General features: G+C 34.2%; 1 long non-coding RNA gene across 1 annotated transcript; it reads left to right on the forward strand.

The window, feature by feature from the left end:
• The first annotated feature begins 31,618 nt into the window (after nt 1–31,618).
• Nucleotides 31,619–92,858, forward strand: LOC123379214. Its single transcript, XR_006583429.1, has 4 exons — nt 31,619–31,741; nt 47,089–47,152; nt 85,002–85,068; nt 92,152–92,858. It is a non-coding gene; the product is annotated as an uncharacterized LOC123379214 (long non-coding RNA).
• Nucleotides 92,859–135,687: the final 42,829 nt, after the last annotated feature.

Genomic DNA, 135,687 nt, shown 5'->3' on the forward strand with positions numbered 1-135,687 from the left:
ACTCCTTTGTTTTCCAAAAATGGCATTGACATTCTTTCTTCACTTGACTTGAAAGTTTGTCTCCACCAGCCTGCTTCCCTAAGGCATGACCTAGTCTTTACCCTTCAAGGTAACATTATCTATATCCCTGTTCAGAACGGCTACAGCCTTTAGACAGAAGCTACAGACTCCCACGAAGTACTGAGTAATGGTTCTAGTGCCTATTCTAATACTGGACTAGGTGATTAGGTTGTCTGACTGCCAATACATTTGTTAAAATAAAGAAAAAAAAGCAGCACATTAACAAAGCAAAGAGATTTGAAGTAGGAGACCTTGATAAAGGTTTTATTTCTCTCCTTGCTTTTAACAAATTAATTATTTTTCCCAGATCTCAATTTTTTCATATATGTCTTAGAGATAATAATAATAATAATAATAATAATAATAATAATAATAATAATAAAAACAATAATAATACGTTTTTCATGAAGTTATGCTCAGAGTCATCAAATATTATGCCCCCTCCTCTGGGTGTATGGAATCCAAGAATTTTATAAGAAACATACCTCAAATTTCTCCGCAGTCAATAATCAGTAATATTATAGAATTTCTAGAGATAACATGAATTTTACATATCATTAACTAGGCATTCATATGATTAGGAGAGGCCCAATATTATAGTAGTTAAGAACCATGCTTTTGGAGCCAAAGTGGTAAATTTATAACCAGGTTCTCTCTTTGGAAAAAAATATATAAAAAATATATAACTTCTCTGTGCCTTGGTTCCTTCATTTATAAATTTGAGCCAAAAAGTTGTTTTGGTAAGTGAGTTAAAAATGTAAAATATTATGGATAGTATCTGAGGCATACTAAGAGGTCAATACATTTAGTTATCAGCTACTTGCCCAGCTGATAGGAGTGCTATTCGAAAAACATCAGTTGTCAACTCTTTCAGGAACGGGCTCAGTTGCAGAGAACCACCTCAATGTATTCAGTACACATATGAATAGATGATGATATTGTGTGCAACCCAGGAGCATCAGGAGACACTGGCCCACCAAACTGCCAACAGGTAGGAAGTCAGTCTCTGCAAGCGTGTCAATATCAACTTCAGGGGATTTCATTACATCTCTGCCAATCCTAAGATCTTAACATAAACCTAAAATTGCAAGGCAATATCAGCAGAACAGCTTACTGCATATCATTCTTTCAACAAAAATTTATTAAGAATCAGTAAAATATTTCAGCCTTTGGGTTCTTGGATATAGGATGGCATGGATAGAATGGGATGGGATGGGATGGGATAGAATAGGACTATTCTCTGACATTATGTGTATCTGTTAATTCCCCACCATATAAAATGTCATGATCATCTCTCTTAAGAGTCTCTTCCATGAATTATCTCCTCATCTGCAGTTTCAACTGGGCTCTCACCACAAATCACACCAACTTTGCTCTAGAACAAGTGGTCATCAAATTAGAGTAGAATTACTCAGAGTATACAATAAATCATCAAGAAGTATGTGATAAGGTACATAAATGGATTTGAGGGAATCCAATTCCAGGTTCCCAATTTTAATATGAAATTTGGGACAAAACTGAAGCTCTTAATAAGCCATTCACAGTTATTTTTATACTTCTTTACCAAATCATAATGTACCTCTCAGCTGTTCCTAATATTATCATTTTCTCGGAGGTAAAATGTCTGGAGTTCTAAGAGCAATGGATGTTGCTGTAAAGAAAGTAAATGAGTCTAATCAGTGAGTACAAATCCTTTTGCAAATAGGGATTTCTGTTTTCTTACTTTCAACAAAACTAAGGGAGGATCTAAATGAGTTGTGAGCTGATAACAATAATTTGATGATGACTAAGACATTCCTTTTGGTTTTGTAACTCAGACGTAAAATATGAAGTAATGTTAAAATCCAATCTGCTTTTATCTGAATCCAGTTTTAATGTGAGCTAATTTCTGCAGCAATTACATTCAAGGCTGATGAAAAGTGTTGTATAGGTCTAGCAATAGCTAAAATTAACCTATAGATATCAGGGTAATTGAAAAAATAAAGTTTCTCCTGTCTCTTAAAGTGGTATATCCTCAGTAAAATTTTTCACTTTAATTTTATGTTTTAAATTATTTGGGGGCACCTGAGTGGCTTAGTCGGTTAAGTGTCTGACTCTTGATCAGCTCAGGTCGTGATCTCACAGTTCATGAGTTCAAAGCCCGTGTCAGGCCTGTGCTGATAGCATGGAGCCTGCTTGGGATGTTCTTTCGCTTCTTTCTCTGCCTCTCTCTTTCTCTCTCTCTCTTTCAAAAATAAGTAAATAATTTTTTTAAAAGAAAAATTATTTTTAAGAATTTGTATGTCTATGTCATTTGGATCAATTGTGTATTAATTTTAATTTTATTAACTTATTCTAGAATAAGTTTAACAGTGTATGATCTTATTAAATAATAATGAATAAATTTAATTGCAATTTATATGTATATTTTATGGGGAATTATGATAGGGTTCCAAATCTTAGACTTTTAATTATATAATTCTAATATTAGAATAAAATTTCTGCATAGGAATTAGAATGAAAATAATTCAAATATAAAGAGAAATAAAAAATAATATCTAATTCTTAAGAGCTTATGCCTATATTGTTTAAAGGGAGGTGATGAGACAGAGTAGATTTTTCAAAAATTTTTTAGGGGATATACAAGCAGAATTTTGAAGAATTCACACATCAAAATATGTATTTTCCTGTTTTCCTGTGGCTGTTAAGCCCTAATTCCCTTATCTTAAACTAATATTAACTATAATATCAGTGGTAAAAAAAAAATTCCCTTGTCCTATAGGACTTGTAAACAGTGATAAAAAATAATCAAATACCTACATAAAATACAACATTGTCAAATAGAAATAAATTGCATGTGCTACACATGTATACAAATCAGCAAAACTAAAAGTTAGAAAACTGGAGTAAAACCTCCTTGATCTATTACTAGTCGCTTAATTTTCCAACTCCCAAATTTAACCCATTTGTAAACATTATTTTAGCAAAATACTCAGCTTTTTGTTAAAAGAAATCACTGTTGACAATTATTTTAGTAGGTGCTTACTAGATATCACATCCAAAGCAGCTTATTAAACTTTAAAAAAAAATTAAATACTTTTTTTTTGTGTACAGTTGATACACACTGTTGCGTTTGTTTCATGTGTTTAACTTAGTGATCGGACAAGTTTATACATTATGCTATGTTCACCATCAATATAGATACCCTATGTTCTGTTACACTGCTATTACAGTATCATTGACTGTATACCTTATGCTGTGCCTTTTATACCCATGATTTATTCATTCCATACTGGAAGCCTCTAACTCTCACTCCCCTGTGCCCATTTTGGCCACCCCTACCCTCTTCCCCTCTGGCAACCATCAGTTTGTTTTCTGGGTTTATAGCTCTGATTCTGCTTTATATTTGTTTATTCATTTGTTGTTTTTATAGATTAGACTTATGAGTGGAATCATATGGTATTTGTCTTTTTTAATCTTAATTATTTCACTTAGAAAAATACCCTCTATGTATGTCCATCCATTTGTCTCAGATGGCATGATCTCTTTCTTTTTTATAGCTCTGTAATATTATATTATCCATTTGTTTATTGATGGACACTTAGGTTGCTTCCATACCTTGGCTGTTGTAAATAATGCTGAAATAAACATATGGGTGCATACATCCTTTCAAATAAGTGTTTTCATTTTTTTTGGGGGGGGGGTAAATACCCAGTAGTGGAATTATTGGATCATACGTATTTCTATTTTTAATTTTATAAGGAACCTCCATACTGTTTTCTACAATGGCTGTACCAATTTATATTATTGCTTATAGTGTATGAGGGTTCCTTTTTCTCTACATCCTAACAAATACTTATTATTTCTTGTCATTTTGATTTTAGCCATGCTTGCAGGTGTGAGGTGATATCTTATTGTGGTTTGACTTGCATTTCCCTGCAAATGAGTGATGTTTAGCTTCTTTTCATGTGTCTATTGGCTATCTGGATATTTTATTTGGAAAAATATCTATTCAGGTCCTCTGCCCAATTTTTAATTGGATTGTTTGTTTTTTTGGTGTTGAATTGCATGAGTTCTTTATATATTTTGGATATTAACCCCTTACCAGATAAGTCATTTGCAAATACCTTCTCCCATTCAGTATGTTGTCTTTTTGTCTTGTTGTTTATTTTGTCGTGAAATAGCTTTTTATTTTGATATCATCTCAATTGTTTATTTTCCTTTTGTTTCCCTCACCTTTGGAGACATCTAGAAAAATGTTTATATGGCCAATGTCAGAGAAACTACTGCCTGTGTTCTCTTCCAGGACTTTTATGGTTTCAGGTCTCACATTTAGGTCTTTAATTAATTGTGAGTTTATTTTTGTGTATAGTGTTAGAAAGTGGTCCAGTTTTGTTCTTTTACATATAGTGATAAACTACATTTTTCCAAGCATCATTTATTGAAGAGATGTATTTTGCCCAGTGTATATTCTTGCTTCCTTTGTCATATATTAATTCACCATATAATTATTGTGGGTTTATTTCTCTGGTCTTTATTGTGCTTCATTGATCTCTGTGTCTGTTTTTGTGCCTGAAGCAGCTTGCAGCTTTTAATATTTAAATACAGTCTTCTTTTGTCCCTGAAACAGAGGTAATTATCATAGGTATATGTGTAAGAAAGCATGGAGAATATTTGCCAACAATTAAGAGGGCAAAAGTCACATTTGCCTAGAATTAACAGTTAAGAGAGGCATAAAACAAGTTTCCTGAAACTAACATGTTTTTCATCAATTGTTATTAGGAACATATATGATGACATTTTAAAAAGAAAATGTTAGGGGCGCCTGGGTGGCTCAGTCAGTTGAGCGTCCGACTTCAGCTCAGGTCATGATCTCACGGCTTGTGGGTTAGATCCCCGTGTCGGGCTCTGTGCTGACAGCTCAGAGCCTGGAGCCTGTTTCAGATTCTGTGTCTCCCTCTCTCTCTCTGACCCTCCCTATTCATGATCTGTCTCTCTCTGTCTCAAAAGTAAATAAACGTTAAAAAAAATAAAAAAATAAAAAGATAAAGAAAATGTTATTTGGATTACTGCTTTATTTTCTCATTTTTAATAAAATACTTTCAGAAAAATAATGTAAATGTTATCTACTATTGAAACATAATATTTTAAATACATCTATGGTTAGTTACCTTTTTATAGTTACATAATCATAATTATCTTTTAAAAAAATCCATTTTTGTTGGGAACTAGACCACCTAAAAAAAAAACTTTACAGTTTTATCTGTAATTTATTTATTAATTTATTTAGGGCAATGGCCAACACGAGCAAACTGCTTGCTTATCAAACAACTGCTTACCTTGCAAGGTTCACTACAAGAACTGCACTTGCTATGACTACCAATACTTAACTATTATTTTGCAAACTTTACACAATCCCAGTCAGTTTAATGCTTGGGAAGATGGACCTCAAATCACTAAATCCCAGGCCCCAACCCTATGAAATTCTCCCGTTTCTGTCTTCTGAGATAATACTGACCGTCAACATGGCACTATCTCTTACTGCAGTGAGTCTTAACAAATGATAAATTTTATATGTAAGATGTTATTCACAGGGTAATGATATGCAGAAATCTCATCAATGTATAATTTCATATCATATTTTCCTTTGGTTTCTACCAATGATTTTCTGATTATTTAATATTTATGAGCAGACAACTGAGATCAATTAGCAATATAGGAAATTTAATTATTTACATATTACTTACATATAACTTTTTAAATTGAAAAATTTTATCTATTAAAATTAATCTGCCAAACGTCATAATTAATCATTCTTATTATAATGCCATGACAAATTAGCATACTCACTACTTTTCCCAAATGAAAATAAGTATTTTTCCCTTTTATTTTTTTTTAATTTTTTTTTCAACGTTTATTTATTTTTGGGACAGAGAGAGACAGAGCATGAACGGGGGAGGGGCAGAGGAGAGGGAGACACAGAATCGGAAACAGGCTCCAGGCTCTGAGCCATCAGCCCAGAGCCCGACGCGGGGCTCGAACTCACGAACCGCGAGATCGTGACCTGGCTGAAGTCGGACGCTTAACCGACTGCGCCACCCAGGCGCCCCTATTTTTCCCTTTTATTACAGAGTCATTCTTAAGTTCTATTAAGAACTTATATTCTTATATTATCAGTCATTTAGCCTCTAAATCTACATCAACATTAAGACACAGCTGAATATCACAAATACTCTACAGAAGATTTTACCTCCAGAGCTACATCACTATAACTTCTGAAAACTTGGCAACTCTCTGTTGTGTTTCACTGCCTTTTCCCCAACATGGATCCCATGTGATGCATAGATATCCCTTTTTCTTCAGTACCTGATGTAAACACTTTTTTAAAAAAATTTGACCAAGATGTAGGACAACTGAAAAGCATTACTGTAGTTTGCTAGTAGATGACACAGCTAGGACATTCAGCTCTGAGCTTCAAGTCCCTGGGTCTTAGCAACTAATTTGTTAAAATTTCAAGCACATTTTCTGTAACTTTTCAATGTTGTATGTTGATATTTGTGCGTTTGAAGACAAAACGTTATTCCAGACTGTATAGACTATTTAACAGTCAAGGGATACAGATACAGTTTCATAGTAATGGGTACAAATTTGTGGTTTGTCCTAGGAGAGATTAATAGAAGTTAGAGTAGTTAGGAAGGTTATTTACAGTTTGTTTCCAAGAGTCCAATGTTACTGCTATAGAAACCTCAGAGTCCTTTAACTTTATATTTGGAGCTTTCTATTCCCATATAGTAGTAAGACAGACCAAATTATTATGAGAATGAAAGGCTCTATGCTTGCTCCTAAGAAAAAGAAAAAAAAAGCTCCATAAACTAATAATAGGATTTGAAGCAGAGAAAAAACCTATGGAAAGTATAATTTATAATTACATTTCTATTATTTAAAGGTTATGCCAAAATCTCTGTCTTGTCTTTGATCATTGGTGTCTACCAGTTTATATAAAGAGGAAAAAAATGTATACATTAAGGCAAAATTTTGGCATATATTTTTAAATTTCTATGTTAAGCTAACTTGGTTGTATATTTAAAATGTTTTTCTGCATCAGATTGCTGATATAGTATAAATCAAAGAAAGGATAGTCTGAATCAAGAGTTCTGAAGGAAGCTAGCCATGATATTCCACTTCAGGTACTGAGAAATGCAAGTACTCTCTGGATACTTTAATGGCACTGGCATTTATCCTGTGATAGTCAAAGAAAAAAAGACTTTCTCACAGTGTTATTTCTACCAATGCTTCTCCAATATGAGGAACAAGCCAATAGTTTGCACCAATCCCACGTTGAGCAAACCCAAAAGCCTTTCTTCTGTGTGTGTGTTTTTGTGTGTACACGTGTGAGCATGTGACTGATTCAGAATCTTCCAAATAAAGCATCATGACTGGACTTACTTTTGTGTCAGAGTAGACGACATTTACTAACACTGAAACTTTCCCATAATTTTAGATAATAATTTTACAAGTTGGTTGATCAGGATAAGGTAACCTATAAAGTTTGTAGCATGTTATTTCAAATTGTCACTTTTAAACAAATATCTGAATCATTCGAAGATATAAGTTCCAGATATTATGGATTGGAAACATTGAATTATTTTTCTATATTTGAATTGTTCTAAAACCTGTTTCTTGGAATATGTGTGTGTGTGTGTGTGTGTGTGTGTGTGTGTGTGTGTGTGTGTAGATGTCTTACCTAATGCACATGTCACTATAAACATTTTTAATAAAGCTCAAAGCATACTGCAGAAAAATGGCAAGAACTATGGTGAGGTTAAATGTTATCCATGCTGCCTGAGATTTTCTAGTTGGAATCACCTCTGAAATTCCCCAACTTTTAAGACGGTGGCCCTAGCATGGTAGCATCTGTTCACATACACTTGCTTAATATTGTTCTTGCATTTGTTATGTTCCATAGATGAACTGAAAAGATGGAGAAAATATTTTCTGCAATGTGAATTCTTTAAACTGAATAATCTAGAAAGAGAGAGAGAAACGAAATTAACATATGTTTAGAAAATCTAAATTGGCCAGCATGGCATGGTGGTACAGTGGTACTAATCACCCCTATTACTATTCATTCCTAAATTTGGCAACTTTGCTGAATTGACTAGTTTATGACAATTCCAGTAATGATAAAATTTTTTTCATCTCTCTCATGTGATGATGATGATAATTATATATAATAATAACAACAATAATAATGATAGCATAATTTTAAAGCTAACCTCACTAATCTCTTTCTACAGTAATTATTATATATTCTTTTCCCCTTACTGATCCAACTTCGGATGGTGTTAATAGGAGGAAAATATAAACATGATTCTATGTGATTACAAAATGACACTAATGGTTTTGACTAGAACTAGGTCTTAAACATGCTCACATATTCTCTGTATGTCACACTGGACTGTATTCCTTGGAAGAAAAGAATCTATTTCAGGTTTCTGATGAGGCTGTCAACCTCAAGCACATGATTCTTGTTCTTTATCTAAAATTAATAATGTAACTTTGTATAATTATATTTTGAAATGAATCCATCTCCTAGCTGTCCATGTTATATGCTAATATATCCAAGAATTATGTGTATGTGTGTGTGTAAGTGTGTAATTTTAGAGTCACTCGGAAAGTGCGAAAATCTATTATATGACAATATCCTGCATTGCATTTGAAAAATGTAGGCTCAAAATTAATCATCCATTCTGAATTTAGCAAAATTATCAGAAATACAAATAGAAATATTAGATATCTGTTGTATATATGTAGACATAAATCCAGACTTAGATATCAGATTGATTTTTAGCAGATGTTGATTAAAATAAAGATTGTTCAATCCACTGTTTATATATTTGCTTACAGACGTATCTAAAATATTACTTCAAACAACTTTTCTGTGTATTTTTTTTTTGCCAATGAAAGCACAAGAACATAATGGTAAATTGTGTCAATACTTCTAAAAATATGCCTTTATAGTTATCCTTAATAAAATTAAATATTTAATTATTGTTATTTATACTTAAGGATAGAGCAAGACAAACAACTAAGCAATAGAATTACTCAGTAATAACAGTGAATATACAATTTTCTTCCTTAATATTTTAAAGAACGCTTTTTAATGACTGCTGATGTCATAACTCAATGAATTATTCTGGAGGAACTCTGGGTATAGAGGAAAAGAAAGTGTCCACAAAGAAGGTAAAAGTTTGTCATGCTACAAATGAGATACAAACCAATGTATTTAAAAGTTAATGCTAAATAATTGAATAGGTTCTGTATAGTAGCTGTGAGACCAATGATCTAGAAGGGAGGAAAAGTAAAAACAAGCTTATTCCATTTTTGTAGGAAGCAGGATGATATACCAGAATACAGGTTCATTTAAAATATTCTTGTAGGACAATGATCAAACCAAGGCTGCAGGACCATGTGAGTCACTTTGGAGCTATATAGCAACTACCATTTTGCAAAATTTTACTAGATACCTCTCTTAAGTGCCATAGGTCACACAGATTCTTTAAACATGGTTGCTGTCTTAAAGTACTTACAATCTGGTTGAACAGATAAGACCTGAACAAACAAAACTACAAATCAGGGAAGTATAAGATAAGTGTCAAGAGCAGGATAGAAAAATTTTCTGAAAGGGAAAAAGGGCTGGTAGGCCTGCATATGAAACACTGAAGCAGTCTCAAAGAACACAAGCAATGACTGAACATTCTGGTTTGAGTTGAAGGTAATATTGCTTCCTTAGAAAATACCAAATCAATAGTATAGCATCAGGGCTTCTAAAGGCCTGATACAATCCATAAAATAATACAATGATACAATGATACAATCCGTAAAATAATTTTAAAGAAATACATTTAAAGTGATAAAAAGTATATCACTCAAGAGCAATAAAGCACAATAAGTTATAATTTGTAACCCCCAAATACCTTTATAATATATATTAAGAAGCACGCTTTATATTAAACAATGAAAATTCAGATAGAGTAGGAGTTAGTGTTAAAATCTTCCTTTTCATACATTGTCAAGTCTCACTGATATTTTGGAGAGAGAAAGAAAAAAAGAATAAGAGAGTTTCTCTGTGTGTGATAGTCCACATTCATTACTTAAAATCAAATTCCAATTACCATTAATTTCATGTATGGGTTAAAGTAAGTAATGGAAGGAAGCCAAGAGCTTAACTCCAAGTTGAGTTTCAAAGTGCATCACAGCCTGATATGGGTCAGACTGCTCTCTTAAGTGTTTTGCTCCATGAGGGAAGTCACAATGTAGGTTTCTTCCTTACTCTGTCTCTGTCATCTGCTGGTTTTTTACTTTCAGCTCCTTAGAGGAGAGAGAGAGGAGGTGGACATTCATGGTGGATATCTCAGCATCTAGACTTGTAATGTGCAGCATTTCTACCTCCATTTTTGGTGCTACTTTGATGTAAGGTAGCAAAAAGATGCAAGAAAATAGGGTCTCCCTATATGTCCAGGAAAGAAAGAAACCATACAGCATTGCCTATGTTGATTTTTCTTAAGCAAATGTGACAAGAGCAAATAAATACTGTTATTTTGATCACCCAGCATCCATTTCTCCTTATAAAATTGCTTTTTGTGTTTAATGTGAGGTACAACATTTATTTCATTCTCTGTCATCCTTGTAGGATAATTAATCAAAGCGTTGTGTTTTTTCACCATGAAACCCAAAGTCCTGCCAGATATTCTTCCTATTAAATATTTTCTCATATTGTCATGTACGTCAGAGGGCAGATATGGTAACTGCCAACTGATTCCCTCTCCAATGTATTTTTGAATCATGAGAGAAATGGTTTAAGGTTAAAAGAAAAACTGGGATTCATATATTTATCTTGGTGATGATACCTGGAAAATATGGTTAAGTATTTCTTTGTCTCTAAATGTTTGCCTTTGCCTGATTTCTGTCCTGGTTTTCATGTTTTTCCTAGACAAAATATCCTGGTATAATAATCCATAATGTGAGCTAATCTACTGATTAGCTCTATGAATCTATGAATAATTTTCTCATTTTTTCCTTAAATAAACCCTAGTTCTTGTCTATTGCTTATAACCCAAAGAACCCTAATTGATAAATCAATATTTTTATATAAAATATTTTGCCTATGTACTAATTAGTGATACATTTTAATGATCATTATCTGGATTATGAAATAAATGTGAGAGAAGTTGGTTTTCATGATTTAATTTAATAGATAAACACATTAATTTGGTCAAAGGTGAGAACCACTAAATCAGAATGTATCAGCATTTTTGCTGACTTTGGTTCCTATTTAAAAAATGAGTTATTAACTCATATAAAAATACCCACTTACTGAAATGAGTCTTCATTATTTCTCATGTTACTGTCATGGTACAATATTATGATATGCAAACATAGTTAAAATTGTCAACATTATGTATATGAGTTTAAAGAGTAATGAACATATAAAGCAAAGAATTATCCTTTGTACTGCATGTAACATCCTAATTCAGGAGAAGACAAACTTCTTCTGTAACAGGCTGTGTATTTTCAGCTTTGGCAGTTAGGTAGCAGCATTACGCCTACTTAACTTTGTGTTGTAGCACAAACGCCATCTTTGCTAACACATAGGGGAATGAGTGTCACTATGTTCCAATAAAACTTTATTTGCAAAGCAGACTGCCCTCCAGGTTTGGCTTTTAGGCAATACTTTATAGATACTTGTTCTAAATTGTCAAAAATTCCCTTTTTAAATTTATAGAATGAAATATGCTTTTAATAATAATGAAATAATAATCTTATCCAAATACTCATCAGGGCAGATAGTCTAATCAACATTTCTGCCATCACCACCTACATTAATAACAACAAATCATTAGAATACTAAAACAATGACCAAAATAGCCTCATAAGTAGACCTACCATACAGATAATATTGCTGTTCTGTACCTCTAGTAATTAATTGTAGAAATAATCTATTTTAATTCAAAGTATTATTTGTACTAAATCTAATTCTATCTTAAATGTGTGTAAAATATAAATTTTCACATTCAATGTTGTGAGAACAATGTTTCAAAGTGCTTCCGTTCATGTACAAATCTACATATAGCCCAAATCAATTAGATGAAAAATATGCATACATTTCCTTAAGGAATTCTATTTATTCTCCACCCTTATTTTACTTTAAAAGAGGAGAAAGAATGTGCAAAACTAAGGGAACGGAAGAGAGGAGGAAAGAATTTAAAGTAAGAAAAATGTCTATAGACCTCATTTCTTTCCAAAGGTAAACATTCAGCAATCTCACTGATTACAGTTCTTTTAGTGGACATGCTTGAGTGCATGACTGCACATAAGATAAAAAAAAAAATAACGTGCCACAATGTCTTTTAAAAAGAGCCATTACATATGAATTATGCAGAGAATCCCATTTAAAGATGACATAGTAGAAGTATTTTTACTCAATTTCTCCAAAACCTAGTGGAGAAAAAAGTTTAAGAAGGGGAAAAGTGTGTCTTTAGAAATGAAAGGAGATGGTTACAATTTTGCCTAACAAACTGTAGCATATCTAGACCATCCATAACATGGTATTCTTTAAATATATGATAAATATGTTGATATTTTGAACAATTCTATGAAGGCAAAGTAGAATGCTCACCTTATTTTCTTGTAAGTATAATACTTTTGAAATACTGGTGTATTGTTTCAAAGAGGCAAAGAAAATGGGGAAGACAAATTTTAAAAAGGAAAAGAAAGGAAAAGGAAAGGAGGAAGGGAGGGAGGCAGGACGGAGGGAGCGAAAGAAAGGAGAGAGTGAGAAATAATAGGACAAGGAAATGGATGCCATCAACATGACATTTGTTTTATGGGAAGAGAAAATACAGTGGAAAAGAAAAGGCTGAGCCTGTAGAGACATAGATCAATATCACAACAGGAGGGGATTGAGTCAAATACTAAATCTTTCTCCTTTTGAATTTCAAAAGCTTAGAATCCCTATATGAGGACACTGACAGAGTTGAGGCAAAGTGGAATCAGAGAGGTGATGCAGAGAAAGCTTTCATTTCTAGAGCCTGTGATGTAAAGATCAGGTGGAGTCACTGACTCTTTAAGCACCAAAACTGAGTACAGGTCTGTTCAGAAAGATAGAAGAAATAACCAAGTGGTTGAGAATAGGTCTGAGAAAAGAACTCAATTCAAATTGTTTCTTTTACTTTTAGTATCCAACCACCCCATAACCTATTTTTTAATAAATACTTCTCACCATTAAATTATTGACAATAATTAGAAAACAACACAAACTCTCTGCATATATTTGGGGGAAAAGGAACATGTGTTAATGAAAGATAATTATAATCCTTCAGAGAAAAAAAATCAACCAACTGAATGTGGATTTTAGGAAAAAATATTTCTAAGGAAACAATACTATAAAAATAACAAAACTAGAGGTGCCTGGGTGGCTCAGTCGGTTAAGCCTCCAACTTCAGCTCAGGTCATGATCTCCCAGTTTGTGGGTTCACATTTTGTGAGCTGTGTTCACAGCTCAAAGCCTGAGGCCTGCTTGGGATTCTGTGTCTCATTCTCTCTCTGCCCCTCCCCAACTTGTGCTCTGTCTCTGTCTCTCAAAAATAAGCAAATTAAAAAAAAAAAAACTTAAAAAAAATAATAACAAAACCATAGGGGTGCCTATGCCATAAGCATTTGACTCTTGATTTCAGCTCAGATCATGATCCCAGGGGTGTGGAGTTGGGCTCCATGTTCTCAGCACAGAACCTGCTTGGGATTCTCTCTCTCTTGCTGCTCCTCCCCTGCCCATGTTCTCTCTCTCTCTCTTTCTCTCTCAAAAAAAAAAAAAAAAAAAAAAAAACCCTATAGAGAGAAAAATGTATATTGAATATAGTATTGAGAAAATTGTAAGAAAACCAAAAGAGATAAAGTGAAGTTGCAAATTTTTAATGAACAATAACTAAAAACAGAAAAATAGAAACATTACAGAAATGAAGTTCAGTTATAAAAGAAGTAACATAAAAAAAAAAAAGAATTAAAATGACCAACCTAGGGAGACAATGTAATACCAGATACAACGGAGTAATAGAACAGATTGATTTTTTTTCCTTGAGGTACTTTTTTGGAAGGCCAAAAAACTTTTTCAACATATTCATCATTTTTTTCTTGACAAAAATAACAAACAGAAAAGTATTTGAAGGTATAATAAAAATGCTTCTAAAATCCTGAAATGACACTGCATTTCTCATGCGCATAACAAAAATAAACACCATGGTATAGTCTGGTAGAGTCACTAGACAACAAACTCTAGTAAACTGTGTAAACAGCAGTAAAAATCATGTGTATCTTCATGCAGGCAACAACCACAACAGACAGATGTTGAATTTCGAATTCATTTAATATTAATTGATGACTGTAGATATAAATAAAAATATGTTACACATTTTGACAATATAAAAGTGATGTTTGATGTATTTTGGGAAATGGGCAGTGTAAGTCGATAGTGTGAGATGTCAACTCTGCAATAATTTCTATTTTATACTATAAAATTTATAGATACAACTAAATTTGGAACAGATAGCACTTAGAGAAATAAAATGTCTGATTTTTATAATCTCTTTAAATTTTGGATTTTTAAAAATATGTACATATTTCTTGTTAAGAAAGTATGTATCTGAAGGGCACTTGGCTAGCTCAGTCAGTTGAGCATCCAACTCTTGATTTCAGTTCAGGTCATGATCTGGAGGTCATGAGATCAAGTCCTACGTCGCACTCCTTGCTAAGTATACAGCCTGCTTAAGACTCTCTCTCTCTCTCTCTCTCTCTCCCTCCCTCCCTCCCTCCCTCCCTCCCTCTGCCTCTCTCCTCTCTTGGCTCTTCCTCTCTAAAATTAAAACAAAAAAAGTACTTATCTGAATTTCAATAGTTTCTCCAAATTCTTTTTTGTCTCACAAAGAAATGTTAAGCGTTTGAATTTCTTCTTCATTTTGATAAGCAAATATAACCCAAATGTGGTTTATTACACTATACTAATATGTAACTCTTTATAGGTAGGGTGAAATGTCTACAGTGGTACTCACAAAAGGTTTAGTATGATTATATGTGAGTGAAGAGATTTCAAGTTATGTTGTAATTCCCTTTTCATTTTTTTCAAGTTGCTTGTTATTTTTATAAAAGTTATATTTATTGAAAAATAAAAAGTAAACTTTTAAAAGACTATGGAGGATTACTCAGATATGTAGAAATGCCTCCACTAGATCAATTGTTGAAAATAGTATACTAATGTTTTTGATTATATGTCCTTGGCATTCTTTTTCAATGCTGCTTGAGTAACAAACAAAAGAGACTTAATAAAGTTCAGAATTCACATTGGATATAAGCCTTTGTTCCAATTAGAAGCACAAATATCACTTCTAAAAGCATTATTGTTGTGGAGTTGTTGAGTTTATGTGGCTTTTTTCCACACACCACTCTTTCATTTCGTGAGAAATGTGAGGAAGAATCAGAAACATCATTTCGGGGACTTAAGTATTGTAATTATGGAAATAACAACTGATGTTTTAAAAAATTTGAAAGATTAATTCAATGAATATAAAAAGTACAAATCAAGCTGGGGTGGAAAAAACTATCACATCCTAGTTCAAATCAAGTGTATGTCTATTCACAATATCTGTTAAGATCGTTGAAGTGAGAAAATTATACTTTATGACGTTGCTAAAATTATAGGCCCAACATTGATGATGAAACTCATGCAATAAAAATATTTATGGAATCAGTATTGATATCATAATCATCTGGCATGAACTCCAAGAAGTTTGGTCCTGTACACAATTAATTGTAACACCTTTCACCAGTTTCAGAGCATAATTTAAATCCAGAAAGATGTACAGATACATTGACATTAAGTTGTTAAAAAAGGAACTAATTATCAATTCATGCATCATAATTGTATACCTGATCGACATTTGGGATATATAAAATAGGAAATTTTAAAATGCTAGCAGAAAAAGAGAGAGAATGGGAGGGAGGGAGAGAGAAAGGAAAGGAAAGGAAAGGAAAGGAAAGGAAAGGAAAGGAAAGGAAAGGAAAGGAAAGGAAAAAATTAACACAGCTGTAACAACAAATGGGTTTAGTATGAAAAGAGCAGTAACAGTGTTTCTTGCGGGGGAAATCTCATCTGCTGTAATAAACATCAAGCTAAGAGGCTAAGATGAATTTGAATGATTTTTTCTCTCTAGAAAGAAAATTGAACAAGAAAGTTGTTAATCACTACTGGTCACCTCCCCTGCTGTTATGCAGAATTGTTCCAAAGACTTTCTGGTTAAAAAGCTATTGGTTAGAGATTTATGTAACATGTAAATTGGGATAGTAGCAGATACATTCTCTGAAGGTGTTTGGAGTTAAGCTCTGAAGGAAGAGATTTTGTGAATTTTATGAGTATTTTTAGCTTTTCATCTCTCAGTCTGAGTGTAATATATACCTATCTTTTATTTTCCATTAGGCCAATGAAATTTGCTATTAAAAATGAAGGAAGTTGATGGTAGTAGCTATTTAATTTGAAGCTGGGAGTATATAGATCTTAGGAATATAGCATTTTACATAGGAGTAATAAATGTCACATTCTTTGCAGAGCAGAAAAGAATGAAAGAAAAAGTTCTAGCCTCAAATGAGAAGACTTTTTTTTTCTTCAAGATATCTGATCTCATATAGTTGCTTAAATCAAGGCAAGAAACCTCAAAGTTAAGCAAGCCCTCAAAGCACTATGTTATCTTGATCTTGTACTCCAGTCGTCTGCCTATTGATAAAATAAAAGAAACTGTAGGATGAAGGCATTTCCATTAACAGCATCACAATTTTCTAAAGTTTTTACAAGCATACCTTTTCAGACCTTTCTTTCATGCATATTTTATATATCCAATGATGAATTACATTTAAAATACAGTCAGGTACTAATATTCTCCCATTTTATTGACTTGCTTCATTTTGACTTTCAATATAAGTGATCATGTTCTATAATGAGATTTGACTTGTGCATGGCATTGTGGTTGTTCACAGAATGGCTAAATCATAGAGGGTGGATTTATTGCCCTTAGTTTTAAAGCAACAGCCGTTTGCTGTTACAAATTTGGGGGTTCTTGCCCTCAAATTTAAAGGATCAAGTTTAAAGCTTCAAATTTGATTCTCCTGAATTGGTGTTGATCAAAGCACCTAATTTTTTCTTTATTTTAACCTAGTTTAGGAGCAAATTTAGATTTGAAACAATTTTTACTTTGTGAATCAGAGGTATTTTGGACAGACATATCCTCCTTATCCTACAACAAAGGAGTCAGAGTGATGTGAGTGGGTAATGTAACAGTTTATATTACTTAATAAACAAAATTTAAAAAGTAAACAAGAAAACAATAGAACTGTAGCATAATCAGTAAAGTATCTTTTCATTGCTAGTGGATTTTAAGATCTGCCATAATCTGAAAAGCAGTGTTCATATAATAAGGAACTTTCTTTTTTACCCATAGTCTCTTTTTTTCCCTATATTTCCAGTTGTTGGGTGGAGATATTTAACAAAATAGGGCATAGGTGATTGAATCTTGATTACACACAGCCTTTTAAGCAATGTGACAGGGGTTAATCACCTAAACTCTCAAGGTTTAGTTTCTAGTCCAGAAGTAATGATAATATTTCCTCTCTAAATTTTCTTTCTATACCTGCAGATTATATCATATATATAAAAAACTATTTATATGAATGTCTATTATAATAACTGATACAGTGAGTAGTTTTTTAATACTGTAATTTTTAAAACAATCATCTTTAAGACAAATTCAACTTAGTTTTCCTATCCTTCTGTGACCACATTCTGTTGCCAGACATCAGATCTTGTGTTTTAGTGTATGGTGGTGATTCTTTTAATCAAATGTTTATGTTTAGAATTAGTCCTGAATGGCTTGTAGCAATCTCCAATGAACTTGGGTTCCTAAGATGGAATATGTATAAATTCTAGACATAATAATTCTTCTCTCATAATTAATAAAAAACAAATATTAGATGTCAATTTCAATATTAAACCAAAAAAAAAAACACTTATTTTCTATATTCCAGGTGGGGCAGTGTTTGGTGCTGGAGAAAATAGGAAATATTTCATAAGTTTATAATTATTGTTAATGTCTGTTTATCATATATGAATTGTGAATTAAGCTTTTGGGTTTAGAAAATAATAAAAGGAAGGGGATCCAGATGAAAGAGTGAGAGAAGTTTGCCTTAATTTATATTCCTAAGTAGTGTCTTTTAGGATCCCGTGCTTTGGTTTGGAGCTTTTTAATGATCATTTTAATAAGCTACCAGTCCCCAAATTTGTGTATTTTGTTTCTAGTTTTGAAACACACACACACACACACACACACACACACACACACGGAAATGATGGAGTTTCATGATATTTTACCTGTTATGATTTTGGTTTTCCTATTTTCTAAATAAAACTAAGAGTCAACCCAAGCTATTAAATGATCTTCTCATAGTAAAATAGAATAAAATCAATATATGAAGTGCTTCAAAGAAAAAAAGGAAAAATTAGTTTTAAGAATCCTAAAAGTCTCCCAACACCTTGATAGTACATTATAAAGGGCTGTTCCCCTAAATTTCTCTTGTCAGAATACTGTGTTTCCTCTATTTCATTTTTCACTATCCAAGCCAAAGTATGTTCATTTTAATAGATAAGACATTTATTGTCTAACATATTTAAATTTATATTTTGATCATGTCTTATTGTGGGACAACTAAGTATTATTCATTTTAGGGCTCTGTGGCAACAATGGGTATTTTTAAGAAAATCAATGTGTTGGCAGTGTGGTAAAACTCTAATAGTGAGTATCTACTGAGAGTGTCAGATGAAAGCAGTTCAGTGCCTAGACAGAGGAGTTCTCAGCAGATAAGAACTATCACATATGAGAACCTAAATTGAAAATTTTGACAGATTCAAGCCTGTTTTATTTGCACCATAAAAATTCCACTTTGTGGCAGATATTACATTCCAGGGGAAAAAAGTTATTCATCTTGACAAGAAATGAAATGGATTAGTTTTACTTTAGACCTGAAGGATGAAAATCCATATACACCCACATATAAGGACATACTCTCAAAGAATCTTCCGAATTAAAAAAAAAAGTGTGAGGCTATCCTATTTACAAGATATTCGTCTGCATTATGCTTATCTGTTAATTTTGAGAAAATCACTGTTTGATTTGAAACATCAGCTTAGTAGAGCATGAACTGTGCAGATACATAAAACCTGAGTTTTAACACAATTTAATGATTATGTTTCTTAACAGAAAGCCCTGCAGCTCCAAATATGTTGAATTTAATCAAGAATGAAACATGTAGATTGTAAAGCAATTTCTGTTCCATTCTTTAATTTCCACTGTGTCATTTTTTCATCAGTCCAAAAATGATTTAACATATGCTTTTTTTAAATGAAATAATTTCTTTTCTGAATATAAAACCACTACATGGACAGTACAGAAACTTTCAAAATACAGGAGAAAAAAAAAAGGTGAAGGCTAAATTTATTCAAGCCCTTCCTTTAAGCCCATGGATACAAATGAAGTCACATGAAGATGGTAAATTTTATCTCTATGGCAAAGTTGTTAAGATTTTCTTTCTCATTGGATTTATTGTGTACACTTAGGAGAATCCCAAAAGCACAGCTCATGACCCATAATCTCATCAAGAATTTTCATCATAATTCTTGTTTTTAGTTTGTTAAACAGTTTCTCAGTTTGTAGCTCATCTCTCAGATCTCCCAAATTCATACAGATAGAGGGTGGGTCAGCTGATAAAACCAAGTGAGAGGACCACTGCTCTACTCTCATCATCAGTTGAGATGAGATGAAATGAGTTACATATTCCCATCCATACACATATATTGGTCAGCCCATCAATGAAACAGGCATGACCTGTTGCAGCTGGTCCTCAACATAAGGTACTTGCAACAACAAAAAATATATAAATCATCTACAATGCCACCACCTAAAAATAACCATTCTAAATTTTTGTGTATTCAATGTATTATTCTATATATATGTATATTTTTAAATAATTGCTTATATTAATATTGTATTTATTATTTTTGACCTAAATTTTATGATATGAATAGTTTATTAGGCTTTTGTATATTTAAGATATTTTAATATATGTGTAATGTTTCACTGTGTAACTATATGACAGTTTATTTTACATTTTCATATTGTTTATTTAGGTTGTTTCCCAATGCTTATTATTATTGATTTCAGAAAGCTATGAATATCTTTATGTATATAATTTGCCTCATATTTTTATTTAATTAGAATTGGTTTTGAAAAGGGGATTGACCATGAGTATAGGCATTTGAAGGTTTTTGAAGTTAGTTTATGTTATTATAGAGGTGAAATGAAAACATGTGCCAACACAAAAATGGGCTAAGCAAATATTTTACATTATTCATAATAAACAAAACCTGGAAGTAAACCAAATGACTATTAATCATGGATGAATACAAAATCTTATACTGATACTGTACTACTCAGCAACAAAAATAGGAAAGATTGCTGGTACCACCACCTACATGAATGCATCTCAAAAGCATTATGCTAAGTGAAACAAGCTAGACGCAAAATACTACAGTATGATTATATTCGTATCATTTTCTCAAAAGTCAAATCTGTAGTTGAAGTAAGTAAAACATTGGTTGTAGGACATTGGGCTGTGGGTAGGAAGGTATTGATTACCTAGAAGCAAGAAGGAACTCTTGGGAGGTGGAATCCTATACCTTGATTTTGATGTTAGCTATCCAAGAATATAGATTTATCAAAACACAGTGAACTCTGAACTTAAAATCACTGAACTTTATTTAATGTAAATTATTTCTTAAGTTGATTAACCAAGAAATGAACCAATAGTGTGGGTTTTTTAAATCAATAATAAACATTTCACCCAACCTAATGGATATCCCCAACCTTTTCCTCAGACCCATAATAACTAGAAGTAAAGCTCAAGAATAAGTATATTTAAAAACTTCCCATGGACTCCCATTGCTATTTCAAACATATGTATATAGTATCTCACATATATACTTCTGCTTTCTGAAAGACACCATATGGATAATAAAAAGATAAGTTTGAGGGTTAGAGACTAGGAGAAATATTAATGAATCATTTGTCTGATTAATAATTTGTTTTCAGTTTATACATATTATTTTAAAAAATATTCAAAACTGAATTATAAGAAAACAAAAGATGCAAATATTTTTAAAAGCACAAAAATTTGAATAGGCATTTTATCAAAGAAGATACATAAATAGCAAATAAGCATAGGAAAAGATACTTAATATCACTGATTATTAGCAAAGTACAAGTTAAATCAAATTAAAATAATAGTATATGCTCTATACACCAATTAGAATAACTTCAACCAAAATATGAAGTTTCATACAGAGTCATACGGAGGAACTGGAACTCTCAAACCTGGTCATAAGAATATAAAATGTTGGGGCGCCTGGGTGGCGCAGTCAGTTAAGCGTCCGACTTCAGCCAGGTCACGATCTCCCGGTCCAGGAGTTCGAGCCCCGCGTCGGGCTCTGGGCTATGGCTCAGAGCCTGGAGCCTGTTTCCGATTCTGTGTCTCCCTCTCTCTCTGCCCCTCCCCCGTTCATGCTCTGTCTCTCTCTGTCCCAAAAATAAATAAACGTTGAAAAAAAAATTAAAAAAAAATATAAAATGTTATCAACACTTCAGAATCCCCAAGAGGTTTTTTTTTAATGTTTATTTTTGAGAGAGAGACAGAGACAGACAGACAGAGTGTGAGTGGGGGAGGAGCAGGTAGAGAGGGAGGCACAGAATCTGAAGTCAGTTCCAGGGTCTGAGCTGTCAGCACAGAGCCTGACACGGGGCTCAACCCCAGGAACCTGTGACCTCATGACCTGAGCCAAAGTCGGACACTTAACCAACTGAACCACCCAGGTGCCCAGAATCCCCAGTTTCTTAAAATGTAAACAGGCACCTCCCACATGATCCCATCATTGCACACCTGAGCATTTACCCAAGGGAAAAGAAAGCATGAGTCTATACAGAGATGTATATACAACATACCTAGCAGCTTTATTTGTAATGACCAAAATTACCTGTAAGTAAATGGATACACAAATTGTCCTATGGCAATACAGTGTTACACTACTCAGCAATACATGAGTGCAATATTAATATAGAGTACGGTATGGGTGAGTCTTTAGTTATGCTGAGTGTAAAAGACCAGACCCCCCCCCCAGAAAATGTCATACCATATTGTTTTATTTATATAAAGTTCTAGAGAATGAAAAGTAAACAGTAGTGACAGAATACAGATAAGTGGTGTCTGGGGAAATGGGTTTCAGCAATGGTAAAAAGGAGGCATTATAAAGCAGCACAAGAAGACTTTGAAGGTGATAGATATGCTTAGTATCTTGATTATGGTGATGGTTTCACGGGTATACACACATGTCAAAACACCAAATTGTACACTTTAAATATGTGCAGTTTACTTTATGCTCAACATACCTCAATTAAAGAGGTAAATTAAATGCAGGAGAAAAAAAAAACTCCCAGGTTTTCTGATTATTTGGCTGATTTGGAAACCAGTAATTCAGTAGTCCATTCTGTGCGATTTCACTTTTAAGAAATAATGAGTATTTCAGAATGTTTTCTTTCCTCCACATTTTCCCCAGCATGTCACTTGTATTTAATTATTTTAATAGCTATGAATTTGTCTGAAATTGCTTTGGAAAGGAAATAAATTGGTTTCAAAAGCAACCAATGATTTATTAGCAGGTGGTGACTCAGTAGCTGATAATTCTTTTTAAATCCAGGCCAAAATAGTGATATCAAGTTAGTAAAGTTTGCACTTTTAAAATGTTAACCTTTATAATCATTATCTAAACTGTATATCTTTGTTAAGTTCCATAACTCCATACATTTTTATTGTTCCAACCTATAAAAATATAATCTGTTGTTGTGATGCATGAAAATGGACTTTACTGGTTAACTTGTTTTTATCTGATAGCTTTCCCCAAGGACCTGTGTTATTTTATTTTTACTTTTTTTATGGGAGGGGGCGGAATGGTGTATTTCACTTGTGTTCTCTTTAAATCTTATTAGAGTAACCCAAGTTTGCCATCTTTAAGTCATAATTTCCTCCTTGACTCAGCTACACATGAAAATGTAGTTTGGGGGCACCTGTGTGGCTCAGTAAGGCAAGGGTCTGACTTCAGCTCAGGTAATGGTATCAGGGATCATGAGTTCAAGCCGTGCATCAGGCTCCACACTGGAAGTGAAGAGCCTGCTTGGTATTCTCTCTCCCTCCCTCTCTCTCTCCCCTTCTCCCACTTGCGCTCTTTTTCTCTCTCAAAATAAATAAATAAACTTAATTTTAAAAAAAATTTAATTTGAATTTACTGCAAAAAGCATAAGCATGCAGATAAAAAAAATGTTATGAAGACTGTGTGTGCTAAGAAGTTTTTAAGATTCCCAGATTTCTACTAATACCTCACAACCATATGGTTGGTCTGTGATGGCCAGGGGAAGATCAAAGTTATAAGAAGAAAAGTTCATCAAACTTGACATATCAAAATAAATTCATTTTATTTCGGTTAATGTTTTGTTTCAGAATAACAGCAACTGGCAGAAGACCCTTGCCTCTAAATATTTAAATGAGAACTCAAGATGAGTTATTAAGAAATATAGAAAGATATGTACACAGGTGGCTATATCTTTTTTCATTGTCTAACTGGAACCAGATGTTATGTTGGTATCATAGCATCAGGGATGGGGTTGTAACAAATGGGAAGAGGTACCTGTATCCACTTTACCAGAAATCCACTTGCCATGCAGTGTGCATTGACACCAAGTGCTGAAGCAATTGTTGGACGCTTCATGTGTGTATTTCTCTGAGTTGAATTTTTGCCAAAATAAATGAGTAACTCTGTACCCTATCCAACTTCTTCTAATTGAAAGTTAAACATTTTACAGTATGTTGAAAATCATCACAGCTAAAGCTGATGCTTTGGTGTTGGAAGAGTCTTGTTTGCAAATGTGACACAGCATCAAATAATAAAGATCCTTCCATATGTGGAGATTGTTGTGATAGATCCACAATCCTATACCATCTTTGACTTTTGCATTAGTTGGAGCTGTCCCTAGGTCAATACCAGTCCTGTCCAGTTAATCACCATCCAAATTAATTCCTCTTTAATAGAGGTTTAATAGAGGTATCAACAAATGAAAAGCTGAATTGGACTGCAGGCTTTACAATAGAAATTCTATGAACTGGTCTGAAATTATTGTACACCTCAAACTGAATGAATCGCTCTCCTAATTGTCAGCTTTTTCCTAGATTATCATTACATTCAAGTACTGACTTGGAGGTAACTTTTAGTTTTTATTTTTTTTTAATATTTTAACCTTTGTTTAATGCTGGTTAAGAGAGACAGAGCATGAGTGGGGGAGAGGCAGAAATGGAAGCAGACACAGAACCCAAAGCAGGCTCTGGGCTCTGAGCTGTCAGGATAGAGCCTGATGTTGGGCTGGAACCTACAAACCATGAGATCATGACTTGAGCTGAAGTCAGACACTCAACCTACTGAGCCACTCAGGCACCTCTAGTTTTTCTTTTTTAACCTGTTGGCTAAGCTCTTGGGACGGCATATGGAATAAAATCTAAATTTCCCATTAAATTGGGTCACTTCATTGATTTACTACACAATCTTATAACAGGGAGAAAGAAGAGATGTTTGTTAGAGCAATAATATTTATTTAACAGAAATGACAGATCCCACAAGTAGTAACTTCGCCATATGTATGAGGTAATTCATGTGTAACTATCCCGTTTAACACATCTCCTATGATAGCAGTTGGTATAGTCTGTAATGGTTCCAAATTAATTCCTCCCATGATTATTGTAATATTAGCTCTACATTATTTCTCCCTTATGTATGCCCTACTAAACACTCTCAAATCACAACCTTTTAATCATTTTGAAAATATTTAATTGCCTTTGCTGCTGTACAGTGGTTTGAATTCCATAAAACAGACCCATAAGAGTGTTGGCTTTTTGGTATAGAATTTGATATATAGCATAGATAATTTCTTATTTTTTCCTTAAAAACATAAAAATATATGTATGTAAACACTATATAATAACTTTGCTGATGAATATGACAAAGTTTAGTTATAGTTGATATGCAACAGTTTCAAAAAATAGTTTTGTAGGAGTCACTGTAACTATATTTGTCCATTCTTCAAAAGGCTTTTTTTCAAGCATGCTCCATGCTGTGAGCACAGAGGCTGATATGGGACTCAGCCCTACAAACCATGAAATCATGACCTGAGCCTAAATCAAGAGTTGGATGCTTAACTGACTGAGCAACCCAGCCATCCCCAAAAAAGGCTTTTTTTGATCATCTTGTCAAAAAGTTTCTGTTTTATAACATATTTCCTTATTTGTTTGATTTGTATGAATTCTCACAATCTCTTTTCTTAATAATACATATGCTAGTTTATCTGTCTCCTCTTCTAGAAAAGGTAAACCTTTTTTTAAAATATAGAATATTTTCTCTTTTTTTTTTCAACTTTTTTTATTTATTTTTGGGACAGAGAGAGACAGCATGAACGGGGGAGGGGCAGAGAGAGAGGGAGACACAGAATCAGAAACAGGCTCCAGGCTCCGAGCCATCAGCCCGGAGCCTGACGCGGGACTCGAACTCAGGGACCACGAGATCGTGACCTGGCTGAAGTCGGACGCTTAACCGACTGCGCCACCCAGGTGCCCATAGAATATTTTCTCTTTTAAATTCACACTGTAAATTCAGTTCAAACCTTATAACCAGAACTTATTTTTTTATTGAATGAATTACCAAATAATGTGAATTAGATTATAACGTTTCCTCATGTAAGTGTCTTAGAGTTTAGTGATCACATATACAGGTTAGTTGCCATTCTCTCAGACTACTGCTATTTATTTTGTGATAAGTGTGTCATTAAATCCATCTATATAAGTGGGTATCATACCCACTATGTAGAGAAAAAAAATCATTGAGATATTGCATAGTTATGGAAATGTGAGAGATAATGATTATATTGAGAATTAACATAAAATAGAGGAATACATATGAAGTTGGCTATTTTAAAAAGTGATAATTTAATTGAAATATACATTATTAGATGATTTTCTAGTATTAAAGGAGAAAAGAAATAAGGTTACCTAGTGACCAGAACTTTCTGGCAATTGCAATATATAATTATTTTCTTGAACATCAGGCAGCCCCTTCCTTGCCTCGTTATTTATCCTTTTATTCTCCAAGTAATTATCATGGCTGAAAATGTGCTATTGTTACATGAAGATATTATGATAAGCAATATTGAGACAACCTATTCTTTTAGGGAGGAAATAGACTATAAGTACTGATTACTCAATTTAATCATAACTGTATTATTTTAATAAATAAATAAACAGAAAATTATAAAAAAGTATAAAAGTTTAAAGAGAGATCTTATTTATAAAATCTGGAAAGTTACTGTATTTTGGGATATATTTAGCTGTCGTTTTTCACACAATAGTCTGTGTTTTCTTTTTTCACAGACATCACAATTTCTTGAAAATCACCTTTATAATTAGTATCATTGGTTAAAAGTTTTTGACCTATATTTTATGTGTGTAGGCCCATCTTCCAAGAAAAATATCAGAGGATCCAGCCTTGCAATAAGTAGGATATAAAGAGACATAAAAAATTATTTGATATTACAGATAATCATATATGGCTGACCATACATTATTATATAGAGAAATGGTATTAATCAATCCCAAACTCTCCACCACGCCACTGATATTATCCCCACTTCCACTCAAATAATAGGGTTGGTTATGCAAAATGGATATGGATGCGCAAAAATATATTTATTTTATTTTATTTTATTTTATTTCAGGTTTTTTTCTTTTAGTTAAAATAATTTATTTGTTATATTTATTCTGGCAGCATTTTCCTAAAATCCAGTAAGCAACAAAAAGTTAGATGAGTTGATCTCATCATTTAAATAAACATTGATAATTTTAGGGTCCCTTCTTCTCCATTTAACACTTTTTTTTCATCTTTTACATACAAGACAGTCTGTCCTTTGTTTTGTGTGGGGAAAGGAAAAACTTAGTTACACTGTGGTAATAAACAAGTCCATGATCTCAGCAAATACTGAATTTTTTCTCATGTTGCATCATTACTGCATCTCTTTTAGTAGTCAGCTCATCTTTCTGACTCTAGGATTAGGCTGGCACATATATTTTAGTTAACATACAATGCAATATTGGATTCAGAAATAGAATTCAGTGATACATCACTTACATACAACACCCAGTGCCCATCACAAGTGCCCTTCTTAAAAGCCATCACCAATTTAACCCATCTCCCACCCGTCTTCCATCAACATTTACTTTGTTGTCTATTGTTAAGAGTCTCTTGTGGTTTGTTTCCCTTTCTTCTCTTCCCACCCCCTCCCATATGTTCATCTGTTTTCTTAAATTCCACATATAAGTGAAATTATATGGTATTCGTCTTGAAAGGAATTGTCTTTAGAAATCCATCTTTCCAAAAAATGAAAAAAATGATTGATAAATATGTGGGGAGGGGGAGGGGAGAGGAACCCAAATATAAGAAAATAATAGTCCAAACAGCGCAAATAGTAGCCCAAAATAAAACATGGTATTACTTTTGGAACACGAAGAACAATAATAGTATTCATTCTAGAACTCATTTCCATTGTATAACAGAGAAATTGTGCTGCTAGAATCAGAGACACAAAAATAATGCTAGCCCATTCGTGGCTGTGTAACAAAAAATTATTTGCAAGGTTTGAAAAAGTGTACCTCATTTATTGATTTGTAACTATTAGAACTTTTAGAGGTATTGTACCTCAAACTACAGTACTAAATAGGATAAATATTGGAAGGGAAAAGTTTGATAGGTTGGGCAGTTGGAGGTAATGGCAGATGGTAATGCTAAGATGGTCATGTTACATAATAAGCCATGAGATTCTTTTAGGCTAGTAAAATGAGAATTAAAGATTTATATATGTAATATATAAATATAAAAAATATATATGTATAAAAATGTATGTATGTGTATATATATGTATATGTGAATATATGTATATATACACATGTGTGTGTGTGTGTGTGTATATATATATATATATATATATATATATAAAGTATATAGTACAAATATACCAAATTAGAAGTTGGGGCATGAAAAGTTTTTTTTCTTTAATTTTTTAAATTAAAATTTTTTTTAAATGTTTATTTTTGAGAAAGAAAGATAGAGCACCAGCAGTGGAGGAGCAGAGAAGGAGACACAGTATCTGAAGCAGGCTCCAGGCTCTGAGCTGTCAGCAGAGTCCAATGTGGGGCTCTGTCTCGTGAACCATGAGATCATGACCAGAGCCTAAGCCAGACACTTCACTGACTGAGCCACCTAAGTGCCCCAGGAGGAATGAAAAGTTGGGATGAAAGAATTTCTGTGGACATAGCTTCCTAGTCTTTTGTTCACTAAAGTTAATAAATCAGTAACATTTTGCATTTATATATTATTTAGTTATAGAAGCTAAAAATGAAAATTTGGAAAAATAAACAAAAGTTGTTGTTTCTGGAGGTTAGATGAGAGCAGCAGACTCAGGGCAAGAAAGATGCTATTGTTTGTTATACATCCTTCTGTAGGAATTGACTCAACCGAAATTCATGCACAGTTAGTTTTTAGAGTCATGTATTTAATTTTACAGTAATTTTAATTTTCAATGTTGGAATTAATATTTAATTTTAAAATTACCATTAAGAAAAATAATTGAGGCTTTGTATATGAATGCTAAAATAACAACCAAATTATGTTAACTACTGATAAAATGTAGTCATTCATCTTTCCTTAGTGGAAATGGTTTTTCACTCCATATTCTTCTTCATTATTAATTTCAGCAAGGTATTTTTATTAATTAACATAAAAGGTAATACTAAAAGTCTAAGAAATATAGCTAGGAAAAATCACATTTTATCAATAACATGGAAAAAATTAAGTTGAATCGTCTTGATCATGTCCTATAGTACATAGTCATAACTAGAACTGGGAATTTTGATGGAATGAATAAAATTATTGTAAATTTACTATTATCAGTTAAAACTGTTTTTATTAGTAGTTTAATAGATGTCATAAAAATTCCTTAATGCTTTTCTTGCGTTAGTACTACTATGTTGGCCAAAACTCACACACACACACACACACACACACACACACACACACACACACACAAACTCCCTGCGTCCCAAAGGTAGTCATCTGTGGAACATTTTGTTTGTTTGTTTTTAATATTATATGTTTTAATGTAGCTCTATCACTATATTTTATAATTATTATTTTGAATTTGTCAGTTCATATACTGTCAAAGAAAAAATACAGGATCCTCAAGTACTATTTATACAGTTTCTTCTAGTAGTAACATCTTGTAAAATTATAGTTCAATATCACAACAATAATACTGATATTGACACAACCTACCATTCTTATTTGAGATGGTGCCAGTTTTATGTATAATCTCTCTGTGTGTATGTGTGGGTGTGTATACTTAGCTCTATATATTACATATGGAATTTGGGGTAAATACTAATAAAACTCTGTTTTTTTAAATCTAGAAGTACTTTGTATGATTATCATTAACATATATAATTGTACTAGTTACATCACATTTAAACATGGTTTACTCGTTACTGAACCCCTAAACAGTGTGAAACACTGCAAAGAATTTTTTTAATCTATTTGACACATTGTTTAAATTTAAGGATTACAACATGTTAATTTGATACATTTATATATTGTAATATAATTGTCATTTTAACAATATTTAGTACTCTCCTAATATTACACAATTACCTTTCCTTAAATATATTTTAAAATTTAATCCATGCCAAATATGGTCTATTGTGTGGATTAAAAACCTGCAGAATGTAATTCTAAGTTTTTATCCTTTTAATTCTTTGCATCCTATTAAGATAGTCATTTTAATTAAACTTCAAGAGGAAGGACATCTGGGTGGCTCAGTCAGTTGAGCATCCGAGGCTTGATTCCAGCTCAGGTCATGATCCTAGGGTCTTGGGATAGAAACTCCATGCTCAGCATGGAGCCTGCTTAAGATTCTCTCTCTTTCTCTGCCCCTCATCCCTGCTTTTATTCTCTCTCTCTCTCTCAAATTGAAATTAAAATTAAAATTAAACTTGGAAGAGGAATTTTCCCTTCCAAAAGCAGGTACAACAATTTTTTGAGTAAAATGCAAAGTTGAAGGAATGTCAAATACAAATGAAAGTCTTTAGTACAATTTTAAGTATATCTTTCTAACAAAAAAAGCTTCACCATAAATTAATACAGCTTTTAGGAAAAACAAGATAAAATTGAGTTTTTGGAAATTTGATTAAATATACTGTATTAATCTGAGAGTTGCTTTAATAAATTACCACAAAGTTGGTGGTTTAAACAACAGAAACTTGTTCTATCACACTTTTAGAAGCTAGATGTGAAAAAATGTCAGGAGGGTCACATTTCCTCTGAAGGCTCTATGAAGAATCCTCCTTTGACTCTTAGGTTCCATGTGGTTGTGGGTAATCCCCAGCTTGAAGCTCTGTAACCTCACCCTCTGCCTCCATGTTCACATGTCCTTTTTCTCTGTGTATCTGTGTATTTCCTCCTCTTATAGGGATACCAGTAATTGGATTTTTGATTCAGTATGACGTCACCTTAATTAATAACATCTGTAAAAACCCCATTTCCAAATAAGTCACATTTTGAGGTTACTCGTGGGCATGAATTCTGGAGTGACACTAGACAGCACACTAAATACACTGAAGAAAGATAATTTGAATTAGTGGGATTATCTTTTCAATAATTTAGTCAGATGGAATGATGAGAATGCTTTTGAACAACATGGTGATTAGAGACTCTGACCCTCTGCACAGTCAAAAACCCACATATAACTTTTGACTTCCCAAAAATCTAACTACTAATAGACTACTTATTGACTGGAAGTCGTACCTATAAAATAAACAGTTGAATAACACATATTTTGTATGTTATTATACATATAGTATATATTATATAGTGTATAACATATGTATTATATACTATATCCTTACATTAAGGTAAGCTAGAGAAAAGAAATATATTCAGAAAGTCATAAGGAAGAGAAAATAATTTATAGTACTGTAAAAAAATCCTCATATAAATGAACCCACACATTTCAAACCTGTGTTGTTCAGGGGTGAACTGAATATTTGTCTATGGTAGATACAATTAGTGCCCATCTCCATCTGGCCCTCCTTTTGGACTCCCAGGGAAAAGTAAATTTCCTAACACTTTTCATTAAGGCAGAGCATTACAACATACTTACTCTTGTCATAGCGGTATAAGCAGAGTGATATACTTTTACTTCTAGACTCAATCATTTATGAGACTCTTTCTCTCTCTCTTTCCCTGATACAGAGACCTCATCTTTACAGATAATGGATTAACACAAAAGGAAATGTCGCCTTCATTGTCCTGGATGCTTCATGGTTTTGTGGAGCTAAACCAGCCAAACATGCATGGGATAGTTGGGTGAGTGAGAAACAGTGAATGTTGTTGTAGAATGAACCTAATAAGATTTTGTTTTTCCTGTAACATACCCTTTCCTACCATGACCAAGGTTTCCTTTCTAGAAACTTTGTTTTTCAGGCTCCCATTCACTCATTATTAGTCAAATATTGCGGTATCAAATTACCTTCTTTATCTGCAATTTGGTAGCATGAACCAACCAAATCTCCACTGTTCTATATTACTAAAAATATAATTATAAATCATATTCAATCTGATACGTAAAGAAATCTTAGGCAAACTTAAATAAATCCACAAACTTCAGGAAAGTTTTATTTTTCAGTTTTGATCTTCAGGGAATAAACATCCTTTCTCAGACTTGCTAGTTCCTTCAAAGTGTTATTTTTGAAAATGTAAAACAATTTAAATTATACACATACCAATGTAAACATATATAAACATCTCAAGAAACTAAAATGATTACATATTCTCTGTTTTTATTTCCAGATACTCTATAATTTTGTAGTGAGTTTATAATAAAGGGTTGTAGACCATAAGAAAATGTGCTAAAATGTTTTATTAGTTGATTTACAAAGTTACTCCTTTTTAGACAATACCATTTCTGTGAAGCTATATAAGTGAGTACATGTTGTAAAGCATTCTATAGTCCTTGAAATGAAGAATTTGCAGGAGATATGGATTATAAAGAGATTCCAAGGCAGAAATATATAGCAATAACATAAAAATTACAAGTCAATTACCTGAAGAAATAAAAAAAACAATTATGCTTGACAACTTAGAAATATAAATGTAAGAAATACACACTTGTTTTCAATTTCAATTCTCATAACAGAGGAGACCCAATTACAGTAAGTTCAAAATTAGAAGGCTAATTAGATGCTCAAAACTGGTATCTTTGTGGTACAAAGTATTATATTTTAGATCTCACCATTTTACTTTCAAGAGAGCATGCTTTAAATTATAGTTTTACGTGGGGTGTGTGTGTGTGTGTGTGTGTGTGTGTGTGTGTGTGTGTGTTTGAGTGCAAATGTATACACCCATATTGTTTCCTAAATAATTCTTCAGTTCTTTCACTTGAACTCTATTTTATTGGGTCAGAGTCTAGCAAACAAAGTAATACTTGGCTCCAGAGGAGTACTAAATGATAAAAGATATGAAAAAGAAACATCACTATCATCTGGTACCCCAAACAACTTTTCAGATACGTAGAAACACTCTTTATCATCTAATTTACATAGCAATTATATTTGATGTTTTTCCCCCAAGGGTCATTTACACTCAGTCACAGTATTCTTTAGAGTATTACAAAATATTCGCTGGGCACTTAAAATTATGAAATGAAAGAAAAGAATTAAAATGTATATGCTAGTACTGGGAGTAGAAGGGAAGGCAATGAGCAGAAGGAGGTTTCAGTCTACAAAGTCTTACATTGACCACATTGCGACTATGAGAATCATTAGTACTGGGAAAGTATATCTAATGGAATATTGAAACAGAAACATAGAGACTCAGTGCATGACCACAAGGGGCAGAGGTTGAATCAACATGAACATCAGTTAATAAATACAAAGTAGTAATTGATGAAGGGCCAAGGAAATTTGCAAAAAGAAAGTTTTGAGTAACGAGAAGAATTAATATAGGTGTAGTTGGATTTGTTAATTTATTATCTTTCTGATGAATGTGTGATAAATGTGCTCTTGTCATAAATAAGTTAATTATGAATTTGTGTATCAAATATAATCCCATTTTGAGCCAATATATTCAGTGCATATGTGTACATAATCATATACATGACCGCAAGAATAGATTCTATTCACATTAATATAGATTTACCTTTTATAACATAGCATAGAATGGATTTGAAAATAAAATGATTCTCTTCTATACTTCAACACCTGTATACTCATTTGTGAGGGAATAAATTAATCATTCAACCTGTATTAGATCACCTAATATATCCAAGACTGGATCAGAAAAAGTACCAGAGATTTTTCTTACTTTTGATAATTAAAATAGTTTTTTATTTTTGCAGACAACTGAAATCTTGACAGTTAGGAACAGAATTCAGTCTGTCACATTCATAAACAACAATCAGAAGGAGGAAGAAGAAAAATTATTGAATTTGAAAGATCCAAAGTTATTCGTGTTTTCTTATGATAGAGCTTAAATATATCTGTATAAATATAGTTGGATATTAAAAAGTAATGTCAAAATCAGGGGTGCCTGGCTGACTCAGTCAGTGGAGCATATGACTCTTGATCTCGCAGTTGTGGGTTTGAGCCCTACATTGGAAATAGTGAATACTTACTTACTAAATAATTAAATAAATATTTAAAAATCAATGTCAAAATCCATAATACCAAAGTTTTTCTTCATTTTTGTCAACAAAAATGACAAAGAAGCAGGCTGATTTTAGAAGCCTATTTTAACATACTTTTTCCAGGACATATAGTAAGATTAATAAGATTAAAAGTAATTTTGTGATTTTTCTACTTTTAAAATAATAGCACATGATAAGAACTCTGAAACTTTGCAATATCCTGAAGTAACTTATGAATTAATAAAGACTGTGGTGTATATTCACATCTTTAATGTTCTTCTTTCTCCCTTGGATATTGATATTTCATTGGTATAACTATATTAAGCAAAGTACTCCTAGTAACATAGCAGGAAGTGCAACTCGCATTCAGTACTAATCAGAACCTCTAAACTGTTTTCATTGTGATTATGGGCTGTTAGCAGATGTTTATAAAAAAAATATTATCAAGTTTGGAATATTGAATAAAACACGTTTCTTTATTGGAGGAACTCCCATGACTTTAATAGGCAAATATATGCGGTGAAATTATAAGGGGGAACCACATAGGCGAAATATTTTCTTCTTTTAGGAAAGTTTATTTACCCGTTTTGAAAGAGAACAAGCAGTGAGGGGCCGAGAGAAATGGTACAGAGGATGTGAGGCGGGCTGCATGCTGATGGCAGAGAGCCTGATGTGTGGAGCTGGAACCCACCAACTGTGAGATCATGACCCCATACAAAGTCAGATACCTGACTGACTGAGATAGCCAGGCATTCAGTGAAATATTATCCTTTTCTTTAAAAAAATTTTTTTAATGTTTATTCACTTTTTGAGAGACAGAGAGAGACAGAGCATGAGCAGGGAAGGGACAGAGAGAGAGGGAGACACAGAACCTGAAGAAGGTTCCAGGCCCTGAGCTGGCAGCACAGGTCCTGACGCGGGGCTCGAATTCACGGATCATGAGATCATGACCTGAGTGGAAGTTAGACTCTTAACCAACTGAGCTACCCAGGAGCCCTCCCAGTGAAATATTTTCCAATGTCATTTGACTATGGGTAACTTTTTTTTCTTAGTATAACAATTACCATGTCACTGATCTAGGGTTCCATATAACTCTGTTTCTGAATCACTTCCCTAAGCTATACCCACACATTTATCAATGAAATTCTTGTCCCTTGCTTACTTGTCCATCTACTATACCCCAAATTCAGTCAATCTTACATGTTATACTTTCTATTTATTTCATTGCCCTTCATCTTAACTATTGCCATTTGGCTTCTCACAGTTTATTTCTTCTGTTTTCACCCTGCTCAAATCTGTCCTTCATGCTGCAATGATTATGTACTATCCTCAGCACAGACTACTCACATACCTCTGCAGTTACTTCCTGTCCCTGTGGGTATAGTTTATATGTCATATCCATAGAGCCTTCTGAAATAACCCTACTCAGAATAATTTATCTATTATTCCAATTGCTCCAAGAGTCTATTACTACAAGGATCACATATGTCTAATTTTGCAGTGTGTATAGCCATTTTGACTAAAATTTTTTTATTTTTTTTTCTTAAAGACAAGAAGTAGACATTAGTACAGAATGCCAAATATTTCAAATTTTCCCTATGGGACCATGTACGGTGGCTCTCACTAACCCTTGGATTAGGGTTATGTGACTCAGTGTCTTAAACATGAATGGAAGAGAGAGTTATTACTTTGGCATAAAGTTTTAAGAATTAGTGCATGACTCACCACATCCTGCCTTTCTCTTTATAATAGCAACTTGCAATATGTCAGATAGCCAGCCTAATCCTAGAATCCGAAAGATGAGCTGACTAGAGGCAGTAATGATGCAACATGAGAAAAAAATTTAAGTATTTGCTGAGATCGTGGACTTGTTTATTACCACAGTGTAACCAGCTTTTCCTTTTCTCACACAAAACAAAGAACAGACTTTCTTGTATATAAAAATGCAAAAAAAAAGTGTAAAATGGAGAAGGGACCCTAAAATTATCAATGCTTATTTAAATAATGAGCTCAACTCATCTAACTCTTTGTTGCTTACTGGATTTTAGGAAAATGCTGCCAGAATAAATATAACAAATAAATTATTTCAGCTAAAAGAAAAAAAACTGAGAAAAAAAAGTTCTGTTACCATTAATTTCTATTCCAAATTCCTTCAGTCAATGCCTGCAATATTCAGTGACTGTGCATGATACAACCATCCCAAAATTAAAAGGGCAAACATATAAGTTTCCATCTTTATTTCCATACTATTCAATAACATTTCTTCTATTATATACATGAGAAAATCAATAAGCTTCAAAAGAAGTAAGACTACATTTTAAAGTAGATAACAAATTCTTCTTATTTTTTAGTTAGATTTCTAAAATTTAAGACAAGCTGATCACAGCCTTCATTGGACATAAACCTTCTGACAGATATATTATCATGGAAATTTCTACAAATAGTAAACCTGTAATTAAAATAACCCACCAGGCACCTTTCCTATCAAAGATTTTTTTTTCCCTTTCTCTAGAACAATATAATGAGGGTCCCATGCTCTGTGAACTCTGAGGGACTTTTATGAACTCCTAGAGTCAATAAACAAAAATATTTGAGTTTGTGACATTGTGGTATTTTGAGGGTATTGAGGACAAATATGGATATGGCAGTATTTTAATTCTTTTCCCACTCTATTATACTATATTATCACAATGCAGTTGGTAATATTGTCCATATGATTAGAAACTAATTGGCCTAAGCCTTCATTTTACAATCAAATCCACTTGTAGGTTGTCAAATCTACTTATAGTGCGGTAGTTGTCATTTACATAAAATAAAATGTGAGAATCTTATTATCTGAAAAATTGGTTCAGCAGCATGTTTGTGCTGTGTTATGTACATATATGCCTAATGATTTACAATGTAAATGCCTGTTTTTGCTTGAAGAGGTTGGTCACCAAATAAGTTTAAATCCACTTACCTGAACTAGCCAGTGTAAATAATCCAATTCTGTCGCTAGAGATTCATTTAGAACGGGGCAGACTTAAACCAATCACTTCTTGGAAATCCTGTGGATACATAAATTAGTACTATAGAAGATTTACAAAGGACCTTCCCTTCTCTCTTTGAAGAAAAGCTTTAGAAATGATTTTTGGCCTTTCTTTTGTAAATTGAGTGTGAATACATACAGGCTAGAATAACTGTAGTGTTTTAGATGTCAGCCTGAAGTTCAAATTCCCACAAAGTGTTTCAGAGCAACACAGGCAGAGCCTTGATATTTGATATCAAGCCTTTGATAATAACAGCCAGATTGTTTATTTTCCCCTCAACTTCCTCAATTGTCTCTCGTGTTTAAGCTAGATAACCAAGAATGACAGCAATCAAAATATTCAACATAAAATGTATCATATGTCATATGGAACCAGCGTAATAGGAAACTTTATAATATCTGCCATGGTCATGAAGTAATAAGTTCAGTTGCATTTAAAGAAAAACTAAATAATGATAGAAAAATAACATGGTGTGTTACTATTTTCAAGTAGAAATAAAGATGAGGCAGAAAATATCATTGTTTCAGAGGCCCTAAGACATCAGATCTAAAGTCTTAGCATGTACTTGGTCATTTCCTTATGGATGTGTGGGGTGGCAGCTTTATCAACAGACATATTGTTTCCATTTTGTGCAGGAAGAGGAGAAAATGTTGAAAAGATGAAGGAAGGGTAGAAAATGTAGACTTTTTTTTTTTTTTTTTTTGCTAGGGAAATTAGAGTTAGAACAAAGTGAGAGTTCTCATTAGGAAATAGGAAAAGGATATATTTTGTAAAGGAGCCAGCAGTCTCTCTATATCAAATGTTCTGTGAACAGAACAAGAAATTTCAGTGTGTGCTGAGAAAACCAAATCTTTCATGTACACCGATGATAAAGGGTGGCAGGGTATTACCCATTATTCCAAAGTTAAATAAAATTCTAAGTATTCTAGAAATCCAGGGAAGGGAAAAATATTTCTCCAGATGTCTCAAGGAAGAACACAGAAAACTCATTTAGGTTATACAAGATCAAATGCCTCTCTGTGTAAGACAAGGTAAAACTAATTATCCAGGGTCACATTACAAAATGCATAGATCTGCTATATGACAGCCATAGTTCAAAATACTAGAATTCTAGCAATATCAAGAAAGAAGTAATGATCCACAAGCCAAGTTAAGATTGTTCATTATTCTAAGGAAATACAACTCTCAATGATATGGCAGAATGTTTCTCTTGAAATTGCTATATTATACATCTTTAAAGACAATAATGAAAGAAAACTTTTCCTGTGATAGTTACCAACTGAAGAAAACTTCATGTCTTAAGATTGCACACTGGAAGAATCTCATGCTGTGAAAATAATTAAGTTCATATGTATTCATATTTTTCTAACTATAGATCTATACCCATAAGATATATCTATACTTATAGATATATAGATATAGATTACTTATATATATATATATTATATACTCCTATATATATGTATGTGTATATATATATAATTATAGATCTATAGATTACTTATATAGAGATAAATTATAGTTATATATTCATACATGATATTAATAGAAAAAATATGTTATATATTTATTTATAGTATTTTATATATAAAAATAGTTTGGGAAATTTTAAAGCAAAGATTTGGGATCAGAAAACTCTGGATCACACATTTCAACAGAAGTTAATTGCCCACTCAAACAAAAATGAAAACAGAAAACATTCTTTTCAAGTGCACATGGAATATTTACCAAGATAGACCATAAAACAGTGTCAACTAATTTAAAATGATTTAAAGCATGCAAACATATTCTCTGACCACAGTTGAATTTAGTTTGAAGTCAATAAAAGAAAGATATGTATAAAATTCACAAATACTTGGAAATGAAACACATTTCTAAGTAGCCCAAAAATCAAAAGAGAAACAAAATGAAAATTGCACAATATTTCAAGAGAATTAAAATGAAAAGAAAATCCTAATTTTCAAATGCCCGCTGAAGCAGTACTAAAGAAATGTATAACAGTAGTGCCTACATTACAAAAGAAAAATATTTTCAAATCAATCATCTCAGTTTCCATCCTATGAAACTAGCAAAGAGTAAACTGAATCCAAAGTAAGCAGAGAAAAAGACATATTAAATATTAAAGTGAAAAATAATGTAATAGATAATGTAAAAGCAATAAAAAGAGTGATATAATCTAAAAGTAATTTTTAGGATAACAGAATTGATAAACCTATAGATTGTCAGATCAAGGGGAAAAAAAGAAGAAAAGACAGAAATTACCAATGTGAAAAATGAGAGTTGACATCACCAGAGATTCTGCCGACATTAAAGGATAAACAGAGAATATTATTAATAAATTCATGGTATATGAATGACAATGTAGATGAAATGAACTTGACAACGTAGATGAAAGGAACATATTCCTTAATGGAGTTTACAGTGAAGATTAAAAAGGTAAACAGATGAGAACAAAAGCCCAGCCCTCAATGGCTTTACTAATGAATTCTATGAAATACTTAATAAAGAACTACATCAAAATACTTCACATATTCCCAGATAATTGATGAGGAGAGAATACCTCCCAGGCAGACAAAGATGTTACAAGAAAAGAAAGCTGCAGAACATAGATACAAAAATCTTTAAAGTTTCATTAAGTTGAACCCAACAGTGTATCATAGGGGTTTATCTCAACCCTGGCTTAAAATTCAAGGATGGCTTAAAATCCAAAAATCAACTAATAAAACCTACCATATTAACACTAAAAAGGAAAACAGAAAACATATAAACATCGCAGTAGATGTACAAAATCATTTGACAAAATAAACAATGAAAGAGAAGGGAATTTCCTCAATTTTATAACGTACATCTATAAAAAGCCTGGTAGTATTAATAGCAAACTGAGTGGTGAAACACTGAATGCTTTCCTCCTAAGATCCTCATTTCTAGTCAACATTATCAAAATCTCAAATTATGAGATTTTAGGCAGTGAAATAAGCCAAAAAGGGCAATAAAAGTTATCCAGAACAGAGAAGAAGCAATAAAACTCTGTTCCTAGAAGACATGGTCATTTATGTAGAAAATTTTGTAAAACTCACATACAAACAAACAAACAAACAAACAAAACCACCACAAAGAAAGTCAATGTAGTAAGTCTGCTGAGTATCAGTAGGCAAGTCTGCCTAGATCAGTAGACAAAAATATCAATTGTATTTCTATGTACTGGTGACTTATTCAGAAATTGAAATAAAAATAAACCATACAGATAGTATCACAAAATATGTAATCCTTCAGAATAAATTTGATTAAATATGCACAAGACAGATAGTGTGAGTACTAAAATCATTTTTGAAAAAAAAAATAAAGAACATCTAAATTAATGGAGTGATAAACTGTGGTCATGTGTAAGGTCACTTGATATCAAGGTATAAATTATCTCAATATTGATCTATAGATTTTATCTAATCAAATAAAAATCCCAGAAGTGCTTTTTGTCTGTTTGTTTTGTAAAAATTGTCAAAATTTTTACAATTTTTGACAATGAATGTAGAATCATTTTTTCAATGATTCTAAATTCCATATGGAAATGCAGAGAGCCTAGTATAGTCAAAACAACTTAGGAAAAGTACAAATATGGAAGACTAATAATACCTTATTTCAAGACTTTCTAAAACTACTTTTGACACAGTGTTATACTGGTCTCATGGGAACAGAATATATAGTTTAGAAATACACCCAAACAGAAAAGGATAATTGATTTTTAATGAACATGCAAAAGAATTCAGTGGAGTAAGAACAGTCTTTTCAACAAATGGTAATTTAAAAAGAGGATATCTACCTGCAGAGAAAAGTGAAATTTGATCTATACCTTAAATATAAAAAATGATTAACTCAATAAGGATCTAAATGTATAACCTAAAAGTAAGATCAATAAAAGTAGAGAAAAATTATTTATGACTCTGGATTTCTTAAGGCTGACACAAAAATCTTATTTCATAAAGGAAAAATGTTAATAAATTGGACTGCATCAAAATTTTAAATGCCTACTCTTCGAAAGGCATTCCCAAGAGAATGAAGAGAAGCCACATGCTGGGAAAACTATTTGCAAACCATAAAAAAATTGTATCCAGAATATGTAAAGAACTCCTAAATCTGAAAAAGAAAAAAAACTCAATAAAAAAATAAGCAAAAGTTTAGATGAGACACTTCATAAAAAAAGACTGAGGATGGCAAATAAGCTCATGAAAAGTTGTACAATATCATTATGTACTTACAAAGACTGTTATATGAATGTTCATTGCAACTTTATTTGCATTAGCCAAAAACTGTAGACAGCAGAATTGCCTATCAACAGGTGAATGGATAAACAAATTTTGGCATAATTGGTATAATAAAATACTTCTAGCAATATAGAGGAGCAGACAGCTACATGCAACAACATAAATGAACCTCAACATAATTAGGCTGAATGAAAGGAGTCATACAAAAGGAGAACATCTGCATGGTACCATTTACATAAAAATCGAGAAAATGCAAACGTAATCTCTAGTGGTTGCCTAGGAACAGGTAGGGGATGGGAGGAAAAGTATGGAGGGATTATAAATTACATGAGGAGACTTTTAGGGGTGATAGATTCAGGGGGTATTCAATGTTTTATTGTAGTAAAATTTTCCATTGGTATATACTTAGAGCAAAATTTATCAAGTTGTACACTTTAAATATCTGTATTTTTTCTCTATTTTACCTCTTTAATTAAAGGAACTAAAAATAAAGGACTAGAAAAGGCATATAACAACAAAAATAAATTTTAAAAAAGACTGTGACAAAGAAAATAATAATGAATCTTAGGTAAATTTCAGTGTTTCATGTATTATCTCATTTAATGCTTCACAACAACATTATGAACTCAGTATTATAGTTACTTAATTTTACAAAAGAGGAAATTGAGGCACAGAGAGGTTAAATAACTTGCATGTGGTCATTCAGCTATTTAAGAGTAGATACTATATTTAAACACTGACAGTTTAGTACTGGAACATACATTTTTAATTACTTTCCTGTATTTTCTCTTAATTGCATATATTACACATTTATGCCATTTGTGTTGATGATTATGATGATAATGTAAACATTAGTAAGTTGTTAGAAATTCCTCTTACAGAATATGCACTTCATGCAAAGACTGTTTCCTCTTGTAATTCCTCTTGTAATTCTCATGCCTACCATACTGTAGAGGCTCATTAATCACATGTTAAACTAATTGATTGGACAAAAAAATGAAAGTCTGTTACTATCACAACTCAGTTGCTCTATTTTTAATTTTCAAAGATTGGCTCAATCCTTCTAGATGAAAAGATGGGTGGTAATAGTAAGGTAAGGTAGTTTATTGGAATACAAATCAGGACTCCTGAATCTTATTTTCTAGGCAAAATTATTTCTGACAAAGTGGATATCAATGCCTCTTCCAAGCAGCTATTTCCTTTTCAGTGAAATTGAGCAGTTAGAAAGGACTTCCAGCACCAAAATTTAATTTTTGCAGCAAAATATTCTTTCCTCTATCTGCACCTCCTAGAAACACATCTATATTTAGAGTAACAAGAAATGTGATTTCAAGACTCATAAAATAAATGAAGTCCAGTGTCTTTTTCAAAATATAAAATTCTGACTCTTTAAAATTTAAAATAAGGAAGACCCTTCCTATCTTTTTCAGGTTACTAATTTCCTATACCTTGAATTTCTTCTCTATCCTCAAACAATGGAAGGTCCCCTTGAATTCACTCGTTAAAGTCTATTTCAGTCTCCATCTCTTAGAGTTTCCCATTCTTTCAGTCAAAATTAGTCACTGTCTTCCTTGTGCTTTCCTAGTCTATTGCGTATAACCATGTTCTTATAGTTTTTCACATTTGGTCTTAATTGATTATGGAAGTATTTGTCTTCTCCACCAGAAAGTATTTTCTGGAAGCAAAGAGCTGTGCATCATCCATCTCTGAATTCGAAATTCTTTGCTCATAATTGGCTTTCAAAATTTGGCACGTTACCATTAATTTCACACTTTCTTTTTTGGAAGTGGTAGCAATAAATTATATACCTTTTTAATTTAGCCTTTTAAACTTAATTCCCTGGCCCTGGTCAATAAGTGAATCCATTCTCAGGAAGGGAAGCAGCAAGAGTTTTACTGCAGATGGTATAGCAGGTGTCTTTCTGCATCAAGCTCTGAAATTCTCTGAAAAAAAACCTATTAAGAAATATGTATTGAAAATAAAAGCCCATCCTCACAAAGAATTTTTTTTAATCACTTCTCTTCTGGCCAAAAGATAGCTTTGGACATTTCAGTATGCTAGAATCTCCTGCGCTTTTTTTCTCTGAAATCCACCGCACAAGAAAGCCTAGCTGTCATAATTCTAGACTTATATTGAAATTTATTTTGACTTAATGTTCCATTTTGTGTTAAACCAGACCCCAGAAGAGACGAGAAACAAAGTTCTGATTCAGCTACGTTATACCTTAGAGCAAGCCAACTGTCAAAATAGGGCAATAAAACCTATGAGTGTATATCATGAAGCAAGCATGACCAACACGTAGACATTTGCCTTAAATACTCAGGAGGTTTTATGATGATAAACAACATAATGTGGCTAGAAAAGGCTTATCGTCTCTTAAATTCTTGAGCAATTTCAAGTACTTTCTAGCCTGCATTTTTTCTCAGGAAACATGGCGATGTTAGTGACAAACACGAAAATGCCCATTAAGAATAATCAAGAACTGGGGCGCATGGGTGGTTCGGTCAGTTGGGTGCCTGACTTTGGCTCAGATTACGATCTCATGGTCTATGAGTCTGAGCCCCACGTTGGGCTCTGTGCTGACAGTTCGAGAGCCTGGAGCCTGCTTCGGATTCTGTCTCTCTCTCTCTCTGCCCCTCCCCTGCTCAAGCTCTGTCTCTGTCTCTCTCAAAAGTGAATAAACATTAAAAAAAAAAAAAAGGAGAATCAAGAACTTGTTGATTCGTTATGTATATACTTGACAAGAATAGATGGTATTCCAGCCATTCGTTTAGATTATGTTGGACATTTTAAAGTGGAAACAGAAATGGTAGTTTTTCATGAAGGGCTCACATGCCATATATAAAATCATAGTAACTATTTCTTCCCACACATATGCCCTACAGAGAGGCTTCCCTGCATTGGGACTCTAGAGGTGGGTAAGGGGGCTAGGTGTGACGAAGACTGGAGTTTTCTGGAGAGGTGACATGAGCCAGACTTGTTACAAATGTGTCTGACACAAGGAGTCTGGTGTTTGGTCACCCAGGTGTTTCTCGTTGTAGGATGTACCACCATCCTGTAGAATTCCCAAGATCCTGGGAGATGGGCCTTCCTCTGGAAAGAGTGGTCGTGGAGGCAAAGCCTCAGGTCTGATTCCTCCATTCTCTGAGCCACTATGGCGCTCAAAGCATCCCAGCCTATCCTTTCCCTGCCCTCCATGAGGACTCATACTTACTCTCCCCCCACATGCCCGGAGCCACATAACACACTTTGCAGGCTCCAGCTACATCTTGTTGACCTTCTTTTTGCCCTGTTTACATTCATGGAAAATCCCACACTCCCAACCACCCTGACCGTGTCCAAGCTTCTGCCAACAGGCATCCCATATAGAAAAAACTAAATTAAATTAAATTAAAAGATTTGAAAATTGTATTTATTATCATCAAAGTCGTCTTTTGATTCTCTGTTTTAACAAATGCTTTCCTCGGGGCACCTGGGTGGCTCAGTCCATTGAGCATCTATCTGGCTCTTGATTTTGACTTAGGTCTTGATCTCAGTCAGGGTTTGTGAGTTCAAGCCCTGTCTCGGGCTCTGCGCTGACACTGTGGAGCTGCCTTGGGATTCTCTCTCTCTCTTTCTCTCTCTCTCTCTCTCTCTCTCTGTCTGTCTTTCTGCCCCTCCCCACTCTCAAAAATGAATAAATAAACATTAAAAACAGCCACTGTTAAAAAAGCTTTGCTAAATGTAGTAAACTATTTAGATAACATAACCACTGTTAAAGTAAAAGTATTCTTTAAGTCCTCTCCATTGCTTGAAAAATGTATATATTAGTAAAGAATATGAGGTCATAGAATTTTTAAAAATTTTTTTAATGTTTATTTACTTTTGAGAGAGAGAGAGACAGAGACAGAGCATGAGCAGGGGAGGGGCAGAGAGGGAGGAAGACACAGGGTCTGAAGCAGGCTCCAGGCCTGTGCTCCATCAGCACAGAGCCCAATGCAGGGCTCGATCTAACAAGCTGTGAAATCATGACCTGAGCTGAAGTCAGATGTTCAACCAACTGAGCTACCTAGGCACCCCCAGAATTTTTCTTTATTTATTTTTGAGAGAGAGAGAGAAAGAGAGCATGAGCAGGGGAGAGGGACAGAGGGAGAAATAGTGTGAATCTTAAGGAGGTTCCATGCTCAGTGTGAGCCCAATGTGGAGCTCAATCCCATGACCCTAGGATCATGACCTGAGCCAAGATCAAGAGTTGGACACTAAACAAACTTAGCCACCCAAGTGCCCCAGAGTGAATTACCTATAGAGATACTATACAAGTCTATTTATCCCTGATCCAACCTTCTGCCAAAATAAAATGTATTATTCTAATTATATAATGAGGATATTTTTGCCTTGGGTGTTTATAACATGCTGAATCAGAATCAAGCACTAAATAATTTCTCTGTCTTTGCTGCGAATTTATTACCAATATATCTTTCACTTAGTTGTGCCAAGCATTATGCTAAGCAATTCATGATTACTGAGCAGAATGATTAGTAAAAATAAAATAACATATTTCAAAGTTATCATTTATGTATAGAAAAAAAGTATTCCTCAAAGAAAATATAAAAATAGAGATTTTATATTAAATACTTTGTATCTCTTTTATCAAAATGCTAATCTGAATGATACATTGCTAAATTCAAAGTGTCTTTGATTGCTTAAAAACTTGTAAAAACAGAATATGTTGTAATTTTACATCAAATACATTTAAAATATATTTAACTATTCTCTGTAGCACCAGAAATTTTAGAGAACTTCATAGAAAAAAAGAGAAAAGGAAATAATTTTGACATGTAACATATTACTCTATCATCATGACCTGTGTCTTCCTTTTTTTTCTTTATTTTTGAGTAAGTGAAGTACATGATACAGTAACATGATGAATAATTTGGGAACACATAACTTTTGAATTTCAGATTAGGCAGTTTACTTTAGTAAAAAAAATACATAAAATTAGTGTTACTGGAACACAGACTATATTTTCTCTAAGTAGAAGTTATTCATTGGTCTGTTTTATTTAATTTTTTAAATATTTTTTAAACTTTTAATTTTTTTAAATGTTTGTTTATTTTTGAGAGAGACAGAGACAGAGCGTGAGCAGAGGAGGGACCAGAGAGAGGGAGACACATTATTCGAAGCAGGCTCCAGGCTCTGAAGTATCAGCACAGAGCCCAACACTGTGCTCGAACTCACAAACTGGGAGATCACGACATGAGTGGAAGTTGGATGTTCAACCAACTGAGCCACCCAGGCGCCCCAATAGAAGTTATTAATTAAAAAAACAAAGTTATTAATTTGCATCTCCTTCTTTGCAGTTCTCTTATCTATTTCTTCGTACATTCTTATTTCTTCATGGACGTTTTTGCTCCTTTTTTAATTTTAACTTAAAAATAACCATAACTGTATCCACTCCCTATATAATATGGTGAGGTTTTTATCCATGGTGTTGACATTCATTATATATGGCTTCTCTATATGCTTATTATTTTCTGACTTGCCCTGTACTATATATAGTCTTTATTTAATAATTAATCATTGAGTGCCAATAATATTTGAGATCTGTTTTGAATAGCCAAAAATGTTACCAGCCAAATTTAATAATCTATGCACTGCCAAGAAAATCAGTTAACACAAAGAGGTGAAAACAGATATAGGAAGGGGGTAAAAAGCAGTTATTTTAAAGTGAAGGATAAATTGCCTAATGAATTTGTTTTTCAGATTTGGAAGACAGTTATTTCCTAATTTGAAGAGAGAAGGATGACCAGGGAAATGTGCTATACAGGTAACAAAACATTTGAAGTCATTTTTGTACATTTTTATTTCTGCAACTCAAATGAAAAAACTAGAGATACAATTCTTTAGGAGTATAAAATTGTTTGTAGGAATGACTCTGTTGGTCAGCAAACCCATTAGAAGTGATTTGGTAGACAAAAGCTTGTGCTATAGAGGCCACGTTGGAGAGAAACGTAATTAGCATGTCTTCATTGATTATAAGGCTAGCAACTCTGAAAAGAAGAAAAGGCTTGAAGAAAAAGAGGAGTACTATTATATTATCGAAATAGAACATGTAATGAAAGCTTCTTGCTATATGTTCCTAGAAACCAACAAATGATTTACAGATACTTTCTCCTGGAGTCTTTTAACTAAAGGGTCATTAATCTCCTCCATGCTTTCACACATTGAAAGCCAAGAAAAGATTTCTTGTAAGAACAATAGCATTGTTTTGCATTTTAGCTCAAGGGTGTGGACTTTGATATGTTGTTTGTTCTTTCAACTAATTATTTCTTACACCCCCAAGTTATTTTTGTCAGCATTAATTTCAAAAACATTGTAAAAAAAGAGGAATAAGCACAATAGAGTTGGAAAGGCCTCCTGTCTATGAGAGTAAGCACCAGCCTGTGATGTCAGGACACTGGAAGACTATTCTAGAAGAAAAGAAATGCCCTGAAATTTCCACCATGAAAAGCATGAGTTACTCTACAGGTTATTGGACAAATGGTCCATTGTGCTCAGGGTTAGATGTTCTGTTCTTAGAGAACTAAACATAAAACACAAGTTGGATGAAGCTTTAAAATGTGATAAATTGCAGTCGTGAGTCTAGTGAAAAACCATATGATACTAGCACTAAATTTTTATTGATTATTTCTGAGTTTTGAAAAGGATGAGGTACATACTTTTCCACACACTTTGTCATTAGCTAATGGCAGAAGTGTTCCTCCACCATAGTTAATTATTGTTAAATTAGGGAGAAAAAGTCTTTCATTCTATACATATTTTTTTTTCAAATTAAAAAATGTAAATTTTAATGCATCATTCTTGAATAACTCACATTATACTAACTTTTTATGATTTGAGGTTTCAATTCAGTATAATTCTTTAAGCCTATTTTGTTTAACATTCTAAAAATGTTTCAGTGATATACTTTTCTCATATTATTTCCATATTCAAACAGAACTTTTTTTGATTTCTAGTAAATGAATGGATCACATAATTTTGCATAGCAACAGATAGGAGTACGAAAGTTCCTACATAATACCAAGTCACCTTTCAGATCTCAATGTTATCATTGCCTCTCTAAGGTCTTCCCTGATTAACCATTCCTAACAGGTTAACTTCCTCAATTTTGCAATCTCATCACACATTTGTAAAGTTTTCATAAATGAAATATTTTTCATCTGTATTGAATTTTAACTAAGTTAAATATTCATACAGTTTTAAAAATCAAATGGTTTTATAAAAGTCCTTGAGAGAAGATTCTACCCCTCAGTTACTCTTCTATAAACACATCTTTTAAATCTTTTAGCCAATTATTTTGACATTTACCTACATATCTCTAAATAATAAACTTTTTTTTTACCTTGTCATTATTTATTTACTTTCCACTATGGAAAAGAATGGAGAATATTTCTCTCTCTTCTCTCCTCTCCATACACAAACATATTTTCTCTATGTCCTCTTCTCATATCACCAATATGATTATATCTATACAGATTAGAGAAATAGTGAGTATTTACATTTTTTATTAATACTATAGGCTACTGCTATAACAAACAACCCCAAATCTCTGTAGCTTACCACTAATAGTCAGTTTGGGAGGTACTTGGAATATGGCTTTCTGCGTGACGTTTCAGGCTCCTCCCAACTTGTCATTCTGAAAGTTACTAAGGCCTTGGAGGAGTCCTCTGCTGGATCATTTCTATGGAGCCAGCAGATGTGGGAAGAGAGTAGAGAAAGCATAAAAACTTCATAGCCAATGTAACTCAAAAGAGATATAGTTTAGTGAACACATAGTAATTTCTATGTGGTGTGGGTTTATTTTCATTTTTTGTTGCAGTAGTAGGTTAAATAGATACATAGGAAAAAAATTTTAAATTCTTGCTCTGAAGATGTTCTTGAATATTTTCTTTCCTTAATGAATTCACTCTTTATAGGATCTCACTATTTAGAGTTGACATGCCTGAATTGATCATCCAGTCAGTTTGGCTTTCCTTTTTATTTTCCACGATTGCATTTTGTTCTCTTCTGGGATTCCCACTACATTAACCTCTACTTTTTTTTTAAATTTTATTTATTTATTTTTGAGAGAGAGAAAAAATACAAGTGGGAGAGGGGAAGAGAGAGAGGGAAAGAGGGAGAATCCAAAGCAGGCTCCACACTGTCAGTGGGAACCCGATGCAGGACTTGAGCCCATAAACCATGAGATCGTGACCTGAATCGAAATCAAGAGTAGGACGCTTAACTGACTGAGCCCCTCAGGCACCCCTCTTTATAGTTTTTAATACTATCCTGATCTTGCTAAATGTTAAAATATCTTCTTTTACTGCTGATATTCAAAATATATTTTTGACATTCATTTTCCTTTCAAATTGTGTTTCCTAGAAGTTACTGTTTATTTATTTACTTCAATCTCCATCTTACATATCTGAGATTTTTATCTGATTTGAGAATTGTTTGTCCCACCCTGTATGCACTAAGATTACTTAAATCTATGAGTGTGTAATAAGATTGTTGAGTAGGAGCCAACCATGTAATTTGAACTAAATTGTCTACTTTTTACTTAAAAGATTTCCTAGAACACAATTTTCTATTATCTTACTGGGATTACAATGACTTCGAGGAAAGCTGGGGTTCCAGGTATTTTGAACACACCTGATTCTTTAATCTCTACGTTTTTCCATATGATTTCCCCACCCTCAATCATGCCTGGCTTCCAACAGTCTTTTGTTTAATTCTCCTCAGATCCCACAACCCCCATCTTATACTATGGTGGGGATATAGTACTACAGTCTAAATGGAATGGGGGAAAGGATGAGGCACTTGTAGCTCCTTAAACTTTTCACCAGTCTTACTAATTATAATCTTGGCCATATCCCACAGTTGCCAATGCCTATGGGAGTGTTAATTTTTGAACCTTTAGAAGAATGGTGATAGGTTAAAAAAATTATTGTTTTCCATACTGCAGACATGGGTTTAGACTCTCATACTCTACATCTATCCACTCTATCACTTCCTTTTAAGCTTCAGAAATGCATTTTCCCTCTCTGATCCCTCTATAGAGTGCTACAAATAACAATCTTTAACCATTCTTTTGTTGTTGTTGTTGTTGTTGTTGTTGTTGTTGTTGTTGTTGCTTATATGATGTTTCAGGAAGAATTGACTATAATTGAGGGCATTCAACCTTTTGTATTTAACCAGCATAACTATTTCTTTAATGTTTATTTTCCCCTATTAGGCTATAAATATCATACTATCAGGAAGCTGGCTTGTCTAATTCACTGGTTTATCCACATGCCTGAGGAACTCTGAGAGTGTGAATCCAATAAAATTTCATGGATAAGTGGAAAGAAATGTGATGAAAATAACTCAGGGAGATATAGACACTAAAAAATCCTTGCCTTCCACGAAACAGTTTTCCTCTTGACCTATTTCAGGTCTAACTTCTTATATAAAATTGGCCCTCTATATATACTTTTTACTCAGAATCCTTGTCCTGTCTCTGGACAAGCCAAATTCTACTAATCTTATGAAAGTCAGTCTATGGAGGATCCCATTTGAAAACATATTTGGGGATATGCTTTGTATGGGGTCAGTGAAACCATTTTGAACATAAATTTTATTAAGAGCATATCTTACATTTATCTCAATCTCTCCTTCTCTCAGTACCTATACTTTATTCTTTTCAAAATTGCCAAATTCCTGATTTTCAATTTCCTCCTAGTGCCTCTCCTTCTAGTCCAGCTTTCAATGTTCCTATTCCAAATCCAAGGTGATGGAAAGTTATTAGAGGAGATCACAGAACTTTACAGATTGTAGTTCTTAATTTAGCTGAAATCATGTTTTATTGTTTTTAATGCTTCATCTTGATTTATTGGATACTTAGTTAATTCCAGATACCATATATCATCCTTATCTTCACAGGATTTATATTTTAGAAAATGTAGACAGATGAGTCAGGCTTAAAATGAGATCATTTCAGGTAGAAAAAATTACAACTAATGAAATACTATAGGAATATGGATGGCATAGAGAGCTATTAGTGGGGCTGATTTTGTTTGGATTATTATATAAAGTCTCTATGAAAAGATGACATTTTAACAGAGATGTCAAAAGATGACATTTTAAACAAGAAAGATGGAAATGAGTCAGCCATGCAGCAAGCATGAAAGAGCATGCTAAGCATATGAAGCAACAAATACAAAATTCCTGTGGCTGTGTTATAATGACTTGTGGGGAGAGCTAAAGACATCCCAATGAGTTGGAACTTTAGTATGATTTCAAAATCTTTCCTGGGTATCATATGTGGAATGGATTGTTATAAAAATGGGCCATTATATCAATAGTTCACATAAAAGCATAGCCTGGTATTCTGACAATATCAATACCAATGGTCCAAAAAAATTATATGGGCATTTTACAATGAAAACCAGGATGTCATAACTCAGTAAATTCTAGTCCAAATGTCCTTTTTATACATAGAATATTTTTTTTAATTTTATGAATTAAAATTTTATTCACCTTAAAGCATAAAACCATGAGGATCCTCATGAATTGTGTAAATAGTTTAAGTACTTTTCAAAAGAATTAATGCCACTTGGCCAGCAAAATCATTGCTAGGCTATAGGATCATTCTTGATTAAATCCATAGCACAAGAGAAACATGTTTTCTAATTTTAGATAGGAGACCATCATGTAGGTATTAGAAGAGAGTTATATTTTAATCTTTAGTAAATAGAAGTTCAAGGGTAAAAGTGTACTTACTGCATTTATTTTGATCCTATCGTCTGATCTGGTATAATTTATTAATATTTCAGAAGATTTGAAAATAAGGGAAGAATCATGCCAATGAGTGTCTCCACAGCAACTGCATTTTAATGACCTACTGCAGAGCTGAATTTTTTACTTCCCCAATTCCAGAAATGAAGTATATATCCCCTCCCCTCTCACCATTCCCTCCCTTTACACCCATAGCCATTCTCAAATGTCTACCACATTGAAAGTGTAATAGAACCTGGAGAGAAAATAGAGGGGTCAGACCAAGCACTCTGATTTTTATTCTTAATTATACTCAAAAAAGGGTAGAAGTTTTCAATAGATACCTGGATTTGTAACGAAATCCCAGTAGCTTCATAGAGCAGATCCTGAGAGAATTTGCCAACCCATTAGCCGGACTTCACATTCAGGCAAGCATGAGCACTCCACTGAGTTACCAAAGCCTTAATCTGCATAGAACTGAGCTAGGTTTCATCATCAGAATGCATGCAATTCTTATATACCCCACTGTTTTATGAGCATAAAAAAAGTAAAAGAAATAGAAGAACAATTATAGGTAGAATTGTTTCCCCAAAATATGTGAAGTCATAAATGCAATCCCAGAATATTCCTTATTTGGAAATAGGGTAATTGTGTATATAATTAGCTAAGACAATTTCATACTGCAGGAGGATGGATCCTTAATCTAGTATGCCTACAGTCTTCATGATAAGATGGAAATTTTTAAACAGAATCAAAGGGGAGAATGTCATTTGAAGACATAGGCAGAGACTGAGTACTGCAGCTGGAAGATGAGCAGCCAAATATCTCTAGCAGATCCCCCACCCCCAAAGTTAGGAAGATGTAGAAAGGATGTTTCTTTACCATTTTTTTGGACACATGGCCCTGCTGACACCTTGATTTTAGACTTCTATTTCCTGAGCTGATGCAATAATCTCTATTGTTTTAGACCACCCAGTTTGTGGTATTTTGTTACATAACCCTAGAAAATTAATACAGAAATGTTTATCCAAAATCTTCTGGACAAATAGATTCATCCAAAAAAACCTACTATTTCATATTAAAACAGTCTAAGTTTCTTTTAATGATCAAGTGTATGTAATTCTACACACCATCTCCAGCCATCAAGAATAGCTATAGAAAGATAACAACCAGGTATAGTAAATAATGTAAGTAAGGAATACTACCTTTTTTGGCTTATACGTATTGTGTTTAATTTGTAAGCCATCTACAACATTTAGGAAGGAGCAAATTAGCATTACTTCTGACATCTACTACAAGTTCAAGGGTTTGCCAAAACACTATAAGTTTAATAATTTGTAGGATGGATTCACAATATTTACAAAAAGGTATTTTACTTACAGTTACAGTTTATTACAATACAATGACATGGATTAATATCAGCCAAGGAAGGGGTATATGGAACAGGATTCAGGAGAGTTCCAAGGATGGAGCTTCCAGTTGTCCTTCTCCACTGGGGGCAGGCAGAGCTTACTTTTCTCAGCAATTATGTGTCACAATATGCATGGAGTATTGCTAAGAAGATAACCAGAGTCTTGGTTTCTAGAGTTTCTATCAGCCTTGGTTTCTAGAGTTTTCTGTGTCACATAGAAATGGTTGACTGCTTGCATTACTGAGATGGGTTTCCAGCCTTTCCAGAGGTTCAACCTTTCCAAACTCTCAAACCCTTCCAAGGCCCCACAATAAATCATATTGTTAGCATAGACTATGTGGTGTAGGCTGATGCCCTCAGATGAAGAAAACACACTCTTTTCAGGCAGAACTCTTCAGGGGCTTAGAGATTATCTTCCAGGAGCTGACTGCTAGTCAAATGTTTCTTTTAGTGAGGTTAATCCTTTTTTTCATGATATCATACATTTCAATTCTTAGAATACATGATGCTACGTAGCAGCTTGAGAGGACTCTGATCTTTTTGCTTAATTAATTCTTACTGATCCTTCAGGTCTCTGTTGTTCCCTTGGAGAAGTCTTTCCTAACCCAGTTAAGTTATAAAATTTTAGAGATAGACCAGAGTTTACTATGTGCCTCAATGTTATCATCAGGCCATTCCATCTTTCCCACTCTCCTTATCACATGGGCTTATCATTTTTGTCTTTCATATGATGGCTGTCACAGTTACAAACATTATTTTCTTATACAAGCAACTCAGAAAGAAGATAGATTATGAGTAAGGTCTTCTCTTTGAGAGGTTGTTATTTTGAATTTCAAAGAAATAATGCCACACAAAAATCTTCTTGCCCCTGAATGGGATCATATGGCCACCCATAGCTACAGGAAATGTAAGAAAAGTATGTATCCAGCAAAGGGGAGCAGGATTATGATTGGCCAGGGTCAATCATGAAACATTTCAGTGCGCCTGGGTGGCTCAGTCGGTTAAATGCTGACTTCGGCTTGGGTTACAATCTCACGGTTTGTGAGTTCAAGCCTTGTGTCTGGCTCTGTGCTAATAGCTCAGAGCCTGGAACCTACTTTGGATTCTCTCTGTCCTTCCCCTGCTTGTGCTCACTCTCTCTCTCTCTCTCTCAAATATAAATAAACATTTAAAAAAATCATGAGACATTTCTTGGGTCTGCCTTTGGTATTTTTCTATATACTTTTCTTCCTATTTTCCCTATTAATTTCAATGCTTTGGGTAAAATTGTTTAATCTGAGCCTAATTTTTCTTCATTTGTAAAATAATGATAGTAGTTTTTGGAGTATAGTGAGGTTTAAAAGATGACAGTGATGTGTGGGGTTTTTTGCATACCTGGCATATAGTGGATGTTTTACATGAGAAATAAAAGGGTAAAAATTGTGCCTCAAAATTGTAGACCAGTTGAATATGGAAACAGTAAAGAAGCCAGTACCTCTGGAAAGACTTTATGCTCCCTATTTAGGCCTTTGTTAGCTTTGTTGTGTGTGTTAACAGAGCAGAGCCGAGCCCACACTTAGAGGAAAGCAGCCAGGGCCAGCAGGTGCACACAGTAGTCACCCTCTGGAACTCCCTCCATTTTTAGAGCCTTTCCTTCTTCCTTGAATTCATTTGGGTTCAGTAAATCCACCCAGACTATTTTGATTTCAAAAAAAGAAAAAAAGATTGGGTGCCTAGGTGGCTCAGTCAGTTGAACATCCGACCTCAGCTCAGGTCACGATCTCACAGTTTATGAGTTCAAGCCCCACATCTGGCTCCTTCCCATAAGCTGGAGACTGTTTCAGATCCCTCTGTTTCCCTCTCTCCCTGCCCCTCCCCCACTTGTGCGCACACTCTCTGTCTCTCAAAAATAAATAAATGTTTTAGAAAAAGAGAAAAAAATATGTATTCTACTAATGTTAGAAAAAATAGGGCAGAGCCTGGAGCCATAGTTTGTCCCCCTCATATTCTTGCCATTTTTACTTTTGTATTCTTTTTATTCAAGAAAAATAAGGCTTGTCTATTCAGAGAAATCTTTTGTTAACTTATATGCCAGCACTGCACATGGGCTAATTGAAGGTGATTTTCTAAGGACAACTATTATATTCAAAACACAAAAGAACTTCACAAAAGTGCTTTCTAAAATATCAGATACAATGTGAGCATTAAGTTGGTGTGACAGGACATGGCCACTGTTGCTGGCTGAGCCCCAGGCCTAGAAATGTATATGTGTGATGATTCTAAGGTAATGTGTAAGGCCTATCTAGTTGAAAACCTTTGGCATGGTTATAAATCTAGTAGTAGGAATACAGAAGTGAGGTGTCTGGAACTTACAATTCGGGATAATTTCATTGTCACCAAAGGCAGCCATGTGGTCCAGCTATAGGATAGAAGTACTAAGAACAAGTTAACTCAGAGTTGCTCGGACACAGTATTATTCTCACAATGAAAAAAGGCCTATAAAACCAGATGTTCTCAAGTGGTTAAAGAAGTTACAGCAGAGTTTCCATGACTTTACTCTGTGATAAGTCCTTGAGCCTATTATCTTTGGATTTGATATTTTACTTTAAATAAATAAGCACTTGCTATCATGGTGAATACACAACCAGAGCCTGACTTCTTGCTAACCCATTAATTTCCTGGAAGTGATTAGGCAGAATATAAAAAACAACCTTTCCAATAACCACAGTAACAAAACCCAGACTCCCAGCACTTATACAAGTGCTGTGAAAACAAATGTTCTCTAACAACATCCATCTTGTTCACTTGTACAGCATTCTTCTCCCAAGTCTGGTAGGTGAACTGCCACCATTAAAATCATACTCTGAGCATTTGAAGTATTCAGATGAAAAGCAATATGGAATTGCAAACACACAATAATGAGTACTATTTTTACTTTAAAGAGAGAATGTTACTTTAATGTGATTTCCTGTTATATTCCTCTTAGATCTTTCCCAGTACTATTACAATGCCTTTCTAGAAATCTTAGAATGACGAACTATAAAATATGCTTTTAGAGCAAGCTGTTTTACTGGTATGGTTCTCAAATCTGGAATCAAAAGAGAAATTGCTTTTTCTTTATTAGCCTATGTATGTTAAGTTCTAGAAAAGGAAAATTGGAGCATGGAGTGAATTTGAATATTAAGTACTGTATTAGGGAAAAAAGCAGTTAAACAGAATTATATGCTATTTATTAACATTTTTCTTTAAAAAATAGACCCATTAGATAGACTGTTATAGTTAATGTGATGCCAATGTAATCCTAGAAGCATCATGAGCACTCTGTAGACCACAAAACATTGTTTCAGTGTTAGAAATACCAAAATATGAATTTCAAAGTGTATTATTAGTCTGATTATAACACTACTGTTTATTTTTGTACAATAAATTAAAAAATAATTTCCTAAAGTGCATTCTGCAAAAATTTAGTTCCTCATATACCCAAGAAAGAAAGCATTTCTGTTGTCCATTATGTTTGAAGATCATATACTATAATCTTCTTTGGAAATCCAACATATTAAATTATCACTCTGATGAGCTTTGAAAGAAAGCTTAACTTTCTTTCAAATCTTTCTTTCAATTCAACTTAGTTTAAGTTACAGTTTTCCTTTTTTTTATCTTAGAAACGTTTCTTTCTGCCTGATCTTCTATACTATCCAGCATAAACAGAGTGTCACAGAATTTTTTTTTTCAGAAAAACTAAAGTAAGGCAAATATTAATGAACATCAAGGTCAAATCAACATTATATGCCTGGCAGAGTATCTGATAAAATTCCCAAAGGCCCCCATAAAGCATGCTGTATAAATGTCTCTATTTTAACAAGCAGAAAAATCAAGGACATGTAACCCTGACTAGTTGTAAGATGTTATGAAAACCCCAGGGGTTAAGTGTCCGACTTCAGCTCAGGTCATGATCTCAAGGCTCGTGAGTTCAAGACCTACATGGGGCTCTGTGTTAACAGTTCTGAGCATGTAGCCTGCTTCAGATTCTGTCTCTCTCTTTGCCCCTCCTGTGCTTTCTCTCTCTCTCTCTCTCTCTCTCTCTCTCTCTCTCTCTCTCAAAAATAAACATTAAAAAAAAGAAAACTCCAATAAGCTATTTTATTGATCTTGCTTAATCCTGTCTTAGAAAGTAGTTATCAACTTATTGTTGAGTTCTCTAGCTGTTTTTATATCTAATATAATGGGGGTATAAACTCTCCTGCTATCTCTTATATCAGATTTTATTAATTTTATTTGACTTGATGACATTTATAATACTGATATCATAGTATTTATTTAATATTACCTTTTATATGGCTCAGTGTATTCTAAAATTTTTAGTTAGCATTAACAAGCAACATAAATGTTTCTAAGTTACTTTAATCTTCTTAAATGCTGTATATCCTGTATGATTTTCAACTAGGCAATTATCAAAATTTATATACACTACTTATATGATTTCTTCAATAGATAATAAAGATAATTACTTAAGATACAGTGTACCAAGATGTGGTTCAACAGATGGAAATTTTTTTGTAAATATACTTGGGAAAATTCTGTGTGATATACCTCTAGCACATTTTAAGTATTTGTCATTTTTTAGTTTCACTTTGGACTTAGATCTTTTATAGAATCAACTTGATAAATTGACAACAATTACTATTTTCTTGTTATGAATCTCAATTGTCCCTGTTTGGTAGGTGGGAACTTTGATTCTCTGGCATCTTCATTATCATTGGTACTATTTTAGACATCTTTGCAAGTATCTTTGCTTTTGGGAAGTAACAAAATATCCCTGAATTATCTTTACTTTTCTTCCCCAAAGCATTGATTAAGCTGACTCTTAGGACAATATTAGAGGTCCAAATTCGGGTCCTAAAGTTCCACTGAAAATAGCTCTTTGTAAGCACGGGTGGCAAGCAGGGTGACCGCAGAAGTTTCAGAAGCTCACTTTTGTCCTAGAAGGGATTTTTTTAAAATATATTTTGAAGTCATATTTATTTCTCTAATCTTAAATGTACAGAGTTCTTATCCTGCTCTGATCTAAGCTGTATTTAATGTATTTTTCATTTTGTTGAGCTAGCAGCTTATCTCCTTTCTGTCATTAAAGACTTTTTTAGCAACTGTAATGTATTATGTTATTTATTTTCTATCAAAGAACACTCATTAAGTAGCATTCCCATTTATATTACTCAAATATTAAAAGAACTATGTATCCAAGATAAAACATTTTTAAATTTTCTATGGACTATTTGAAATGTTGAAAATAATTCACAACTCAGTTATTTCCTGCTACTGATTTCATAATTGGTGTGGATGAGTGGCAAAACATAATTTGGATCTAAATATAGTGATGAGACTTAGACCTAATGTTAAAGCAAAGTAGGAAAGTGGTATCATGAGTGCAGTCAGACAAAATTCCTGGAGGACCAGAAATGGTACAGAGTTGAGGCAGCCCCTGCCCATACCTGAAACAAGCACTGGGGTGGAAGTACCCCGAAGTACTACCACCTTAAGGAAGTGTTAGGAGTGACCATGGTGAATGGTTCAAAGTGTATTCTTTAATTGTAAGGTAGCCAGAATTAAGGGATACATACTTTGAAAAACACGTGAGAAAATGAGACCTTGCAGAAGGGCAAGGCATTCAGAAGCAAATGAAATGAAGTGAGGCTGGAAGTTTTCCTAAACTTGTTTGCTGTTAACTACTGGTAAGTGCATTCTTGACACATGAAAAATATCATCATAGACTAGATATTAAGGAACCAGAGAGGAAGCACATTGTGGTATTTATTTAATAGGCATGATCATATGAATAATCTAAACTTTCCTTTGTGTGTGCTGATGAGGACCACTGGCAGTATGCAAGTAAATAAATAGATGAAATAGTTTTGATATTTGCTAGTAAGGGTAACAACCAGGTAGTAAAGAGCACATGTGTGTGTGTGTAAGATTACTTCAGGAAGATTAGTACCAATCTAGAGATAGACACAAACCTATGGCTGTGTGATATGTGGAAGTCCAACCAAATTGGGGTGCCTGGGTTGCTCAGACGGTTAAGCAGTTAAGTGTCCGACTTTGGCTCATGATTTCATGGTTTGTGGGTTTGAGCCCCTGGTTGGGCTCTGTGCTGACCGCTCAGAGCCTGGGGCCTGCTTCGGATTCTGTGTCTCCCTCCCTCTCTGCTGCTCCACTACTCGTGCTCTGTCTCTCTGTCTCTGTCTCTGTCTCTCTCAAAAAGAAAACATTTTTAAAAAGGCCCAATCAAACTAAAATCATAAATGAACGTTCTGTTATTAGTTAAAGAGGACTGATATTTTAGTTTTGCAAATAAATGATTATAATATACTTGGATAATGTTCATTATTTCTATATGACCAGATTAGTCTGAGTATTGATAAAACTCACAAATTCACAGAGTGATAACATGTTGGACCTATAAAACAGTTTGAAATTGCATATTTTGCAAATAGACAATAATCAAATGTTCTCAAAAGCAAACTACCCAATGTCTTGTATGTAAATGGAACTTTTCCTGTTATTAAATGGACGTGTTTGTTTTAAATTGCTTTTCATGTTGACCACTTACTTTGAAAATAATAGATAACTTTCTTAGATATTGGGTCTTTTCCCCAGGAAATGTTTTACAATATTTTTACATCAATTCTGAGGCTTGATTTTGATTTATTAGCTTCTAATTGTGTCAGCAGTAATATCCTTTTCAAAAGAGGAGATGTTTAAAAGTAGATTTTGATCCTATAAAATCCCTACGAGTAGTGGAAATATATCAATAGTCAGTTTGCATCAATGCAAGATATTTTCATTTCCAACCTTATTACCAATATTGATAAAAACATGTACTTTGAGTAAAATGAAAACATGCAGATGGTATCTAGATACAGACAAGATGTTAGCACTTTAATTTTATTTGGAAAAGAATGTGTACTTCCACGAAAGCTTTAATAAATAGAATAAACATACTATGAGGAAGAAGCAAAATATGGCAAGAAAAGTGTTCCGAAAAATAGTATTTTTTTTACTTTTTTTGGCTATGACTACAAAATAACAGATGTTTTCCTGAGAAGAAAAGCCAGCTTCAAGATAATGTCATCCTTTTGAATAAAATACTAAAAACATTTAAATGAAAAAGTAATACATGACTAATAAAGTAAAACCCTGATCTTTCGTTTGAGAAGTAAAGAGCACAATTCAGCTAGGCTAAAAGGCCTTACCTGAATAGTCATGTTTTGATTTAAATTTAAGAAACTCACGATACATGGAATGCTTTCCACCGTCACTTTTTAAGATCTAGTTGTTATAATTTATTAGATATTAGAAATTGTTAATATGTTGACTTAATTTGCTTCAGGGTTAATTTGTGAAGACTCTAGTTAAACTAGTTCAATGACAATTCTTACTCCTAGAAGCTGGTTATTTCTACACAGCCTTTTGGTTTAAATAAGGCCTCAGAGTGTTTTTCAGGTCCTTGATTTGGATCTGCTTTTTTAAGGTGGTGTTTTTTAAAGCTATAACACCTATTTTTAAAGTTATACTTTTAATACCTACCATGTCAAAGTTTAGGAAGTTCTCTCTGGGAGAAATAAAGGTTCTACATAAAAAAATCATTTAATTTGGAGATAATGCTAACCAATGGTATGGATACTGAAAAAGAGGTTGAATTAAAATCATGAATGGAAGAACTGATGGACAATTTCAAGAAGTAGTACAGTGTGAGGTCACTTTTCTCTGAATTTTTCTGGTGAATAGACTGCGTTTATGGTCAGAATATTGGGATGGAAAATAAACTTTAATAAAAACAGCTTTCATTAAGCCGTGATTATGTCACAGAATCTCTGCATACAGTATTTAAATGCTGAAGACTACACCAACAAAATTGTTAGAACATACCAACAATTTGAGTAATGTTGCATTATCCTAAATTAATATAAAAAATCAGTTGCATTTCTATACACTAACAGTGAACTATCTGAAAATGAAATAAAATAATCCCATTGACAATAGCATCAAAAAAAAGAAAATACTTATAAATAAATTTAACCAAGATGATGAAAGTTTATATACTGAAAATCATAACACATTGATGAAAGGAATTGAAGAAGACACACACAAATAAACAGATGTCACATGTTTGTGACTCAGAATAATTAATATCGTTAGTGTATCTATACTACCCAAAGCCATCTAGAAATTCAATGTAATCTCTATCAAAATTCCAATTGCATTTTTTACAAAAAAAAAAAAACCTACAAAGTATATGGAAGAACAAAAGATCTCAAATAGCTAGTATCATCCTGAAAAAATAGAAAAAAGCTGGCAGCTTCACACTTCTTCATTCCAACCTTATTGCAAAGCTATAGAACTGTAGTGAACAAATCCTTTGATACTGGCCTAAAAACAGACACATAGAGCAATGGAAAATATTGAAAGCCCAGAAAGAAATCCACGCATATATAGTCAACTAACATTTGACAAGCCAAGAATACTTGGTGAAGAAAAGGTAGTTTCTTCAATAAATGGTATTGTGAAAATTGGATATTCAAATGAAGAAAAATGAAATTGGGCCTCTATCTTACACCACTCAAAAAAATTACCTCAAAGTGGTTTAAAACCTTAAATGTGAAACTTGAAGCCATACAAGTTCTAGAAGAAAACAAGGGGTAAGCTCTTTGAGATTGATCTTGGCAAAAATTTTTTGGATGTGACGCCAAGAGTACACACAACTAAAGAAAAACTAAACAAATGTGATTGCATGAAAAAATGTAATTGCATTAAACAAAAGTTTTTGCAAAGCAAAAGAAACAACCAGCAAAATGAGAAAGACTATTTATGGATTGGGAGAAAATATTTGCAAATCATCTATCTGAGAAGGTATTAATATCCAAAATATATAAAGAACTTATATATATCAAGCAAACAACAATAATAATCTGAATAACAAATGGACAGAAGTCTTGAGTAGACATAGCCATATTTTCCAAAGAAGACAGACAAATGGCTGACATAAATTAAAGATACTCAACATCACTAATTATCAGGGAAATGTTAATCAAAACCACAATGCTATATCACTTCCCACCTGTTAGAATAACTATTATCAGAAAGACAAAAGCTAGCAAATCCTGGCCAGGGTGTGGAAAAGGGAAACCTTGGTACTGTTGGTGGTGGGAATGTAAATTGGTGCAGCCACTGTGGAAAACAGTATGGAGGTTCCTCAAAAATTAAAAAGGAACCACCATAATAAGACTCAGCAATCTGCTGGGCACTTTTATTGTTTACTGTGTGCATGTTAACATTTAGTTAAAAATTTTCCCTAATTTGACTTAACTTTCTTATATCTGTCATTACAACTCTACACTTAACTACTTTCCAAAAGGATTAAATATTTTTATTTTCTCTTTAGCTATTAAAACAACAATGTAACACTATTTTTGTTACCATATAAAAACAAGAATAGAGTTAAAATCTGTAATATATCCCCAAAGGAAATAAAAAAATATGATTCATTAAATAAATATCTCAGTTACTGCATAAATTTACTTACCAAAGTTTTGCAACATTAATGTCTGTATCAATTGGCTTGTTTTGTACTATCAACTCTATTGTCAATATAGAGTCTCATCTCCTTTGTAATGTCATCAGTAATAGTCTAATTTTTACCCCAAAATAATTTAATCCAGTTTTTCTGTTTAGTTGTTGTCTATTTGTTTCTGTCTGCTGTTTATAGATGTGGGCTTACACTATAGTTCAATTTATTAGTTCTTACATGACTTGTCAAATTTCCATCGGATACAAGCAATATGTGTGAAAACATCATCCAAATGTGGCTTATGAATTATATCAGTTCCAATTACTTTAATATATCATTATGTTTGATTCTTTCTGCAGAAAAAGCCCATATAGTCTACACTAACTCCTTTTAAAAGTCCTAGTGAACATTGAAATAAAGATACTTTTTAGAAATGTGTAATAAAATAAAAATAGAGCTGCTGCTAGTTTCTACAAAGCTGTGAATGCATGATTAAATTTTTAAAAAATTAAAAAATTGGTTTCCCAAGGAAGTGAGAATAAACATTTAAAATACACTATATGTAGTCATAGTATGATACAATATATCAAATTATATTTCATTAGCATATTTAGTATATTTCAGAATGTATAGTTGCAGTTGTTATATTGGATATTGGAGCTTAAGGCTACATACATAATATGTATTTATATAGTATATACAAATGCTGAAACTATATTTAATACCTTGCTATTGTATTTTTCACATATTTCTCACATTACTTTTGTTTTTGAGAATTGCATTTAAATATTGATCTTGATCAAATTTTTGCATGAAACTTTCATTTATATTTGAATTTCTATAGGCTTGTATTTAAACTTTGTTAGTGTCGGGGTGTTTGGGTGATTCAATCAGTTAAGTGTCCAGCTCTTGATTTCTGCTCAGGTCATAATCTCATGGTTCATGAGATTGAGCCTCGCGTTGGACTCTGTGCTGACAGTGTGGAGCCTGCTTGGGATTTTCTCTTTCCCTCTCTTTCTGCTTCTCTCTCTCTCCCTCAAAATAAATAAATAAACTTAAAAAAAAACAAAAACAAACAAACAAAAAAAAAACTTTGTTAGTGTGAACTGTGGAAAGCCCAAGATATTCCATAGTTATTTTAACTTGAGGAACTTGCCCTCCAGATCTGTCCCCTAGGGAATCTTTTCAGAACTTGCTTTAAGTCTTGTTTTTAGGATGGCTCTAGAGCAAGTATTATGAGTTGTACAGTGTCTCCCTTCAAATTCAAATATTGTAGTCTTAACCCCCAAGTACCTCAGAATGTGAACTTATTTGGAAATAGGGCTATTCCAGATGTAATTAGGTTAGATGAAGTCATACTGAAGTAGAGTAGGCTCCAATCCCATAAAACTGGTGACCTTATAAAATGGAGAAATATGATCACAGACACACATACAGGGAAGTCATCATGTGAATATGGAGGCAGAGATAGGTATTGTGTCTACAAGACAAAGGATGGCAGAGATTGTTGGCAAAGCACCAGACTAGGGGAGAGGCATGGAACAGATTCTCCCTCATGGTTTCAGAAGGAACTAACTGCCAAAACCTTGATCTCAGGCTTCTAGTCTCTAGAACAGTGAAACAATCAATTTCTGTTGGTTAAGTCACTCACATCATACTTTATTATGGCAGTTCCAGGAAACAAAAAGAGGTCTTAATATAGGGCATGGTCCTTATTTTTCAGGTTTGGCTTTTTTTATTTCTCTCAGGAATTCTAGGGGTATTAAGGAGGTCTCAAGTGGGTTGAACAATTCTAGCAGAATTCCCATGTCCTAAGGAACTCATTTACCAGTGTCCCTCATCTTTTAGTATCTATTCCTCTTTCCAATAAGAAAGCTGCTTTCCAGTAAGACATGAGTGGTCTCATTGTAAAAATGTATAACCCAGCCCTCAGCCATGGACTCACAAGGAATCCCCATGCTGACGTCTGAATTCCAGTCTCTACTCAGCATCTACCTCATCAATACTCTGGCCTGCAAAGTCCTGCCACTTAGCTGACCAGAACTCTGATCTCACCCTCCTCAGCACAGAGAGACTGCTTTTGCTCTGCAGAATTCCAAGTCTCTATGTAGGGCCTCAGACAAGTTTGACTGTTGAGCTCACATCACTGAGCTGAAGTCATTTTTTTTTATAATTTATTTACTTACTTTGACACAGAGAGAGAGCGAGAGAGCAAGAGTGTACACAAGCATGGGGAGGTTCAGAGACAGGAGACAGAGAATACCAAGCAGGCTCTGTGCTGTTAGTGCAATCCCAATGCGGGGCTCAATCTCACTGAACTGTGAGATCATGACCTGAGCCAAAATCAAGAGTCAGATGCTGAACCCACTGAGCTATCCAGTAGCCCCAGAGCTCAAGTCCTTTCTGAAGTTCTGTCAGGGATTACAGTTTTGCACTGACTTTGTGAAACCAGGTGCCTCATACGCTTTGTCCAGTTTGATAGCTGTTCACAGCAGAAAAACTAGTCCTATTCCATGTATTCCACCAAGGCAAGCCTGTATCTTTCAGAGTGAAACATGTGAAATCTAATAATTTTGATATTGGTAAGCTACCATCTAAATTCCTATAGAGAAGTCTGACTGAAAGACTGTACCACATCTTCCCCATAGCTACCATAATCTCTTGGGTTGATAGTAATCTCTCTTTTCTTCTTCTCTTTTTTTTTTCTCCAGAGTTGTTTTTTAAATTTTTTTTCTTAATGTTTTCATTTATTTTTGAGACAGAGAGAGACAGAACATGAGCAGGGAAGGGGCAGAGAGAGAGGGAGACACAGAATCTGAAGCAGGCTTCAGGCTCTGAGCCATCAGCACAGAGCCCGATGTGGGGCTCGAACTCTCAGACTGTGAGATCATGACCTGAGCCGAAGTCGGACGCTCAACCGACTGAGCCACCCAGGCACCCCTCTCCACAGTTGGTTTTAAGAAAGGATATAAAAGAGGGAAATTGATGAAACGATAGAAATGCAATATCTATCTTCTCTTCCAGAAGCATAATGAAAACTGTTCCATTCAATTTTAAATGTTGATCTAAAATCTCTTTAAGAACTAATTTTAGGTAGAAGAAAAGTGGATGGTAGACCTAAATAGCTTAGAGAACCTCATAAATTAACATTTCTCAATGAAATAACATTTCTCATTCTTTCTCAATGAAATCACGAGAGACAGAGAGATATTCCCAACATATAGATAGACACAGATACAGATGATATAGATATAGATGATGAGATAGAGATAGATAGAGAAAAAGATGATAGAGAGAGAGAGAGATAGAGATAGAGATAGAGATAGAGATAGAGATAGAGATAGAGATAGAGATAGAGATACATATATTCCCAACTCATCATAACTTCTTTCCCAGACCTTACTCCCTTTGTTTTCTATATACTCGGTTTGACTGTAACGGTTTTGTGATGGTTTCTTTAAGCAGTTCAATTGACCAAAATATATAAATGTTACAATGCTATGTGAACAATGCCCCACAGAAATCACAAAAAAGCAATTAATTAATCTTTTCTCACCAGCCTAAGTAGTTTTGTGACAGTGTGGTGCTCTATTTTATATTGATCTAGAGTGATATATAGTATGTTTCATACTGGCAGATCTATTTTTGTCACTTTTGTCTTCACCTTGTGGAAGAAAATAATTGTATAAATAATTTCCTTCTGGAAACAAAAATTTATCATTAAAAATCTCAACTAATAACTGTTATTTTAATTATTACTGAAAGACTGAAAGGAGTGGAGAGAGACTAGGCCTACTGTTTTTTAATGATGAAAACAATGATTTGATTTATATGTGTTAGTTTTGCAAATGATCCTTAATAAAAATACCATAAGCTGCCAAAGGAGTAATGAAGATGTAGTAATTAGTCATCAGTAAAGATAACTTTAAATATTGATAGGTTTAACCATCTTGAACAACAGAGGCTACTGACAATATACACTATAGAAAAGACACCAACCAAATAAAGCTAAACAAATATGAGACAAACAGAACTAATCAAAATATAAAATACTTGGGGTGCCTGGGTTGCTCACTTTTTTGAGCATCCAACTCCTGATTTTGGCTCATGTCATGATCCCAGTGTTGCAGGATTAAGCCCCACATCTGGCTCCATGCTGAGTGTGGGGCCTGCTTGGAATTCTCTCCCCCTCTCCTCTTCTCTCTCTCCTCTTCTCTCTCTCCTCTTCTCTCTCTCCTCTTCTCTCTCTCCTCTTCTCTCTCTCTCTCTCTCTCTCTATATATATATATATATGTGTGTGTGTGTGTGTGTATGTGTATATATATATATATATACAAAATACAAATGTGATTATTGTATATATATATATATATATATGCTTGTTTATATAAGATACTTTACGAATGTAAATATTATTGTGTATATATGTGTGTATATGTGTGCATACATATATATATATATATATATGCACAAAATACTTTACAAATGTGATTATTCTAAAATACCTATTATAACAGGCAGGTGATTTTGACCCAGAAGTTGTCCAAAAGTATGTTACTATCTGGTTGTATATGCCAATGTATATTATTTTTTCCATATTATTTAATCTGTTTTCCAAGGAAAAATACTAAGCTTTTCTGCAATTATCTTTATAAAGCAAGTTATCCAAAAACAATCTTTTAACATAAGATTAAACAAGAGAACACTTTCAGAGAGAGGATTTTCTCCTTTAAACAATGAATTCCCTAATGTATTAAAAATATTTTACATGCAGGGAATAAGCATAGTACTGCTGTGAGCTAATTGTACATGGGTGCACTGTGTAGCCAGACTGTGGGAGGAGGAAGGGAAGGGCAGAAAACCATTTAACTGTGAAGGAACAGCAACAAGACCAGTATGATATGCCAAGGTAATAAATGCTGTTTATAATTTCCTTTAAAAAATATTTTACATGCATATTACCAAGTTTCAAGTAATATATAAAAAGTCTCAGGAAAATGCCTAATTGCCTCAATGGGTAGATATGGAGAACCAGTGAAAGGTGAGGGTAGACTAAAACTAAATTTCTGAGGGCCTTTAATGAAATTGTGAGTGATAAGAATTTCAGATCAATGCAAAGCAAAAAATTATTAAATTGGATTTTAGAAAGAACCTCTAGCTTCAGAGGCCAGCAACACAGGCAACTTTGGCAATTCTTCTTATCTATAGTGTATTAGAATGGCAATAGGTTAGGGGCGCCTGGGTGGCGCAGTCAGTTAAGCGTCCGACTTCAGCCAGGTCATGATCTCGCGGTCCGTGAGTTCGAGCCCCGCGTCGGGCTCTGGGCTGGTGGCTCAGAGCCTGGAGCCTGTTTCCGATTCTGTGTCTCCCTCTCTCTCTGCCCCTCCCCCGTTCATGCTCTGTCTCTCTCTGTCCCAAAAATAAATAAACGTTGAAAAAAAAATTTAAAAAAAGAATGGCAATAGGTTAAAATTTCAAAACAGTTCTAAATATTACATTCCTAAAACTAATGGGTTTAAAAGTTCTCTTAAAGAGCGTTTGTAACTTGCAGGTATTCATGTGATTCAAGAAAAATGTCCAAATTATTATGTAAAGTTTTAAGTTTAGAATTTATTATTATACTTAAACCAAAACATTTTTCACATTTCACTTTGAAAAAGGCAATCTTATTCATGTAAAGAAGCTTTGAGAAACAAAACTATATATTAAAGCTGAAAGGTACATTTTTGTGGTAATAGGAAAGAAGAAAGACAGAAAGACAGAAAGACAGACAGACAGACAGAAAGAAAGAAAGAAAGAAAGAAAGAAAGAAAGAAAGAAAGAAAGAAAGAAAGAAAAGAAAGAAAAGCAAGAAAGAAAAAGAAAGAAAAGGAAAGAAAAAAGAAAAGAGAAAAGAAAATAAAAAAGAAAAGGGAAGGGAAGGAAAGGGAAAAAGAATCACAAAGACCACAGTGTACATATTTGGGTCACTCTCACTAGGCATAATAGTTTATTAAAATGTAAGTGAATTATTAATCAATTTGTTAGTCATCACTAACATAAAAATAATTAATATGTTTTAGAAAATGACGATAAACATGTAAGCATTACTGAATGTTTAAAAGGAACCCTTTACCTTTTAACACATTGAATGCACATTTACAAATATGTTAAATGGAAGTACAGAAAACTGGCAGATATAGGGTCTTGCTGATACTTCTCAAGCATAAAGAAATTGGACAAAAAATACAGTAGCTTCTTAGCTGATAAAAGTTTAACATGCTCAAGACTAACGGAGGATTGGAGATGTGACATTTAGTTAGATGCATCAAAATGGATTAAAACTATTTTGAAATTTTCAAAAAAAAATGAATAAATGTTAAAAAAATTAAAAATAAAAAAAATTAAAAAAAAACTATCTTGGATCAACAGGTCAACTTCATTAGCTGGCAAGGATAGTTCTAAAATTGAGTGTGTTAGAATATGAGCACCAGCTTTAATGCATGTCTTGGTGAAATTAAGTTGAGAAAATTTTTTTAATGAAAAATAATATCCCTTTGACAAATGTAAACCCCCTCAATTGAAATTATTTTGGGCTAAACTTTAAATAGTTCATTTAACGGCAAAGGAAACAATGATACTATATTCTTCAAAAAGATAGTTAAATAAACTATTTTCCTTCAGTGCACTAGCTATGTTCAATCACCATAATATAATTTCTTCTAAAAATTTAAATGAAATCAATTTTTTCTGATAATTTTACTTAAAACTGTTACTTTTCACTTCCAGATATTTGTGCTATGATAATTTCCCTATCCCAGTTGTCAACCCTGGCTTAGGGATTTTATGTGTAATAATATCTCCATAGACAACTTTGTATTTCTCTCAAAATACTATATAGATTTTGGAACACACTCTAATATTGATTTTACAACAGTGTTTAGAACCTATTATGAAACAACATTAAATATTGGTTAAATGTCAGTTGTGATATATGCAAAAATTAATATCTTGCTAATAAATGATCATAGCTGGGAATGACTAAAAAAAGTAATCTTAATGGTTGAGGAACACTGTGTATCCATATGGTTGGCTGGTGGCTTTGATTTTATTTTTTGTTATTATCTATCTTTGAAGATGATGGTTCAGGCAGTCTAGGACACTGCTGACTACAGCAACAGCCCTTAACTCCTCAAAATTAACAGTAATATTTCACTGTCATAATCAAGTTATATGGCTGATTCTGATATCAAAGTGGTAGGGAAGTATTATGTTGACTCTGGCAAAAAAAAAAAAATTGTATATTGTCGAACAGAAATACAATACACTTTCCACAGGTAGGAAAGTAAAATATGTGGAGAATTCAGGGAAACTACTCTCTGTTTGGTAGAAAACTCAACTGTCCGGGTGCCTGAGTGGCTCAGTCAGTTAAGCATCTGATTTTGACTCAGGTCATGATCTCATGGTTTGTGAATTCCAGCCCTATATTGGGCTGTGTGCTGAGAGTTGGAAGCCTGGAGATCACAGATTCTGTGTCTCCCTCTCTCTGCCTCTCCCCCACTTGTTTTTTGTCTTTCTCTCTCTCTCAAAAAAATAAACAAACATTAAAAAAATTAAAAGAAAAACCTCAACTAACTGTTAACTTCTATGCCAGTGGTACACTAATTTTAGTAAGAAACAACTAGAGTGTTACTTTAAAAAAGATCAAGATGGCTCAGTTTCTGACTCAAAAGAGTATAATTCAGCAGGCTAAGCTTGGGACATAGGTGAGATATTAGAGGGCTGATTTTTTTGGCATTATTTTATTAAATGTTTGTTTTGTTAGTATTGTCATTTACCAAAAGTTCAATAAAAGGAGACCTGCACGGCACAGAGAAGGATATTAAAACTGTTCCAGTCAGTATTCTCCATATTCTTGTGGGTATGAGGAAAAGCAAGAATATGATGACAGAAACACAAAATAGAAAACGTCACAATAAAACTTTGATAGAGAACACTGTAATATCTGAAATGAAGCATATACTGGATAGGATGACAAGCCAACGTATTAGAAGAAGTAGACTATCTGATTAGCACCATATATTTGCAAATATGTATGTTTATATTAAGGCTCTCTGAAAAAAAATATTAGACACAGATGGTGTCACTAGTAAATTCTATTAGACTTTTCAAAAGGAAAAATTGCCAGATTTACTCAATTTTCCCTAAAATGAAGTAGAATAAATCACTGTTCCATTTGACAGTGCCCAACTTCCATTCAGAATGAAAATGATCAGCCAACTTGAAATATTGAGGAACTTAAGCTGATAAAGGATAGCTTCCAAAAAAACCTATAGCCAAAATCATACTAATGGGGAATAGCTTTTCCTTAAGTCAGAATAAAACTAGAATACCTAGTTTTCATTAGTTGTATTTGACTTTGTACTAAAGGGCCTAGCCATTCTAATAAAGTAAGAAAAATAAAAGTGTAAGATTTAAAAGGGAAGGGGCGCCTGCGTGGCTCAGTCGGTTAAGCATCTGACTTTAGCTCAGGTCATTATCTCATGGTTTGTGGGTTCGAGCCCCGCGTCCGGCTCTGTGCTGACAGCTCAGAACCTGGAGCTAGTTTCAGATTCTGTGTCTCCTTCTCTCTCTCTGCCCCTCCCCCACTCATTCTCTGTCTCCCTCTGTCTCAAAAATAAATAAAAATTTTAAAAAATGTTAAAAAGATTTAAAAGGGAAGAAGTAAAAATTTCCCGTTTTAGATGTTATTGTTTATGTAGAGAATCTCAGGAAATCTACAATAGTTGTAACCAAAGATTAAATTATATACATGAGTAAATTTATAGTGTATAAATTATATCTCAATAAAGATGTCAAAAAGTACAAATGATAAAGCAAAAATTCAATAGATTTTTATGGTGATGGAAATATTTTATATTTTGTTGTGATAGTTATATGACTGTATCCATTTGAATAAATTAATCTATCTGTGCACTCAAAATGAGGAAATATAGGTCAGCATAAAGGTTCAAAGATAATTTTTGCAAAGGATAATTAGCAAGAAGATCACAAGAAATAAGAGCATATAAAGACATTATGAAAATGATTATTACATTAGAAGTGGCAAATATTAAAGACTGTAAACTCAGGAAAAGATATTGTGGACAGACTAGAGGAAATTAAAAATTTTAAAGGGAAAATATGAACATGATGGGAGATTTAGTAATTGGCTTTTTGAAGAGAACAGAACAAACAAATTAGAAAATGCTCCAGATAGAAGAAAATATTCCCAAAAGAAAGACTTGATTCTGCAAGGGGAAAGTGACATACTGTTACTCAGGAAAAAATGATATAGAACAATCAACAATATTCTGTTGTGAATCTATCGTCTACTCCTCTTCCAAACGCTTACAATTTGCAATAGTCCATCGCCTATATACCTCTGGCCTTGCTGTACATCCTCCTACCTTTTCATATAAGTTGAAACCTGGTTGTCCTCAAGGAAGCTTCTTTCTCACAGCCTTCCTAAGGGGCGACTAGTTAGTCCCTCATTCTAACACCAGCCTCAAAGGAGGGCAGGGACTCTTTTTGCTTCTCATTACCACTTATAGGCCACTGTCTCTACCTCCATCCTAAACCCTGCAACCTATGCCATCGGGTTATACCACTTACTCTCCATCCTTGTTTCAATCAGTTCCAGAAGTCTCAGTTACTATCTCCCATTCCCTGAAGATTTGGGCAATTTGTTAATTTGTATGCTTTTTAATAACACCCTGTTATAAGTAAAGATAAATGAGTATATTAGCTTATCCTAGTATTACTGAATTTCTCTCAATTCCCCTTATATTCCTAATAATTGTATCTAGCTATCCATCCATCCATATAAAGATATAGATAAGTGTATTAGTATAGATATAGATAAAATTTGCTTGAGGACAAGAATATTTATGCCAGTTATATATTCTTTGTGAATTTTATTATTTATTATAGCATTCCTTTCTGTTTTAGTTAATGAATTTGTCTTGAATGTTTTTGCTTGTTATTTCATATTACGAAGAAATTTATTAGCATAAATTTGCCACCATCTCACTGCCAGTGTTGATATTCCTGTTACAAAGTCTGAAACCTCACACAACATGTACATGATTTAATTATGTGTGGCTAACTTTATATAAATTTACTCTTAACACCACAGTTTACATTGTGGTAGTCTGTATTAATTACTAAGTTTTAAATAACACTCTTTTTGATTTATTATAATCATTCTAAAAGTAGGTATTTGTTGACCAGTATTCATATGCACATATTACAAAACTGCTTGCATGTTAAGTTTTTGGAGAGATAAATTTATTGAAGGCCATAAAATGCTCTTATTATAATTATTTGGTCATATTAATTAAACACCTAAATAAGTTTGTGATAATAATTAGTGAATTTCTGAAGAAATTTGCCTCAAAAAATCAGTAGCTTTATCTTTTTCTTGTGGAAGACACTGTATAAATTATAAATGAAGAATAAAAGACTCTATCTATCAAAGATGACATTATAATTACATCAAATATATTATTAGAAAGTCAAAATTAATTCCTCTGCATAGGGTCTATTTTCTTCTTAGTGTCATTTGTCAGCTTGGCAACTATGAAAGGCTTTCATGATTTTCTAGCATTATCTTCTATTAAAAAGAGGAGAAAGTGAACATTTAACTTTTTCCAATAATAAATTTAGAAAATGCATCCCAATCAATAAATGGAAAAGGCAAAAAATTTCAGGAAAATGACGTGCAGTGAAGTTCATTTGAATAGTTTGACTTATGAGGAAATCAAACTTTTCCACCAGCCTTGGCTGATAATAGGAAGAATGTGTTATTAAATCTGTTTGCACTCAAAGTTTACTGTTCACAGTTTTGGTGAAAAATAAAACTTGCCAGAAAAAAATGTATTTAAAATTTTCACCTGCTCTCTCCTAGATTTGAGTTTTTCCGAAGCAGTCCTTCTGACATGATAGTTGCATTTCCTCTGGCATGTGTAAATGTTTAATTGGGCCAAACATTCTCAAGTAAAACACTTGGTAAGGAATAGTGAGGTGAATCATCCATGCTAAATATTTGTAGCTCTAGTCCTCATGGAGAAGTTTTCTAAATATGCACAAGTCTTTGTTAAGCCAAATAGACAAATTAAGTAACACTAATTGAAATGATAGATGTACTTAGCTACTTAAATACCAAAATTAATTGACTTACTCTACAGGACTATGATCATCAACCAATCAAGAAAGTATATTATTATTTAATTTCCAGATAGACCAAAAGATCAATGGAACTAAAGAGAGAGAGAGTCACAAAATAGAACTGTTAAATATATGGAAAGTTTTTTTTCAAAGAATAAAGGAAGTTCAGTAGAGAAATGAAATGTTTAAAAAATGGGTTGAACCAATGAGATATCACATGTACAAAATAATCATTTTGACTCGTATTTTGCACCATGTACAAAATTAACTAAGATGTATCATAGATATAAATAAAACAGCTGGTGTTATAAAACTTCTAAAAGAAAACATCAGAAAAAATGTTTGTGATCTCAGGCAAATATGTCTTAGCTATGACACTGAAAGCACAAGTTATTAAAAAAGATAATGCACACTTCATGAAAACTGAAAAGTTTAATTATTTGAAAGGCACTATTAAGATAATAAAAGGTTTATTACAGACTGGGATGAAACCTATGAAAATCATATATTTGGTAAAGGACTCATATCCAAAATATGTTTAAAACATTTAAAACTTAATAGCAAGAAGGTAAACACCCTAATAAATTAATAAATAACGGGCCACATTTTTTAGGTGAAACTTCTTCAAAGAAAATATGTGAATGCAAATGAGTGAAATAAATCATGGAAACAGGCATACATATTATACCATTTACATTAAACTCTATATAGTATAATTTATAGTGTCAAAAAGCAAAACATTGGTTTCCAGGACAGTAAGAGAGATATGGGGTATAATAAGGAGAGATTACAAAGGGTATAAGGCAGGGGCACCTTGGTGACTCAATCAGTTAAGTGTCTGACTCTTGATTTCGGCTCAGGTTATGATCTCACAGTTCATGAGTTCAAGCGCTGGTCAGGCTCTGAACTGACAGTGGGGAGCCTGCTTGGGATTGATTCTCTCTCTCTCTCTCTCTCTCTCTCTCTCTCTCTCTGCCTCTCACTTGCTCTCTCTCAAAAATAAATAAACATTTTTTATTTATTTATTTATTTATTTTGATCTTAAATATTTTTATATGAAATTTATTGACAAATTGGTTTCCATACAACACCCAGTGCTCATCCCAAAAGGTGCCCTCCTCAATACCCATCACCCACCCTCTCCTCCCTCCCACCCCCCATCAACCCTCAGTTTGTTCTCAGTTTTTAACAGTCTCTTATGCTTTGGCTCTCTCCCACTCTAACCTGTTTTTTTTTTTCCTTCCCCTCCCCCATGGGTTCCTGTTAATTTCTCAGGGTCCACATAAGAGTGAAAACATATGGTATCTGTCTTTCTCTGTATGGCTTATTTCACTTAGCATCACACTCTCCAGTTCCATCCACGTTGCTACAAAAGGCCATATTTCATTTTTTCTCATTGCCACGTAATATTCCATTGTGTATATAAACCACAATTTCTTTATCCATTCATCAGTTGATGGACATTTAGGCTCTTTCCATAATTTGGCTATTGTTGAGAGTGCTGCTATGAACATTGGGGTACAAGTGGCCCTATGCATCAGTACTCCTGTATCCCTTGGATAAATTCCTAGCAGTGCTATTGCTGGGTCATAGGGTAGGTCTATTTTTAATTTTCTGAGGAACCTCCACACTGCTTTCCAGAGCGGCTGCACCAATTTGCATTCCCACCAACAGTGCAAGAGGGTTCCCGTTTCTCCACATCCTCTCCAGCATCTATAGTCTCCTGATTTGTTCATTTTGGCCACTCTGACTGGCGTGAGGTGATACCTGAGTGTGGTTTTCATTTGTATTTCCCTGATAAGGAGCGATGCTGAACATCTTTTCATGTGCCTGTTGGCCATCCGGATGTCTTCTTTAGAGAAGTGTCTATTCATGTTTTCTGCCCATTTCTTCACTGGGTTATTTGTTTTTCGGGTGTGGAGTTTGGTGAGCTCTTTATAGATTTTGGATACTAGCCCTTTGTCCGATATGTCATTTGCGAATATCTTTTCCCATTCCGTTGGTTGCCTTTTAGTTTTGTTGGTTGTTTCCTTTGCTGTGCAGAAGCTTTTTATCTTCATAAGGTCCCAGTAATTCACTTTTGCTTTTAATTCCCTTGCCTTTGGGGATGTGTCGAGTAAGAGATTGCTACGGCTGAGGTCAGAGAGGTCTTTTCCTACTTTCTCCTCTAAGGTTTTGATGGTTTTCTGTCTCACATTTAGGTCCTTTATCCATTTTGAGTTTATTTTTGTGAATGGTGTGAGAAAGTGGTCTAGTTTCAACCTTCTGCATGTTGCTGTCCAGTTCTCCCAGCACCATTTGTTAAAGAGGCTGTCTTTTTTCCATTGGATGTTCTTTCCTGCTTTGTCAAAGATGAGTTGGCCATACGTTTGTGGGTCTAGTTCTGGGGTTTCTATTCTATTCCATTGGTCTATGTGTCTGTTTTTGTGCCAATACCATGCTGTCTTGATGATGACAGTCCTTTGGCTATTCGGGGCCTTTTGTGGTTCCATATGAATTTTAGGATTGCTTGTTCTAGTTTTGAGAAGAATGCTGGTGCAATTTTGATTGGGATTGCATTGAATGTGTAGATAGCTTTGGGTAGTATTGACATTTTGACAATATTTATTTTTCCAATCCATGAGCAGGGAATGTCTTTCCATTTCTTTAAATCTTCTTCAATTTCCTTCATAAGCTTTCTATAGTTTTCAGCATACAGATCCTTTACATCTTTGGTTAGATTTATTCCTAGGTATTTTATGCTTCTTGGTGCAATTGTGAATGGGATCAGTTTCTTTATTTGTCTTTCTGTTGCTTCATTGTTAGTGTATAAGAATGCAACTGATTTCTGTACATTGATTTTGTATCCTGCAACTTTGCTGAATTCCTGTATCAGTTCTAGTAGACTTTTGGTGGAGTCTATCGGATTTTCCATGTATAATATCATGTCATCTGCAAAAAGTGAAAGCTTGACTTCATCTTTGCCAATTTGGATGCCTTTGATTTCCTTTTGTTGTCTGATTGCTGATGCTAGAACTTCCAGGACTATGTTAAACAGCAGCGGTGAGAGTGGGCATCCTTGTCGTGTTCCTGATCTCAGGGAAAAAGCTCTCAGTTTTTCCCCGTTGAGGATGATGTTCGCTGTGGGCTTTATTTTTTTATTTTTTTAATTATTTTTTATGAAGTGTATTGTCAAATTGGTTTCCATACAACACCCAGTGTTCATCCCAACAGGTGCCCTCCTCAGTACCCATCACCCACCCCCATTAATCCTCAGTTTGTTCTCAGTTTTTAAGAGTCTCATGCTTTGGTTCTCTCCCACTCTAACCTCTTTTTTTCTTTTTTTTTTTCCTTCCCCTCCCCCAGGGGTTTCTGTTGAGTTTCTCAGGATCCACATAAGAGTGAAACTATATGGTATCTGTCTTTCTCTGTATGGCTTATTTCACTTAGCATCACACTCTCCACTTCCATCCACGTTGCTACAAAGGACCATATTTCATTCTTTCTCATTGCCACGTAGCACTCCATTGTGTATATAAACCACAATTTCTTTATCCATTCATCAGTTGATGGACATTTAGGCTGTTTCCATAATTGGCTATTGTTGAAAGTGCTGCTATAAACATTGGGGTACAAATGCCCCTATGCATCAGCACTTCTGTATCCCTTGGGTAAATTCCTAGCAGTGCTATTGCTGGGTCATAGGCTAGCACTATTTTTTGAGGAACCTCCACACTGTTTTCCAGAGCAGCTGCACCAGTTTGCATTCCCACCAACAGTGCAAGAGGGTTCCCGTTTCTCCACATCCTCGCCAGCATCTATAGTCTCCTGATTTGTTCATTGTAGCCACTCTGACTGGCGTGAGGTGATAACTGAGTGTGGTTTTGATTTGTATTTCCCTGATGAGGAGCGACATTGAGCTAATGTGCCTAAATAAACATTTTTTTTTCAACGTTTTTATTTATTTCTGGGACAGAGAGAGACAGAGCATGAACGGGGGAGGGGCAGAGAGAGAGGGAGACACAGAATCGGAAACAGGCTCCAGGCTCCAGGCTCCGAGCCATCAGCCCAGAGCCTGACGCGGGGCTCGAACTCATGGACCGCGAGATCGTGACCTGGCTGAAGTCGGACGCTTAACCGACTGCGACTGCGCCACCCAGGCGCCCCATAAATAAACATTTTTTAAAAAGGGTGTGAGGCAGGTTCTTGGAGGGATGAATTTGTTCAAAATCTTGTTTACATTGATGGTTTCATGATGGGGTTAGGAAACATTCAAACGTAGAATTATTCTTGATTCATAAATTAATATAAAAATTTATGGTACGTTTGACCATTCATCCATTAAAAGGCATCTGTGCTTTTTCCATTTTTTTTTATTATTCCAAATAAAGCAATAATGAATGTCAGTGTATGTGTTGTATGAGCATAGTTTTTCATTTCTCTGAGTGAAATGCCCTATTACAAAATTGCTGCGAATTTGGTGATTCCATGTTTAGGCTTATAGGAAATTTCTAAAGGATTTGCCAGATTGTAACATTTTACATCCTTCTCAAAGCTAGAACAACTAATATAATGCTATATGTTAACTATACTGGAATTAACATTCAAAAATAAAATTAATTAATTAATTTAAAAATAAGATTTGTATGCACTGACATAAACATATCAATCTGATATAATAGATTGGGGAAAAAACAAGAGACATGACAGTATCTTGAGTGGGAATCCATTTTATTAAAAAATGTATATATCTGCACACTAAATTATGTAGTGAACAGTATAGAATTTGCCAGCAGTCTCAAAATAGATTATTTCTAGGATTGTAATGACAAGGTTATTTTATTTTTATATATAATTTTGTATTATATATTTTATACAGTAATATCTGTTATTTGTAGTTTATCAATGAAAATGGATGTGTAAGCAATCAGTGAGTGGGGAAGCAGGGATGCCAAGAAGTAATTTAGTGATATTTGGCAGTTGGCTAACTCTTCAAAATATAAAACATAAAATCTGAAGCATTACATTCAAAATTCCACAAAAATAAATTTCTGATAAAAAGATAAGTGGAAAAAGTTAAATGTAAAAAAAAAGCAGAAAATAGAGATGATTTATCTTTTGTGTGATACTTGGGAAAGGAGAGACTTTTAAAGCATAATTGCAAAAGTATGAATGATAAACTAAATGGTTTGAATATGTTGGGTTGAACATTTCCTTATTTTAAAAACATCAGTACAAATTAGGCAGATTATCTGAGAAAAAATGTTTTCAGAAAAATTGCAGTCATTATTATACCATAAACACTGCTAGCAAATCCATGAAAATAAGAAAAATTCCAATATAAGAAGCAAATATGCTGAAGAAATAAAGGTATAATATGAGAGTATTTAAGCCTCGCTGAAAATAATTGATCCACCAATCACACTCCTTTGTATTTATCCAAAAGGTTGAAAACTTAAGTCCAAACAAAAAAACTGCAAGTGGATGTTCATAACAGCTTTATTCATAATTGCCAAAACTTGGAAGCAACCAAGATATCCTTTAGGACATAAATGGATAAATGAACTGTGGTGCATCCAGATAACAGAATATCTTCTGTGCTAATAAGAAATGAACTATCAAGCCATGAAAAGACATACGGGAATCTTAAATACATATTACTAAGTGAATGTAGTTGATCTGAAAAAGGTACATATTGTATGATTCCAACTATATGACTTTCTGAAAAAGGTGAAACTATCACAACAATAAAAAGATCGGGCATCTGGACCTATGGGAGAAGAGATGCATAGATGGAGCATGGAGGATATTTGGGTGGTGAAAATATTTTGTATGATACTATAATAATGGATACATGTCATCATAGTTGTCCAAGCCCATAGAATATACAACACCAGCAACGAACCCGAATGTGAACTATGGACTTTGGGTAATTATGATGTGCTTCTACAGGTTCATCAGTTGTAACAAATGTACCACTCTGGTAGAGGATGTTGGTAATGGGAAAGCTACACATGTGTGGAGGTGGGAGATAAATAAGAAATCTCTGTACCTTCCTCTTAATTTTTCTATGAACCTAAAATTGCTCAAAAATAAGGTCTTTAAAAATAGTTGGTAAAATTTCAGGTCATTTGTTGTACTGTTGTGATGTGAGGTATTTTAATTTCAACTTTTTCATAGAAAACTCAGTAACTTGTGTAAAAGTAATGAACTTTAAAATAAATAAGCTGACTTTAAATGCGTAATAAGAATTGTAAACATCATGAGATAGTTTACTTACTTACCATCCAATTGGGGATATCAAATCATTTATGTCAATTTTATCTACTTATAATTAATTGAAGATTGTTGTTCCTGGAGAAAACAGATCATGAACCTACCACTCATAAAGTGTTTTCTGTCCCTCCCTATTCTCCTCAGAACCAAATCACAATATTTTATTCAGTGTTTTTGTGGCCAGAGTTTAATTTTCAACTCCTTAGAATGGTGGATTTTGGGATATTTTATGAGAAAAGTAACTCCAAAAAATTTCTAAAACTTGAATTTGTATCTTAAATTGACTCTTAAAATGCTTACTTATATACAGGTTTTTGTTTGCTTTGTTGTATTTCTAAACTTGTCTAAGGGAAACTCTATGTCTTATTTGAATCTCTACCAATTAGCACCATGCCTGGCACATAGGTCTTAAATGAATATTTATGGAGTGATGAATGAGTGGGTGAATAAGTGAAGGAAGTAATCATGTTAGCATATGACAGTCCTTTATTTTCTCTGTTAAGAAATGAAATTGATTAGATTTTTTTTCTTCATGACTTATAATTTTAGGGAAAAAACAATTTCAATTATTTGGTATATAATGATTTTTTTAAGAAAATTAAGCTTGAAAATGTCACATTGAACTAGCCTGTATCCTCAAGTCATATAAATTAAATATTTTAGGTATCATAAGAAAAGGAGTCTTCTATGTACTTATAATCAGGGATAAAATAGCTCTTCCTAGAAAATATTATGTATGACTCCACGATAAATTTATTCCAAGCTTCCAGTTACTCTCCTCTGCCCTGTTTCTTTCTACACACACACACACACACACACACACACACACACACACACACACACAGTAGCTTTTTCTACCACCACTTCAGGCATCTAAAAATCCAAGTGCTTTCTTGGCCCCATATTCTGCATCAAGACAATTAACTTCTATGTTGCTTTTGTGGAATCAGTTTCAACATGTAAAGCAAATTTTGCATTTAGAGCTACAGATTTTAATCAGTGATTGTGAAACTAAACATTTATCACTTGTTAAGTTACTTTCAAGTAACAGCAAGTAGGTATAGAGAGACTTGCAGAACTTCAACCATACTTGATTTGACCACCCACACCTACACATTCCTGGGTGCATTTCAATCTCACAACAAAGGAACAAATGCTGCTGTCCATTTCTGGGAAGAAGAGAGGATAAAATGAATAGGTTCTGTGAGCACTAGCTTTTTCAGAAGCATTTGAGAAAAATAACAACAATAGCAGCCAGAGATCTTGTATTGAATACTTTACATTTCAAAATTCATATAATTCTCACAACTATCCTATGAGGGATGTAGTATAATTTTCCTCATTTTTTAAATGAGGAAATGGAGATTCAGAGGTTATAACCTGATCAAGATCAAACAAATACACGGAAGACCTCAGGGCTCAGCCTAGGAATTGGACTCTTTCTGGACCAGTACAGATATTCAGTACCATTCAACCTCTTGTATCAAGGGTCAAACTTCCATCCTCTGCCAAAGTATAATCCAGTCCATTCCAGCTCAGCTTCCCAACACTCACAGACACAAAGTTTATGCTTGAGGTAACATTTTTATTCAGACTGATGTATATTCATCTGCCATAAAACCTTTCTCTTAGGGGTGCCTGGGTGGCTCAGTCAGCCAGGTCATGATCTCATGGTTTGTGAGTTCAAGGCCCATGTCAGACTCTCCACTGACAGCACAGAGCCTGCTTGGGATTCTCTTTCGCCCCCTCTCTCTACCTCCCCCCCGTTCTCCCTGTCTCTATACCTATCACAAAATAAATAAATAAAATTTTTAAAAACTTAAAAAATAGAAAGTCTGATTAGGATGCCTGGGTGGTTCAGTCAGTTAAGCGTCTGACTTTGGCTCAGGTCATGATCTCATAGCTTGTGAGTTTGAGTCTCTGCGCTGACAGCACAGAGCCTGGAGTTTGCTTCAATTCTGTATCTCCTTCTCTCTCTGCCCCTACCCCGCTCACACTGTCTCTCATAAATGAACATGTTAATTTTTTTTTTTAAAAGTCTGATTATTTCCCTTTTATAGCCAGGAAAAGTAAATGTATTCTGATTGAAGTTATAACAATAAATTAACAATGTATTTTTTTCAAGTGCATTTACTGGACTTTGTTATAGAAATTTTATTGTGGACTACATTTTGCTTAATCTTCATACAAATGTGTCTATGTACTCAAGTACTGGATGTTAACCTGGAAATTAATAGCTACCAAATGTAGGCCAAACTAATTATGTGTGTTATCTGGAATAATAATCAGAAGCATTGGCCAAGATTGGTGTTCCTTTAAACATCGTTTTTATGTCCATTGCATTCTCCCTCAAATGTTTATCTTAAATAGAGGGAAACATTTTTATCATATATTTTTCCTATAATGTTTTAATGTAGCGATTCTATTGGCTTACTTATAATTTAGATAGCAGTAGGATGAAGATAACTATCAGCCTCAGAAATATGGCCGACTAAAGAAGTTAATCTCCTTCAAACTTTGTGTTCCATAGTATAGCATCATTCTGATATCAAAAACTACTACATGTATTCATCCATTTTGTTTTCTTCTGTTGCCATATTCAGTCAAAGTAGATGATCTAAACTTCCTTTGTTGGGCATCCCATTTGCTGAGCTTTTCTGGGCATATGACTTTTTTAGTCAGTGATTTTGCCTAGAATAACACAGAGCTTAAAGAAAAACAAATATATTTTAACAGCTACAGACTCCCATATCATACATTCAATTTTGATTCCATGAAGTGTTGTTTTACCTTTATCATATATTTTTATCTAAGTTTGAAGAAACTTTCCTTTTATCTTATTCATACAATGAAAAATTCTGTTTTAAATGTTTATTTTTGAGAGTGAGAGATACAAAGCGTGAGCAGGAGAGGAGCAGAGATAGAGAGGGAGACACAAAATCTGAAGCAGCTCCAGGTTCTGAGCTGTCAGAACAGAGCCTGACATGGGGCTCGAACTCACGAACCCATAAGATCATGACCTGAGCCAAAGTTGGACGTTTAACCAACTGAGCCACCCAGGCACCCTGAAAAATTATTTTTATCCAAGTGTAGCACTTTAGAATTAATTCCAGCATTTCACTATTTGGCATAAATGCTAATATTTTTATGACAGATGTAATTGGTATTACATTGAAGATATAATTCATATTCCATGTACTTCACCTGCACTGTATAACACATAGATTCTAATTCAGTATCATGATTCAGGACACAGGTGTTTGATATTCCACTTTGCCTGTGAGTTCATGAGAAAAATATTGTGGAGAGTATCTTAATATAGAAATAGTTCAGCTCTCTGGTTTTTGTATAGGTAATACCAACATATATTTCACATTATAGTTAGAAATTTTGACTTGAAAATTAACTTTTAATTCAAATGAGAGTGTTCTCCAAATATATCAAAATGTCTTTAATGTTCATCCTAGAACAGCCCTAGAGATTAAACAAGATAGGAATGAAGTCTAATATTGGTGCAATAATTTATGTTTGTTTCCAAAATTTTTTATATCCATTTTAGTTGAATCAAGAAAATTATGACAATATTTTACATTAATATAGTAGTTTATATTAGTATCTAGAATGTGTTCACAGTTATTACCTCATTTGAACCTTATTGTGAGATAAGATGGAGAGTAGATATCATCATTTGTATTTTATCACTGGATAACCTTATGGTTAGATAGCAGCCAAAATATGTTTTAAATGCATATTGTTTTCAGAGATCTTAGGTACACAAAAGTAGCAATTATAAGACTATTAGAAATCAAGAAGCATTTCAAAGTGATGATATTGACATCACAGATATTGTCTGAGAATAAAAATAAACACATTTTCCCTATTGTAATCTCTTTGAATATGCTACTTTTCATCCCCCTATTACTGAATTCATATTTATGTCTCACATTTTTTCCTTACTCTATTAAGAGAAAGGATTGTGTACTTTGGAATTTGTATCTTCATCTATCAAAATCACTGATATCCAGAAGATGCCTAATAAATATCTGGTTTATGACTGAATGTTCCTTTTCCAGAAACAGCCTACCTACATTCTTTCCTCTATTTCCAGTGGAAATCTACTGTCTAAAAAATTATTTGATATGTATGCCTTAATTGTATTATATTGGAAACAAGAATTTCCATGCTGAGTCACAAATATTATCTGTCCAATGTAGTGTTGGTTGATTGAATAAGTCATGCATTCATTCATTCACTCATTCACTCATCTCATTTTATTTAATTTACGAAATATCTATTGGTCATCTAACTATGTATTTTATACACTGCCAGACACTGGGGGTTCAAAAACATACTTAATCTTTACCATCATAGATTGGTATGAAAGAAATTAACCAAACACATACTTTAAAATGTGAAAACCGCTAAAAAGGAAAAAGTGTGAGACTTATGAAATCTTACGGTGTATACTGGTTTACCCTACAGATAACACCAGAGAAGGCATCACAAAGAATATGGAAGAGTTGAAGCTCTCTGAAAAATACGATTTTAGGTAAGTTCAAAGAAAGAAGTGATTGTTATAGTCGGGGAGAAGATCATATGTAAAGATGCAATTTCAGGAGGAAGGTCATCCATTCCAGGAAGAAAAAAAGAAATGTGGTGAACAAGTAGAAATACGATATCAAAGGAAGGGCGAGACATAAGCAAGGGTCAGATTAGTGAGGAATCACATGTCCTGTTAAGGGTTTCAGTTTACAATCTCAAAATGAAATTCACTGAGTGTTTTAATTTATAGAAGTATACTCAAGTTGAGATTTAAATAGTCATAGTCATGATTCTAGCTTTATTCATGAAGGCTGGAAATTAAAATGAAAGAAGTGCATAGAAAATTATCATTTATGTGTCTAGGTCATAGTTTAAGGGATGATGCTTTAGATAATAGTAAATATAGCAGATTTTTTTTCAAGAAATTGGTTGGACTCCTGGCTATTCAGGAGGTAAAAAATATGTATAGAGATTACTCATTAGTTGGATGATGATGCGTGATGGAAGAAAGATCATATTAAGCAAGCCTAGTATCTATCTGATTTGAAACATATAATAAAAATGATAAAAACAAAATAAAAATTGGCATGGGGAGAAACTGAATAAGGAAAAAGTCTGTTTCATCCAATGTTGTATTTCAGATGGCTTTTAAATACCCAAGTGGGTAACTTCAATTGAATAAATGTTTAGAGATAAAGATATGTGACAAGACATGAGTCACATAGATGCTTATAGATGGTAATTTTAACAATGAACATGAGATTTCTCAGTGAACATATAGGTAATAAGAAGAGAAAGGTGATAGGGTGAAACCATGAGACTCTTCATCCTTTGAAGACTTGAAGATAAGAGAATGCTCCAGGAAAACAAATGAGAAAAGGACAAAGAAATAAATGTTAAGAAGAAACCAGTAAAGTGAAGTGCTGGAAATTAAGGAGAGCTCAAAGTCTGTGTAGATGTCATCTATATTTAGATGGACTAAAACCTACTAAAGAATTTCAGGGCATAGAGTCAACCAATGACCATCTCAGAAGCCATTCGGTAGACTGACAAGATTAGTCATATTAGAGTGTGTTTCACAGTTAAATGGACAATGGAGAAAAAAGAAACAGCAAGCATAACCAACTATTTTGAGAAGCCTGGCAGTAAAAATCAAAAGCCCAGGTGTAAATGTTATAGGTTAAAAAAATGGAGATAAAAGAGGATGGGTTCAGAGGTGGGAATCATTGAATATCTGGCAACTTCACCTGAAGGGGCATCCAGCTACTGGTTTCTATATTCTTTGGAAATAAAAACAAAAAAGTAATAAGGATCAGGAGGTATAAGATGGTGGTTAAATAGATGGAAATATGAGGAAAATGGAAATAGTCTTATTGAAACAAAGAGAAAGAACCCAAAAAAGCCTGTCACTGTCTATGCCATATTTTTGAAATTAATATAATAAGAGTTCTTGGATAGATCCTAGTTATAAACTGGTCTTAGTTACTTTTGCTTTTTATTCATGTGTGTTTTAACTTTATTTAATTTACACAACTAGTATGATTTTTCAAGCAGGAGATAAAAATTGAAATACTCCTTAAAAGACATATATATGTTAAGTAAAATAAGTCATACAGAGAAAGACAGATACCATATGTTTTCACTCTTATGTGGATCCTGAGAAACTTAACAGAAGTCTATGGGGGAGGGGAAGAAAAAAAAAAGAGGTTAGAGAGGGAGAGAGCCAAAACATGAGACTCTTAAAGACTGAGAACAAACAGGGTTGATGGGGGGTGGGAGATGGGTATTGAGGAGGGCACCTTTTGAGATGAGCACTGGGTATTGTATGAAAACCAATTTGACAATAAATTTCATATAAAAAAAGTAAAAAGTAGACGTATATTTTTACTTTAGATATATCATAACTGACCCTTTTCTGTACAAATGTACATACTTAATTTATGTACAAATGTACATAATGTATATACTTTATGTACAATTTATGTACAAATGTATATACTTAAAGAGAAATATAATTCGTCTCTATTAGAAATGCATCCATTCAATTGCAAACAATAGAAAGACTAACAGCAACAAACATATAAGGCTTTATTTTTTCTCACACAAAATTTTGGAAAAACAGGAGAAAATAATCAGAATGCTGCTATTTTTTTTTAAATCTAGGTCTTATGCAGTTAAGACATTCATTCTAATATTTTGTTAAAAATAAATTCTTCAAAATTAATTTTAGAGGAGTAGAACTAAACGTTATGCATTTCAGATAAAATATATAATCCATCAAGAAAAATATAAATTTTAAAGCATGAAATTGTTAAACATTTATTAACATTCTAATGTAAATTATTAGCTGCTATATTAGTTCTACTGCTTCCGTAGATGCCTGTCCCACTGTCAAGGAAACTCTCATGCCTGTCACCTTTAATGTAGTTTGCTGAGATTTCAGTATTTTCTTTTTATCTGTAACTCTTTTGAGGTAGTACTTGCAAAGTCACCATCTCCAGCAGCTCTTCCAATCTTTGCAATTGTATTAAGTCACAGCAGCTTTCCCCAGCGTACAATCCCTTTCCCTAGTGGAGAGCTTATTACTGTTCGTGGATATCCCCTGAGTCCATGATGACTCTCCATAGGGGAACAGAAATGGAAGGAGGCAGAGGACGTGATGGAGGTCAGGGGTAAAACAATTTATGGAGGCCTATGGTGAGATATCAGAGATAAGTGGAAAGGTGGGAGATTGAAGAAGAGGAGGGGAAGAAAAGACTGGGGGCGGGGGAAGCAGAAAAACGCACAAAGCTCTTGCCCAGTGGTTCAAGTAGTAGTGCACCAACAAGTACAAGTGTTTTGATGAAAAAATAATGAATTCATAATAACAAAAAATATTTGAATACTGGATGCTATGCACCAGTGTTGTAATAACTCCACACAAAGTCTTGAGATCAACTGTTGCTACTGTTGCTGAGGCTGGGTGATGCCACGGCTGGAACTCACTGTACGGAGATGACTGGAGCTTCAGCCATAATATCTGCGTTCATGGCAGGCGGAATGACATAAAGGAAGCTTTCAGGTGCATTATGGAGAAATAAAGTTGGAAGCAGTTAAGTCAATCACTGCAGAATGACATTTGGCTTAACCATTATCACCAGCCAGGAGAGAAAGCAGTATACATTTTTCTTTTGGCAAATTTTCATTGGCCCACTGCAACTCAGCTCAATCTAATATTCTTTTGATTTGCAATAAGTTGTTTTCCAGTCAACATTTAAAAAATAATCATAGCAGGAAATAAAGTATTGTATTTACCCACATTGTTTCTATTTCCCTTTCTCTTACTTCCATCAGGTGGGTTCTTGTTACCTTCCATTGTGGGTTTCCTTTTACTAGAAGGATTTTTTTTTCTTTTAACATTACTCTCTTTCTTTGTTTTCCCTTTCTGGCATGCATAATATACAGATATTTGTATTTCAATTTATATTCTACAAATCACTTGAATTATTAAATTTTTCTTTTTCTTTATTTTTTCTTGATGTCTTCTGGGAGAATTCTGTGACCTAGTATTTGAACTCATTAAGGTGTAGTTTACCTGTAACAGTTCTGTTATAAATCTCATTCATAGAGTTCTTTAAACTATTTTTATGATTAATATTTCAAATTAGTTCTGTTAACAATTGTAAAATGATTGTCTTTGTTTATCCTTGCTCCATCCTATTGAAATTTATATTATATATTTGAGAGTGTTGTCAATCTTACTTTGGCTTGCCTATTAATATTGCTTTATCTAGCACAGTTTTTCAGTTTGTTATATTTTATTTAGACCAGCATTCTACTCAAAACCTCATAGTTTTTCCTGGGAGCAAATTTTCTTCAGATAAATCAACTAGCTTAGGTAATGTTGTTCCAAGGTATGGGGTCAAAGACCTGGAACCTCTTTAATTTAGGGAATGGATGATATAGGAACCACTACAAGGATGATGTCTCAAATTTATTCTAAATTTGTTCTGACTTTCCCTGTGACCACATCTACCACTAGGTAACTCACCCCACATGAAACCAATATTTAAACAACATCACCTTGCCCTTTGGGTATGAGGGTGAAGAATAGGAACTTTTAGTTCTACCTGTACTTGTTTTTATCCCCTCACCACACTTTTTCCCTCCCAGTCTTTGTGCTAGTGTCATACCTTTTATTTCCATATCCTAGAAGTACCAAAATATGTTGTATCATTCTTGCTTAAAGAGTTATCTTTTAATGAGCTATATAGCTAATTAGCCTTCAAATAAAGTTAAATAGAATCACTTCAACAAAGAAGATATACGGATTGCAAATAAGCACATGAAAACTGAGTTAATAGCATTACACAATAGATACTACTACATAATTACTAGAATTACTAGTATTTAGAAATTCTAGAAATAGAAATTCTAGAAATAGAAATAGTCTTCTAGAAATACTAGAATACCTGAAATTTAAAAGTCTGATCATACTAAGTGTTGGTAAGGATTTGGAGCAATTAGATTTCTCATATTCCACTGGTGGAAATGTTAAATAATAAGATCACTGGAAAACTGTGTGGCAATTTCTTTAAAAGTTAAATATACACCTATCTTTTACCCCAGTCATTTTACTCCTGTATATTTGCCCAAGAGAAATAAAACCCTATGTTTGTACCAGCACTTGTATATATATAAATATTGGTAGTGTTTTTAATCATAAAAACTGCAAACATTCCATATGTCACTAACAGATGAATGAACGAGCAAACTGCACCAGCTATACAACAGGGTACTCAGCAGTTAGGAGGAATTACATATTAATACATGTAACAACATGGATGCATCTCAGAATAGTAATGCTGAATGGAAAAAGGCAGACATAAAATAGTATATAGTTTCTGATTGTATTTATATAAATCTCTAGAAAATGCCCACAGATATATAAAGACAGAAGAAAGGCATGTGGTTGTTTAGGGATAGAGCAGGCAGGACTCTGCAGGAGGGAGAGTTTATAAAAGGGAATGATGAAATTTTCAGGGGTAATGAATATATGCATTATGTTGATTGCGTTGAGATATATAGAGACATGAATACATATCTCACCCTGCCTCCTCAGGGAGAGGGAGGTGGCAAAGTGAATGAAATAGGCGAAAGGAGTCCAAATAAGAAAGAGCTTGCTATATGGTCAGCCACCGCCACTTGCTTTTGGCAGACTCAGAGGCAAGCAGGAGAGCGGGAAGGAAAGCTTGAGTAGAGAAGAGAAGCCTGGAGGTGCCCTCTCTGGAGGCTGTTGTCATGGGGAAGCTGTGGGTAGGAAAACTAGACGCTGGGGTCTTGCCATGTGATGGCTGAGGGCTAGATATTTGGTTCTCTCTGGTTGGTCCTAAGTTGGAAGCAAGACAAAAATTAGGGAAGCTGTTAATTATTAATCAAGTCTTGCCCTTTAGGGCTGATTGCTGTAGGAATTGTTTGACTTGATGGACAGAGAGAGGCAGAGATACTGTCAGAGACAGAGAATATGAGAAAAACTAGAGAGGGAGAGATAGCTAATAGCTCATTTTACTTTTCTAGTCTGGTATTACAGTTCAAAACGTTTTTTATCATATATAATCCTACTCAAAATACTCTTTTTTAAACTAGAAAATTCATTAAAATGCCTATTTCCTAACATTCTTCCACGTGGTTTTTAAACTTCAGGCTCTTTTAGCTTCTAACCTCAAAATGGCATTTGAATTTCTGACAGTGGTTCTGAACACATCAGTTTGCCCTGTTTTTTTCTCTTTGTTAGAAACACTATTTCATTCCTATGGGATGTTGAAAGATATATAAGGAAGTTAGTGCGTACTTTTATGGGACTTTATAAAAATTTATGGTGTCTAAATTTAAATAAAATAAAAATAGCGACAAAAAACTGTGTTTTTGAGACAAAGATTAGAGGCAGTAGAGGTGAAAGTTTGATAAGAGCAGTAGTCCCACAGTATCTGTATTAGGCAGTTAGGGATGGGTGGGAGCCATGTGGGAGAGAGACTGGATATTCAGAGTATTTCAAAGAATTTCTCAGCTTTCAAGGTCATCATTAACATGCAGAGAAGGAAAGCACTTGAAGGATTTAAGTAATAGAATGAGATAAGGCGAAATTCGGTGGTTCCAGGGAGCCAAACCTTTATTAAAAAAAAAAAAAAGTCATTTTTTTTCTGATTTCTGTCCTTTAGAAGAAAAAAATGAGGTGAATAATACTGAAAATTGTACTCACCTAAAATATGAATAAAGAGTAGTTAAAAACTCCTGATTTTCAAATATTTATGAATTTTAACATAAGTTTTCTTCTATGATTTAAAAATGTATATTCTTCAATTATTTATTACTTAAACAAGTGAACTATTAAAACAATATGTCCCCCAACTTAGCACAAACCTTTGATTTTAAGTGAAAAATTAAGAACTATTGATTGACTAGAACAACAAAAGGCCATATCTTTTCAATAAACATACAAATGGCATTTCTATAGAGGGAGATGCTTTCAAAAATCTGTATTTGGACTTTCAATGGCAAACAGTTCAGTGGCAGTGAGGGAGACCAGAGCAATAAATAACTCTGGCTTTAAAATCAGACACACCTGGGGTGATTGGGTGACTCAGTTGGTTTAGCATCTGATTTAGCCTCAAGTTATGATCCCAGGGTCATGGGATCAAACCCCGCATAGGGCTCTGAGCTGAGCATGGAGCCTGCTTAAGATTCTCTCTCTCTCTCTCTCTCTCTCTCTCTCTCTCTCTCTCTCTCTCTCGTGCGCTCTCTCTCTCTCTCTCTCTCTCTCTCTGCTCCTCTCCCCTTTTTGTGCTTTTTCTAAAATTAAAAAAGAAAGGAAGGAAGAAAAAAATTAAAAATTAAAAAAAAATCAGACACACCTGTATTCAAATCTCAGCTCCACAATCTGTCACCTGTGTGCTCATGAAAGCCTTCTTCGAACTAGGGTCTTGTATTCATCCGCAAAATGTGATAATAAGGGCAATCATATCATTTCAATAGGGGCATTTATAAAGGGCTTACTAGGTGTTAGACTTCTTAAGTATTTCATATTAATTATGACCTTTTATTCTTATGGCAGTCCTATGAGTTACGTACTATATTATCATCATTTCAATTTTATGGACAAGGATATGAAGTCACAGAAAGGTAAAGTGAATCGCCCCAAGAATCCCACAGCTGGTGAGTAGTTTGCTTCCCTCATCTGTGCTTGTCTTGCTTTTAAGAGGATTACAGGAGATAATGCTTGTGTGATGCTTTCCATAATTTACCAAATATGCACTTGGAAAAAAGTCATATTATTGGTTAATATGGAAGTAAAATCTTCTACATCAGATGAGCTTCTATCACTGTTCATTAACCATTTTACTGAAAGAGACCATTAGCTCTGGGCCCTTTATTTGCCAATTTAATTGTCTTGGACTACCTGTCTAGAAAAACCACAAACCAAACACATTCACAAAGACATGTATCATTAAGCCTGGCCAAACCTACACGATCCAAAGAACCAGGTAACTGCCAATGGGTACTTTGCCTTGTATCAGTACTGTTGCTAATGTAATTTGGGAACTGCTTATGAACAAGTATGCTGAAAGAGCCAATAAGGATTTACAAGTAAGCTGTGCTATTTCTACCTCCTTTCTTTTTTGTAAATTCTAAAGAACACATTTTATTCTTTGGGAAATGTTTAAGTAAATCCTGTTAGGATTAAATCATGTTGTAAATTCAGTGGGGACACCTGGGTGGCTCAATCTGTTAAGCATCTCACTATTTCAGCTCAGGTCATGATCTCACTGTTGGTGAGTTCAAATCCGAAGTCTGGTTTTGTGCTGGCAGTGCAGAGCCTGCTTGGAATTCTCTCAATCCCTCTGTCTCTGCCCCTCCCCTGCTTGTGTTTTCTCTCTCTGTGTGTGTGTGTCTCTGGATAAAATAATTACCACAGATTCTAAGGTGGAATTGAAAAACTTTTCAAATAATATTTGCCATTGTACCTTCCAATTAAATAATGAGTACCTTTGGAAAGTATTACCCATCAGATGAAAACAAGACCCAACCTAAGATGTAAAAATAAATCAGTACTGGGAGCAAAGATGCATTTAAAGTAAATAAAAACACAATCAGTAATATTCGACTACTAATAGCCCCTGCTTCTTATATACCACTTTTCATTCTGGTGAGAAAAAGTGTTTTTTTTTTAAGTTTTATTTTCTAAACTACTTTATAAGAACTAGAAAACCCACAACAATTTCAAAAGACATAGAGCAATAGCTTCTGTCTAGTCCTCAGTCTTCCCTCAGCCTCCTCTAAGTATGTCTGCTGAGACCAGGTGAAAAGAACATTTGAGAATAAAATGAGAAGGTGGACATGGCAACAAAGTTGACAACTTATTTTCTGGGATTTAAGAACAATAAATTTTGTCAATTAATACCCGGTAAAAGAAAAGAAGAAAAATAATGTTCAGTGATTCAGAAAAGCATGTGCTTAATTCACTCTTTTGCATAAACACAGCAAGGTAGATAAATATAAAACCCAGAGTTAACGTAGGTGTATATAAAACAGAGTTGCCTGTTGAAAGACCAAGTAAGCTTGGCTTTTATCAGTGACTAAAAACAATAAAATAGAGGCTTGTGAACACTGGTTATAGGAAAACTCTCACTCTGAGAAAAGATTGATAATTTGCCATAAAGTCAGAGCAAAAATAATAATCCCATGCCAATAATGAAAAAATAAATCATCCAAGTTTAGAAAAAGACTGCAAGACTTTGATAGCAATAAGAAGATGAAGCACAAAGATGAGTCTATCAATTGAGGGGGAAAAACGTGATCAGGGCCTTTTGTTTTTGTGTTTTGTTTTATTGTTGTTTTTCATCTAGACTAACTGGATATGGAAGCATGTCTCCAACTTTGGCTACATAGCAAATATGCTTTCACATGCTCGGATAACAAAAAGGTAGATTCTAATATGACACATATTAGTGGAATCTACAGTGGCATCTCCATGGAGGTCGCATACCGCATTCATGTGTCCTTTCTTGGCACCCGAGAGCTGCCCAAGCACCAGAGCCAGGTTTTGCAATTACTCCTGGCTTCCGCCTTGGCTACAATTTCAATTATAGCTGTTAATCATGGCTAATTGAGAGCACAGCAAAAAATCTGTCACTTGTAGAGAGGAAGTAGTGTTTTAAATTCCTATAAACAAAGCTCTTGCTAAAAGCTTGGATAGAGGGAGCAGAAATGGGGAAGGAGGCGGTATTGGCCATGACCATGAGGATGCTAAACTATCACAAGTGTTTTTAATTAAACTGGAATGGCTAGGTAGAGTAAGATTTAAAAAGAAAGACTGGCTGTTTGCCCCATAAAGGCATCAGAATCTCCTGGCAGATGCCAGGATAATTTCTGGTATAGACACCTCCAGAAAGCTGTTGCCAAGGCTCCAGAAAACTTCCCACTGCATTAGCCTTTGGATCCAGTGTCTGCTGTCCACTCCCAGACACCATCTCAGATCTTAGGACTCATCTCTATTATGCTGGCTCTTTGCCCAGGCCCAGATACTGACTTGTGTATAAATTTCCAGGTCTGTGACACTGACCAGCAACCCTTAGCCAGCAGAAGCATGAAAGGGCTCAGCAGAACCAAATCCAGAGATCCTAAATAGCACAGGTATTTTTTTTTAAGTTATTTCATCTATTTTGAGATGGACAGAGACAGCATGATTGGGAAAGGAGCAGAGAGAGAGGGAGACAGAGAATCCCAAGCAGGCTCCTCACAGAACTCGACACAGATCTCCATGTCATGAACCATGAGATCATGATTTGAGCTAAAACCAAGAGTCAGGCTCAACTGACTGAGCCACTCAGGTGTCTCTCACCCTAATTTTAAAGCTGCATAAATCTGCCTAGCACTAGCTGTTACATTATTATTATAACACTGATTGTTATACTACTTTATATCTTACATAGCATTTACCACCTACTTTATATAATCTTTATAACAACCCTATAAGCAATGTATTGTCAAAAAGGTTATTTTGCAAATAAGCAGAAAAGTTACAACATCTTGCACATGACCACAAAGTTAGTGAGTACCAGGACAGTGACTGAAACTCTGACCCTGATTCCATATTGCATATTGCTTCTACAGAAATACTGCTGTTTGGCCGTGAAATCTCAACAGAAATGTAAACACATGCTGAGTCAGAACAAGGCTAAAGTCATAAAAATAAAACAAACAAGTAAAATACTTTTAAAACACCAAAGGATCCATTTTAATATTGATTTTACAATGGCTTTTTGTATTTTCTCAACATTTTATCTTCCAACATCTTTTCATCCTGGATCCAGTAGCCTCTTTGATAGTGATAGTATTGCAGGAAGCTTTCACTTTCTGCCCGGTCTTCCCTGTCCTGAGTTCTATCCCCAATAGATCCTTGGTCACCTTTATCTGCCTTATGAACCTTATCTGTTCAGTCGGTCTTCTTCCATCTTCTGATTCAATTTATACCCTACACTGGCTTGTATCTAGAGCTATATGCAGATACAGAACAGGAGTGTTTCCTCTGGATATATTGGGATTGTTGGTAGCCATAGCCTAAACACTCCTCGTCAACATTTCAGCATTAGTGGGACAATGGCAGGAGGCTGCTAGCAGAATTCCTTCCTTCTACCTTTTAGAAATACTCTCAACATCATCCTTATGCCAGCTCATCCCTTTCCATTACCCAGGTATTAGTGAAGATATGAATAGGGAGAAATCCCATCCCATCTAGGACAAGGGCCTTTTCTAGTACCAGTATCCCTGCTTCTCTCTCCCGAGAAGACATGCTTCAAGAAAAAGGACTTTACTTTCCTGTGCTGAATTTTTCAGGTTTTATTGAGAAGAAATGAGTGCCATTTGTTGAAATGTAGTTTTACAAGTAAAGGCAAAGGAGGGGCACTAGGGTGGCTCAGTTGCTTACCCATCCAAGTCTTGATTTGGGCTCAGGTCATGATCTCACAGTTGTGAGATCAAACCCCGCATTGGGCTCTGCACTGGGTGTGGAGCCTGCTTAAGATTCTGTCTCCCTCTTCCCCTCCCCTGCTCATGTTTTCTCACTTTCTCTCCACAAAACAAAACAAAACAAAATAACAAAAACAACAAAAAAAAACAAGTAGAGGCAAAGGATACATATATCACAGAGTAATGTTAGTTTTTATATCAAATAACAAGGGGAATTTCAGCAGTGAGAATAACTACTAACTTAAATATGTAGAAGAGAGACTAAGGCCAACTCGTGTTCTGGGTAGACTAGAAACGTTATAGTCCCTTATATATCATGGCAAGAGATGACTAGGGAAATAGAGTTTTTGAAAAGAAAGCAATTGGACTCTAATTTTGAGAATGTGATTTGAGTGCATGCAGTATTAAGTAAACTGACGCTTTCTGTCTAGAGTGCAAAAGCATCTTAAAGGCCTTTGCTGTTTTCACCCATCTGATATCTTTATTTATGGCGTCATTCAGCGATCTCACAAGTTTCTTTAGTTTCTTACATATTCTAGTAAAAGAGTATTAGGTCTCCATGTTAGAACTGGATTCCTGTTGCTATTTCTACCCAATTACTCTAATCTTATGAAAATATATTTAAGGATGACACAAGTAGCTATACCAGTGAATTTAGCTTTAAAGACAGTAATTTCTTCCATTTACCAGAGCACCATTTAATTGATTGTTTGAAGTACGAGGAAACCAGGAAGAAGGCAGAGGAAACCTAGACTTCAATAATTTTGTTCTGTTGTCCTGTTTATCCCCTACCAAAAATCAAGTAGGAATCTAGGTCTCCTCCTGTATCTCTCTCTCCTACAGAACACACACCACTTTAAAGAAGACACACTAAAGCTTACCTCTTGGTGCAGCATTGTGACCAGGGTGCGTGAATGCCATCTGTTCCCTTTCTCCTTCCTATGCCCATTGACATTTAGTGAATTCCTAAAAGAAATGTTCTGCTGTCTATAAATAATAACCCTGGTATTCACCTATGGCAAGTTAATTGTGATCCCCACAATAAGTTCATCATAATCGCAAAAGAACACTGATTATATAGCAGGCATTCTTTTAAGCATTTTATGTATATTATGACATTTAATCTTCACAATAACCTGTGAAGTTGTTACTAAGGTGCCAGACATTATCCCCATTTCACAATTGAGAAAAATGAGGCAAAGAGAATTTAAGTAATTTCCCTAAGGTCTCACAACTTTCCTACAGTCTTCAGGCAGTCCAGTCTCTGCAGCAATGGTTTTGACCGTTACGCTGAAATGACCTTGAATCTTGAGCTATTAAATATGATGGTGTACTGGATGAATTCTTAAATTTCCATGAAGTTCTAAAATTTAAACTTTTTATAGCATTCTATAGTAGGTATGAATGACTAATAAACCAGATTAATATACATCCTGAGACAGCTAGATTTTTTTAAAGGAGCTTGCTAACCCAAATTGGTCAGTGTTGAGGCAGCATGATTAAATGAAGACTATTCAGTGAATAGATATTTTCTGAAAAGGTCACCTTCCCTCAGCTTCTTAAGAGATTCATCATGGGAAGCTGCCTACACCAAAGATAGATCTAGGTCCTACTTATTTTAATGTAATTTCATTTACAAATGAAAACCTGGTCTTTCTACAATTTTTTCTTCTGAATTAGATATGTATTCTAATTTTTTTTAAAAAATATATCATTTAGATAATATAGAGTTAATTTTAGAAGGTTTTTATTTAAGGGTGACTGGGTGACTCAGTTGGTTAAGCGTCCAACTCTTGGTTTCATCTCATGTCATGATCTCACGGTTCATGAGTTCAAGCCCCTCATTGGGCTCGTGGCTGACAGCCCAAATCCTGCTTGGGTTTCTCTCTCTCTCTCTCTCTCTCCTTCTCTCTCTGGCCCTCCCTTGCTCATTGTCTCCCCCCCCCCTCCCCAAATAAATAAATTAATTTAAAAAGTCTATAGAAAGTTTTTATTTAGGTACAAGTGATAAAATATTTAGTGTTAGAAACACATGATATGCTCCTGTGTTGTGAAAACCTTTTGCTCATTTAGGTTAACCATTTCAAGCAGAGTACAAAATGCTACTGCAATACTAAATAAATCAATTACTCATCATACAGGGGAAGGGGAGCATAGTACAATTCATGAAAACACTGTATGAACATATTACTTTATACTTGTCTGATCATTCTCTTTTTCCTGTCTATGTTAAAATAAAGAAAAAGGTTAAGAAGCAGATAGTTAGGAGAAGTTGCTTTAAACTATCTAAGACATTCCCATGAAAAGTGAGTCTTGAGTGTTTTATATTAGACAAAGGTATATGTTTAATTATTAGTGATGTGAGTAATTAGATATAAGGAATAAAGTAAGAATTTTATCTGATTGTATGAATATATTAGAGATGGAAAATTTAACTTCTACAATAAATGGAGATATAATATACATTGTATGTAAACAGATAATTTTATCTTCTTTCGTCTTATAAATCAAAAGCTTTATTTCAGCTATTAAACTGCAAGAGTAAATTGGCAATCCATGTATATTCTAAATTCCTTGATTTACCAGAGGACATAGCAAATTCCTAGAATGCAACCAAAAAGAAAACAATTATATTTCTTTTAGCCAGACGCCACACTTTACTAATCTTTTATTGTCCAATATGCCACTTGAGTGTATTTTATATGTGAGTTGATTGAGGGCCCTTTTAAAGAAATAAAAACAAAGCTGAATTACAAGTTAATTAATTTTTTAAAAAAAATTAATTACAAATTAATTTTTTAAATTCATCAAAATGAATTAAATTACATTAAGTAATGTGAGTACTGTGATTCTGTGTTTCTACAGTCTATGACACAGGGTGGGTTTGGTCCATATATACTGCTTGTTAAGGCCAACACTGGTTTAGCATTACTGGTCAGGGAATGTTCTATGTGATTTATATTTATAGAGTTCTTTAATTTTCACCACAATTCAATAAGAAAACAAATTTGTTTTCATACCAAAAAAAAAAAAAAACTTCTGAAGCAAGAGATTTTAATTAAATTTTCAAGGTTACATGACAAGTGATAGAGCAGATTTAAAAGTTGGCAGTCAAGCAAAAGAACTCTCTTAAATACTACATGATACTGCTTCTAACATCGTGTATATCACAACAATATTTCTTTCCACCACTGAGTACTAAGAAGAATTATGTTTCTAATATGTGTAAGGGAGGAAATACTTTTCCTCTACTCTCTTATGTTATGTCACTGGGACCTGTGAATTAAATGGGCAAAAGACAGATTAACAGGGGGAGAAAAAGGATATAAACGTTATTTCATGTTACTATTTTAATTTTTTATGTACATAGAGGCCTTCATAGAAAAGAAGCCAAGTTCCAAAGAAGCAGTTAAACTCAGGGTGGGAGTGGGGGGGATGGCAGGGAGAGGAGGAGTTATATACCATTTTAACAAAGGGCAATACATTGTGGAGAAATGACAGGACAAAGGAAAAGGGGTTTGAGATTCTAGGGGCGGTAAATTATGGAAGGTAGATATATGAAAGATAGTGGTGAGTGGAAGATAAGGGTTATTTTGTAAGATTCTGTTTATGTAGGCACATCTCGGCAATGTTCTGTCTCTGGTGAATAAAGATTGTTCTTCCCTTCCTGGTATGAGAAAAGAGGACACCTTCACAAGGGAAATTTGTGCCCAGCTTTTAAGCAGATAAGGAAAGAATATCCTGTGTCTGTTCTTTCTCAATTGCCTTCAGATCAAAGTGCCATATTCTAGGTATTCTGATCCTCTTCACGTGGAAATAAGAATCTGGGTATTTAAAATAAAAACATGATGTGTGAGAAATGTATCTGGAACCAACCATAATAGAAGTGAGGGCCAGTTGCTGGAGGTCCTTTAAGTTGCTTGTCAGTAGTTAGGTAACATCATGGTCATTCTTACTCATGTAAACACATGGAGAGATCAACTTCCAAAAAGTTGTTTCCTGCTTCCCTGAAAGTATTACATGCCTGATGCAAGGTGGGGACTAGGTTACTGTACATTGATATGCTTAGTATTGGGGAGTATAATTATGATATAAGTAAGACAGGATAATGAAGGTAAGCTAGCTGGATAGGATGACATGCAATGGTTTAAAAAATTTAAGTGCACTCAGATTTCTTTCTGAAGAGGAGTAGTAAAGCCCACAGCACCTGTCACCATTTTAGATATGATTATCTAGAAGAACAGTAGGTGCAGACAACACATCAATCCATAGGCATTGGTCAGAACTAACTTCACATGAAGCCACACTGTTGTTCATGGTATTTGTATTTGCTTGGGGTGGCACATGTGGCAGTAGGAAAGAGAGATGTCCCAGGCCTTTTGTGAGGACTTGCAGACAATTTCTGGGCTGTCATTCACAGGCCAGAAGAAATGAATGTAAAACAGTCATTAAACAGTTTTAGTCTTTTCCCTCCACTTGACTGTCTTGTAGGCTTAATCAGTGCTCTGTAGACTCATGTCATGGCACACTGATTCTCCAGGATGCCCATGCAATTCTCTGCTTAACAGTGGAGTTGAATGCTTCCAACAATAGTAGTGCTTTTTTCCCAAAACTTGTTTGTAACATTTTCATTATTATTGTAATCACTTAATTTAAGTTAAATGCTTCCAAATATTGCACAAAAAGAAAAATTAAATTAAATGTAAGATGACCACAAAAGATTAGGGAAAGTGATGGTATTTATATTCATCAAGTCCTTTTAAAATGTATTTAAGTTAATCTAGTAATTTAAAGAAATCAAAACTGATAACATAAGTGCCCTGAGAACACAGGTTAGATAAGAAAAAGCTGAAATTAAATTAGTTAAAGACCTATCTTGGTATTTTAACAAATAAATAAATATGATGTATTTTAAGTTAAATATTTATGGAAATACATATTTATTCTTTCTAACATTACTTTTTACATTAACCATTTTAAGTTTTTCAGTGTCTGTCAGTTTAATTTAATGAAATAAATGGAGTATGACATAAATATACTCATTATAAGGTTTGTGTGTTTCAGGGTGAAGGTAACATATCATATCAGGCCTTTCTCTACCTACTACCTTATAAAGTTCTGTCCTTTGTTCCACAATCAGAGTCATTGCAACTAGAGACCACAACACATCTTGGTAGGGTTTGAGTTTACCACAGTGGACTTTCATTTCTTTTTTGACAAGGAAAAATGAAGGAAGGAAGGAAGGAAGGAAGGAAGGAAGGAAGGAAGGAAGGAAGGAAGGAAGGAAGAAAAAAAAAGGAGGGAAGGAAGGAAGGAAGGAAGGAAGGAAGGAAGGAAGGAAGGAAGGAAAGAAAGAAAGAAAGAAAGAAAGAAAGAAAGAAAGAAAGAAAGAAAGAAAGAAAGAAAGAAAGAAAGAAAAAGGAGAGAGGGAGGAGAGAGGGAGGGAGAAAGAAAGAAGGAAAGAAAGGAAGAGGAAGGAAGAGGATATTTACCCTGTTACATAGAAACTTTAACAAATTCTTATGTTTCAGAATTTGCAAAACTGAAACCTGATACTTTTGTGGATTATGCTTTATTACATTTTAAAATGAAAGGGAAATATATTTTTCTCAAGGAAATTGAGGCCTTATGGTGTGATTTTGTATGAGAAGGAAATAATTGCAGGACGTTGAGCTTTGTATTATAGCCTCCTTATAATCCAAAGGTGACACTCGTGTTTGGAAAATGCCAAAATAATTTAATGATCTATAAGGTACTCTTACAAAAATAAATGCAACGAATTTAAAGGTTCACTTTATACTATGAAAGAATTGCTATCATTATGAAAAATATCCAACCTATCAGAAGAGCAATTTATACTTTCAGAAAACTTGTCTCAATTATAAAGCAAATATGTTAATGTATAAAGTATTTCTTGTGGCACCTGGGTGGCTCAGTGAGTTAAACATCTGACTCTTGATCTCAGCATTGGTCACGATCTCACATTTTGTGAGTTTGAGCCCCACATCACGCTCTGTGCTGATGGTGCAGAGCCTTCTTGGGATTCTGTCTCTCCTTCTCTCTGCCCCTCCCTGGCTTGTGCGCTCACTCTCGCTCTCTCTCTCTCTCTCCCTCAAAATAAATAAATTAACTTAAAAAAAGTTAAAATATTTCTCAAGACTTTTGAGACACTGGTGACATATTATTTATACATTGTCACGGGAAAAGAGGCAGTATTGCTTTCCCTGGTTAAGTACTTTGAAAGTAATGTCCCACATTGGATCAAGTATTATAACGTCATACAAATCAGTTTCTTTTTATCATTATAGATCTTAATTAAGCCATTTTGTATATAAAACATTATTTCATTACTTCTTTTTTGTTTTCCTTACTGTGTATAATTTACACGTATATTTTGTTTTCATTTGGGTGTAACATCCAACATTCATTTCCCATTATTTATCCATAACACTCCATGTAAATTACTCATGTGAAGTATCAAGAAAATGGTCTTTGATATCTGAAAGCACAGATTCAAATTCTGTGCTTTGCCACTTACTTTATTCCAGCAGTCTACATAGAAAATTCAAGGCATCAACAAGCATCCTAGAATAAGTGATTCAGCAACATTGCAGGATACAAGGTAACACACAAAAATCAATTATATTTCTGTATTATGTTACTATATATTAGTAAGGAATAAGTGGGGAATGAAATTTAAAACAAGATACCATTTATAAATTGAATAGAAATGACATACTTAGGTTTAATTCTAAATTAAAAAGAACAGTGAGGGTGGTTTGTTTGCATGCTAAAAACTATACAACACTATTTAAAGAAATCAAGGATTATTAAAAATGGGGAGTCATACCATGACAATCAGCTGGAAATCTCAACATAGTAAAGAACTCCATTCTCCTCAGACTGGCATACAGATTTAACAAAATTCCCATCCCAGAAAAATATTTGCACATATAGAAAAACTTATTTCAAAATTTTTATGGGAAGGCGTCAGAAATATAATAACTAAAACAATGTTTAAAAAATAAGAATGTGAGAGGAATCATTCTACCCAATTCCAATACTTACTCTGGAGTACCATTAATCAAGTCTATGTGGTATTGGCAAAAAGGTAAACAAATAGATCAATAGAGGAAATAGAAAACCCAGAAACAAAACCACACAAATAATGCTGAGCTGACATCTGGCAAAGTTGCCAAGGTAATGCAATGGAAGAGAGTCTTTCAACAGTGGGCTGGAGCAATTGGGCACCCATAATAAATAAAAATAGAACAGTGAACCCTGACTTAAGTCTCACACATTACAGACATTAATCAGAATGGATCGTAAACTTAAATGTAAAAGGTAAATGAGAAATATTTTAGAAATAACACATAGGAGAAAAACTTTAGGATCTAGCATTAAGCAAAAAATCTTAAACTTGCAGGAGGTTAGATGGTGGAGTTGTAGGAGGACCCTAAGGCTTGTCTTGTCTCGTGAACACAGCTAGATAACTATCAAATCATTCTCAATACTCAATAAATTGATCTGAGGACTGATAGAACAAATTTCACAACTAGAGAAAGAGAAGAGGGCACTTTGAGGAAGGTAGGAAGAGATGCAGAGATATGGTTTTAGGTAGAAATAGACCATGGTGCTGCAGAAGAGAGGGAGCCCTGATCACAGAGAAAGATGAGAGAAAGTGGAATATACAGAGATAAGCAAAAGGAGAACACTTCCCCAAAGCCATATCCTGGGAAAAAAGAGAGGGGCTGAATTTTATTTTTACAACAAACATGGCTCAAACACTGGAGTTTCAGAGGTCCCTAGGCTTGGCTATGATAGAGACCTGAGGGCATTGTTCTATTCCTAGAGTGGAGGCAGACAGACAATCCAGAGCAGACTGAATGATATAAGGATCACCTAACAGGCACCACAAGAGACTGTTCATACTTTTGGAGTGCATCTATAAGAGGTGGCATTGCTTCTCCAGGGGAAAAAAAAAATGTCAGATGCCGTTCCCGCCCCCCCCTCACCCTTCACCATAGGTGCAGAGACACCTACTGAAGACAACTAACCTAGCCTGCTTGTTCTAAATCCCATGCCCCTGCACTCTGGCACAGCTGCCTTTCTGGGTCAAACTTGCATTAGTCCCAGTGCAGGGAGACCTTTCTTAGAGGATCAGTGCAATTCTCTGCCACACCAGGTCCCTGAGTTTGGAATTTTAAACCAATAAGACTGGCTAGGGTACAGCCCAATGTGAGATGTGCTGCTCCAGGCAGGTAAGTGGCTGAGAGACAGACAATGTGAAATCAGAAATCTGAAAAATGCCTGTGATGCACCAAGGGAAACTATTAACTCCTCTGAAAGTGCTTCCCCAAGAGTAGTAAGCATGGCCTCCTGTCTCCAGGGACAAAAGAACAGGATGGCATTATTTCCCTTCCATGCTCCTCAGCATAAACCAACTTTAGGAAATAGCACAGTGCCAACACTGCTGCCTAACCTGCTAACACCAAGCCCTGCTCCCTTCCACTCCACTGGTACTGCTTTTCTAGGGCAAGTGTACCTAACAACCAGCACAGTGGGCCCCTCCCCGAGAAGACCAGCATAAACCCACACACGCACCATGTCTACTGACCATAGATAGGGTTCTGCATAGCTTCAATTCTAGTAGAAATAACATCAGGTCTCTTTAAGCAAGGTGAGCAGAAGAAAACCTCACTAAAATTCACCACACTCTTGCCAAGGTCCAAACACTCTTCACTGCAGGCAATGAGAAACTCTCCAGAGGACTGACATGAAGGACAGAGCAGCCATAATGCAGGAGGAGAATGTATGCAGCACACACCAGAGACACTTCCTGAAGTGCCAGACCCTGGACATTGTATGACCTCTTCTTCATAAAGCCACTACTTTTGGGAGCAGGGAACATAACAGGCTTTCCTAACACACAGAAGAAGACAGAGACCTAGAAAAATGACAAGATGGAGAAATTTATCACAAAAGAAAGAATAAGAAAAGGTCACAGCCAGGGATCTAATTGAAACCAATATAAATAATATGTCTGATCCAGAATTTAAAGCAACAACCATAAGGATACTACCTGGGCTTAAGAAAAACATGGCAGACATCAGGGAGACCCTTATCACAGAGGTAAAAGAGCAAAAATGAATCAGGCCAAGTGAAAAATGCAATAACCAAGATTTGAAACCGGTGTAATCACAAGGATGGAATAAGCAAAAGAATGAATAAGTGATATGGAAGACAGAATTATGGAAAATAAAGAAGCTGAAGAAAAGAGCGAATGAAAAATACTGGATCATGAAAGTAGACTTAGGCAACTCAGTGACCCATCAAACATAATATCATTCATATCCTCGGAGTCCCAGAAGGGAAGGAAAAAGGGACAAAGGTTTATTTGGGGGAAATTATAGCTGAAAACTTCCCTAAACCTGGGAAAAAATAAACATCAAATGCATGAGGCACACAGAACTCCCATTAAAGTCAACAAAAGCAGGCCAACACCAAGACGTATCATTGTTAAATTTGCAAAATATAGATATAAAGAAAAAAATCCTAAGGGCACCAAGACAAAAGAATTCCCTAACTTACAAGGGAAGACAAATAAGGTTAGCAACAGAACTCTCCACAGAAGCTTGGCAAGAAAGAAGAGAGTGGCATGATATATTCATATGCTGAATGGAAAAAATCTGCAGCCGAGAATACTCTATCTACCAAGGCTATCATTCAGAGCAGGAGAGGGTAAAGAGTTTTCCAAACAGACAAAACCTAAAGGAGTTCATGATCACTAAACCAGCCCTGCAAGAAATATTAAAGGGGATTCTATGAATGGGAAAGAAAGACCAAAAGTGACAGATCAGGAAGGAACAGAGAATTTCCAGAAACAACAACAAAACAAGTAAAATCACACTGAATTTGAATCTGTCAGTAAATCACTCTGAATTTAAATGGACTAAATGCTCCAGTCAAAAGACATAGGTGTCAGAATGAATTTAAAACAAAAACAAAAACAAAAAACCCATCAGGGCACGTGGCTGGTGTAGTCAGTGGAACATGTGACTCTAGATCTTGGGGTTCTGAGTTCAAGCCCAACTTTGGATATAGAGATTAATTAGAAATAATTTATTTTTAAAAAAGACCTGTCTATATGGTGCTTACAAGAGACTCATTTTAGTCTGAAAGACATCTTCTGATTAAAAGTAAGGGATGGAGAACCATTTATCATGCAAATGGACATAAAAACAAAGCCAGAGTAGCAATACTTCCATCAGACAAACTAGATTTTAAAATAAAGACTGTAACAAGAGATGAAGAATGTCATTATATCATAATAAAGAGGAATATCCAACAAGACCTAACAATTATAAATATTTATACCCCCAACTTTGAAAAACCCAAATATATAAAACAATAGCAAACATAAAGGAACTTACTGGTAATAATATAATAATAGCACAATAATAATACAAGGATACAATAACACCCCCACTTACATCAATGGACAGATCATCTAAGCAGAAAATCAACAAGGAAACAATGCCTTTGAATCACTGGACCAGATAGACTTAAAAGATATATTCAAAACATTTCATCCTTTTTGAGTGCATGTGGAACACTCTTTTCGAGTGCACATGCACATTCTCCAAAATAGGTCACATGGTAAGTCACATATCAGGCCTCAGCAAGTACAATACCATGATCTTTTCTGACCACAACACTATGAAACTTGAAGTCAATCATAAAAAATTTGGAAGGCTCACAAATACTCCAAGGTTAAAGAACATCCTACTAAGAATGAATAAGTCAATCAAGAAATTAAAGAAGAAATTTTTAAAAATACATGGAAACAAATGAAAATCAAAACACAGTAGTCCCAAATCTTGTGATGCAGCAAAAGTGAGAATATACAGGCCTACCTCAAGAAGACTGAACCAAGGGGCGCCTGGGTGGCGCAGTCGGTTAAGCGTCCGACTTCAGCCAGGTCACGATCTCGCGGTCCGTGAGTTCCAGCCCCGCGTCGGGCTCTGGGCTGATGGCTCAGAGCCTGGAGCCTGTTTCTGTATCTGTGTCTCCCTCTCTCTCTGCCCCTCCCCCGTTCATGCTGTGTCTCTCTCTCTGTCCCAAAAATAAATAAATGTTGAAAAAAAAAAATTAAAAAAAAAAAAAAAAAAAAAAAAAGAAGACTGAACCAAAAAATTGTTAGAACTGATAACATGAATTCAGAAAAATCTCAGGATATAAAATCAATGTACAGAAGTCAATTGTGTTTCTCTACACCAATAAGGAAGCAGCAGAAAGAGAAATCCAGGAATCTATCCCATTTACAATTGCAACAATACCCATAAGATACTTAGGAATAAACCTAACCAAAGAGGTGCAAGACTTGTACTCTGAAAACTGTAAAATACTGATGAAAGAAATTAAAGATGACACAAAGAAATGGAAAAACATTCCATGCTTATGGATTGGAATAACAAATATTGTTAAAAATTTTAAACTATCCAAGGCAATCTACACATTTAGTGCAGTCCTTATCAAAATACCACCAACATTTTTCACAGAGCTAAAACAAACAATCCTAAAATTTGTATGGAACCACAAAAGACCCTGAATTAGCCAAAGCAATCTTGAAAAAGAAAAGCAGAGCAGGCGGCATCACAATTTGGGACCTCAAGTTATATTACAAACCTGTAGTCATCAAGATAGTTTGGTATTGACACAAAAACAGACACATAGGTCTATCTATGGAACAGAATAGAAAACCCAGAAATGGACACACAACTATGTGGTCAAGTCATCTTCGACAAAGAAGGACAGAGTATCCAATGGAAAAAAAGACAGTCTCTTCAACAAATGGTGTTGGGAAAACGGGACAATAGCATGCAGAAGAATAAAACTTGGCCACATTTTTTATGCCCTACACAAAAGTAAATTCAAAATGGATGAAAGACCTAAATGTGAGATAAGAAACCATCAAAATTCTAGAGTACAACAGAGGCAGCAATCTCTTTGACATCAGCCAGAGCAACTTCTTACTAGACATGTTTCCTGAAGCAAGGGAAACAAAAGGAAAAATGAACTACTGGGACTTGATCAAGATAAAAAAATTGGGGGGGGGCGCCTGGTTGGCTCAGTCAGTTAGGCATCCAACTTCGGCTCAGGTCATGATCTCACAGTTTGTGAGTTTGAGCCCTGCATGGGGCTCTGTGCTGAAAACTCAGAGCCTATAACTGCTTCGGATTCTGTGTCTCCCTCTCTTTCTGCCCCTCCCCGGCTCATGCTCTCTTTCTCTCAAAAATAAATAAGCATTAAAAAAAATTTTTTTAAAGATTTAAAAACTTTTGCATAGTGAAGGAAACAGTCAACAAAACTAAAATGCAACATTCAGAATAGGAGAAGGGATTTAAAAATGATACATCTGATAAAGGGTTAGTATATAAAATCTATAAAGAACATTTGGGACGCCTGGGTGACTCGGTTGAGCCTCCAACTTGTCTCAGGTCATGATTTCATAGTACATGGGTTGTGACATCTCAGAACCTGGAGCCTGCTTCAGATTCTGTGTCTCCCTCTCTCTCTGCCCCTCCTCCACTTGTGTGCATTCTCTCTCTCTCTGTCTCTGTCTCTCTCTCTCAAAATAAATAAACTTTAAAAAATATTTTAAAAAATAATAAAAAATAAAAACTATAAAGAACATCAAACTCAACACCCAAAAAACAAATGATCCGGTTAAGAAATAGGCATAAGACATGAATAGACATTTTTCTAAAGAAGACTCAGATGGCTAACAGACACAAGAAAAGATCCTAACATCACTCATCATAAGAGAAATACAAATAAAAACTACAATGTTACCTCACACCTGTTAGAATGGCTAGAATTAACAATGCAGGAAACAACAGATGTTGGTGAGGGTGTGAAGAAGGGGGAACCCTTTTTCCCTGTTGGTGGGAATGCAGACTGGTGCAACCACTCTGGAAACATGGAGGTTCCTCAAAAAGTTAAAAATACAGGTACCCTGTGATCCAACAATTGCATTCCCAGGTATTTACCCAAGGGATACAAAAATACTGATTTATAGGGATACATGCATCCAGATGTTTATAGCAGAATTATCAACAATAGCCAAATTATGGAAAGAGCCCAATGTCCATCAACTGATGAAAGAGCCCAATGTCCATCAACTGATGAAAGAGCCCAATGTCCATCAACTGGTAAAGAATTTGTGATTATATATATATATATATATATATATATATATATATATATATATATGTATACATATATATATATGTGTGTGTATACATATATATATATATATACACATATAATATATATGAATAATATTACTCATCCACAAAAAAGAATGAAATCTTGCCATTTGCAATGATGTGGATGGAGCTAGAGTGTATAATGCTAAGAGAATTAAATCAGAGAGGGAGAATACTATATGATTTCACTTATATGTGGAATTTAAGAAACAAAACAGGTGAACATGGTGTGGGGGAGAAGAGAGAGGCAAACCATAAAGCCAACTGTTAGTATAGAGAACAAATTGAGGGGTGGGGGGATGGGTTACATGGGAAATAGCTATTAAGGAGGGCATTTGTTGTAATGAACACTGGGTGTTGTATGTAAGTGATGAATCACTAAATCCTACAGCTGAAACTAATATTACACTGTATGTTAACTAACTGAAATTTGAGTAAAAACTTGAAAAAAGAAAATTAACAAAAGCTTACACTTGATATCAAAAGCATGATCTAGGGCACCTGAGTAGCTCAGGTGGTCAAGTGTCCAACTCTTGAAAGCAGCTCTGGTCTTGATCTCAGGGTCATGAGTTCAAGATCTGCATTGGGCTCCATGCTGGGTGCAGAGCCTACTTAAAAAAAAAAAAAAAGAAGAAGAAAAGAAAAAAAAGGAAAAAAAAAAAAGCATGATCCATAAAGGGAAAAATGATAAACTGGACTTCATCGTAAATGAAAAATTTTGCTTTCTGAAAGATCTTGTTAAGATGATGAATAGGCAAGCTAGAGACCAGGAGAAAATATTTGGAAACCATACATTTGACAAGGGAATAGTATCTAGAGCACATAATGAATGACGTCTCCAAACTCAACATTAAAAAAAAGAAAGAAAAAACTGAAAAAATGGCCAAAAGACATATGCAAACATTTCCCTGAAGAAGATATGCAAATGGAAAATTATTACATAAAAAGTCAATAATATTAGCCATTGATTGAATGGAAATGAAAACCACATATCACTACATACTTAAAAAAATGGCCAAAATTAAAAAAAAAAAAAGTAACACCAAATGCTGGGAAGGATGAGGATAAACTGACCTACCCATTCATATATTTGTAGTGGGAAAATAAGATATGGCCAATCTATAAAATACTTTGGCACTTTCCTAAAATATTAAACATGCAACTTTCATATGACTCAGCAGTTGCAATTTTGTACATTTTTCTCAGAGAAGAGAAATTTATGTTTATACACACACAAACTTAATGATATTTATGGTATATTTATTTATAATAGTGATAAAGGGGGAAAAACACAATTGGATGCTCTTCAGTGGTAAATGATTACATTGTGGTACATGGATACCACAGAACACAGCAATGAACTACAGATATTTGCAACCCACTTCAGATCATCTGTCCCCATATCTCTGCCCCTCCCCTGTTTGTGTTCTGTCTCTCTCTCAAAATAAACAATTTAAAAATTATAAATAATAAAAATAAATTAATAAAAATGAAAAACCAGTGCAGAGAGAATATAAGTAACTTGCTCAAGTCATGAGAATTAGAAATGGGACTCTATCTAGATTGTTAGGCCCCTCTATCTGTGCCCTACACCACCTTATTAAATGTGTTAAAAATTCAATCTTGGTAATATGGAGACTAATATTAATATATCTTTGCTTACCATGTGTTATTGCTTTAAACCTACTAAAAAACAATCGATGAGATTCTACAATACCTTTAAATGGTATATATAACAACTGACATTTTGGCTTAAAGATTACCTTTCTTAATAATTTGATAATAACAGAATAACAACAGCTCTTCGTTGCATATCTTTCATGTGCAAAACAGGTGCTCGGCACATCACTTACATGATTTCTTTAATCTTTGTAATAACTTCATGAGGTAACTATCATCATCCTCATTTTGTCTCATTTCATCTGAGTACACTGAGATGAGTTCAAGTTATTGTGTGTAGTAAGTGTAAGAGCTGAGAATTTATCCAATTCTGCCTGATTTCAAAGCTCATGAGCTTTTCTTTATAACTTATTGTCTCTAATCACTTGTGTTAAGCCTTCTGTTAATACCGATTCTGGTAATTCTAATTTGTCATTTGAAATACTAGAAGGAGAAAATAATCCATATATTTTCACTTTTGAATAATGTTAAGTCTACTATCAGTTCTCACACCTTAATCTATATACTTCTTATTAGAAAATAAAACAAAATATTTTAATACTAGTAGTTTTCGGCCAGCAAAAACTATTTGCATAAATTAGTAAACACACAAGATGCAGCACCATGAGCAACGGGCAGCAGAGAATTAAAAAAGCAAATCTAACCTTTTAAATATTAGAATGATCAGATATACAATATAAAAAATTACATACTTCAAAAAATAAAAGGCTTAAATATGAAAAAGAAAAACTATTTGGAAGAAGGACCAAGCAAAACTGCTAGAAATAAAAATATGATAGTGGCAATTTAAACTTAGTGGATTATTTTTAGTAAATATCATTTACTCCTGTAGAGAATAGTAAGAAAACAAGAAGACAGACTGAAAAGAAATTATTCAGAAGCTATTCCAAAGAGACACAGCCATGTGCATTCAATGAAAGGTAAAGGATATGGATGATAAAATAAGAAATTCTAATTGGAGCTTCAAAAGAAGAGATGAGGCCAAGTTACAAAAGATAATAATTGAGATTTTTCCAAAACTGATTCAGAGTATTATCTACATTGTATAAAGCCCGCAAACAGCAAAGCTACTTCTAGCCGGGACAAAGTCAAAGTACAGAGCACCATCCTGCTAGGTTGCTTTCTGTTCTGATTATTTCGTGCCTGTGTGATTTTATTGCTAAATGTTTTTTTTTTTTTAAGATTGTAGTTTAAATTCCAGTTAGTTAACATGCATTGTAATACCAGTTTCAGGAGTAGAATTTAGTGATGCAATACTTACTGTGGTACTTACCACAAGTGTACTCCTTAATCTCTATCACCTATTGAAGCCATACCACTTGAGTATCATAATGTAATGACTGTTTAATGAGTCATCCCTGAGAAGTTTCCAGTTGTAATGAATTCATGATACACTGAACAATGATCAGTTCAAACATGGACTGTTGTAGTTTTAAAATATAGCCACAAACTCTGGCCCCTTGGTGGCTCAGTCTGCTAAGTGTCCAAATTTGATGCAGGTGATGATTTCACAGTTCGTGGGTTCAAGCCCTGAGTAGGGCTCTGTGCTGACAACTCACAGCCTGGAGCCTGATTCAGATTCTGTGTCTCCTTCTCTCTCTGCCCCGACCCTGCTTGTGCTCTGTTTCTCTTTCTCTCAAAAATAAACAAAACAAACAAATATATATATATATATATATATATATATATATATATATATATCCACAAATTCTTTTCCACTGTTACCTTCTAAATGTAAAGCCAAATCTCCTACCTCTGGAATGTTTATCAGGTTTAGAGACTAACAGACAAAATATGGCCAAGGTGATGCTATGCTCAGACCTCTTAGACTAGGTCATAAATAGTATGTACCTTTTGCTTGGCTCTTTCTCAGATTGCTTGCTTTGGGGAAGGCAGGAGGCCATGTTGTAAAGACATTCAAACAGCCCTATGGAGGGTCCTACAAAGAGTGAAATTGAGGCTTCTTGCCAACTTGCTAGTACTAACTTGCTGGGCAAATGAATGAGCCACATTGGAAATGGATCTTGTATCCCTAATTAACCTTCAACACCTGAGATTTTTTTGGACCATTTAATTGCAATCTCATTATGAATACTGAGACACAATCTCCCAGCAAAGCCACTGACAAATTACTCTACATAGTGGGAAAGATAAAATGTTTATTATGGTTTTGCTCCACTAAGCTTTGTGGTAACTTGTTACATAGCAATAACTAATTAATATAATAAAGTGAATGGCTCTTTATGAAAGAAGCTAGTTAAAAGAATTGAGCTAGGTCATCCAACACGACAGTGTGGAGGATTGGGAAAAGGGGCTGTAACAAAAGTGGAAAAATAATAAAAACTGATTATTAGTAACATTATGAGAAGGATATTAGGATAATCATTTTTTTAAGTTTATTTATTTATTTTGAGAGAGAGAGAGAGAGAGAGAGAGAATGAATGAATATAAGTAAGGGAGGGGCAGAGAGATAGGGAGAGAAAGAGATCCCAAGCAGGCTCTGTGGTGTCAGAGCACAGCTAGATGTGCAGGGCTCTATATGCAGGGTTGGATCTTGCGAACAGTGAAATCAAGACCTGAGCCAAGATCAAGAGTCAGAGGCTTAAGTGACTGGGCCTCCCAGGTGCCCCGAGAATAGATCTTTTAAAAACTGTTAGAGTTTCCATGGAACTTAGAAAAAGAGAAAAATTCTAACCTAGCATCATTCATAGATATAAATTTACTGTCCTAAGTTCACACATCGCTTATTTTGGGGAAGTAGGATATAAATTAGTTGTCCTGTGTTTATTCAGTCTCTTTAATCAGAGGTAACAAAATAAAGGAGATGAACCAATCTATCCTCCTCATAAATAAATCAGTGATATTTTCGAGGAACAGTAGTCTTTATTTCTGGAATGGTCTTAGGAGGATGTACTTGACTAAGTATGAGGTAGAGTAAATGAACTCAAAATCTATAACTGGAAAATGTCACATTATCTATGGTATAAAGTGGAGATATTTCAAAACCCAAATTCTTCCTGTCTTGATGAAGTTACTTGCTAATCTCCCCTATTTTTCTGAACCAAATTATTTGTGTCCAATAAGGGAAAAAAGACCTAGATACTTATGTGTGATGTCTTAGGTCTGCTTTGTCCAGCATCTTAATTACCTATATCTTTGAAATTATCAGTAAAGTTTGATATTGGGTAAGACCTAAGTTTTTTATGAGTCTTATCTGAGAATACAATCTTTCATGTTTGTTCAGCCTACAGAATGAATTTTTATATGTGTTGTGTGTTTGAGGGTTCCTGAGAACCCCCAATGGTTAGGAACCCTCTTGGGCTCAATGACTTGCTAGAAAGGCTTTTAGTACTCAAAAACTGTTATAGTTATGGTTTATTACAGTAAAAGACTAAAATCAGAAATAGAAAAAGGCATGTAGAATCCAGTAGAGACCACATACAAGCTTCCATTTGTCCTCTCTCAGTGAAGTCATGTGGAAAGTACTTAATTTTCCTAGCAATGATGCATGACAACATGCAAGGAGTGTTACTAAACGGAGAAGAAGCTTACGCAACCCTTGGTGTCCAGTAATTTTATTGAGGGATGGTAGTGTAGGAATGTCTGACCTTCAGATTTTATTGGGGGTTGGTCATGTAGGAATGGCCAACATGTGGTACTTACTACGTGGTCATGGCTGACTTTAGTTTCCATTCCCTCTAGAGATTAAGCTGATGACACATGTCCCAAGGTTTCCACCATAAATCACATGTTTAACATAAATTGTATGGTTTGGCCCACAGATTCAGATAAACACACTCTGTGCAAAGCACGATATTCAAAATAAACACACTCTGTACAGACAGGATAAGGACTTAGGGGTTATCTCCCGGGAGATGAGAAAGAACCAAACATTTCTTTAGAATGGTAAAATTTGGGCAGCTTAGTCTTGCTAGGTTAATCCTTTACTATATAATCCATATATAATATAATCATAATTTCTTATGTTTTAAACTGGAACCTTATAATTGACAAAGATAGGTAGGAGACTAAAATCGACAGAGCCGACCTTCAATAAAGAAATTTCTATGGGTGCCTGGGTGGCTCACTTGGTTAAGCACTGACACTTGGTTTCGGGTCAGGTCATGATCTCATGGGTGGTGAGTTTAAGCCCTGCTTCAGGCTCTGTGCTGGCACCCTGGAGCCTGCTTGGGATTCTCTCTCTCCCCCTCCCCTACTTGCTTTCTCCCTCTTTCTCTCTCAAAATAAATAAATAAACATGAAAAAATTAAAATATAAAATAAAAATAAATTCTGAAATGTTTTTCTTCTAGAAGAAAAAAGATCTAAGATGGAAGGTTTGAGACATAAGAAGAGAAAGAAAAGAGACACATCTATAGGTAGATTTAAATAAGTGACTATAGAGAATAATAACAGTAAATATTTGGGGGTTAAAGAAAAATGAGAACCAAAATGTATGAGAATAATAGTTTATGAGTTTAGTTAATAAGAATTTAAGTGTTCTAACCTCTGTTTTTTGTGTGGAAGAAGGAGAGTAAAAGTATCAATCAACCTTTATTTTTTTTTAAATGCCAATGGTTAAATAAATTCTCAAGCATCTCAACCAAAGTGGGTAGGAAGGAGCAAGTTAATTTAAAAGAAACATAAAAGAAGAAGAAAAAGAATGGGGTGTCTGTGTGGCTCAGTCAGTTAAACATCTGACTCTTGGTTTGGGCTCAGGTCATGATCTCACAGTCCCTGAGTTTGAGCCCTGCATGAATCTCTATGCTGACAGCATGGAGCTTGCTTGGGATTCTCTCTCTCTCTGCCTCTCCATCTGCCTCTCCCCAGCTCATGCACACATGTTCTCTTTCTCTCCCTCTCTCTCCCTCAAAATAAATAAACTTAAAAAAAAGAAGAAGCGGAGGAGGAGGAGGAGGAGGAGAAGGAGGAGGAGGAGGAGGAGGAGGAGGAGGAGGAGGAGAAGGAAGGAGAAGGAGAAAAGAAGAAGGAGGAGGAGGAAGAGGAAGAGGAGGAGAAAAAGAATATAGATAAGATATATCTATTACTCTCACCCCCTTATTCTCCCTCTCTCTGTGGACTGCAGAGACAGTCCATATTGGACCAATCATTATGCTCATTTTATGATGGCACATCATTCTCATCATAGGTCTGTGAATACCTCACTTTAAACAATTCACTTACCCATCTCAAGAGTGTAATGAACACCTTCAAAACTACAACCTCTAAACAAACAAACAAACAGACAAACAAACAACCCCCTAGGACATACACTACAATCTATGGAGAAAGGTATGATCCCTACCTCATATCCACTCCCATCTTCTTCAAACAAGAGGGATATTTCCCTGAACTCCTTCATCAACTTTTCCTCACTTTCTTTCCTATTTTCCCCTAAGTGGTTTAACATAATCTCATTATAATTTGTCTGTGTGCTTGTTTATGCTTCATAACATAATCTCTTTACAATCAGGAAACATGTCAATCTTGTTGACTGTAGATTCAACAGCACCTAGAACAACATGAGATACATCATAAGAATTTAAAATAGTTTTTTGTTGCATAGATGAATAAATTCATACTTTATTTTTTTAATTCCCGGTATTCAACCCTGTGCTTATTAGACATACCATGAATGCTTGTTAAAATGAGCACATATGCATGCATTAAGTCATTTTTCTTTTTCTCATACTACATTAAATTCTGAGTGGTCTTGACTAAATACTATGTAATTTTTGTTACTGTTTCATATTACCTAGATCAAATTTTTACACAGAGTAGTTATTGAATAATGAAAATAATGGGAAGGAAAATGCCTTATTTGAAAATCAGAGTTATATTGGCACTTTAAAACATCAAATATTTTAAAAATATACACAAAGAAGTAGTTCATCTTTGATGAATGGTTTATAGATCTATTTTATTTAAATTGCTCTATTTCCTTTCCATACTTTAGTAAGGGACAGTTAGGTTTTTCCATCTTCCTAATTGTCTTTTAAAGCAAGTGTACAGCTGGTATAAATGCAAAAAAGATAATAACTTTTTATACTATTACTTAACTTTGCTATATACAAATATGAGATTGCTTCTTAGCTAACCCATGCAGAAGTCATTTCTATCCATTTATTTCTAGGGTACTTATTACTACTGAATCTAAAATAAATATATGCTACTCACATTTTTCAGATAGAATCTGTAGGAAATATGTTACATATAATATTGTCTTTTCTCAGAGGAAGCCGTATAAGGCCCAGGTGGGCTATTTTTATATACGGGCACATTAAAAATAAATTACTAAGAAGCTCTGTCCTGTGAATGAATAAAAAATGTAATCACAGCAGCTTATAAATGTAAACTACTACTTGTAGAAATTTCAGAATGTAAGGCATGCCAAAGGCCAAGTATTAATCTCACAAGATTTTAGGAAGCCTGTGTGCTATATGTAGAAAAGGATCACAGCAAAGCATTCAGTTGCCCGAGTTCTACAATCAGTAGATGGGGGTTCAACCTCAGGACTCGGTTTGACACTATAATCCATTGATCCAATGACTTTTTCACTACTAATCAACAGCCTCATATTCACATTACCTTCATCGCCAAGCTTAAGTTTCATAATCCATTATTATCATTATTCTCCTGAAAAAAAAATTAACTGCCTTACCTCTTTCTTGATTTGTGATACTAGCCTGTCACATCCAATTCTTTTAGAGCCATTTCTCTACCCATTACATAGATCCACAAGTGATCCTTGCTTGTTTCTTGGAATAATTGTTTTAATGATTTCACCACTCAGTGATAATTCATCTATTTCATTAGTTTTCTTGGTTTTCATTATATGGAGACTCTCCTTTATTTTTTATATATATAAACTTTTTATTTTGAGGTAATTGTAGATCCACATACAGCTGTAAGAAATAATTCAGTGAGATTCTATGTACGTATTACCTAGTTTACCATCTTGAAACTCTAGTACAATTTCACAACCAGAATATGGATATTAATACAGTCAAGATTCAGAATAGTTCCATGACTGCTAAGATTCCATGGGTGACTCTTTCATAACCATGCACACCTTTCCTTGATGCATGGTAAACACCTTCTATTCTTCATTTGATTCAGCATAACTACCTGGTGATTCATCCAATTTGTGTGTATAAAATAGTTTGTTACTTTTTATTGCTGAATAGAATTTCATGGTATAGATGTAACACAATTTTTCAACTATTATTTTTTTTAATTTTAGCATGATAATATCCAAAATTATATAAATAAATAATAAGTGTAGACTTTTAATATGCTCTTTAAAGAGGCAAATATGAATAAGTTTTTTTAATAAATTTTAAAAAATAGTTTAGATTTACAGAAAAATTAAGATTGTAATCTAGAGAATCACCATATACAACATACCTAGACTCCTCTTTATTAATGTCTTACCTTAATTAGTATGGTATATTTGTCAAAATTGAGGAACCAAATTGATATATTATTATTAACTAAAGACCATAGTTCAAATTTCTTAAGTTTTATATCATGTTCTTGTACTGTTTCAGGATTCCATTTAAGATACCATGTTACATTTATTTGTAATGTGTACTGAGTTTCTTCTGGACTATGACAATTTCTCTGACTTTGCTTGTTTTGATGTCCTTGACATTTTTTAGGAGCACTGGTCAGATATATTATACATTTATGCATTTTCTTTTAACATATGTTAACACACTTGTAAAATGTCCATCAGATGAAATGTATCTGTTGTCTTTCTCATGATTATACTGAGGCTATGGGTTTTTAAGAGGAAGAACACAGAGGTAAAGTGCTAGTTTCATCACATCATAACTAGGGTACATGATATCAATATGACATCACTATTGATATTAACAATGATCACCTGATAAAGAGGTTTCTCCATTGTAAAATTGCCATTCAAACACAGTTTGCAGTTAAGGTGTGAGGGGCTAGTATCTTTGTGAGGGGGAAATATCTACATAAATTATTTTAATTCTACACTGAAGTTTGGTGTCTGTACCTCAGTTTAATATTTCATTCAATAATTTATTTATATCAGTATTAACTCATGGATATGCATTTTATGCTTTAGGATATAATCCAATATGACTATTTTGTGGTTCAAATTGTTTCAGTATCGGCCATCGGGAGCTCTTTCAGTTGTTTCTTAGTACACTTTTTTCTTGTTTCTTAGTTGAATCACATCAGATTTCTTGCTTGGTTTGGTTTCTTATTTGTTTTTAGCACTTCTTGAATTACTGACATTACAAGGTGGTCCAGGCTCTTTTGTGTATTCTCCATTGCAGTCCTAGAACTGGTCATTTCTCCAAGGATCCCTGGTTTATTTTATGGGAGAATGGTGTTAGAAATCAAGATGTAAGCTCTGGGTATGGATATTGCTAGGTGGTCTCACTGCTTTTATGCCTTCTCAACTGATAGAACAAGGAACTATGTGTGTATAATAACTCTTTCATGTGCGCATATGTATAAATATTTCTGCATGCAAACAACTGTGTCTGTATTAAAGTCAACTGATGGTTGCATACTGATACTGATGTATCCAACTCTAACCCAGCACCATATGGGTCATTCTAGTCCCCCATCCCCACCTTGCTTGTCGTTAACCTGCCACTACAATAGTGAGAAAATTGGCTCCCATTATCTGCATTCATGTACATAATTGTTTATTTCCAGTATATATGTGGTATACTGTTTTTCAGATTCAGTATATAGATGTCATACACTTGATAATGGTTTCAGAATTGTTAACTTGTGACCCCATAGAAACAACTTTAGGTATTAGAATTCAGTGCTTATGTGCAGGGTTTTTGTTTTTTGTTTTTTTTTTTTAACCTTAAAAGTTTTCAGACATTTCCGGTGTTTCTTAGGTCAGCACATTTTTCGCCTGCTCCTTAAGTGAGTCTAGTTTATACACTTTTTGTAGTTACATTCTTTTGTCACAGTCTCCGTACCATTCTGGGATTCCTCAATCTCCTATATTATCTTTTAATTTTCACACATTGACATTTGTTCTTTGAGCTGGAAACTTACTATTTGTTTTGGCAAATGCATAATGTCATGTATTCAACATCACAGTATCCATTCTATGGATTTAACACAGTTTATTCATCCATGAATCTATTGAAGGACATCTTAATTGCTTGCAGATTTTGTCAGTTATTAATAAATATCCTAAAACATGTCCACATTGAGCATTTTGTGTGTATATAGTTTATCAAACATGCTAGATAGATGCCTGGGAATATGACTGCTGAATTGCATGGTAAGACCTCGGTTAGCTTTGTAGGAAACTCTCTTACTAAGTGGTTGTACAATTTGTATTCCTGCCAGCAATGATGAGTTTCTGTTGCTCCATATCCTCACTAGCTATTAGTATAGCAGTCTTTCTTTAATTCTAACCATCACACTACATGTGTAGCAATATCTCATAATTGTTCTGTAGTGTGTTTCCCTAGTGACAAATTATATTAACCACCTTTGCATATGTTTATTTTCCTTCTGTATATCTTCTTTGATAAAGTACCTGTGTATATCCTTTACCATTTTGAATTGGGATATTTTCTTAATGGTCAGTTTTAAGTCTCCTTTGTACATCTTGGATTCAAGTCTTTTATCAAATCTATGACTAGCAAATATTTTCTCCTGATCAGCGATTTATTTTTCTACTCACTTAAAAATGTCTTGCATAGAGCAGAGGCTTTTAACTTTATTAAAACCAACTTATCATTTTTGTCTTTCAACAGTGTTTTCCATTTTGTCTAAAATGTCACCACAAAAACCAAGGTCATATAGGTTTTCCCCTACATTTTCTTGTAGAAATTTTAGTTTTGCCTTTTACATTTCGATGTGTGATGCATTTTCAGTTAATTTTTGTGGAAATCATAAAGTCATCATCTCTGTTTATTTTTTTGCACATGGATGATCAGTTGTTTCATCACCTTTTGTTGAACTATCTATTCTCCATTGAAATGTCTTTACACCTTTGTTAAAAATCAATGTAGTGTATTTATGTTATCCTTGGCTATTATGCTTCATTGATCTATGTGTCTATTCTTTCATCATTACATGTCTTGATTACTTTGACTTTATACTGTCTTAAAATAAGGTAATGTGATTCCCTCAACATTGTTTATGTTGTTATTGTTCTCCTATTCAGCTTCCTCCTTCTCCTGTTCCACTTCTCTTTCCTCCTCCTCCTCCTTATTCTACTTTCCCTCAAACATTTTACCGGATATTATGTCCTTTATCTTTTGATGTGAACTTTAGAGTAGGTAGCTTGATATCCACAAAAAAAGCTTGCTGGGCTTTTAATTGGGATTGTATTAACTCTATAAGTCAGGTTGGGAATAATTGCACTCAACAGTATTGAGAATTCCAGTGAATGAACACTGAATATCTCCCATTAATTTAGATCATATCTGATTTTTTATCTTTTTTATAGTTTTCCACATATACATCTATACATATATGACAAGATCGTAGTCAAGTATCCAAATTTTGGGTGGTATTTTGAACAGCGTTTTTAAAATAATATCAAATTCAGGGGTGCCTGGCCAGCTTGAAGGGAGGAGAGTGCAACTCTTGATCTTGGGGCTGTGATTTTGAGGCCCAGTTGGATGTAGAGATTGTTTAAATAAATAAAACTTTAAAATAAAAAAAATAATGTCAAATTCAAAGTATTTATTCTTCAAATATGTAAAAACAATTGACTTTTGACCAATGACCTAGTATCTTGTCATGCTGTCCTGTTTGTTTACTAGTTTCAAGTTGTCTATTTTAATCAATTCTTTGGGAATTACTATATAGAAAATCATGTCATCTATGAATAAAAACAGTTTTATTTATTTATTACTAATCTTAACACATTTTATTTATTCTTCTTGTTAGGAAGAACATATTTTGTTCAAAATCTTAGGGAGCAAATGGTTAGTTATCTACCTATTAAGTATGATGTTAGCTGGAGGGTTTTCATTTATAACTTTTATTAGATTAAGGAAGTTCCTTTCTCTTCCTTGTATTTTTTTAAATTTTTAACAGGAATGGGTTTTGAATTTTGCCAAATATTTTTCCTGCATCTATTGATATGAAGATATAGTGTTTCTTTTTTTTTTTTAATTTTTTAAATGTTTTATTTATTTTTGAGACAGAGAGAGACAGAGCTTGAGCAGGGGAGATGCAGAGAGAGAAGGAGACACAGAATCCAAAGCAGGTTCCAGGCTCTGAGCTGTCAGCACAGAGCCCAACAAGGGGCTCGAACTCATAAACCACAAGATCATGACCTCAGCTGAAGTCAGACACTTAACCAACTTTGCCACCCAGGCGCCCCTAGTTTTTTTTTATTCCATCTATTAATGTGATGCAGTGCATTGACTGATTTTTGAATGTTGAAACAGCTTGCATTCCTTGTATGAACCCCAACTGGTCATCATGTGTTTTCCTTTTTATATATTGTGACATTTATTTGTTAAATATTTTTGTTTAGTTTATTTATTTTCTGAGAGAGAACACAGGCATAAGTGGGGGAGGGGCAGAGAGGGAGGGAAAGAGAGAAACCCAAGCAGGCTCTGCCATGTCAGCACCCAGGCAATGCAGGCTCCAACGCATGAACCATGAGATCATGACCTGAGCTGAAATCAAGAGTCGGATGCCTAACTGACTTAGCCACCCAGGCCCCCTATTTGTTAATTATTTTTATAGTTACAGTCATGAGAAATATTGGCCCATAGCTTTCTTTTATTGTAAAGTATCTATGTGGTTTTCATATTTTAATAATTTTGGCCTCATGAAATTGGTCAATAGACATTCCATATATTTCTATTATCTGGAAAATATTTTGTTACCATTTCACCTTTAAAATTTTGATAGAATTCATTAATGAACCATCTGAGCTTGATGGTTTCTTTTTCAAAAGATTATTCATTATTACTTAAATTTCTTTAATAGATCTAAGACTATTCAGGTTACCTATTTCTCTTTGCATCAATTGTGTTAGTTTATGTCTTTCAAACAATTGGTCCACTTCATCTAAATTTTCAAATGTATAGAGATAGAGTTATTTGTATTATTCCCTTATTACCCTCATACTGTCTATGGAATCAGTAGTGATATCTTTTTCCTTTCTGACACTGGTAATCTGTATCTTCTTTTTATTTGATTAGCCTGGATAAAAATTTATCAATTTTATTGAACTTTTCAGAGTGCCAATTTTTGGGTTAATTTTCTTTCTCTGCTGTTTTCTTATTTTCAACTTTTTTGATATGTGCCCTATTTTTAGTATGTCCTTATTCTTGCATTAAATTTATATTTCTGTTTTTCCTATATTTTCCAAAAGTGGGTGCTTAAGTTAAAAATTTTAGACCTTCCTTATATTACAATATATTAATTTAATGCTTTAAATATCTCTTTAAGAATTATTTTAGCTGTATCACAAAAATCTGGCTAAGTTCTATTTTCATATTCATTTCAGTCATGATATTTAAAGTTACTTTTGAGACTTTTTTTAACCAGGCTCATTCAGAAATGTGTTATTTAATGTCTATTTTGGTTCTTCCAGCTTTCCATTATTAATTTCCAATTTCATTACATTTTGGTCTGAGAATGTTCTTTGTGTGATTTTTAGTCTTTTAACTTTGTTAAGCTATGTTTCATGGTACAGAACATGGCCTATCTAGGTAAATGTTCCCTCTGAGCTTGACAAGAATGTGTATTTTTCTGTTGTTGGAGTTAGTCTATAAATATCATTTAACTTAGGTCGAGTAATGGTGTTATTCAGGTCTTATATATCTTTACTGATTTCTGTCTACTTGCTGTATCCATTATTGATAATGGGGTGGTCAAGTACTCAAAATAGTGGACTTTTTCTATTTTTCCTCATCCTCCTTGTGGGCCCCAGGTTTCCTTGGGTTCTTGGATTCTCACTATAAAAACTTGGTGGAATACCTATAAGAAAAGCCCAGGAAAATGTGAGGGCTCCCTTAAGACTGTAACCTCCAGGATTTTTCTCACTCTTATGTTAATCTACGCTCAGCTTCCAGCAGTTCATCAAAGGTACTGTTAAAATGCCCTTACCAATTTATATCTCCAGCAGCTTCTGCTCTAGATAAGCAGATATCAGTTTTTGTGTCTCTCTGCTTGTGCCTTTTTCTCCAGATTTTCAGTGGCTATTTGCTTTAAGACTTCAGTTCTCTATAGGTTCCAAGAAAAGTCATTGACTTGGTTTTTCCAGATTTATCTTGTTGTAAGGATGGGAGTGATGACTCCCAATTTCCTTACATGTTAGATCTGAAACCAGGAGTTCTCTCCACATACCTTTATGAATGAACTTCCAGTTATTTTTAGTATAGTACAAAGGACTTGTATCACTTCAAAGACTTATTGTAGGGTTTACATGTATCAATGACCTACAAGAATTCTGTACTTGCCTCCAGCAACTTGCTGTAACCAGAGAAACAGAAAAAGAAAAGAGAAAGAGAGACAGAGGAAGAAAGACAGAAAGATCTGAAGAAAAAAAAAGTATTGATATGAGACTTCAATGTTTGCAATTTAGGGTTGAAAATAATGTTAAATATTTATTTTAACAATCAAAAAATGTTATAAAAAAGTGACTCAGATTATCTAATCCAACCATCTGTAAGAAGATACATTTAGTATAATCTTTAATATCATGTAAAATAATTTGTTAAATTAATTCTGGTGACAATTAATTAACATACCTCCAAACAGTTACAGATATATTTTCCCCAGTTTTACCTTTACAACAAGAACCAACCACGATATTTTAAACTCTGTAGAATAAAAATTTTATACCTTTCAGATATTATCATTATTATGACTTATGTTTTTCAGGCAGCATTTCAAGTAGTGTAATTAATCAGAGACCACACACACATAAAAAGATTACCAATGGAAGCCTTAGCATTCTTAAGTAAGCATGCGGGGCAATAATAGGAAATTTTATAATGTTTTGGGTTCTGAACTCCTGTTATACTTGATCTCCAGCTGTGCCTTGCAAGTGCCTGCTTTTCATAGTGAGTCCTACACAGCAGGAAAGCTAGCCAAAAAAGGATTTAATAAGCAAAAATGTCCTAGCTTTTAAGGAGGCTGTGTTCTGCAAGCATTACAGTTACTGCTTCTACTGTAGGTTTCATTTATTTTCAGATTTTTAAACATTTGTTAAATGACTATTGAGCCTTTGATGACTGATTTTCAACTAATCAGAATATACAACTTTAGCCTTTAAACCAAGCCTTTTTTCACACCATCCTCAACTATTTACCTCAGTTGAGAGCACAAATGATAGACATTCAAATACACAGTGACAAATGGCTTTGGATGTTAGAGATCTTCTTTTTCTGTTCTGCTTACTAGTTTATTTTACAATTATAAATACATACCTTTCCTTGATCTACCAGCTATGTGTAGAAAAACAGAAATAATTGTCATCTGTATGCCTACAAAATACACCAGGGATTTTTTTTCTTTGACACTTTTAATGTTACAAACAATAAAACAGATTTTTTTTTGAAACCTAGAAAACTGCTATTTTAAAAACCTAGAAATTTCTGGGGGTTTTTATTAAAAATTTCTAATGTTTATTTTTGAGAGAGAGAGAGAGAGAGAGAGAGAGAGTCAGGGCGTGAACGGGGAAAGAGCAGAGAGGGAGACACAGAATGTGAACCAGGCTCCAGGCTCTGAACTGTCAGCACAGAGCCCGACCAGGGGCCCGAACTCACAAACCATGAGATCATGACCTGAGCTGAAATCTAGAGTCGGAAACTTGACTGACTGAGCCACCCAGACGCCCCTAGAAATTTCTGTTTTTAAAAAAGGTAGCACCTAAAGTAGATTAAGAGAAAATATAGACATTAAATGTCAAAGACAAATGAAAATTACCTAAAAAAAAAAAAAAAGGAAAATTCAATATGGATTGTTTACCTCTCTTAAACTTTGAAAGAATATGGAATTCTGGCTAAAGGATACTAACTTCCTGTCCTAATTAAGGAACAATGAAAAAACAATGAAAGTTATGAAAAGTTCATGTAAAAGTATAACCTCTCCAAATAAACAAAGAAACAAACAATAAGACCACCTAGGGTCATGACTGTTACAAAGAAATTTCAATGTAATTAAGTTCAACTGCAAATCTACTTGATTTCTTGCTGTGATATCTTTGTCAGTTGGAGGTCCAATCTCTTTATATAAATAACTTCTTTAATGGGAATCTCACTAATAATCAATTTTAAAAACATCAGTAGAAACTCTGAGGTATCCTGCTGAAATTCAGGTGTATTTTGACTAAATCAGTCTTTCTTTAGATTTCCTAGGAAATTACTTCTAAAGGTAGAAGAATTAGTTTGATTATCTCAGAGGTTCTGTAGACATCATCCAAACATCCTTTCACATGCCCAAATCATCTTAAATCTTTGGGTTTATCTTTAAATTTTAAGGATATTTTGCATTCTGTCACAAAATGTACAGTATTTGGTTTTGAACCAATCTCTTAGTGATTGAGATTCATATATCAAATAAAAATAACTAACTATACCACAGTTCATATATATTATATTCATATTCTTGTATCATATTCACATTCAGTTCATATTCATATATCAAATAAAAATAAATAATTGTGCCAACTTTCGTTTTGTTTTCTGGGAAATTCTCTCCTTTGTCTCCTTGTCAGAGTATTCTCAGAAATCGGCCTCCACAATAACATTGAATTTGAAGAGTAGCTTTTTTTGTGCAGTGAAACACATTGTTAAGCGTAAATATTTTTTTTCTTATAGATGAGAGAAATTACCATAAGTTCTATGTTAAACCAGAAAAGGAGGTAGGGGAGTATAACAGATCTCTAAAAAGTGAGACAAAGGAGGACATTTGTAAAAATAAGCACAAAGAACAGGAAAAATCAGTTTCATGATGACAAAAAAAAAAAAAAACAGGAAAAAAATTATAACTGACAGAAATCAAGATAGATTCTTTGAAGTTCAGGCTTAACTCTAGGTATCTTAATTCAGAAAAAGAGTGGAAATGAAAATGTAGTTTAGCCAAAGTATGACATTATCCTAAGCATAAATGAATATCACATATCCTTTTCCCAACTTATTCATTTGAAATTATGAATAAAACAACCTTTTATAAAAATACAGTCATGTGGGACAATAAATTTCAAAAAAAATATTCAGGTATTCTAAGGCAACAGTGTAAGCTTGTGGAAGTGGTACAACTCACGCAATAACATTTTTGTGCATGTTCCATGCTGAGGGCATTTTTCAGCAAATGATCCAATGCATTCTTTCTAAGCCTGTTTTCTTGGGTTTAAAAGATAAATAGCCTCAAGGAAAGTAAATTATTGTCATCTAATTTTGGGCTTGAAAATAAATACATACATAGTTGTGACATTTGCTCAATTCAGTGGTGCTAGCACAGCCTCAGTAGCAAACGGAGATTTAGATGTGTAGTTTGGGCCATTGGCATTCACTGGTGCCCATTAAACGTGAAAGGAAGATGCTAAGTGCTCCCTCAGGTATAAAGATGATTTGATTTGCTATTGCTGTGGGTGGCATGTGCTAAGATAGAAAAGTGATTCCATTTCACATGTGAGCTAACTCCTAATGTTGAGAGAAGTAAGTTACATGAGGGACTTTCAGAGATCATAGTTTAGGAACTGAAGGAGAATAAACAACTACACGTATAACCCAGAGGGAAGGTGTTATAATAGACTGTAGGTATCTGAGGTGGGTGGAAATCAAAGAATGTAAGTAATGACACCAGTGAAAGCAACAAATTGTCAGGCTTAAGTTCTCCTGGTCATCAGTTAACATCTTACACTCCCTGCAGGATACTGATCCTTTTGTGTGTTTTCACAGTTGCCAGAGGTTGCTTTGCTTTTCTGGGCTACCTGGGCCTTGTACTTGGCACTGAGCCGAGGATGCTTCGTGTTGCCCTGGGCCTGATGCTACATCTCAGGGTTCATGCCAGGCCCTCTCTCTCTTCCTTGCTCCTGGGAATCAAGACAGGGGTTGCTGTTCCTCATTAGGCGGTTTTATCAGTCCCTCACTTATGTTTGTTTTAACAAATGCATTAGTTGCAAACCAAAATATATTTTTGTGAGAATCCAAAAAAAAAAGCTGGGAGAGGGCCTAACGTTTTTACCTATACAGGTAATTTTGTTGTTGTTGTTTCCTTTTACTTGAGTCTACTTGATACACAAAGTTACATTAGTTTCAGGTGTACAACATAGGGATTCGCCTTCCCTATACATTAGACTGTGCTCATGGCAAGGGTAGTTGCCATCAGTAACCATACAGCACTGTTATAATATCACTGATCATATTCCCTGTGCTGTGCCTTTTGTTCCTATGACCTATTCATTCCATAACTGAAAGTGTGTATCTACCACTCCCCTTCACCCTTTTTGCCCGTCTTCCCACATGCCTTCTCTCTGGCAACCGTCAGGTTGCTCTCTGTATTTATAGATCTGATTCTGTTTGTTTATTTATTTGTTTCTTGTTGCTTTCATTACCACATAGTATTATATTAGTTTCATGTGTACAGTATAGTGATTCAACACTTCCATACATTACTCAGTGCTCATCATGATATGTGTGGTCTTACTCTCTTTTACCTATTTCACCGATCCCCTCCCACCTCCCCCCTGGTAACCATCAGGTTGTTCTCTATACTTACAGTTAAGAGTTTGTTTTTTGGTTTATCTCTTTTTTACTTCATTTGTTTGTTTGTTTTGCTTTTTAGATTCCACATATGACTGAAATCATATGCAATTTGTCTTTCTCAGTCTGGCTTATTTCACTTAGCTTAATACCCTCTAGATCCATTATATAGATAAAATTCTTGTACTGAACATGTCTCTTAAGTGAGGAAAACATATTTTTAAAAATGAGAACAATCTTGAAAGAGAAGAACTAAGTTGGAGCACTGACACTACCCAACTTCAAGACTTTCTATAAAACCACAGTATTATGCACATGCAAAAAAAAAAAAAAAATGAATATAGACGTTGACCTTACACGCTTCACAGAAATTAACTTAAAATGAATCCTAGACCTGAAGGGTACAGAATATGCCAGCCCAGAACACACCTCTTTGGCATTAGAATTATTTTGAGTTGATTATTTTTAAAAGCAACGGACAGGAGAAGCTCTGAAAACAGAGTAGAAGTTACTTTTGTGTGAGGGAAATTTACATATTTGAAGAAAATCTTTATTTGAAAGGCTGGCTCCCTCCCTGTACAAGGAAAATAAGGATGACTAAATCATAAGTAGCTCTTACCTATGAAGAAGGCAACAACTCAAATCTGCATAAAAATCCCTACTTTTGTTTACCTTACTTTTCCTGGTCACCTCATAATTGGTCTCCCCACACCCTTCTTTCTTTGATTTCCTGAAGATGATACTTAAGCCAAAATTCTAAGCCACTTCTTTGAGAGATACTCATTTTCCTCTGGTTATCTATCTCTCATGGTATATATGAGATATGCATGTTAATAAGCTTCTGTTTATTTTTCTCTTATTTATCTATCTTTTTGAGCTTAGAAGGATAAAGGGATTATTATTTTTCCTCCACTACAGACCTACTGTAAAACACAAAGCTATAAAATTCCTAGAATATAACATAGGAGAACACCTAGATGACCTTGTGTAAGGTGATAAGTTTTTATTTTATTTTATTTATTTATTTATTTATTTATTTATTTATTTATTTATTTATTTATTTTACATTTATTTATTTTTGAGACAGAGAGAGACAGAGCATGAACGGGGGAGGGTCAGAGAGAGAGGGAGACACAGAATCTGAAGCAGGCCCTGGGCTCTGAGCTGTCAGCACAGAGTCCGACGCGGTGTTTGAACTCACAGACTGTGAGATCATGACCCAAGCTGAAGTCGGATGCTCATCTGACTGAGCCACCCAGGCGCCCCAGGTAATAAGTTTTTAAATAAAACATCAAAGACAAGATTCATTAAAGAAAGAGTTGATAAGCTAGACCTTATTAAAATTTGTAATTTTTGCTCTGCAATAGAAAACATCAAGAGAATGAGAAGATATGCCACAGATGAGGAGAATATATTTGTAAAAGACACATCTGATAAATGGTTGTATCCAAATTATACAAAAAAACTCCTAAAACCCCACAATAAGAAAACAGTGCAATTTTAAAATGGGCTAAAGACCCTAACAGATGCCCCAATAAAAAGATACAAATCTAAATTAAGCATAAGGAAAGGTATTCTTCATCATCTGTTATCAGAGTAATACATATTAAAATGAGACACTACTACACACCTATTATATTGGTCAAAATCCAGAACACTGATACCACCAAATGCTTACAAGGATGCACAGCAATATGTATGCTTATTCATTGCTGGTGGGCATGCAAAATGGTATAGCCATTTTGGAATACAGTTTAGCAGTTTCTTGGAAAATTAAACACATATTTACCATTTAATTCAGCAATTGTACCCCTTGCTATTTACTCAAAGGAACTGAAAATATGTTCATACAAACATCTGCATAAAGATGCTTATAGCAGCTCTATTCATAATTGCCCAATCTTGGAAGCAACCAATATGTCCATTAGTAGGTGAATGGATAGTCAACTGTGCTACACCCAAACAATGGAATATTATTCAGAATGAAGGGAACTATCAAGCCATGAAAAGACATGGAGGAAGCTTAAATGCATATTGCTAAGTAAAGAAGCCAATCTGAAAGTCTACAAACCATATGATTCTTACTATTTGACACATTCTAGGAAAGGCGAAACTATGGAGACAATAAATAGATCAGTAGTTGTCAGCGATTAGAGAAAATGAGGGATGAACAGGCAGAGCACAGAGGAATTTTAGGGCAGTGAAAATACTTTGTATGATATCATAATAAAGGGTATATATCATTATACATTTGTCCAAACCCATAGGATGTACAACATTAAAATGAACTCTAACGTAAACTATGTACTTTGGGTGATAATGTGTTCATATAGGTTAATCAGTTGTAACAAATATACCCATCTGATGGGGGATGCTGATAATGGGAGAGGCTATGCATCATGGGCATATGTGATGTATGGGAAGTATCTGTCTTTCTCTTCATTTTGCAGTGAATTTACAACTCAAAAAAATAGGTCTTTAAAAAATATTAATGTTTACAAATTCAGCTAATTAGCAAATGTCTATTTTCCAACACCCTGTTGGAAGATAAGAGAGGAAGGGAAATTACTTTTCCCTTTGTGAAAAGGTACTTCTGTATCTTTTACATATTGTTATTATTGTTCAAAATAATAAATGCAAAGCAGATTTAAAATTAGATACAGCATCATTCATATGGAAAAAGGGAATATGTCATAAGAAAAGCCCGTTTTATTCATTGACCAGGAAAGTCCTTCTGAGTATTGGTTATTAACCTTGGTAAAATAATTCTGCTAATATAATATTTAGTATGATATATAATCTTCTTTCCTTCCTTCCATGGCTACTGCCTAGCAAAGTATGGTGCCTCAACTCTTTCAGGAAATTTTGGCTTCCTTCTTGATATTTTGATGAGGCAAGAATTTTAGGACTTCCTTCTGTCAGAAGCATCCCTGTGCTGAGCTACAGCGAACTTCATGGAAGTGCAGAAACTGTGAGCAAATCTCACATGGTATTGCCACATACTGATATTTCCAACTTGCCATTAAAATTAAGTAACCTTCATTACTCCCATTCTACATAAGAAATCTTAGATGGGACATGGTTTTAATAGTAGTTCAGAGCCTTGTGAGGAGATAGGTGTTTGCTAGCAGAATTGGAACAAGACAGTCTCAAGGATAAATACAGGGCAGATATGGACAGTGAAGAAGTTCTCTTTCAGATCCTTTTCTTTTTAAATAGAATCTAAGTGATTACATAGAAGCCACATATTATAAGAGCAAGGAAGACATTAGAGTAAATTTAGAAAACAGTAAATGCATAGAAGATTATCAGCATCAAATTAGATATCCATGTTATTGACTCTAATTATATGCTAGGGAAATTTGTGACAACTGGCATTGTTTTCCAAATTTACATGCCTCCAAAAATACATGGGTGATACACATTTTTTATATTCGTCTGAACCTTTGTGTGAATAAAATGCATCTCAAATATGGTGTCATTTGCTATGCCTAACTTTGTGTTTTGTTTTGTTATTTTAAATCAATGTAATTTTGCTCTTGATTTGTGTGTAACACAATACAAAAGCAAGTACGTGCATTGAAAATGAAGACATTTTTTCATAGAATATTCCCCAATAGAATACAAGAATGTTGGTGTTATTCTCCTATTTTTATTATTTGATAGCTAATAAAAGGGTGTATAACTAAGATTTGGAATCTTCAAATATGCTAAACATTGATTGAGATCTATATAACACAAAGTAGTCTGTGTAGCACAAAATCTCCAAATAAAAATACATGGTCAAATAAAAACAAACCTTTCCCTGATTTAAAAATGTAAGGTTAACATTGCCCCCTTCTGGCTCTATATTCAAATAAGAGCAACTACTACAATGTCTAATAGCACATTCCATCCCATAAAGCAGCAAGTCTGAAACTGAAAAACAATCTGTAATACCATAGTCAAGAAAGAATAGGAAGAAGATCTATTTCACCTGAAGGTTCCAGGTCAGATTTAGAGAGAGTTCTATTAGCATTTAGCTCACATAGACACGTTATGAAGACCTATCACTGAGCAGAAATACATGATGTTAAGATTATTGTCACATAATTTTATTTCTAGCTACTTTCTTTTCCTTTTTCTCAGTCATGTCCCCTCCAGCTGTCACAAACACAAAGGTAATAGAACTCAAGAGAGGACTTAAACCCATCTCCAAAACTAAATATTCAAGATGTAATCCATAAGGAAGAAGTTCCAGAGATGGTTCACCACTGCTACTTCCAAACATCTGGCCTTAGTTCCTAGAAAACTCAAGAAAATCAAGTTCATGCTGGTTAACCTAGAGACCATGGCACAAATTCATCTCTGTAATATCAGACACTTGATGAAATATTGTTAGTTCCCATACACCGCTCAGAAAATAATAAAAAAGGAAAACATATACACACATTTGAGTAAAAATTTTAAAATCCTAATAGATCTTGTGACAGTCCAATATTTTGGTCCCTTAATTCCTAGAAAAGCAATCAGAAATGTTCTTTCTGTCATCCTTAAATTCTAGAAGAGGCAAAGAGGAAAATCAATCCTAGAGTCATTGTTAAAGACTCTGAGGCCTGCTCTAGCAGGGATGAGGTATAATTACCAATATAAATATGTTAGACTAGTTCTTATTGTGAAATACAACGGGGTCAGTCTGAACATTTTGGTAAATCTGTGTGAGTTTTATTTATTGTTACTCTAGAGATATGGAACAGTGTAAGCTTTGCCACTGGAGGGCCCATCTCACCTTGCATGGGGGAGAAAGTGCTGCAGAATTGTGTTCAGGATTATATGCCTATAGCAACGGCATCATTGTGTAAAGGTGATTCCAATCCCAAAATGCTTTCTACCTGTGGGCCTCCCTAAGGGTCATGAGAGCATCACATCCTGTGCAATGTGAGTTTATTGCCCAAGTCTAGGTCCCAAAATAGTTACTAGGGAGGTGTTCAGAGATTAGCAAGGTACCAGTCCTCTCTCAGCCCATTTCTGTCTCATTGCCTCTTTAAAGTAGAGGCACTTGACCACACAACTCTCAGAAAATGTAGAGAAACTATCCATCTTCAATTCTTTCTTGTAGAAAGAGGTAAGATTAATTACTAGCAACAAGAAACACTGCATCAAGTGACTTAAATTATTGGAAGATACACTGTCAAAAGCCCATTCTTCATTCCTGTTTTGTTTTGTTTTTTAAGAAATTCATATGATAAAAAGCATTGTGTATGCACTCAAGTCATATGTTACTAGCTTACTCTGCCTTAAAATTCACATGCGCTTGGGGCGCCTGGATGGCTCAGTTGGTTAGGCCACTGACTTCGGCTCAGGTCATGATCTTACAGTTTGTGAGTTCGAGCCCTGTGTCGGGCCTGCTTTGGATTCTGTGTCTGCCCCCTCCCCTGCTCACACTCTGTCTCTCTGTCTCTCAATAATAAATAAGCATTAAAAAAATTAAAAAATAAATAAAACCAATTTGCATGCACTAACTATCAAATTTGTATTTGTCATTATAAAGCCTAAAACTGCATGGCCTTGGGCTATGAGGATAAGCAGCTCTTATCAGGTAAAATTTATTTTTACTTTGGTAATTGCCAGGACAAAGGAGGAGTGCTAGACTCTACCTGTTCTGGGAAGCACTCCACATCATCAGTCTTGAAATGGGGAGTACACACTTTCCATGATTTCCTACTGTGTGTTTCACTAAATGTTCAACATCAAAGTTCTTGGGACTCTTAAGCTGTAATTAGCATCTCTTGACCAGACAGGCTTGGACAGAGCTCATCCTACACATGTCCGGGTCAGGGGAGATATAATAAAAGCAAAGGGTAGTTAATGTTTAAAATGAATATACAACCCTAAAAAAGAGACTTCCCTTTCCTAACACCTGATAGATTTAGCATAAAGAAGTTCATCATTACAATATGTTCATGTTGTAAAGCTCAGGAACATATCATTTAAAGTGCAGATGCTGGCCAGTGGTTTTGTCCCAAACCACCTCATGTGCAAATTCAAGGGTTTGCTTTTTCTTTTCTTTTCTTGTTTTTGTTTTGTTTTGTTTTGTTTTTTGTTTGTTTTGTTTTGTTTTTTTTTTAGTAGTTTACTCACTGTGTATATTCTGAAGGGCAGTAAATTAAGACAGTATATAGAATGATAGAATGACAGATATCAACGACACTTCAGGAACTCTAGAGAGTTTGCCGACTAAGCAATCATTTAGAATCTCTCAACAACTTCTGTCTACGCATAACTAAATCCAAAAGTATAAGAAAGGGAATGAAGACAATAGAGTCATCTCTGTTTCACAAGTTCAGAGCCACAGAAATAGCGATGGCTTTGGGGAAGAAAGGACAGCATAATGGGTCGTCAATCACTATCTCTCTGTTTCTGAACAAAACGGTTTCTGACTTAATAGAATATTATATACTCTTGTTACTAAGAAAATGTGTAAGAAACACAAGGATTCAGAAACTGTTAAACCTAGCATTTCACTTCACTCAGCAAAGAGACATTGCAATACTTAATTGCAATGTGATTTAAATAGTTTCAGTTTAACTGATAGCTTCAGTTTTCTTCATATAATTTCATTTGCCATAAAGCAATAGGAAATATTGACTAACCACTATGATGACCAGTGAAATCCATGATTTCATCAGGTTGTTTTTATCAGATAATTATGAAAATAAAACAACATGCTGACTTTGTATAACAACTGTGATATGTTTATGATAGCTACTTATCTACTGTTTAGCATGTATTTCTTATGAAATATATATAAACATATATCATAGACATATATTGTATGTTTTCATTCATATGTGGAATTTGTGAAACTAACAGAAGACCATGGGAAAAGGGAAGGAAAAAAAATAGTAACAAACAGAGAGGGAGGCAAACCATAAAAGACTCTTAAATACAGAGAACAAATGTAGAGTTGATGGGAATGGTGATGGGCATTGAG

Source organism: Felis catus, chromosome A1 (genome assembly GCF_018350175.1).
Source record: "Felis catus isolate Fca126 chromosome A1, F.catus_Fca126_mat1.0, whole genome shotgun sequence".
In the NCBI taxonomy this organism is placed as follows: Eukaryota; Metazoa; Chordata; class Mammalia; order Carnivora; family Felidae; genus Felis; species Felis catus.